Below are 124981 nucleotides of genomic sequence, written 5' to 3'. Positions count from 1 at the left end.
ATACTAACAAGGGAATGACTTACAGGTGCAAACAATAATTAGGGCAAGAAAAACAAAAGGTACAAAAAAGGTGCAAGGGGGACATCTAGTGAACACAACCAAACAGTCCTGGCTAAAACCTGACAATGTAGAAGTGTTAAGAAACATATTATATTCTTATTAACAATAAAAGTGACTCCAAAATGACCAAATACATTATTTACCATTAATTTCTATTGGGCACAAAAGGATCTGAAACACAACCAAAACAAACAGCAAAATCATCCAACAAGTGTTTAGACCACAAGCTTGATGTAATCATTGCGTGCTAGGAATAGGAGACCAAATATTTAACTTTTGATTACTTTAAACTCCTTTAAGCACAATTAGGGCTGTGACGGTCATGAAATTGTGTTAGCCGGTGATTGTCAAGCTAATAACTGCCGGTCTCATGGTAATTGACCGATAATTAACACATTTAACATCTACTGGCATCCATGCATAGCCTACAAGCCACTGATGCAGACCTTAGGAACATCTACACTTTAAAAAGTCTAAGAAATCCATGTACTATAGCCTACACCATCACAATAAATCCATTATTTATTTTATACCAGTCTAAAGAAACATGATATGAAGAAAATGTAGTGTGTTTCAGAAGAACAGAATAGCATACTCTGAGTTGTCCTTATCTGGCTTATCTTATTTTATCTGGCTTATCTGGCTATGCCATATGGCTGTGGGCTACACTAGTTCATTTAGCAGACATGATTTGCTTTGAATTCCGTGGCATTATTTTAGATCATTTTATATAGTATGAAGATAGCTGAATAAAATAGAAAGGATATTTTCTCCAAATTATTTGGGGGAGTGCGCTATTCTGTGTTGAGAGGTTAATAAAGAAACAGGTACTCCTATATGCTTAATTTAGAGTTATTTATGTAACTTTAGTTGTGAAACAAACATTGGGCTATATGTTTAGATTTTTTAAACATTCTAAGGCTGCATAATGCGACTCTAATGATGATTTGAAAGGCATGAGCTCTGTTTTGTTTTTTGCACAGGCTGTACACACTTCATCAGTCTTGCACTGGATAATGCATCAAATTTCATGGCGGCATACTTTTTGTGTGGCTATAATGCCCCTAAACAAATCCATGCCTTTTGCGACCAGTAGCTGTTGTGCCCTTGGGCTGAATATAATAATTATAATTCCCTTCTCCCAGCTGGGCGCTCCGAAGAACCTCTCACTCTCTGTCACCTGATCGGGTCTTTCTCACAGGCTACAAGTGAAGACCGACACATCGGGGACGCAACTGTCCTTCTTATCTAACTCCGAAGCGCAAATTGAAGATATTGGAAGAACTGTCCACATTTACTTTTGTCAATCAACAAGAGAAGTAGGCCTAACGAACAGCAAACGCACAACCTACTATCCCCCATAGAACAAAAGTTGACCTATTCTATTCTGTGCAGGAAATAAATATTCCCAGCATAGTCTGGGACAGTTGTGGGATGCGATAGATCCCAAATTAATTAATATCCCAAACACTAGCATCAAAAAAACTTTTTAAGTAATGACGCAACAGATCAGAACGTTTAACTTAAAATGTTGCTAAACTATTAGGCTATTTCTTCACATTATAAGCTCAGCAATGCGCCATGGCATTAGGCTATACGCGCAAATGTTCCATTAACAGGAAAACACCATCCTCAAACGAGACTGCAAATGCGATTATGCATGTAATGCTTTTATTATAAATGTGTATTTTAAATGGTTAAAATTATATTGAAACTCAAACTTGATACTCACTCGCTGCATATGTATGCCAGTTAGGCTCTACACCTGTTGTAAATCAGATTAATGTGCTTAACTTTAAGAAGTTATATGGCCACTTGAGTTGTGATACTGTCACGACCGTCGTATGAATAATTGGACCAAGGCGCAGCGTGAGTAGAGTTCCACATTTTAATGATAGTGAAACTTCCAAAACAACAAAGATATAATGATCGTGAAATACGTAGCGCACATAGGCACTCATACAAAACAATATCCCCCATAGCAGGTGGGAAAAAGGACACACTAAGTATGATCCCCAATTAGAGGTAACGATTATCAGCTACCTCCAATTGGGAACCATACACACACACCAACATAGAAATATAATACCTAGAAACCCCCCTAATCACGCCCCGACCCACTACACCACAGAGAACCCCGAGGGCTCTCAATGGTCAGGGCGTGACAGATACAAACGTTGGGCTATATGTTTAGATTTTTTATATATTCTAAGGCTGTATGATGCGACCCTAAAGATGATTTGAAAAAATGCCTAGAATTTCCCGGCAGCAAATATATCATTCACAAGGGATAGCCTAATATTGTCAACCATCAGACTATTCTTGATTTAATCTTGTCGTTACATATACTAAATAATATATGTGTGAATTCTTATTTATTTAGAATGGACCATTATCATGCACCTGTCTCGAAGCAGGGGCAGGAGAAAAAAATACATGTCATCTATGCACTTAAATAGCGAATGGAGGATGCTATTCCCATTGTTAATCTTCATGCCATCCTGTTGTAAAGAGAAGCAATGTGCTTAATATTAGAAAAGTTGAGAAATAAATATAGTAGGCATAGCTTATAGAAAGCTGATGGGATCCTCCTCTTTTTAATAGAGGCCATCACTCTGTTTTCTCACGCAATTGCATAGCCTATAAAAATGTAGCACAACATGAGCTCATGGGTTCTCGTGAAGTGTTTGATTAGATATTCGATAACATTTGCTTTGGTGTCAGAGTGATTAGAGGGACAATAGAGTGCTGAGTACCAGGCAATTAGCCAGTTTGGTAGGCTACTAATGACCATCAACAGCATCAGAGCTTGAAGAAGCCTAATTACCATGACTAAACGGTCACGTGGAATTTGACTGCCATCATGACTCATGACCGCCGGTATGGCGGTAATTACGGTCACCATAACAGCCCTAGTCACAATACTTTTTGGTCCCCCTAAAATGGGTGGACTATGTACAAATCGTGCTGCAATTTTTAAACGGTTCCCCCGATATGAATAAAAATACCATCAAATTAAGCTGACAATCTGCACTTTTAACCAAAAATGTTTGTATCATTTCAAATCCAAAGTGCTGGAGTACAGAGCCAAAACAACAAAACATTTGTCACTGTCCCAATACTCTTGGAGCTTACTGTATCTCACCAACTGGCCATTCCATGAACATCCTGCAGTTCCCTGTGTCCTTTTGTTGAAATACCTTCCCTGAACTGAATCTTATCAAAACAGTCTCCAAATTTATGCTTTTCAGTTTGAGGGTAATGTTTGGAAAATAAATACACCCCTTCCTTACATTACTCTCTCTCCCATGGTACTTGGCCAAAAGCACATTTCTCCACCATGAGTAATTCCAGGCAACCCATAGTACTGAGGGAACCAGCTGTTGTTAAATGGGGGCTGGGAGAGTGGTGATGGACTGTGAGACCAGTGTTGTGACTTAGACTTGGGTGGAGTGCAGTAAGAATTACCTCATCTAGCTCAACCAACCTGCCAATGGCTAATGGGAAACAGTTTTCTACGATTCCTATTTCGCAATTCCACTGTTTTATTTTGAGGGCTGCCTTTTGATGAAACAACCCATCCCCATGCTGTGGAAAAAGCTCCCAGAGCTTGCTTCCAAGTGAACAGACTGCCATAATGTTGGATTCTGGGGCTGTTTGTATCAAGTGTCTCGGAGTAGGAGTGCTGATCTAGGATCAAGTCCCCCCTTTCCATGTAATATTATTCATTTTAATCCAAGAGGCAAGACAGCAGGTCTCTGAAGAACGTTTTCCCCTATACTACTCAGGCATTGCACCAGCCTCACTGTGTCGGCTCAACACTAATAACAGCAACGTTCAAATTAGAATATAGGTGCAGACTCTTGGATTAAGTACTTCACAGCATTTCCAGGAATCTCAAATAAGTTACTGTTGGGAAATAACATATTTTCTGCAATAAGAACGATTCAACTCACCGCTTTAGCCCGAATGTCGTAGCCACACTGGGTGTTAATGACATCCTCCTACAATATAAAAGAGAGGATATTTATAAACGGTATATTCACAGCATTTGCCTAATTGACTCAAAACCAAACCTGCGACAAGTTTGCAAACAGTAGATAGAAATGGATGTAGGGGCTGCTAAAACTGGGGTTGTTAATGAGCTTGATATAGGCATATATATTGACCTGTATAGTAAACCAAACCATTAGTTATTTTTCAAATATCATGGATAATGTCAATGTCAAGGACTTGCACGTGCTTGTAGGCAAGGAAATGTAATTTGAAGAAACATGCCATCTGGTCTTGTTGCATGCTAAAAAAAAAAGAGATTTCATCATAAACATCTTCAAATAAGGTTCAGCTAGGGTTATGTAGCCTATTTGTGTGCTGTTTGGCTGTAGTATGAGTGAGTTCTGTGCAGCACAGGCTAGTTGTGTCCCTCCTTGTTTGTATTGTATGAGTATGATTTATGGTGACGTAAAGTTAGCCACTGTGAGACGTTAGCCCCTTAAAAAGGGACATGAGCTAAGATAGGACATTCTGTTCGGCAGCCTCTGAGAAGTCTAAACACTGCGATCTGAATGCTGTAATCTAGCCAGTGCGTTTGACTTAGAGTCTACAACATGGCTTCTGACTAGGCAGAGAGAAACAACTAGGACGGTGTTGAGCTTTAACCTACTGGCTCTGCTAAGTGTGTTCGCAGGCCACTTTACTATTTCAATTGTATTGGTATGAACTAATGCAATACGCTGGTGTCTGGACATTAGAATGGGGTATTTTATAACTGAAGTACTGACTGAACAACTCCAATAAAAGCTGTCTGTACTTCAGAAGATAGTGGGTATAGTTCAGTGAAGCGAGAGAACACGTACTGCGGGGTCTTTGGTGCAGCATGAAAAGGGGACTCCGCACTTCTCGCGACTTGGGTTGGAATCAGTGCAGTTGAAGTAGATGTTCAAGTTCCAGTCGTCTGCCCCAAAGGCTCCACAACACTCCCACTGGAAAGGCCAAAGAGACAGAACAACATCCCTTTTAGACATCAACAACGTCTTATGCTGAGCTTAGACAAGGAACGCAAAAACTGTCATACCAGTCAGACAAGAAAGCAAGAAAGAGAGTGACGGCAAAAGCAAGCTAGCGCAACGGTATGAGTTGCTATGGTGATTTCAGTAAACAAACTTTGCAAATCAACATCAGGTAGGAAACAAAGCTATGGCACACACCAAAAGTTGAAATATTTGAACTCTGGCGGCAAGTTTCGCCTCAACAGCATTTACCGTCATGCTCTCATTGAAAACAATGACATCCGGTTTGCAATCAACCTTGTACCATATAAACGCAGCATTACTGAGAGGTAAACATTGCATTCAGTAACACACATAATTGAATTGCTACTAGCATCACAGTGGCTGTGGCCCTTACATTACTTTCCATTAACCTAGGTAGGTAGTTGTCAATCCACATAGACAGTTTTATGTGCATTTGGTTATTTAGCTAGCTAGGTAATGCTAGCCAGAAGCTTCTGAAAATAACTAGACCAATAACCCATACATGCTGTTAAAAACTGTGAGAGTTGATTCACAACATGTTCATTTGTATTTTTTGTGAATTATATATTCCAAGGCCATTAAAGTAAAGTCACATGTGGAAATATTTCAGGTGCACCCAGTGGTGTAGTGGTGCCTGAAGAAGTGGGTATACATTTCCCAAATGGCCCACCCTGAAGGAAAGGTCTGAAAAAGTTTATGCTTAAAAAATAAAAAGAAATTAATAAAAAAAATTACGCTATAAAGTGCCTTCAGAAAGTATTCATACCCCTTGACTTGTTCCACTTATTTTTCACCCATCTACATACAAAGTGAAAACATGTTTTTTGAAAAATGTGTAAATTGATTTAAAATGAAATGCCTAATTTACGTAAGTATTCACAACCCCTGAGTCAATACATGTTAGAATCACCTTTGGGAGCGATTACAGCTGTGAGTCTCTCAGAGCTTAGCACACCTGCATTGTACAATATATATCATTTTTTATTAAGCACTATCAATTTGGTTGTTGATCATTGCTAGACAGCCATTTTCAACTCTTGCTATAGATTTTCAAGCTGATTTAAGTCAAAACTGTAACTAGGCCCCTCAGGAACATTCAATGTCGTCTTGGTAAGCAACTCCAGTGTATGGCCTTGTGTTTTGGTTCTTTTCCTGCTGAAAGGTGAATTTGTCTGTTTCTTTTTTGTCTGTTGGAAAGCAGACTGAACCAGGTTTTCCTCTAGGATTTTGCCTGTGCTTTGCTCTATTCTGTTTCTTTTTATCCTAAAAAACTCACTAGTCCTTGCCGATGACAAGCATATCCATAACTTGATACAGCCACCACCATGCTTGAAAATATGAAGAGTGGTACTCGTGATGTGTTGGATTTTCCCCAAACATAATGTTTTGTATTCAGGACATTAAGTTAATATCTTAGGCACATTATTTTTGCAGTTTTACTTAAGTACCTTATTGCAAACAGGATGCATGTTTTGTATTATGTGTATTCTGTACAGGCTTCCTTCTTTTCACTTTGTAATTTAGGTTAGTATTGTGGAGTAACTACAATGTTGTTGATGCATCCTCAGTTTTCACCTATCACAGTCATTAAACTATGTAACTGTTTTAAAGTCACCATTCAGCCTCATGGTGAAATCCCTGAGCGTTTTCCTTCCTCTCTGACCACTGAGTTAGGAAGGACGCCTGTATCCTTGTAGTGGCTGGGTATATTGATACATCATCCAAAGTGTAATTAATAACTTCACCATGTTCAAAGGGATATTCAGTGTATTTTTTATTTGTATTTTTACCCATCTACCATTAGGTGGTCTCTTTGCAAGGCATTGGAAATCCTCCCTGGTCTTTGTGGTTGAATCTGTGTTTGAAATTCACTGCTCGACTGAGGGACCTTACAGATAATTGAATGTGACTTGTTCAGCAAATTTTTACTCCTGAACTTATTTAGGTTTGCCATTGAATACTTACTGACTAAAGACATTTCAGCTTTACATTTTTTATTAATTTGTACAAATTTATAAAAACATAATTCCACTTTGACATTTAGGGGTATTGTGTGTAGGCCAGTGACCCAAAATCTCAATTGAATTCATTTTAAATTCAGGCTGTAACACAGCAAAATGTGTACAAGTTTAAGGCGTGTGAATACTTTTTGAAGGCACTGTCGTTTTTTTTCTAGATTTTACTCTTAAAATCACACTTTAAAAAATAATAGTCCACAACAATGCTTAAACCATATCAGGAGACCATTTTTGATGTCAGTGAAAAATATACAAAATAGATTTTTTTCAACTGAACACGGGCAACAGACCATTTGGCTAGTGGTGTTTCTGTACTGTAGGCCTATGACAATGTAAGGAGCTGTTGGTGGACTTCAGGCCTCCATTAACATCGACGGGGCTGAAGTGGAGCAGGTCGAGAGTTTCAAGTTCCTTGGTGTCCACATCATCAACAAACTATCATGGTCCAAACACACCAAGACAGTTGTGAAGAGGGCAGGAGACTGAAAAGATTTGGCATGGGTCCCCAGATCCTCAAAAAGTTCTACAGCTGCACCATCGAGAGCATCCTGACCGGTTGCATCATCACCTGGTATGGCAACTGCTCGGCATCTGACTGTAAGGCGCTACAGAGGGTAGTGTGTACGGCCCAGTATATCACTGGGGGCAAACTTCCTCACATCCAGGACCTATATACTAGGCAGTGTCAGAGGAAGGCCCAAAAAATTGTCAAAAGACTCCAGTCTCCAGTTTCTCTCTGCTACCGCACGGCAAGCGGTACCCGAGCACCAAGTCCAGGATCAAAAGGCTCCTTAACAGCTTCTACCCCCAAACCATCAGACTGCTGAACAATTAATCAAATGGCCACCTGGACTATTTACATTGCCCCCCCACTTTGTTTTTACACTGCTGCTACTCGCTGTTTATTATCTATGCATAGTCACTTTACAAATTACCTCACCTAACCTGTACCCCCGCACATTGACTCAGTACTTGTACTACAGGGGGTATTAAGCCTCATTATTGTTATGTAATTTTCTTGTATTACTTTTTGACTTTATTATATTTAGTAAATGTTTTAACTCTATTTCTTGAGCTGCATTGTTGGTTAAGGGTTTGTAAGTAAGCCTTTCACAGTGTTGTATTCGGTGCGTGACAAATACAATTTGATTTGAATGTAGGCCCACAGTCAGCGGCGGCTCACCCATTAGGGCATTAGTGGCCGTGCCCCACTTGTGATTGGTCCACAAAAAATAAAAAAACTTGTGATAAAAAAGTTACACTATTTTTATTTTAAAATATATATATGTAATTCATGGATTGGTGACTGCCAGCAGTAGCAGCTTTGCCTCTGTGGGCGCATAGGCCGTGCGAACATTGCTTGGATTGTTTTGCCAGCTATTTGCTATGAGGGGGAACTACCCCAAAGCACTGGGTGTATCACAAAGCATGATCAATTTAATTAGCCAGCTACAGTAATTTTGAGAAACATTGAGAAATATTTTTATGTTTTCAAATTAACCAGTTATCTACCTTTAAAAATCAGCTAGCTAGCTAGCTAGCACCCATGCCAATTTCAGGTCTTTATAAATTCATATGAAAGTTAACTGGCTAGCGAATCATGCTTTGTGTTTTCACTTATTGCATCTGCATGCGCTTTGCGTTCTCCCTGGTGCACTTGTTTGTTTGTGAGCTGGCTGCTCGTTCTAAATAGCATAATCTAATCTGTTCAAAACAGCGGCAGTGGTCATTCGGTTTTTGACATGTAAAAGTGAAATAGGTCTATTTATACTGTTGTTCAAATGCACAGATTGCTTCATACAGTATATATTTTCTAAGAAACTAACGGTAGTTAAAAACTTGGCATCATGTTTTTGTCATGCTCCTTTGTTGACAACTCCAACCACCTCGCGTCACTGATATACAGCCAATCAGCAGCCACCGCTGCCCACACTTTGCTTTAACAAATGCCCTCCCGATTGATACAAATCATCATGATATCATTCTGCCTACTTTGCAGTGAACATTTCATTGGGAAGGTTTATTGGGGTCTGAATTGCGCATCGCAAAGATTCAACCAAGACTCCGGACCAAACTTTTGTTGCCTTAGTTAACTTTTACTGATAGATATCATAAGTTGAAAGGACATAAAGCCATTTTTTTCATCAAATAATTGTTAAAATTCAAACAAATTTTGCTATTTGATTTTTAAGACCCCTTGAAGTAACAAAAAACAATATTAAAAAGTATTTAATTAGCATTTGTATTTGGCCTTACTGCTATTAGCCCATACAAACTGTAACGATGTGCAGTGAGAGTCGGGAAGCAAGTTCAGGGAGTGAGTGTTTTAATAAATAAACACAACATAATACAAAATAAGAAACACGGACAACGTACAGACATGACACAGAAACAATAACACCTGTGGAAGGAACCAAAAGGAGTGACATATATAGGGAAGGTAATCAGGGAAGTGATGGAGTCCAGTTGAGTGATCACGTGCAGGTGCGCGTAATGATGGTGACAGGTGTGCACCATTAAGAGCTGTCTGGTGAACAAGAGGGCGGAGAGGGAGCACACGTGACAGTACCCCCTCCCTGTAGCGCGGCTACAGCCGCAGGACGCCGACCAAAATGACAATCGCGGGGATCAGGAGCGGACCAGTCACCTCTGCTGAGGCGAGGGAAACCTGTCTGTCCGGCTGAGACGCGGGAGCATGGCGACCTAGAGCACCGGAGAGAGCAAACGTGACGGTACCCCCTCCCCGGCGCGTTCAGCTCCAGCCTCAGGACGCCAACCCAAGGGACGTTCCCGGGAATCAGGAGCAGACCGGTCATCCCTGCTGATGCGCGGGAACCTGTCGCCGGCTGGGACGCGGGAACCTGACAGACCAGCTGAGGCAGGGGAGCCTGGCAATCCGGCTGAGGCACAAGAGCCTGACGAAGCAGGGGAGCCTGGCGATCCGGCAAAGGCTTAAAAGTCTGACGAGCTGGCTCAGGCAGTGGAGCCTGGCAATCCGGCTGAGGCATGAGAGCCTGACGAGCTGGCGGAGGCAGGGAAGCCTGTAGCGGCCCCCGGACCCGACATCATTCCACCTGACACAAAAAAAAAACACTCCCTGATGCTTACCTTAGGTGAGGGGTTATTCTTGAACGATGTGCGCTGAGAGTTGGGAAGCAAGTTCAGGGAGTGAGTGTTTTAATAAATAAACACAACATAATACAAAATAAGAAACACGGACAACGCACAGACATGACACAGAAACAGAAACAATAACGCTTGGGGAAGGAACCAAAGGGAGTGACATATATAGGGAAGGTAATCAGGGAAGTGATGGAGTCCAGGTGAGTGATGACGCGCAGGTGCGCGTAATGATGGTGACAGGGGTGCACCATCACAAGCTGCCTGGTGACCTAGAGGCCGGAGAAGGAGCACACGTGACACAAACGCATTGAATAACAGATTCCCTAAATGGAACAACAGATAGTCCCAATCAAAAGGAAGTTTGTTCTGAAGTGTCTGTCCTGTATCTGAGATTTTTTTAAATCCTGATCTTTCTTATATTACATTTGTACATGTATTTTACCCCTTATTTTTGTCACTAAACAGTCTCCATATATAAACTCAGCAAAAAAAGAAAATGTCCCTTTTTCAGGACCCTGTCTTTCAAAGATAATTCGTAAAATTCCAAATAACTTCACAGATCTTCATTGTAAAGGGTTTAAACACCGTTTCCAATGCTTGTTCAATGAACCATAAACAATTAATGAACATGCACCTGTGGAACAGTCGTTAAGACACTAACAGCTTACGACGGTAGGCAATTAAGGTCACAGTTATGAAAACTTAGGACACTAAAGAGGCCTTTCTACTAACTCTGGAAAACACCAAAACTAAGATGCCCAGGCTCCCTGCTCATCTGCGTGAACGTGCCTTAGGCATGCTGCAAGGAGGCACGAGGACTGCAGATGTGGCCAGGGCAATAAATTGCAATGTCCGTACTGTGAGACGCCTAAGACAGCGCTACAGAGAGACTCACCAGACATCACCGGCAACAACGTCGCCTATGGGCACAAACCCACCGTTGCTGGACCAGACAGGGCTGTCAAAAAGTGCTCTCCACTGTCGAGTCGCGGTTTTGTCTCACCAGGTGTGATGGTCGGATTTGCGTTTATCGTCGAAGGAATGAGCGTTACACCGAGGCCTGTATTCTGGAGCAGGATCGATTTGGAGGTGGAGGGTCCGTCATGGTCTGGGGCGGTGTGTCACAGTATCATCGGACTGAGCTTGTTGTCATTGCAGGCAATCTCAACGCTGTGCGTTACAGGGAAGACATCCTCCTCCCTCATGTGGTACACTTCCTGCAGGCTCATGCTGACATGACCCTCCAGCATGACAATGCCAACAGCCATACTGCTCGTTCTGTGTGTGATTTCCTGCAAGACAGGCATGTGTTCTGCCATGGCCAGCGAAGAGCCCGGGTCTCAATCCCATTGAGCACGTCTGGGACCTTTTGGATCGAAGGGTGAGGGCTAGGGCCATTCCCCCCAGAAATGTCCGGGAACTTGTTCCAGAGTGCTCAGGACCTCAGACTAGGGTGAAGGTTCACCTTCCAACAGGACAACAACCTTAAGCACACAGCCAAGACAATGCAGGAATGGCTCTGGGACAAGTCTCTGAATGTCCTTGAGTGGCCCAACCAGAGCCCGGACTTGAACCCAATCGAACATCTCCGGAGAGGCCTGAAAATAGCTGTGGAGCGACATTCCCCATCCAACCTGACAGAGCTTGAGAGGATCTGCAGAGAAGAATGGGAGAAACTCCCCAAATACAGGTGTGCCACGCTTGTAGCGTCATACCCAAGAAGACTCAAGGCTGTAATCGCTGCCAAGGATGCTTCAACAAAGTACTGAGTAAAGGGTTTGAAAACTTACAGTTGAAGTCGAAAGTTTACATACACCTTAGCCAAATACATTTAAACTCAGTTTCACAATTCCTGACATTTAATCCTTGTAAAAATTCCCTGTCTTAGGTCAGTTAGGATCACCACTTTATTTTAAGAATGTGAAATGTCAGAATAATAGTAGAGAGAATGATTTATTTCAGCTTTTATTTCTTTCATCACATTCCCAGTGGGTCAGAAGTTTACATACACTCAATTAGTATTTGGTAGCATTGCCTTTAAATTGTTTAACTTGGGTCATAACCTATCAGGTAGCCTTCCACAAGCTTCCCACAATAAGTTGGGTGAACATTTGCTAAATGTGTCATTATGGGTTAGTGTGTAGATGGATGAGGGAATTATAATTATTTTTATCCATTTTAAAATAAGGCTGTAAAGTGACAAAATGTGGAAAAAGTAAAGGGTTCTGAACACTTTCCAAAGGCACTGTACCTGCGTATAGCCCCCAATACACCACTGGGTGCACCAGTACATTATTAATCTTATCACACAGAAAGACAGTTGTGAAAAGATAACTGCACTTACGTATTCTTGGGTGAAATCTATGAGATTCTGTAGGTCAATGTCATCCCGGTACGCCCGGATGTTGTTGTTGATGAAGAAGTTGAGTTGGTCCTTTATCCAGTCCTTGAAGACGAAGGCCAAGACTCCAGCTGTCAGCTCCAGGAAGAAGATGATCCCCAGGAACACAGAGAACTGGAACAGAGTGACATTGGCCAACACTTAATATGGGATACCCAGCAAGAAAAATTGGTTCAAATCACTTAATGATCAGGTTGTATACTGGTTGCGATAGGAGCTTTTGTAAATGTATTTTTATTATTATTTTTAAATTGTGTCCCATCTCCCCTCTTTGGAGGACAAAAATAACTTTTCGTTTTTTTTGTTACATGTACATTCTACACACGGTTTACATAAATGGCACTTTTTTCACAGTAGTTACACAGCAAGAATATAGTTATTTGATATGCATTATATCTGGATAGATAATACTTAAACACATTCCGTATACATTATATATCGTGTTTTCAGTCATAACTATTATAGAATATGAGATTTTAAACCCACCCCTCAGCTACTCTCAGTCCATCCCACCTATCTCTGTAAACCACACTCTTATGATTTCCATGTGCCATATATTTTTCAACTGTGCTGTGACGTTTGACATAAATTCTGAACTTTTCTAATCACTTAGTATCTACAGATTGTAAATTAAAGATTAATATTTATAATAAAATTATTATTATATTGTTGACTGATTGCCTTTGGCTTTCCAGATCTCCCAACAGTGCTAAACGTCATTATAGCAACCAGAAAAAATGTCCTTTAACTGGTTGTTATCTGACCAGATTACAAACAAAATATGATGTCTTTCCCGGACTTGTGTCATGACGTGCCCTGGGTGGAGGATCATAGTATTCTTTGTTTTCTTTATTATTTTGGTTAGGTCAGGGTGTGACATGGGTATTTATGTGGGTTTTGTAGTGTCCAGGGTGATTGTAAGGTTTAGGGGGTTTATTTAGAGTAGTTGGCTTTATGTTTAGTATAGGTGTCTAGCTGTGTCTATGTTGTGTGTAGTTGTCTAGGAAAGTCTATGGTTGCCTGAATGGGTTCCCAATTAGAGACAGCTGGTTTCTGTTGTCTCTGATTGGGAGCCATATTTAAGGTAGCCATAGGCTTTAGTTTGTTGTGGGGAATTGTCTATGTAGAACGTTTGTAGCCTGTGTGTGTGCACTACGTTATTTAGCTTCACGATCGTTTGTTGTTTTGGTAGTTTGTAAGTGTTTTGTTTCGTTTTGCCTTCTTCAATAATAAAGAGAAGATGGCTTATTTTCCTCATGCTGCGTTTTGGTCCGAATCTCTTCCACACGATCGTGACACAGGTAGAAGCCTTTTGAGTTCCATGTAAAACCCTCTGTGGAAAGGGTTCTAGATGGAACCAAAAAGGGTTCTACCTAGAACCAAAAAGGTTCTTCAAAGGGTTATCCTATGGGGACAGCCGAAAGAACCCTTTAAGGTTCTAGATAGCACCTTTTTTTCTAAGAGCGTACCATATTTATATCAAAGGCCCACCAATCCCCAGTGGGAAAAACAATTCTGGTTGTTAAACTGGTTTTCTGGTTGAGAAGTCATCATATAACCAGATTACAACCAAATGGTCTGTTACCCAAGGTCTCTTTCATGACGACATCAAGAAGTCATGGGAAAGATTTTGGTTGATATCTGTTCAACCATATTACGACCTGATAAAGACACCCTTTTCTGGTTGTTAAAAAGATGTTAACAAAACGTCCTTATACAAACTGACCTAACCATGACTTCATAAAAGACATCACAATGTAATAAAATACATAATTAAAGACATAATTGCGAGCAAAAATTCACCAGTCCAAACAAAACAAAAACAGACACTTGCTCCGTAAAGCTGTGTGCTCTGGTTTAGTACACACATTGTAGTGGACCTACAGTTGAAGTCGGAAGTTTACATACACCTTAGCCAAATACATTTAAACTCAGTTTTTCACAATTCCTGACATTTAATCCAAGTAATAATTCCCTGTCTTAGGTCAGTTAGGATCACCACTTTATTTTAAGAATGTGAAATGTCAGAATAATAGTAGAGAGAATGATTTATTTCAGCTTTTATTTAATCACATTCCCAGTGGGTCAGAAGTTTACATACACTCAATTAGTATTTGGTAGCATTGCCTTTAAATTGTTTAACTTGGGTCAAACCTATCGGGTAGCCTTCCACAAGCTTCCCACAATAAGTTGGGTGAATTTTTTGGCCCATTCCTCCTGACAGAGCTGGTGTAACTGAGTCAGGTTTGTAGGCCTCCTTGCTCAAACGACTTTTCAGTTCTGCTCACACATTTTCTATGGGATTGAGGTCAGGGCTTTGTGATGGCTACTCCAATACCTTGAATCGGTTGTCCTTAAGCCATTTTGCAGCAACTTTGGAAGTATGCTTGGGGTCATTGTCCATTTGGAAGACCCCTTTGCGACCAAGCTTTAACTTCCTGACCGATGTCTTGAGATGTTGCCTCAAAATATCCACATCATTTCCCCCCACTCATGATGCCATCTATTTTGTGAAGTGCACCAGTCCCTCCTGCAGCAAAGCACCCCCACAACATGATGCTGCCACCCCCGTGCTTCACTGTTGGAAAGGTGTTCTTCGGCTTGCAAGCATCCCCCTTTTACCTCTAAACATAACGATGGTCATTATGGCCAAACAGTTCTATTTTTGTTTCATCAGACCGGAGGACATTTCTCCAAAAAATACGATCTTTGTCCCCATGTGCAGTTGCAAATCGTAGTCTGGCTTTTTTATGGCGGTTTTGGAGCAGTGATTTCTTCCTTGCTGAGCGGCCTTTAAGGTTATGTCGATATAGGACTCGTTTAACTCTGGATATAGATACTTTTGTACCTGTTTCCTCCAGCATCTTCACAAGGTCCTTTGCTGTTGTTCTGGGATTGATTTGCACTTTTTGCACTAAGGTACGTTCATCTCTAGGAGACAGAACGCATCTTCTTCCTGAGCAGTATGACGGCTGCCCGGTCCCATGGTGTTTATACTTGCGTACTCTTGTTTGTACAGATGAACGTGGTACCTTCAGGCGTATGGAAATTGCTCCCGAGGATGAACCAGACTAGTGGAGGTCTGCAATTTTCTTCTGAGGTCTTTGCTGATTTCTTTTGATTTTCCCATGATGTCAAGCAAAGAGGCACTGAGTTTGAAGGTAGGCCTTGAAATAAATCCACAGGTACACCTCCAATTGACTCAAATGATGTCAATTAGCCTATCAGAAGCTTCTAAAGCCATGACATCATTTTCTGGAATTGTCCAAGCTGTTTAAAGGCACAGTCAACTTAGTGTATGTAAACTTCTGACCCACTGGAATTGTGATACAGTGAATTATAAGTGAAATAATCTGTCTGTAAACAATTGTTGGAAAAATTCCTTGTGTCATGCACGAAGTAGATGTCCTAACCGACTTGCCAAAACTATAGTTTGTTAACAAGAAATTTGTGGAGTGGTTGAAAAACGAGTTTTAATGACTCTAACCTAAGTTTATGTAAACTTCCGACTTCAACTGTATAATTGCTTGGTAGGGTAGGGTTAAGTATTGACAGGGGGAGGAAAAATACTTCCAATGTTATGTCATATCAATGTAAAATATAATGGTCTCGAATAAAAAGGAGAACATACAAACTTGAGAAGGAAAGAGTTCTCCCTCAGTGCTCCGATGCAGCCGGCAAAGCCAAGGATAAACATAACTCCTCCCACCACCAGGAAGAGCCAGACGGGGTCAAAGCCCCCCAGGTCTGTGATGGACGAGATGTTGGAGAGCACACCCTGGAGAGAGAGAGAGAGAGAGAGAGAGACAGAGAAAGAGAGATCACTAGATATAATTGACTCATGAAGAGTCAATTAGTCATGTTATTTATTCATAGTCAATCATGTCAACTGTTTTATAGAGTTTGAAACATGGAGCTTGAGCAATGGAGACCTTATTGGACATACAAAAATGATTCCACTCTAGGACTCTCATAACAAAGACATGAGCATTTTGGGCTCCCGAGTGGCACAGCGGTCTAAGGCACTGCATCTCAGTGCAAGAAATGTCACTACAGTCCCTAGTTCAAATCCAGGCTGAATCACATCCGGCCGTGACTGGGAGTCCCATAAGGCGGCGCACAATTGGCCCTGCGTCATCTGGGTTTGGTCGGGGGAGGCCGTCATTGTAAATAGGAATTTGTTCTTAACTGGCTTGTCTAGTTAAATAAATAAAAAAACATATACATGCATGCACGCACACATCCACACCAGGATATGTACACGCACACACATATATGCATGACAGCTTGGAAATATGAGCCAAAAGAGGAGAAAACACAATGAAAAAATGGGTATCCCTAATAAATACAAATGAACCTGTGAATGTGTCCAATCCATTCAGGAGCCATTGTGAAGTCACGCCTCCCACTGGAAAACTCCAGTGTTTTCACTTTTTTTTTTACAGAAATTATCGCAGTCAGGGCAGATGGATGTGGAACACTCTTTAACATGGGTCAGTCTCGTCATATACTTATAAACCTGTGATCTATTACCATGGCACATGATACTTCTTTATTGGTAGAACAGAAATAATAAATAACACTAGGATCTCTTCTGTAACACTTAAAGCCTGCAAGTATAATGCTTTATAACTTGTTATAAGCATGTATATGAGCCTTTATAATGTGTTATAAACAGGCTTATAATGTTGTAAGTCTATGTATGAACATTTTAACTGACTCAAATTGGCTGGTATTTAGTCTATATTATTATTAAATAATTATAAGACATTATTCTCAAAAAGTCTTACAATGCATTATAACTGCATCATAATGCACTATACCTGCAGACACTTGCAATGTGTTTCGAATTCTTTGAGCAGTCAGCTAGCAGATTATTAGTTATCTAGAGGATACAGGACACCCAGGGATCTCAGCTGGACTCACCTTCTCGCTCCATGCCCAAAGCCCTATGCCAAGGAATGCCACTCCAAGTAACTGTGAACCACGAGAGCGCGAGTGAGAGAGAGAGAGAGAGAGAGAGAGAGAGAGAGAGAGAGAGAGAAAGAGAGAGAGAGAGAGAGAGAAGTATTTTAGATATGACTTATTAATATAAAACTAGAGCCATCCTCTCTGGCTTATCGACTGAGTTGTGGTTTAGCAAAGTTATTACACCATTAATCAACCATCAAGACATGGAAAATGTACACAGATATGCTGTACTGAATATTGTTGGGGTTAACATCAACCAATTATTGCTCATATATGTAGGAGGATTCCTCAAAAAATTTTGCCAGGAATTTAGAACTGCCATAACTCTATGGAGTTGGACTAATACGCAAAATTGTATAACCCTGAAATAATGTGAGCAAAAATACTACAGCACAATAGCCTCCTGCATTTCCATCAATGCATACTACCAATACCCGTAAAAGCTATTGATGAGGGAAAARCTGTACAGGCATTTCATTAACTGGGTTATCATCTTGTGCTAAAGCACATGGACTGAACCACTGTTTATGTTGTCTGACACAATAGTCGTCACAGTATCCAGGACAAACCCTGAAACATACATGGCCCTAGTGTAGGAGGCCCTAGAAAGCCTCCGAGGATCAATCTTTAAGCAATTTGAAAGCATAATAAAGGAAGCACAAGTTTTCTGCAGAGATACAGTTTGCTCTTTCAGTGCTTTAATTTAAGAACAGGTAATCTGTGTGCCATGTATCTTAAATTATAACATTGTAAGTATGACATGGCCCTCAAACCTAAGCCTTACACTTGCCTGTAGCTCTTCCCTGCCCTCAAGATGGTAAAATGGTTGAATAAATGACTCTGCAATAAAATGATATAAGACACTTATTTGATATGACGATGACCACAAGGGTTGGGAAAACAGCACAAACAGATCTTAGACCAGGCTAGATTAGGCCTTGACTAGTTCTGGACTAAAGAGCACTCTAAGGGCCAGTTTCCATGATACAGATTAAGCCTAGTGCTGGACTAAAAACCATATTCAAATTGAGATTGTCCATTGAAAATTATTATTAGTCCAAGAGGCTTATATTCAGGAAACTGGCTCAGAATCTCCAAATAGAAAGCGCTTTTTAGTCCAGGACTAGGATTAATTGTGTCCAGTGAACCTGCCTATAGGTTTTATATCAATGGATCTACATCCTTACAACAGAAGTCATATATACGTGAATTAATATAGTGCACATCCATCCGTAACAATTAGATTTGCCTCACTGTATATTAGTGTGCTGTAGTGTACATTTAACCTGAAGTTCACTTCATCTGTCAAGTTATGCTGTACAAGATGTGAGGATCTACCGTATATGATAATAAATAATTAGCCCAAAATTATTATTATTATTTTTGTTGTTTTATAAGACAAGGATTCCATCAGTAGTCTACTGAATGTATAATCTAACCTATCAATCAGCACAGGAACATCTTACAATGGCAACAAATTGTAGGCTATGGGAAGCACTGTGTCAACAGATATCACAGACTTTACCAGGGTATACTGACTCAAACAATCAATCTGGTGTATAATGGTTCACTTCATAAGACATAGTCGAAACACGTTGCATGCACCATATCTGCATTTGTTTTCTGGTCTTTTTGGAGTGTATTGATGGCAAAAATTATATAATGTGATACAAATTCAATACATTTGTATGTACAAGGATACCCTATCTATTTTGGATATAGATGTAATTCATGCCCCTTATCCTTTAGTGCCACTCAACCTATTGTCACTTCAGTGAAGGCAATTTGCAATCATGAATTTGGGGTCCCACTTTAAATTGTCCCTTAGCATAGATTCGAATAGAATAGATACACTATTGTCAATTTCATAAGAAACAGAAATTTGTATACTGTATATCTCAACCTGCCCCTATATACTGTGCTGTATATACACACGTTGAGAGATGCAGTGTCAGCCATGGAGCAGCTCTTCTGGATGGAGAGCAGTTTAAATGTAAATGCCTTGCTCAGATGCACAAATGCAGTTGATGGTACCTGCCAGTACTTGCCAGTTTACGCATGGCCCGAGACTTGAAACAGCAACCTTCCAGCTACTGGTCCAACTAGGCAACCTGCCTCCATGGTAGGCAGGCACAATGAAATTATTGTAGAGATAAATATTAATATGATAATACAGTATTGTGACAGTAGACTACTTAGGCTACAACTTGAGTAATTACATGTTAACATTACATTTGTAAACTCAACAAAATCCTTGACATTGTGCATGTCGCAAACATGTACGTGGAACAAGTAAACCTACCTAGACTTCAGTACACTGTAGCCTGCCTACACTCATCTGCCAGTTTATTAGATACACCCATCTAGTACCGGGTCGGACCCCCTTTGCCTCCAGATCAGCCTGAATTCTTCGGGGCATGGATTCTACAAGTCGGAAACGTTCCACAGGGCTGTTGGTCCATGCTGGACAGTGGTACACCACCGCCACTAGCCTGTACCGTTGACACTAGGCAGGATGGGTCCATGGACTCAGGCTGCTTAGGCCAAATCCTGACTCTGCCATCAGCATGACGCAACAGGAACCATGATTCATAGGACCAGGCAATGATTTTCCACTCCTCAATTGTCCAGTGTTGGTGATTGCGTGCCCACTGGAGCCGCTTCTTCTTGTTTTTAGCTGATAGGAATGGAACCCGGTGTGGTCATCTGCTGCAATTGCCCATCTGTGACAAGGATCGAAGAGTTGTGCATTCCCGAGATGCAGTTCTGCACACCACTGCACCGTTATTTGTCTGTTTGTGGCCCGGCTATTAGCTTGGACTATCTTTGCAATTCTCCTTCGACCACTCTCATCAACATGCTGTTTTTGCCCACAAGACTGCCGCTGACTGGATGTTTTTTTATTTGTCGCCTAGACACTGTTGTGCGCGAAAAGTCCAGGAGGACGGCTGTTTCTGAGATACTGGGTCCGGCGTGCCTGGCAATGACATACCACGCTCAAAGTTGCTTTTTCTGCCCAGTCTAACGTTCAATCCAACAGTAACTGAATGCCTCGATGCCCGTCTGCCTGCTTTATATAACAAACCACAGCCACTTGACTCACTGTCTGTAGGAGCAATCAATTTTCATGAACGGGGTGGTGTACCTAATAAACTGACAGGTGAGTGTATATCTACTCTAGGCTATAATTACACATAGGCCCCTATGCAGTATGGCTATAGGGTTCAATGGAGAATGCCATTAATTTCCGCAGATTTGGAGGCAAGGCCTCAGTTCATGCATTCTACAGCCTACTGGCAATTGATAGATGTATGGCCAGAAGGAAACACTGTATCCTTAACCTTGTTCGGAACACCTTCAAAACAAAGGTAATGTGGTTTGGTAAGAAGAATGCCCATCCTCCCACAGGTGTTATTACTACCTCTTGAGGGTTTAGAGCTTGAGGTAGTCCCCTCATACAAGTACTTGGAAGTATGGCTAGACGGTACACTGTCCTTCTCTCTGCCCATATCAAAGCTGCAGGCTTAAGTTAAATCTAGACTTGGTTTCCTCTATCGTAATCGCTCCTCTTTCACCCCAGCTGCCAAACTAACCCCGATTCAGATGACCATCCTACCCATGCTAGATTACGGAGACATAATTTATAGAACGGTAGGTAAGGGTGCTCTTGAGCGGCTAGATGTTCTTTACCATTCGGCCATCAGATTTGCCACCAATGCTCCTTATAGGACACATTACTGCACTCTATACTCCTCTGTAAACTGGTCATCTCTGTATACCCGTCGCAAGACCCACTGGTTGATGCTTATTTATAAAACCCTCTTAGGCCTCACTCCCCCCTATCTGAGATATCTACTGCAGCCCTCATCCTCCCCATACAACACCCATTCTGCCAGTCACATTCTGTTAAAGGTCCCCAAAGCACACACATCCCTGGGTCTCTCCTCTTTTCAGTTCGCTGCAGCTAGAGACTGGAACGAGCTGCAACAAACACTCAAACTGGATAGTTTTATCTCAATCTCTTCGTTTAAAGACTCAATCTTGGACACTCTTACTGGCAGTTGTGGCTGCTTTGTGTGATGTATTGTTGTCTGTACCTTTTTGCCCTTTGTGCTGTTGTCTGTGCCCAATAATGTTTGTACCATGTTTTGTGCTGCTACCATGTTGTTGTATGTTGTGTTGCTACCATGCTGTGTTGTCATGTGTTGCTGCCTTGCTATGTTGTTGTCTTAGCTCTATCTTGTTGTGATGTGTGTTTAGTCCTATATTTATATTGTATTATTTTTTTTATTCCAGGCCCCGTCACCGCAGGAGGCCTTTTGGTAGGCGGTCATTGTAAATAAGAATTTGTTCTTTAACTGACTTGCCTAGTTAAATAAAGATTAAATATCAGATAAAGTAGATATTTTTCTCAATAGTCTGCATGTTGACATAATTGTCATGCACAGTGATGCCAAGATGTTATAAAATAGAAACAATAGAGGGAACATGTTATCAGATGTAAGCTGCTATAGCTTGCATTTCATTTAAGGAGTGCCATGAGCAGTAGGCCTACACATTTAATGACAAAAAATGACATTATGACGTAATCACAAATGGATACTTAGAATTACAACGAGCAGCAAGAGGGAAGCTGCTTATCTAGGTCCGGACCCCGCGTTCATCAAAATAAACCATAATTCTACTATTTTAGTTCAACATTGCCGCATTTACCACCGATTCGGCTATTATAGGTGTCCCGTATGTTGGTGTCCTCATAAAGCACCTATTCAATGTTAATAATGGTCGACCAATAACCTAATGTGCACTGCATTCAGATTTCAATTCGTKTAATTATCTTATTTATTGCATCCGTTGATGTAAGACTTAAAAAACATTAATGATACAAATTCCTTGCCCATTTTCCCCCATATGTGAAACGCAGGCCAAGGTTGAAAAGCATTTCAATATGATGTAGGCTAGTCTATAAAGCCATGACAGACACTGAAAACGTCATATAGCAGATCTACTTACCCAAAATATTATATTGAATCCAAATATGAAATATTTGATACAGCAACTGACTTCATGAGCCTTGAAATACTTTCCGGACATCATTTGGCTCGTATTTACAAATGTCGCCCACCAGAATAGGGCTAAATCACATCCAATCTGGTTTGGGTTCGACAGATCGTTTCAGAAACCCGCAGTTAACGGTTCAACCAGTAGAAATTTTCCGACAATTGTTCAGCGTGTAATAACGTTCAACATCTTGCTTCCTCTTTGAAATGCGTAGGGTCACAAACTATCTGCTTTAAAACAAATATCGAATGTCGTATCCAATATATATATTTTTCACCCTACAGTATATGAGCCCAACCAGATTAAAACCTTTCTTCTGTCTGGTCCATGATCTAGACACCGCTGTTATTTGATGGACGTGTCTGCCTACCAATGAGAGCTTTCCTGTCATGACTATACATGGCACGTGCAGAACAACTGGGAACTCGGAACATGGAACTCAGAAATGTACGACTTCCGACAGTTCAAAACAACTGGGAAACATCGTTTTGAACAGTCATCCAACTCTGAATTCCTTTTTCTGGAGCTCTGATTTTCCGACCTGAAGTTCACTGACGTCATGATTTGACCTCATATTTTTCCGAGTTCCCAGTTGTTTTGAACGCAGCAATAGACCTTTAACAAAGATGTTTATAACTAACCCAAGATAGACCACAGCCTGTAGTTTCCAACGGGAACAAATGAGTCATAGTTGGCAGAACAATTAGGAGGCGGGCAGAGCCAAGCACGAGCTAGCGAGATCATATTGGCGCGTTCTAGCATGTATTTGCATATTTCCGTAAGAGAACGCAAAAACTCGATTCGCCCTAGCACTCCTTTCTGAACCTTTTATTTATTTATTTATAAAAAATGTCTGGCAAAGGGTAAAGTCTACAAATCTTAGTCCACTCTGTTCGTAACAGATTCAAGTTTTGGGAACAGAAAACTGTGTTGAGATCAAATGTTTAATCGATGAGAACATTTGCAGAATGTTGGCCAAAATCCATCTCGTTCTATCTTCTCTCTCTGCCGGCCACTGGGCTTCTTCTCGCCATCAAATTTAATAGTGAGTGGAAACGCCAAGCGGATGCTTCACATTTATACATCCGTTGAAATATCTGCCTCATTGTTCTATCTGTGCCTATACCCTGGTTTTAATGTCCATGCCTATACCACAGAGCAGCAGTTTGTTTTGACTTGCAAAGGTTGCCTAATGGTTAGAGCGTTGGGCCGGTAACTGAAAGGTTGCTAGATCGAATCTCAGAGCTTACAAGGTAAAAATCTGTCGTTCTGCCCCTGAACAAGGCAGTTAACCCACTGTTCCCAGGCTGTCTTTGTAAATAAGAATTTGTTCTTAACTGACTTGCCTAGTAAAATAAATAAAAAAGCAGCCTGGCAAAGTTGCACTCCTTGTGATGACACATTGACTAAATTAGTTTAATTCTTTAGGAAATATGTAATCGGGACAATTGTCAAAATGTTCTTAGGGGATGTGTGTGTGAATGGGGGGGAACTGCAAACTTGTGGCGCAGCAGTCTAAGGCACTGCATCTCAGTGCAAGAGCTGGTTCGAATCCAGGCTGTATCATATCCAGCCGTGATTGGATATGGGCGGTGCACAATTGGCCCAGTGTCGTCTGGGTTTGGACTGGGTAGGCCGTCATTGTAAACAAGAATTTGTTCTTAATTGACTTGCCAAGTTAAATAAAGAGTACCTTTATTTTTTTTTAAATGCCCATAGTCCAATAAAGACATGTTATTGATAAGTACAGTCAGCAGCCATATCACCTGGCATTCTTCTGCTGGGTTGCACCGAGTTGGGCTTTGGAAGAGGTTTCTACTGTGATGAGGGCACTGTTATCAAAGGGTGCCATCCTTGCTAAAACTGTAAACTGATGCCCTGATTGAGGACAAGTATTCCAGGGCAGGGCTGTGCACAGACGTTTCAGTGGGCAGGGGCTCAAAATGTAAAATAATCTACTTTAAGCATTAATTTCTAGAAATTCATAACAGCCCCTGTAGTGATTTTTTTTAAAGAATATGCCTATATATTTATTGCAACAACACTTACTCATCACAAATTGTAAGCAAGCTAACTTAGTTGCCTCCTAAAGACATTATTGAGATCGGTAAAAGAGGGTGGGCTATTAACTGATCATTGATGTTGATGATTGGATGGACATTTGCAAGTTAGCTAGCTCGATAAATCACAATGAGTAAAAATGATTTTATCTTAAATTCTCCTAAATAATAACTTCATAGTATAATATTCTAACCCATGATATGTCTGGCTGGCTAGTGGCCTGTGTGGATATTGTAGTATATTGTGGTTAGCTAATTAACTACCTCTGTTGCTGCTGACACACCTGCAACTCCCGACTGAAGAAATTATGGAGTTAGGTCAGAGGATAGTTGATGCAGCCGCTCCTCTCCTCTCTTTTTGCATCTCACTGCTTCGCGTATCAGCCAACCAGACTGAATCTTGATGATGATGTAAATCAAGTGTTAATCAAATGTTATGCTGCTGTGGCAGTACTGTTGATATTTAAAATATGTAGCTTGTCACACACACACACTAGAGGTCGACCGATTATGATTTTTCAACGCCGATACAGATTATTGGAGGACCAAAAAAAGCCAATACCGATTATTCGGCAGATTTTTTAAATGTATTTGTAATAATGACAATTACAACAATACTGAATGAACACTTATTTTAACTTAATATAATACATCAATAAAATCAATTTAGCCTCAAATAAATAATGAAACATGTTCAATTTGGTTTAAATAATGCAAAAACAAAGTGTTGGAGAAGAAAGTAAAAGTGCAATATGTGCCATGTAAGAAAACTAACGTTTAAGTTTCTTGCTCAGAACATGAGAACATATGAAAGCTGGTGGTTCCTTTTAACATGAGTCTTTAATATTCCCAGGTAAGAAGTTTTAGGTTGTAGTTATTAAAGGAATTATAGGACAATTTCTCTCTATACCATTTGTATTTCATTAACCTTTGACTATTGGATGTTCTTATAGGCACTTTAGTATTGCCAGTGTAACAGTATAGCTTCCATCCCTCTCCTCGCTCCTACCAGGGCTCGAACCAGGAACACAACGACAACAGCCACCCTCGAAGCAATGTTACCCATGCAAAGCAAAGGGAATAACTACTCCAAGTCTCAGAGCGAGTGACGTTTGAAACGCTATTAGCGCACACCTAGCTAGCCATTTCACATCGGTTACACCAGCCTAATCTCGGGAGTTGATAGGCTTGAAGCACAGCGAAGAGCTTCTGGCAAAACGCAGGACCAGCTGTTTGAAATACGAGCCTTAGGTCATTAATATGGTCGAATCCGGAAACTATCATCTCAAAAACAAGACGTTTATTTTTTCAGTGAAATACGGAACCATTCCGTATTTTATCTAACGGGTGGCATCCATAAGTCTAAATTTTCCTGTTACATTACACAACCTTCAATGTTATGTCATAATTACGTAAAATTCTGGCAAATTAGGCGGCTCAACTGTTGCATATACACTGACTCTGCGTGCAATGAACGCAAGAGAAGTGACACAATTTCACCTGGTTAATATTGCCTGCTAACCTGGATTTCTTTTAGCTAAATATGCAGGTTTAAAAATATATACTTCTGTGTATTGATTTTAAGAAAGGCATTGATGTTTATGGTTAGGTACACATTGGAGCAACGATACGCACCGCATCGATTATATGCAATGCAGGACACGCTAGATAAACTAGTAATATCATCAACCATGTGTAGTTAACTAGTGATTATGATTGATTAATTGTTTTTTATAAGATACGTTTAATGCTAGCTAGCAACTTACCTTGGCTTCTACTGCATTCGCGTAACAGGCAGGCTCCTCGTGGAGTGCAATGTAATCAGGTGGTTAGAGCGTTGGACTAGTTAACTGTAAGGTTGCAAGATTGAATCCCCCGAGCTGACAAGGTAAAAATCTGTCGTTCTGCCCCTGAACGAGGCAGTTCACCCACCGTTCCTAGGCCGTCCTTGAAAATAATGTGTTCTTAACTAACTTGCCTAGTTAAATAAAGATTAAATAAAGGTGTACCAAAAAAAAATCGGTGTCCAAAAATACCAATTTCCGGTTGTTATGAAAACTTGAAATCGGCCCTAATTAATCGGCCATTCCGATTAATCGGTCGACCTCTAACACACACACACACACACACACCTATAGCTAGGTGAGGTCTTGGGTTAGGTATTCTGGTCCTGCCTAACACACACACACACACACACACACACACACACACACACACACACACACACACACATCGCAAGACATGCATGATCGGATACCGGGCGTGCGCAATCTCAGTGGACAGACCGGGAAACATGCGCAACCAATCGTGAGCGAGATCCAGGGCAGACCAAAAGGCGAAACCAATGGATGGGGTGGCGAACTTGATGACGACCTATACCACCACCCAATGGGGCACTTGGTGATTTGGATGGCAAAGGGTGAGGTGCTCAGGCACAGTTAGGCCTCTATCTGTGCACGTGCCTGTCCCAGGTCTTTATCCCAAATGTCCAAACTAAAGTCCTACTCCGGTCCCTCATACTGTCATGGCCATCTAACCAAATTGGCACCCCAATCTATAGTCACACAGCTCAGTAACACTCACCGTGCTATAATTACTGTGTAATTATTCCTGTTAGTAAAATGTAGAATTGCAATTACAGTTTAGGGTTACTGCTGTAAGTACAGCGTAAAAATGATTTAATAACAATACTTGTTAGACTGTACTCACAAGAATAATTGGCCTACACAGTAATCAGATTAAGTGTCACCAAATCAGATTGGGTAAAGTTCCTGAGCAAATTAAAAGGTAAAATAAACAGCTGTTGGTCTCATTTTGTCACTTAGTTGCTTTATCGCTTTACCTTTCTTGCCCACTGAACCAGCCTGTCGATTATTCAAAAACGAACATCCTATTACTGATTAGACATACAGTATTCTACTAAATTATTTTTTATAATTTCTTATGTTCCATCAGACAAGATCTGAAAGACTAAATGTAACATTTGTTTTTTATGATTGTTGTTATTGTCATTGCATTTATTTTTATTATGAAAATATAGTTGTTTGCAATGGGACTCACATGATTATATATAAAAATGAAAAACCTAAATTGCTTGAGCACATATATAGCTAACAGGTGTAACTTCGAAGTGAAAGTAGCAGTAGCAGGCACAGGAGGCAACAAATGTGCAAATGTCCTAAGGACAGTTTTCACAGCTGTGAGTTGACCCATTATCTTCCCTCTCATATGGTCCAATAGCCAGTTGTGAACAATCTCTCAATGAGGCTTCTTGTATTTTGTTAGTAAAACTTTGCATAACACTACTACTAATAATAATTCTGAATAATAATAATAGGCTTAAGAATACATTTCTTTACTGAAAGGTGAAGAATGTGTAGTTTGTTAGAATTTCAATAGCTTTAAAAAAAAATCCTGTATAATAACCTTATATGCAACATATTGAGTAGATGTATTTGTCAGCAAATAGCCTATGAATCTAAAACCATAAATCAAAATGTTTTTTTAATTCAGGAAAAGTATCGTTATAATACCATTATTGCATGTAAAGCATATGGCATTGGTAATTGCATCCCTAAACGATGTGTAATTGTAATGCCTATTTCGTTAATACACAGACAAACAATACGATTTTACTTCTGAAGTGAGAAGACATCAAAAGACAACATGTCAACAGGAACTTGAGGCAGTTTGCTGACAAATTTAACACGTGCTTTGTAGTAGCCTGTTAAATACTTCAAGGTTCTGTTAAATTCGGTCCAGGGGGGCACTTTAGTTTCGCCAGTCATAAAACAAAACGTTGACATCCATTTCCTCCGCGTTTGGCTTGTGCTTTTTCATCCAGGAGCATTGCTTGCAGGCTGCCAAAGGTTGTGAGCAGTTGCAACTTGTAGAGACGATGCATATATTTTTCTCAACTATCATATCCATTTGCGTTCTGCAAACAGAAGTATGTGGATATACATTTCAGACGCGCTTTGGAAGACCATTTGGAGAACTAGGGAGGAGCGGGTGGTTTAGGCCACTGCGACAGGGTGAAGTCTCCAATAATAAGCGTAGGAGTCTGAAAAAGATAATGGAAGAGATGCAAAATGGCACGCATAATGATGCCACCTCACCGCGGTTGCTTCCATCTTGAAACCGACATCCATTCCAGGACAGATCAATGACTTTCGTCAAAAGAATGCCACATTGTTCTGGGAGAGCTTTTTGCTACGAAGAAGATCTGAGTTGTCTATAATACCAAATACCCTTAAGACACTATGAGATCAACCAGCAGATGTGTCGCGCGTTACCAATGTCACAGGTAAGAATATCGCCAAATACCCCAACACGTATTAGAATGTATTTGTACTTGTTTAAAAGTACTCTTCTTGCGTTGTGTACAATCAATCATCGACACGAACTCCAACTTGTAGCACCAGTCACTGAGCTTTATTCTGATAGGAACAGCACAAAATTGCACGTCATGCAATGCACGGCTCACCATCCAACTCTGCCCTCGCGCACGCTGGTTTGGTGCTTGTTCACTGGGACTGTAGTTACCAAAATAATACAATTACAATATAATATCGTTAACAATGTACCTGATAGGAACAGCAAAAAATTGCACGTCATGCAATGCACGGCACACCATCCAACTCTGCACTCACGCACTGTACAAAATATACGAACCCCCCCTCCCCCACCAGACACAGTAAGTTGCTAGCTAGTATTAGTGGGAATTCTCTACAACAAATATTCACCAAAAAACGCTGCATCTTATGTGTGATGTTCGAATAACATTTACAAATTGATATAAAATTGTACATTTAAATCATCACTTGGGAATATAAAAATCACTTTTGACGTACTGTGCTTTGCAACCAACAATTTACCGCTGATTTGGTGCTTGTTCACTGGGACGATTCTAACTGAAACATCCTCCCTCGTAAGCAAGCTACGCAAACCAACCAGTAGGTGAAGGCAAGACAAAACTAAAACCAAAAACCCATTGGCTTAACAATAAAGTGGCAAGGGGAATCACCAATATAACCCTGTTACACTTGGATGAGTATTTGTTTCTTTTTAGAGGGTCCATCATGACGACTGCAAGACACTGGTGCTGGAAAACAACATTTGCTTTGGGAGGTGTAGTAGTCCTGAGTGTAATACCAACAGCGAACACGGCGACCACGCTTCTTGCGTTCACTGCTCACCAGTCAAATTTACCAAGTCTGTGGAGTTGAAATGCAAGAGCACTCAGGTAACTAAAGTGGTGACGGTGTTGGAGGACTGTAAGTGCGAATTGAAGAAAGGACTGTGCTCCCACAGCCGGCAAGGACCCTCTCTTTTTGATCCTATCTTAATTGGAAACATACCATGAAGGAGATTCAGCATTTCATAATATCCTGTACATAAATCCGAGACACTCCATTTATAGGTTACGTTTTGTATGGTATGTATTAATTTGTGGATGTCCATCATTCATATCGTATGAAATGTTACGAATTGCAATTCATACATGTTACGAATTTGCTAAACATACACTGTTACAAATGTGCTAAAATGTATGATATGTTACCAATTCAAATTTGTTGTTCTTAGGGTTACAGTTAAGGTTAGGAGTTAGGTTAAAGTTAGGGGAATGGTTAGCTAACATGTAAGTAGTTGCAAAGTAGCTAAAAAGTAGTTGCAAAGTTTCTAATTAGTTAAAGTTGTCCATGATGGGATTCGAACACGCAACCTTTGGGTAGCTAGATGTAAACACCCACCCACTTGGATAGCCAAGTGTCATGCGCCAACACTAAGACATAATTTACAAATGAAGCATGTGTTTGAGTCCCCCAGATCAGAGGCAGTAGGGATGACCAGTGATGTTCTCATTATGTGTGTAGGAAACAATTTTCCTATCCTGCAAAGCATTCAAAATGTAACGAGTACTTTTGAGTGTCAGGGAAAATGTATGGTGTAAAAGTACATCATTTTCTTTAGGAATGTAGTGAAGTAAAAGTTGTAAAAAATATAAATAGTAAAGTACTAGTACTCCCAAAAGACTTTAGTACTTTCAGGTATTTTTACAACACTTGTTACATCTAGTCTATGGATCCAGGCTGGGATGTGAGGAGTCTGACACTGAAGTATAGTCTACCAACTCTATTCTGTACCAATTACGGCAGTGGAATGTTGCATGCACTGTACATAAAGTACAAACAATGATCAGAAAATAATTGAACTATTACACAGTAGAGAAGGAATAACTTGAGAAACATGCCCGATAGGAGTACCAATTTGGCACTGTATCTCTGTTCTACAATCAAGATGGTGGGCATGGACAGTCCGCCCTAATTTCTAACACATGGACATTATGAATTCTATGAAATGTTATTCTTTAGTGGTTATTGTTTGTGTTGAAGTTGCCAATTCCAAAAAACAGCACGGCTCATCTGTCATTGTTTAAATAGTCAGTCAAAGTTCAGCATTCTAATCTGGTAAATGTTTGCAAATCAATCTCACATATATTTTGGAATGTAGCTACATGTAAAAATAAAACATTTAAAAATAAATAACTTCACAAATTGATCCCATACAGACAGCTTTCAGACAAATTCACAATCCACTGTGTATGAAGGTTTTCCAATGACATGGAGGTGACAGTGTTGTGGTTGTCACTTCAGTCAAAGCTACAGGTAATGAACCTTATGTGCTTCGATGGTCGGTAAGTTTTTGTTTTAACACACTGCCCCCTGGTGGCATAAACTCTGATCAACAGGTAGTTTTAGTTGATAGGACTACAGATGACAAGACTAGGGCAGACAGCACATTGTCCTTGGCCTAATATACAGCTGCTTAATGCTTTAACATATCAACTTCACTGTACAATGACAATAGGCTTCAATTCCAGCCAACATGTTTTAAAGCGAGCCTTAGTTGTAAGTTGGTGATCAAAGAAACTCATTTTGGCAGGATTTTGACAGACTTGCTATAATGTTCCAATATGTGTTTGATGCCCAATCTAACCAACTGAATCAATTTCTCAAAATGAATAATGCAAAGACAGTGCATTTTTTTGTAGTAGTTTATATTTTGTTGCATAAAATAAAAATAGTGATAAAAAATACTTCAATAACATTCAAAATATTTGTCTACAAAACAGGATAAAATCTGAAAATAAATATTACTGTGCAACTTGAATGTATTGTCATTGCAGGTAGAGAGATGGATCAAGAACACTCTTTTTATAGATTAAACTTCACTTGAACTGAGTTACAATTATGTAGGCTTTAGGTTGGCTAGCTCAATAGAAATAGAAAATGCATAATTATTTCCGCCCTAACCTTGAGGCCATCACTGACGTGATTGGTTAAGTAAAAGTAAAGCTTAAACCCCACTGCTTTTACCAATTCAAACCTCTCACATCTGTGATTACTTTAAGGAAGAGAGAGAAATAAGATTGCATTGTTTAAGTGAAAGCATTCAAACAGGTCCTACATTTGTTTTTTCTCACACTACTGAGCCAAGCCAAACTCAGTTGGCCCAGTTACACATCCACTATTTGCTGGGACTTTGCTGAAAAGGACAATGTGAAGCCAGCACAAATTGCTTTGGGAGTGCACAATAGTGTGAAAGGGGTATTAGTTAGCCTACTACACAGGCTGTCATAGGATTCAAAACACATATTTTTATTTATTTTATCCCCTTTTCTCCCCAATTTTCGTGGTATCCAATCGCTAGTAATTACTATCTTGTCTCATCGCTACAACTCCCGTACGGGCTCGGGAGAGACGAAGGTCGAAAGCCATGCGTCCTCCGAAGCACAACCCACTGCTTCTTAACACAGCGCGCCTCCAACCCGGAAGCCAGCCGCACCAATGTGTCGGAGGAAACACCGTGCACCCGGCCCCTTTGGTTAGCACGCACTGCGCCCGGCCCGCCACAGGAGTCGCTGGAGCGCGATGAGACAAGGATATCCCTACCGGCCAAACCCTCCCTAACCCGGACGACGCTAGGCCAATTGTGCGTCGCCCCACGGACCTCCCGGTCGCGGCCGGCTGCGACAGAGCCTGGGCGCGAACCCAGAGACTCTGGTGCCTTAGACCACTGCGCCACCCGGGAGGCCCAAAACACATATTTTGACAAGTAAAAAAGCTTTGCACTTTGTCAAATCACTCATACTTGGAAAGCAACAGAATGGTGATTCTTGATTTTACGCGGTCATATTCTAAAAACAGTTACCATACTGCATGTCTGCAGGTTTTTAAATAAAGTCCAAGTAGAAGGTATCAAGGTTTGTAGACACTAGCTCTGCTCTTTCTGCCTTTGTCAAAACAGTGCACTGCATGTTACGGTATTCCTTTCCCATACAATACCTTAAAAGACATCTACTCACTACAATAGTTGACAATACAAAATAATACTTCAGGTTTTTTTGTCATGCATCCTTTTAAACATGTATATGAGTGGTTGTGCTCTACATTTAGGAAAATATAAATATACTTTTTGGCTAAACAAAATACTTCAGATACTGTAGTTAAAAAATATACCACTTTGTGGACTCTGGATAGAGTTGTTTCCTTTCACTTGTTTGCCCCTATACTTTGACACCACACAACCCAATAAATTGTATACAAAACAAATTGTATCAGACTGTGTAAAGATATAACAGTATAGCTTAGTTTAAAACAGAACAGTTCTAAATGGAGTCCACAAAAAGGTCATTGATTTGAGATTAAATGACTTGTGGTAAAACTATTATTGGAGTCAAAAGTGTTTGCTATGCCTCCTCCAACCAACAACCTTCCCTTCCAAATGGTAGTGTACACAAGTTGAGCAGTTGTATTCAATTACTAAATTTCAATTCACTCTCATGGAATCAACCGATAGGCCAGATCATGGCATATTGAAAAAGCCAACCAGGTTCACGCAAGGCTTGCCACTACACACAGTGCCTCTTAATTGGATATGCATTGCATGCCTTTTATTTTTCTCTACGGGCTAAAAGTAATGTAAAAAAACTTCAATTTTGGCACAAAAATGACAATTAAGAAAGCAACTTAAATTCACAACATAATTATTAATGAATTGCTCCACTTGTTAAATTGACCTACTTCATTTGCCATCCAGAGTTGTTTACTAAGCACTTGCACCAGTGACATTTTGCACCACTTATTTTCCAGGAGGAAATATAAAAATAATAAGGGCCAGTTTCCCAGACACAGAGCAAATCTACTCCTGCACTAAAGACTAATGTTAAATGGCACATGAATCTCCTATAATAAAGGTGTATTTTAGTCCTAAAGGTAGAATGAATATTAAGATAGTTGTGTGTTTTATTCTTGTTGCTTTTATCTTATTCCCTTCTGAAAATAACAGGTGCAAACACTCCCTTGTCTAGTTGAGACTTTCTCAGTTCTCTTCATGTGGGTAACTATTCAGTAGGGTTGGCCACGTAACAACCAGCATAATATTGCTGTCAAGGCGTCATGAAGACAACAGCAAACAATTACTATGGTAACTGACCTATCCCTTTTATGCCTATGCGAGTATTTATATGGTTGCAATTCACTATCATGAACATTTCAGTTCTGTTACTCTCATTTTCATGACAACTGACAATCTGAGACTTGACTTACATTTCTCTTCTAATACTCCGCATTCAGTAAAGACTAGGGTTGGGGTGGTTGAGTGTTTAAAATAAGAATCAGCTAAACACCTCTTACTTCAAAAAGGTATCCGTGTGTTCCAGAGCCTTCAACAAGGAGAAAAAATTGTTTGCTTTCACCTTACATTTTAAAATATATAATACAAATGCTCTTAAATATAGTTGTAGATAATGCAATAACTGAGATAATACTGTATACAGAAAGTCTGTTTACGCTTCACATTCGTACCCATATACGTGTGGAAAAAGATTGACAATGCTAAGAGCCTAAATTCGAACACAGTGGCTGTACAGTAACATGCTATACATGAGTCAGAGCTCAGGATTTCCGCTTCACAGCTCTGTATGGGTTTTGACTGACAGTTGTTCTGAACCGTGCGCGACAAGAAGTTGCCTTCATCCCTCTCGCTAATTGGGCAACTAGCAAATGTTTTGTTGTCTGAGTGAGGGAAAGGCTGTAAATTATGAGGATTCAATGTATTTTGAAAGAGGAGACATTGAGGATGATAATACCACTCTGATGTCATACAACCAAGCCAAACACCTGTGAGTCCACTTCACATTACCATATCAACTCATGTAATATAGTGTCATGTATATTACATGTTTGATGTACAGATGACATGGCATTATACCCTGGGTTGTACTGAACAGAATGAGCCTGTTTGTTGTATCGTGATGAAAATTTGCAGCGGACCATGCATCTGAATGCACACATGACTCCATTCTATGCGCACCAAAATGATTATCTGCTTCTCTGAATTGCCTTGTGAAGGCTTAACACTAAGATCATATTTTATAATTTAGCTAGTCATGTTGGCAATAGAACAATCTTTCAAGTTATGCCCACCTGACCCAGATTGTGATTTAAAATGGACCGTTTTTGGATTGCGTAAACAACAGTAATTGTGTAAAGACGGGGATGCAGGGCTGTGTTCCAAACAAAAAACTACATGTGTGCGTGCTGTAGTTCCTCAACGGCACAGCTAGAAGAAGAAAAAAGCTCCTTATAATTGAAGACTCTTCTTTGAGTCATAAAAAGTGCATTGAAATTACTTCGGAACTGTGCACACTTTGGAGAAGCCACTTGGGAACACCAATTAGATCTCTCACTTAAGACATCTCACTTAAGACATAAGAATTTTTTTTGTCTTATGTTGTACCTAACCCAAATTTACCAATAATATTTTTTATCATGTAACTGAATGTATCCAGAGTATTTTTAGATTTCGTTATCAACAAATGCAGCGAAAAGTACATTGAAAGTAAAATGCACAAAAAATGTAATGTTTAGATCCAGTCTTGTGTCAGAACTGTTGTGTCCTCAGCTTTAGTCTGATAATTTTCCAATAACTAACCAAACTGTTCCCTTTTAATTCCTACCTTGGTTATGCATTCCATATTTCTTCTGTAAGAAACATTTCAATTTCTCCATATAGGTCAATTCCCATGAGTCTAAGGGGTTAATTAATACACGTCTATAACAGTATTAACAATCAGTCAGCCACGCTGTAAATGTAAATACTGCACAATATACACCATTGGCAAGGTCCTCACCATTTGTGCTCAATTGCCTGAAAATGCAAGGGCAGTGAATATTTTGAATAGTAGATCGAGCTGAAAAATGTAAAAAGATTCTGTGAGAAACACTGCAATACATCTATGTACATTACTGCCTTACTCTAAATTGAATTATTCACGATCACCTCAACAAAGCCTGAGAATTACAGTCGGAGTTGATTAATGAACAACTTGGTAAGTTTCTTAGCATTGATGTTACCTCACTTATGTCACTTTAATAGACGACTGCGGGACACATTTGTGCTTTGACACTAAGTTGCATAAACATTATTGATTGCATATGCACCAAGGGAGTGTGGGGATTTCATTTTGAGGCGATAACGGACAAGTTATGTCGACTTTGTCACCCATGTCAGAGAAGTACTTTAGAGGTACTTCATTTTAAAGCATTCTACATGCATTGTTCCGATTGTCTGACATCAGGGCATATTTTGTGTGCATGTTTGGGGAACACCTCATAGTGAGGAATTTTCCAAGCACAGTGGGCCCTGAGAAGGTTATGTCACCTTGACAGAGTCAGATTTCTTGGTTTCACAGAGTAGAGTGACATAGGGCACTCCGATGAAGGCCCATTTCTCGTTGGGCCAGAACATGATGACCGGGCCTCGTTCAGGGGCCTCTGTGGCGACGTCGAAGTAGGCAAAGCACACACAGCCCAGGTAGGAGGCTAGGCAGATAAGGATGTGCCTGTGGGAACAAGAGTCATGGGGTCAGGACCAAAAACATTTAGGGCCAGTTTCTCAGAAAACTAGCTGAGAAACTGGCCCTAATGGTGTATCTCAACAAACTTGAGTGGGTTCCTTTCCTCATCTCCTTTCTTCCATCTGCACTGACATGAAAGAACTTGCCCAGTGGGCAGAAATGGTTGTAAGGATGTTCATAATGACAATTTCAACCAGCTTCTGGTTATAACATCATTTCAACTAGTTTAGTCTGCTGGGTGTCAGGAAAAATTACATTTTTTAATACAGAAAGTGTGAAAACAATTTCATGTTTTTAATCTCCATGTATTTATTGTGCAATTTCCAACCATTGCTGTCCTCTGGTGACCCAGATCAGTACCTGATTAGGACTTTGAAAACAAAGGTGTTGCAGGTTTCATCCCCCAGGCTTAGAATTGAATAGCCCTACATTAGTGGTTAATAAAATACTTCAAGCCTCTTAAAAAGGGAAAATAATTCTGAAAGCCATTGTCATAAGAATATGTGTCATCATCATGCGTGTGCCAAGTGTGATGGAACATCAAGGTGACCCCATTTAAAAGGATTACATAAAAATGGTAGCTACCCATCTTTCCCACTCATTTGAGGCATATACAGTAGCTGGATCTACATATCAGACAGCGTGGTGCATGGACTCATCTCACCATTACACCACTTTTGAGGTCTGAAAACATTGTCACTTAAATTATTCATTTATTTTATTTATCTTAGTTGAATTCACTGACTAAGTCACTCTGGATAACAGTGTCTGCTAAATGACCAAAATGTAAATGAAAACTCTCTCAATGACTTTTCATGCAGTTTCAAGCTCACCAAGCACAGTGTAGGTAGGGGAAGTTGACAGAGGACCACATCTCACAGAAGATTTTGTCACTGATCCAGCAGAGGAGAGCCAGAGCCCACCAAAACCCAGAGATCAGCCCCAGCTTGAATACTCGTGGGTTCTCACACCTGCAAACACCACACAATAACATATTGGCAATGCATAAGTCCCCACACAAAGACATATACGTGACACACACTATTCAAATGTTAGCAAGAAAACAAACAAACACACACTTCATGGCTTGCTGTTAATGTAAATTCTATATTGACAAGAACTACAGCCAACACGAAACCACAAGCAGATGCCAGTACAACTTCCAGTAAATGCCCATACGTATGACTTTTGATTGCATTTCAAATAAAAGAGCTTCAAACAATAGGAAGCCATGCATGTAAAAAGCAATGGGAAATGATATATTACATTTTCATTTTAGTCAATTACCAAATGCTCTTATCCAGAGCGACTTACAGGAGCAATTAGGGTTAAGTGCCTTGCTCAATGGATTTTTCACCTTGTCTGTTTGGGGATTCAAACCAGCAACTTTCCGGTTACTGGCCTGTTGCTCTTAACCACTAGGCTACCTGCCGCCATAGTCAACTAAAATCCCTATACAGATTTTGAATCTGGTATAAAAATAATAACAAACATGTAGACTCCCCTCGGGTAAATGCTTCCAATTCGGTCAGTCAGACAGTAGTTGTGTATTGCCATTTACAAATACACACACTGCATGAGCAGTATTTAACTGAGCCTCAGTCCCATGTCACATTGACGGGCGACTCGGCCTGACAGGGGAAATGAAGTATGGCGATGGGCCGTGTCGTGACATGTGGTCTGTACTGGGACGATAAACCATTAAATCCTCAACACCAACCACTTATCGCAGGCATTTTGCTGATATCGTTCATTACAAAAAGTAGTCTGTACTAGAGAAATGTGAAGTTTGCTAATATGGGTGACTGTTAATGGGACAATTGATGTCCCATTAACAGTCACTGTTAAAAAAAACTGGTGCATATTAATGCTATACAATTAATGCTATTTATATGGATTTTTGTTCATATCGCCCAGCTCTAGTCTGTACATCTGGCTAACGAGAGAACGAGCAGTAAAAGAGGAAGTGCAAAAATAAAGACAGGGGACAAAGACAGTGTCAGGAAATAGAATGTCAGAAGAACTGTGGTAGAACTATTAACTCATATTAGCACATTTCGATGCACCTTTGAGCTTGAAGGAGACACGCATGTTAAAAAACTACAGGGACTATCGGTAGTGAAATGACAACGGGGTCGTTCCACAAAATGAGAGTAACTTGTTGAAAAAACACACTTGATTTTAACATTGTCATGATGTGCACATGTTCAACTTCATTAATAAATATATATTTTTTTTTCCCGTCTCAAGAAGTTAAAATAGGCCTATAGTAAGTGAGTACTAAGTGCCAAATAAAATAACAGGGTGGATGGAGCGTAACAGGCCATAAATCAGCCATAAATCCCCTTGTGACAGGGGGAATGGAAGCTGGTTGTGTGCAACAGGGAGGGGCAATTGAATGCAAGTCTGTTTGTTAAGATGTATTTATGTTTGTAATAGTAACACCATATTGGGCTCCTGAGTGGCGCAGCGGTCTAAGGCACTGCATCTCAGTGCTAGAGGGGTCACTACAGACCCTAGTTCGATCCCTGGCTGCCGTGATTGGGAGTCCCATAGGGCTGCGCACAATTGGCCCAGTGTCATCCAAGTTAGGGCGCGGCCAGGGTAGGCCATCATTGTAAAATCAAATCAAATCAAATTTTATTAGTCACATACACATGGTTAGCAGATGTTAATGCGAGTGTAGCGAAATGCTTGTGCTTCTAGTTCCGACAATGCAGTAATAACCAACAGTAATCTAACCTAACAATTCCACGCTACTACCTTACACACACACACAAGTGTGAAGGGATAAAGAATATGTACATAAAGATATATGGATGAGTGGTGGTACAGAACGGCATGGCAGATGCAGTAGATGGTATAGAGTACGGTATATACATATGAGATGAGTACTGTAGGGTATGTAAACATAAAGTGGCATAGTTTAAAGTGGCTAGTGGTCATGTATTGCATAAAGATGGCAAGATGCAGTAGATGATATAGAGTACAGTATATACATATGAGATGGGTAATGTAGGGTATGTAAACATTGATTAAGTGGCATTGTTAAAGTGGCTAGTGGTCCATTTTTACATAATTTCCATCAATTCCCATTTTTAAAGTGGCTGGAGTTGAGTCAGTATGTTGGCAGCGGCCGCTAAATGTTAGTGGTGGCTGTTTAACAGTCTGATGGCTTGAGATAGAAGCTGTTTTTCTCAGTCTCTCGGTCCGCTGCTTTGATGCACCTGTACTGACCTCGCCTTCTGGATGATAGCGGGGTGAACAGGCAGTGGCTTGGGTGGTTGTTGTCCTTGATGATCTTTATGGCCTTCCTGTGACATCGGGTGGTGTAGTGTTCCTGGAGGGCAGGTAGTTTGCCCCTGGTGATGCGTTCTGCAGACCTCACTACCCTCTGGAGACCTTACGGTTGTGGGCGAGCAGTTGCCGTAACCAGGCGGTGATACAGCCCGACAGGGATGCTCTCGATTGTGCATCTGTAGAAGTTTGTGAGTCGCTTTTGGTGACAAGCCGAATTTCTTCAGCCTCCTGAGGTTTGAAGAGGCGCTGCTTGCGCCTTCTTCACAACGCTGTCTGTGTGGGTGGACCAATTCAGTTTGTCTGTGATGTGTACACGAGGAACTTAAAACTTTCCACCTTCTCCACTACTGACCCGTCGATGTGGATAGGGGGGTGCTCCCTCTGCTGTTTCCTGAAGTCCACAATCATCTCTTTGTTTTGTTGACGTTGAGTATGAGGTTATTTTCCTGACACCAACACTCCGAGGCCCTCACCTCCTCCCTGTAGCGCGCTCGTCGTTGTTGGTGATCAAGCCTACCCACTGTAGTGTCATCCGCAAACTTGATGTCGATTGGAGGCGTGCATGGCCAGCAGTCGTGGGTGAACAGGGAGTACAGGAGAGGGCTCTCAGAACGCACCCTTGTGGGGCCCCAGTGTTGAGGATCAGCGGGGTGGAGATGTTGTTACCTACCCTCACCACCTGGGGGCGGCCCGTCAGGAAGTCCAGGACCCAGTTGCACAGGGCGGGGTCGAGACCCAGGGTCTCGAGCTTGATGACGAGTTTGGAGGGTACTATGGTGTTAAATGCTGAGCTGTAAATCGATGAACAGCATTCTCACATGGGTATTCCTCTTGTCCAGATGGGTTAGGGCAGTGTGCAGTGTGGTTGCGATTGCGTCGTCTGTGGACCTATTGGGTCGGTAAGCAATTGGAGTGGGTCTAGGGTGTCCGGTAGGGTGGAGGTGATATGGTCCTTGACTAGTCTCTCAAAGCACTTCATGATGACGGAAGTGAGTGCTACGGGGCGATAGTCGTTTAGGCTCAGTTACCTTAGCTTTCTTGGGAACAGGAACAATGGTGGCCCTCTTGAAGCATGTTGGGAACAGCAGACTGGGATAAGGGATTGATTGAATATGTCCGTAAACACACCAGCCAGCTGGTCTGCGCATGCTCTGAGGACGCGCTGGGGAATGCGTCTGGGCCTGCAGCCTTGCGAGGGTTAACACGTTTAAATGTTTTACTCACCTCGGCTGCAGTGAAGGAGAGCCCGCAGGTTTTGGTAGGGGGCCGTGTCAGTGGCACTGTATTGTCCTCAAAGCGGGCAAAAAAGTTGTTTAGCCTGTCTGGGAGCAAGACATCCTGGTCCTCGACGGGGCTGGTTTTCTTTTGTAATCCGTGATTGACTGTAGACCCTGCCACATACCCTTGTGTCTGAGCTTGTTGAATTTCGACTCGATTTTGTCTCTGTACTGAGACTTAGCCCTGTTTGATTGCCTTGCGGAGAGAATAGCTACACTGTTTGTATTCGTCATGCTTCCGTCACCTTGCCCTGGTTAAAAGCAGTGGTTCGCGCTTTCAGTTTCACGCGAATGCTGCCGTCAATCCAACGGTTTCTGGTTTGGGAATGTTTTTTATCGTTGCTGTGGTACGACATCGTCAATGCACTTCCTAATGAACTCGCTCACCGAATCAGCATATTCGTCAATATTGTTTGTTGGACGCGATGCGGAACATATCCAATCCGCGTGATCGAAAGCAGTCTTGAAGCGTGGATTCAGATTGGTCGGACCAGCGTTGAACAGACCTGAGCGCGGGAGCTTGTTGTTTGAGTTTCTGTTTGTAGGCAGGAATCAAACAAATGGAGTCGTGGTCAGCTTTTCCGAAAGGGGGCGGGGGGGCCTTGTAAGCGTCGCGGAAATTAGTGTAGCAATGGTCCAGTGTTTTTCCAGCCCTGGTAGCACAATCGATATGCTGATAGAATTAGGGAGTTTTGTTTTTAGATTTAGCCTTGTTAAAATCCCCAGCTACGATGAATGCAGCCTCAGGGTGTGGTTCCAGTTTTACAAAGAGTCAGATAAAGTTCGTTCAGGGCATCGATGGTCTGCTTGGGGGGGAATGTATACGGCTGTGATTATGATTGACGAGAATTCCTTGGTAGATAATGCGGTCGACATTTGATTGTGAGGAGTCTAGATCAGGTGAACAGACGACTTGAGTTCTTGTGTGTTATTATGATGGTCACACCACTTCTCGTTAAATCATAAGGCATACCCCCCGCCCCTCTTCTTACCGGAAAGATTGTTTGTTTCTGTCGGCGCGATGCATGGAGAAACCAGCTGGCTGCACCGACTCCGTTAGCGTCCCTTGAGTTAGCCATGTTTCCGTGAAGCAGAGCACGTTGCAATCCCTGATGTCTCTCTGGAATGCTACCCGTGCTCGGATTTCATCAACCTTATTGTCAAGAGACTGGACATTGGCGAGTAGTATCTAGGGAGTGGAGGCGAATGTGCCCGTCTCCGAAGCCTGACCACGAGACCGCCACGTTTTCCCCTTTTTCGGCGTCGCCCAGGGTCGCCGGCTGGGATCAGATCCATTGTATTGGGTGGAAGGCAAAACACTGGATCCGTTTCGGGAAAGTCATATTCCTGGTAGGAACGATGGTGAGTTGACGTTAATCGTATATTCAGTAGTTCCTCCCGACTGTATGTAATGAAACCTAAGATTACCCGGGGTACCGATGTAAGAAATAACACGTAAAAAAACAAAATACTGCATATTTTCCAAGGAACGCGAAGCGAGGCTGCCATCTCTATCGGCGCCGGAAGTAGATTCGCCGGAAGTAGAATTTGTTCTTAACTGACTTGCCTAGTTAAATAAAGGTTCAAATAAAACATTTATTCAAATGAGAGTTCAGTTCATAGAACAGGGTTGATCTTAAAATGAGGGACAGGTTTTTTTAACAAAAATTTGTTCCAAAATCACATTAAATAAAATTATAAATCTTCATAAATTACTTTTTCAAAGCAACAAAATAACTAGGGATTTCCAATGATGATGAAAACCGAGAAATTTGGGGAGTAAGTGAGTTAAAATCTTCCTAGAAGTCACAAGGGACATGTCAAAATGCTGATTTTTGTTGTACTTTAGCAAGTCTTTGTCCCTCCATCCGTCCATCCTTACACGCAAACTCAAACAGCACTGGCCCAATTTTGACCAAACTTGGTGAATGATGCGTCTCGCCATAGAGATTCGTCATTTACAAAATTGCACTGATTGGCACAAGACAGGAACTATGGTAATTAACTGAAATTTGTGAGTCGCATCAAAGAGGAAGAGGCGAAGGACAGGGTGTGGATTAGGGAAAGGGTGATACCTAGTCAGTTGTACAACTGAATACCTTCAACTGAAATGTGTCTTCCGCATTTAACCCAACCCCTCAATCAGAGATGTGTTGTGGCCTGCCTTAATCTACATCCACGTCTTCGGCGCCCGGGGAACAGTGCTCTGCCTTGCTCTGGGGCAGAACGACAGATTTTTACCTTGTCGGCTCGAGGATTCGATCCAGCAACCTTTCGGTTACTGGCCCAACACTCTAACCAGCTGAAGAGACTGGTACCCTGTCACGTCCTGACCATAGAGTCCTTATTTTCTATGGTGGAGTAGGTCAAGGCGTGACTTGGAGGTTAGTCTAGTTTATTATTTATAGTTTTGTTTTTCTATGTTGGTGATTTTGTATGATTCCCAATTAGAGGCAGCTGGTAAGCGTTGTCTCTAATTGGGGGATCATATTTAGGTAGCCTTTTTTCCACCTGTGGGTTGTGGGATATTGTTTGTGTAGTTGTATGTCAGCGCTCCATTGTCGTCACGTTTCATTATTCTTTGTTTTTGTTATGTGGTTCACTTACTTTAAATAAATAAAGATGTGGAACCCAGATCACGCTGCACGTTTGTCCGAGTATGCTTCCAACGATCGTGACATACCCAGGCTAACTTCTCTTCCATTTGTTAACCTTTCTAGCCCCGGCGTTCCGCTAGCGGAACTCCTCCCACATTCCACTGAAAAGGCAGAGCGCGAAATTCAAAAAATATTTTTGAGAAATATTTTACTTTCACACATTAACAAGTCCAATACAGCTAATGAAAGATACACATCTTGTGAATCCAGCCAACATGTCCGATTTTTTAAATGTTTTACAGGGAAAACACAATATATATTTGTTAGCTCACCAACAAATAGAAAAAAGCACAGACATTTTTCACAGCACAGGTAGCATGCACAAAATCAACCAAACTAACCTAGAACAAACCAAAGAAACCAAGAAACAACTTCATCAGAGGACCAGTTTTTCCTTATTTAACATTTTTTTATACAATAAAAAATGTTTCTATTTGTTTTGGTTGTTCGAAAAATGTGGCAATATTTCAGGTATAAAATCATAGTTTACATTGCGGCTACAATCAGAAATTGCCACGAAAGCAAGCCAGAATTAATTACAGACACCAACGTGACATACCAATTAACTCATCATAAAACATTTCTGAAAAAAAATTACAGTGTTATAGCAAAATGAAAGACCAAAGATTTGTGAATACAGCCCATATTTCCGATTTTTTTAAGTGTTTTTACAGCAAAAAACACAATTATAGCATTATATTAGACTTACTTACCAATAGCCTACCACCACTACCGCATTCATTCATCAAGGCCCCACGTTAGCGATAGCAAATTAGGCACGGTTTTAGCGTTAGCGAATAAAAACCAGCAAAATATATTACATTTTCCCCTAACCTTTCATAAAACCCTTCCTTTCAGATACAGTCCTTATAACATTCAGTATACAACTTATGTTTTGTTCGAAAAATTGTATTTTAAGAGCTGAAATCCGTGGTATTACAAATGTGCTAAGTAGCATATTTTTCCCAGAATGCGATTTCTATTAGACTCTCACCTATTTTTCTGACCCAAAAATAGCTAATTCTTAAAACATTACAAAAAAATACATGTTGTATAGGAAAACGATAGATCCATTAGTTCTTATGCAATCGCCAGTGTTAGAATTTCAAAAAAATATCTTCATTACGACATTAAGACTTAGTTATGGTAAAGGAAAACCAAAACCTGAGCGCAAAGCTACTTAGTACACAGTTCGACAAGATATATGAAATAGCATCACAAAATGGTTTCTACCTTTGCTGATCTTCCATTTCAGAAATGTTGTACAAGGGGTCCCTTGTCCAGAACCGTCGTTTTGGATTCAGAACGTCCTCTTTCCCTTTCTGAATTAGCAAGCACACTGGCCAGGTGGTGCTAACCTCTCCTTCGTGAACAAACGCCAAACGACACAACACGCCTAACGTCCCGAATAAATTTCAATAGTCTTAATAAAATATATTTGAAAAAACATACTTTACGATGATATTGTGACATGTATCAAATTAAATCAAAGCCGGAGAGAGTATTCGCCCATTAAACGACAGCTTTCCAGTAGGCAATAACAGGGTCCCCAACACGCGCCTTGCAAGAAAAACAGAAAATGGGGACACCGTGTTCCAAGAAGTTTATTCAACCTCAGACCGAGATAATCAACTCATTTTTCCTCTCACTTCCTCTTGACATCCAGGGGAAGGTGTTATGACGTGCACGTATAGTCATACGTATCATGCCCATTTATAGGCAGCCACTTGAACCACAGCATCGATTTCAGACTTTTCCCAACTTCCTGGTCAGAAAGTGTGCTGCCAAATGAGTTGTGTTTTACCCACAGACAAATTCAAAACGGTTTTAGAAACTAGAGAGTGTTTTTATCCAATAGTAAGAATAAAATATGGCATAATTTTTACGAGCAAGAAAATGAGTACGAGGGCCGTTTAAATTGGGCAACGATTTTCCCCCAAGTGAAAAACAGCACCCCCTGTCCTCATTCAGGTAACTTCTTATGCTGCAAATCCCGTAACGGAACTATGACAAAAACAGCCAGTGGAAAAAATGCAGGGCCAAAAATTCAAAAACCAAAACCAGGGGAAAATCGTTCATTTGAATTTTTAAATTCCCGTTTCAGGGGGACAAACAGTTTCTTATCACCCATTTTAAAGGTAATCTTGTTGTTAATCCCACCAAAGTGTCCGATTTCAAATATGCTTTTCACCGAAAGCACTACAAACGATTATGTTAGGTCACACCAAACCACAATAAGCACAGCCATATTTCCAGCCAAAGATAGCAGTCACAAAAAGCAGAAATATAGCTAAAATTAATCACTAACCTTTGATGATCTTCATCAGATGACACTCACAGGACTTCATGTTACACAATACATGCATGTTTTGTTTGATAAAGTTCATATTTATAGTAAAAAAATCTTAGTTTACATTGGCGCGTTACATTCACTAGTTCCAAAAACATCCAGTGATAGTGCATAGCGACATCGTTTCAACATAAATACTCATCATAAATGTAGATGATAATACAAGTTATACCTCTCCTTAATGCAACCGCTGTGTCAGATTTTTTTAAATAAACTTTACGGAAAAAGCAAACCATGCAATAATCTGAGACGGAGCTCAGAACAAGAGTCAAATTAGCCGCCATGTTGGAGTCAACAGAAACCAGAAATTACATGATAAATATTCCCTTACCTTTGATGATCTTCATCAGAATGCACTCCCAGGAATCCCAGGTCCACAATAAATGCTTGATTTGTTTGATAATGTCCGTTATTTATGTCCAAACGCGCTACTTTGGTTAGCGCGTTTGGTAAACAATTCCAAAGTCACAAAGCGCGTTCACCAAAACGTGACGAAATGTTCAAAAGTTCCGTAACAGTCAGTAGAAACATGTCAAGCGATGTATTGAATCAATATTTAGAATGTTGTTAACATACATCTTAAATAACGTTCCAACTGGAGAATTACATTGACTTCAGTTGGACGATGGAACGGAGCTGCCTCTCAATCTACCAGCCTCAGAAAAAATCCAAACAGGAAGTGGAACTTCTCAGGTTTTTGCCTGCCATATGAGTTCTGTTATACTCACAGACATAATTCAAACAGTAAACTGCCTGCTTCTCAGTCCCAGTTTCTAATATATGCATATTATAATTAGTATTGGATAGAAAACACTCTGAAGTTTCTAAAACTGTTTGAATGATGTCTGTGAGTGTAACAGAACTCATATGGCAGGCAAAAACCTGAGAAAAAAATCCAACCAGGAAGTGGGAAATCTGAGGTTTGTAGATTTTCAACTCATCGCCTATCGAATACACAGTGGGATATGGGTCATTTTACACTTCCCAAGGCTTCCACTAGAAGTCAACAGTCTTTAAAACCTTGTCTGATGCTTCTACTGTGAAGGGGGGCCGAATGAGAGGGGATTTAGTAAGGTCTACCATGACCTGAACATGCGCTGACCATGCGTGTTCATGTGAGAGCGAGCTCTGTTCCATCGCACTTCTGAAGACAAAGGAATTCTCCGGTTGGAACATTATTGAAGATTTATGTTAAAAACATCCTAAAGATTAATTCAATACATCGTTTGACATGTTTCTACTGACTGTTACGGAACTTTGACATTGTCTGCTTTTAGTGAACGCGCTTCGTGATTTGATTTGTTTACCAAACACGCAAACAAAAGGAGGTATTTGGACATAAAATGGACATTACCGAACAAATCAAAACATTTATTGTGGAACTGGGATTCCTGGGAGTGCATTCTGATGAAGATCATCAAAAGTAAGTGAATATTTATAATGTTATTTCTGACTTCTGTTGACTGCACAATATGGCAGATATATTTTTGTCTTGATTGGGCTCTGAGTGCCGACCTCAGATTATTGCATGGTTTGCTTTTTCCGTAAAGCTTTTTGAAATCTGACACAGCGGTTGCGTTAAGGAGAAGTGGATCTAAAATTCCATGTATAACACTTGATCTTTGATCAACGTTTATTATAAGCATTTCTGGAAATTGATGTGGCTCTCTGCAAAATCACCGGATGTTTTTGGAACTACTGAACATAACGCGCCAATGTATACTGAGATTTTTTATATAAATATGAACTTTACCGAACAACATATACATGTATTGTGTAACATGAAGTCCTATGAGTGTCATCTGATGAAGATCATCAAAGGTTAGTGATTCATTTTATCTCTATTTCTGCTTTTTGTGACTCCTGTCTTTGGCTGGAAAAATGGCTGTGTTTTTCTGTGATTTGGCGGTGACCTAACATAATCGTTTGTGGTGCTTTCGCTGTAAAGCCTTTTTGAAATCGGACACTATGGTGGGATTAACAACAAGATTACCTTTAAAATGGTGTAAGATAGTTGTATGTTTGAGGAATTTTAATTATGAGATTTCTGTTGTTTGAATTTGGCGCCCTGCACTTTCACTGGCTGTTGTCATATCGATCCCGTTAACGGGATTGCAGCCCTAAAAAGTTAAGAGATACAGTTGTGTGTTTCCTGTCCTTCATGAGATCACCAAATGAAAAGCACTCGTCATAACTGTCCCCTAAGTGTCCACGGACCATTACCATATTCTCAAAAGTAGAAACATTGTTTAATTATTCAAACTTTTGATTTCCAAGGGTCTCTCTGTGTTCCACAGTTTACATTCCAATCTCGAACACTACAGAGCATAGGGGCAGCGTATTTTATGACCGACCATAAAACAGTTGACTTCCCACTCAGAGAGAGCACGCTGTAGAGGGGACCCCCCTGTAACCTGATCCTTCCGATCGTCACAGGAGAGTTCTGACAAGTGCTTCATGCTGAACAATGACTTCAAATTGTTAATTTAAAAAATGCACTTAGCGTTTGACATGAGAGCGCTAACTGTTTTAGTTCAATGAGAGTGGGTAAGATCCTAAGCTATTGGCTCAGTTGATAAACTAGAGGGAAATGTTAACGGAGTTACAAAATCAATTGTGATGTACTAGAAGGCAGCAGGCCATGTTTCAAAGGATCTCCGGCAGGAACTCTCACCCACTTAGGAGAACTACGAAAATAAAACAACAATATCAATGACTGGCTGTGTGAGCTATGTCAAGAATTAGAAACAAGTAGAACAATGGATGAATCAAGGCTAAATGCTTTAAGTGAGTCAGTCTTGTAGGAAAAGGAAAAAACATCATGCACCCACTTCCACACAGGTGCATATACACAAACCGACACGCGCACATGACAGGAATGGCCCTTTGTGCTGCTATTTGGAAGAATGTTATTTCCTTCAACATTGACAGCAACACACTATTGAAAAGGCTCAAAGTAACACCATGCAAAATAGGTGACACATAACCATAGTCAAAAATGTGGACTCTCCAAAATGTGACTAACTTGTTTTCTGTCTAAATGGTTTTCTGTGTGTTAACTGCTACTACACTCTGACCTTAGAGAAAAAAACATTTAGAAATGTACCTTTAACACGTTGACTGAGTGTTGCCCATTACTGGTCGAAAATTACTACACTACAACATAGTGTTGTCACGATACCAGTATCATGAAACAAGAAGCAGACTGAACTCCATGGTCCTTTAACAACCTGTTTTAGGTCACATATTGTGTGCCTAGTTTAGAAATAAAAACGTGCCTCTGGGTGACAACTCTTTTCCCTGGGAAATTGAGTCCACTTAATGTGTTGCTTACTTGCCATGAAACTTGTGACATCCCTATAACATTACACTCGTCACTTTTGTAAAGCACCGGGAATTGTTGATGCTTACATATTATCCAACACTAAATCATATTAATTGAGATAAGGTTTGATGTACAATCCGCAAAGTGAGGCGAGTCGCTATTTTCAATGCGAGTTAGAGGAAGACATTATCCCTGAGGCTCAACTTTGCGGCTTTCGCGTGCACACCCACACACGTACACTATCGCATGTGCACACACACCCAAACACACCTTGTGGCTGCCTCATTAGATACAGCTTTCAAAACATTCAGACGCCTGGAGTATTATCTATTTCACATTCACTCAGCAACAGGCCACAAAGTCTTTTATAAAAAATAATCCTTACATTTGAGGGTGTATTCTTTCATTCAGATCCATTACATTCCAATTCAGGAGATGAATTGACATTCATATCCAGATGACTTTTTTCCAATTAATTAATTAGATTTCAATGCTCTTTCTGAAATGGGACTTGACCCCAACCCTGGTTTCTACTTATACTGTAGGCCTAAGGCCCCTCAGAGAGAACTAACGACTCAATGTCGTCTGTTATTTAATGGATTCATAAATTATTTAATCTATGGTGGCTTCTCAAGCATAATTTAGCTGGACAGCAAACTCAACTAGCTGTAGGCCCCATACAATAGGACAGATTTTTGGACTCAAGTCACATGACTTGGACTAAAGTCACAAATTTTATGACTTGAGACTCGACTTGATAGAAAATTAAATAACTGGAGACTTGACTTGGAGCCTCAAGACTCGGGACTCGACTTTGACTTGAGACTGATGACTTGAAATTATCTGGCCATGTTTTGTAACGTTTTGTCACTCATTTTGTGGCAGAGTCGCTAGTGAAATGCAAATTATTGTTACATGTATAAATGGTATGGATATAGCAATTTGGTCACCCAAGGGGAGGCTTTGCAGTCTTGCCCTCTACCGGTGTCCGTTCAGATAGCCTCTGTATCAGGCTTAACCTGTCCTATTTCTTTTGGGCTATTGTCCATGTATATTTGGTAAATCTACTTGTATATTTTGTATGATATAGCACTTTCACATCAACCTGTCTTGCTTTCTGCTGATTTCATGCCCTTACAACTGCTACAAGGTCCCCATTTTACAATGACATAATCAAAATGTGTTGTAGACAAAATAATGAAAAGGACTGTCTGGTAGCCTCAATAAATAGAGAAAGATTTATAGTTGAACAAGTCATCGCATGTATAGATTTTATTTTTACTTGACTTCAGACATGACTTGAAAATACTTTGCTCGACTTGCTCTTAGAATGCACGACCTGGACTCTTATTTATTTAACTAGGCAAGTCAGTTAAGAACAAATTCTTATATACAATGACGGCCTACCAAGAGGCAAAAGGCCTCCTGTTGGGACGGGGGCTGGGAACGGGAAATTGACTCGACCTGTTCTACTTGGGACTCGACGTGAGATGGATCTCGTGACTTAAGACTTGCTTGTGACTCGAATAATAGTGACTTGGTCCCACTTCTACAACAGGATGTACCAGCTAGTCTATTGCATGTGATATTTGTTGGTGTTTGTTCTTAATAACACACCTGTTGAAGTAAAGAGTGAATCATTCTCACCTTTTGAGCTCGGTAATGAGCAGAACGGTGCAGGGGATACCCAGAGTCATCAGAGACACCGAGTTGACGACGGGCTTAACAAAGGCCAAACCAGTGGTGATCCCGGACAAGATGCCGATGACCACTTTGAACCTTGACCTGGAAGGCAAAGAGACCTATATGACCACAGAGCAAAACATACTGGCAAAGCTGCATCTGCTTTATTTAGAATGTGATGAGCACTGGGAAGAGTGCGACATGGGAGTATAGTAGACAAACAGAAAAACAGTATAAAATAACAAAAACAGCTGTATATTGAGGATTCAAATAGATGCAATTTATCATCTGAGGATTTGAAAAATCCTTTATTTTGATGTCGGACAGTTTAGATGTGATGGCTTTGGTTACAAAGAAGGACAAACAGTTCCTTCAGTAAGTACTCACACTCCTTGACTTTTTCCACATTTTGTTGTGTTACAGCCTGAATTTAAAATTGATCAACTTCAGATTGTCACTGGCCTACACACAACACCCCATAATGTCAAAGTGGAATTATGCTATTAGATATTTTTTTACATTAATTACAACTGAAAAGCTGTCAAGTATTCAACAGTGAATTTCAAAACGCAGATTCAACCACAAAGTCCAGAGAGGTTTTTCAATGCGTCGCAAAGAAGGGCACCTTTTATTTGCATTCATTTAACCCTTATTTTACCAGGTAAGTTGACTGAGAACACATTCTCATTTACAGCAATGACATGGGGAAAGGTTACAGGGGAGAGAGGGGGATGAATGAGCCAATTGGAAGCTGGAAATGATTAGGTGGCCATGGTGGTATTGGGAATTTAGCCAGGCCACCGAGGTTAACAGCCCTAAGTGTTGCTTTTTTTTTTTTTAGACCAGAGGAAAGAGTGCCTCCAACACCACTTCCAGCAACATCTAGTCTCCCATCCAGAGACAGACCAGGACCAACCCTGCTTAGCTTCAGATAAAAGTGGGATGCAGGGTGGTATGCTGCTGGCACCTATTGGTAGATGGGTAAAAATAATACATTTTTGAATATTGACCATCCCTTTGAGCATGGTGAAGTTACTAATTTCACTTTGGATTGTGTAGTCACTACAAAGATACAGGCGTCCTTCCTAACTCAGTTGCTGAAGAGGAAGGAAAGCACTCAGTGATTTCACCATGAGGCCAATGGTGTTGTTAAAACAGTTACAATGTTTAATGGCTGTGATAGTTTTCTCCTGAGGACTGATCCACAACATTATATAGTTTAAATGTTTTATTTATACAGTACCAGTAAAAAGTTGACACACCTACTGATTATAGGGTGTTTATTTTCACTATTTTCTACATCGTAGAATAATAGTGAAGACATCAAATTATGAAATAACACATATGGAATCATGTAGTAACCAAAAAAGTGCTAAACAAGTCTAAATACATTTTAGATTCCTTAAAGTAGCCACCATTTATTTGCCTTGATGACAGCTTTGCACTCTTGTCATTCACTAAACCAGCTTCATGAGGAATGTTTTTCCAACAGTCTTGAAGGGCTGCTTTTCTTTCACTCTGAGGTCCGACTCATCCCAATTGGGTTGAGGTCGGGTGATTGTGGAGGCCAGGTCATCTGATGCAGCACTCAATCACTCTCCTTCTTGGTGAAATAGTTCTTACACAGTCTGAAGGTGTGTTTTGGGTCATTGTCCTGTTGAAAAACAAATTATAGTCCCACTAAGCGCAAACCAGATGGGATGGCGTATTGCTGAAGAATGCTGTGGTAGCAATGCTGGTTAAGTGTGCCTTGAATTCTAAATAAATCACAGACAGTGTCATCAGCAAAGCACCCCCACACCTCCTCCTCCATGCTTCACGGTGGGAACCACACATGCGGAGATCATCCGTTCATCTATTCTGCGTCTCACAAAGATACGGCGGTTGGAACCAAAAATCTCAAATTTGGACTCAGACCAAATGACAGATTTCCACCGGTCTAATGTCCATTGCTCGTGTTTCTTAGCACAAGCAAGTCTCTTATTATTATTGCCGTCCTTTAGCAGTGGTTTCTATGCAGCAATTCGACCACGAAGGCCTGATTCACGCAGTCTCCTCTGAACAGTTGATGTTGAGATGTGTCTGTTACTTGAACTCTGTGAAGCATTTATTTGGCTGCAATCTGAGGTGCAGTTAACTCTAATGAACTTATCCTCTGCAGCAGAGACAACTCTGGGTGGCGGTCCTCATGAGAGCCAGTTCCATCATAGCACTAGATGGTTTTTACGACTGCACTTGAAGAAACTTTCAAAGTTCTTGAAATTTTCCAGATTGACTGACCTTCATGTCTTAAAGTAATGGACTTTTGTTTCTCTTCACTTATTTGAGCTGTTCTTGCCATATGGTATTTTACCAAATAAGGCTATATTCTGTATACCCCCCTACCTTGTCACAACACAACTGATTGACTCAAACTTACAAAGGAAAGAAATTCCACACATTAACTTTTAACAAGGCACACCTGTTAATTGAAATGCTCTCCAGGTGATTACCCCATGAAGCTGGTTGAGAGAATGCCAAGACTTTGCAATGCTGTCATCAAGGCAAATGGTGGCTACTTTGAAGAATCTCAAAAATATTTTGATTTGTTTAAGACTTTTTTGGTTACTACATGATTCCATATGTGTTATTTCATAGTTTTAATGTCTTCATTATTATTCTACAATAGGTGTCCAAACTTTTGACTGGTACTGTATGTGTGAAACTTGTTTTGATTTAGAATGGACCATTATCACGCACCGGTCTCAAAACATGCACTTAAATAGCAAATGGAAGATGCTTTTACCGTTGTTTATTTTCATGCCAGCCAGGTAGGCTATACTTAAGCAATGTGCTTAATATTAGGAAAGTTGAGAAATAAATAAATATATATAGTAGGCCTAGTCTATAGAAATTTGATGGGATCCCACTCTTTTTAGAGGCCATCACTCTGTTTTCCCATGCAATTGCATAGCCTGCGCAACATGAGCTAATGGGATCTCATGAATTGTTTGATTAGATTTTCGATCATATTTGCATTGATGTCAGAGTGATTAGAGGGACAATAGAGTGCTGAGTACCAGGCAGTTTGCAAGTTTGGTAGGCTACTAATGACCATCAGCAGCATCAGAGCTTGGAGAAGCCTAATTACAGTGAATATAAAGGGTCACGTGGAATTTGACTGGCGTCATGACTCATGACCGCCGGTGTTGCGGTAATACAGTCATCTAACAGCCCTTAACACAACAAAATGTGGAATAAGTCAAGGAGTATCAACACTTTCTGAAGGCACTGTAGCTCTAGAGAAGTCCTCACTTTGGGAACTCTGTGCCTTCTTCCTGAAGGGAGCAGCTGCGACATTGTGAATAGAGGATGTCCTCAGGGCCCTTATTGATTGTGGAGATGAGTGACGGTGAGTTGTTTAGCGCCAGTAATGCAACTTGAGATGTAATGCAACATGTCATGTGAGACATCAACTTCAATAAATGTTTTTATTTGCAATGATTCCCTTTAGATCGTATTATTTTGTGCCACTCTAACGATCCAGGTAAGACTAAGGAAAGTCCTTAGAGACAATAGGACTGACAGCCTGTCGACAATACTAATAGATGTGCTGCCATTTAGGCTGACACTAGCTGAAATAACTAGGTAGAGTAAACATGGATGACAGCCACCAGAGGTGTCCATAATGCCTTTAATGACAATGGAAAGGGATATAGGGACATGTGATGCAGCTTTGACTGGTGTCAGCTATCTCAGACAGGACTATTATTAAACATGGTCATACCAATGGCCACATGACAAAGAGTAGCCAACAGCAAACTTAATGAAACACCAAGAGTGGAAAAAGCTCATGGTAAAATAAACATCTATGAAACTGAAATGCTAAGTGTTTCTTTCATCCGGAAAGTTGTTTACTCAAAGAGAACAAATTAAAACTTAGAAATGTAATATTTTACATTATGTTGCATAGATGACCAGCTGGCCAGTGTTTTCACTGACATGTTTATTTAACCTTTATTTAACTAGGCAAGCCAGTTAAGAACAAATTCTTAATTACAATGACGGTCTACCCCGGCCAAACCACGACGACACTGCACCACCCTATGGGACTCCCAATCACGGCCGGATGTGATTTAGCCTGGATTCGAACCAGGGACTGTAGTGATGCCTCTTACACTGTGGTGGGTGCCTTAGGGCTCCCAAGTGGCGCGGCGGTCTATTTTCAACCTATCCCTGACCCAGTCTAATACCAGCTTGTTTCAAGCCGACCACTAGTCCTCGTGACCAAGAACGCCAAGGTAACCTACCTAAATTACTATCGCCCCGTAGCACTAGAATCTATAGCCATGAAATGCTTTAAAAGGCTGGTCATGGCTCACATCAACACCATTTGGAGGTGGAGGGTCCGTCATGATCTGGGGCGGTGTGTCACAGCATCATTGGACTGAGCAGCTCCAAACCATGATGCTCCCTTCACCATACTTCACAGTTGGGATGAGGTTGATGAAGGTGTGCTGTGCCTTTTTCTCCACACAGTGTTGTGTTCCTTCCAAAACACTCAACTTTAGTTTCATCTGTCCACAGAATATTTTGCCAGTAGCGCTTTGGAACATCCAGATGCTCTTTTGCGAACTTCAGACGTGCAGCAACGTTTTTTTTGGACAGCAGTGGCTTCTTCCGTGGTGTCCTCCCACGTACACCATTCTTGTTTAGTGTTTTACGTATCGTAGACTCGTCAACACAAGATGTTAGCATGCTCCAGAGATTTCTTTAAGTCTTTAGCTGACACTAAGATTCTTCTTAACCTCATTGAGCATTCTGCGCTGTGCTCTTGCAGTCATCTTTGCAGGACGGCCACTCATAGGGAGAGTAACAACACTGCTAAACTCTCTCCATTTATTGACAATCAAGGCTTTTAGAGATACTTTTGTAACCCTTTCCAGCTTTATGCAAGTCAACAATTCTTAATCTCGGGTCTTCTGAGAACTCTTTTGTTCGAGGCATGGTTCACATCAGGCAATGCTTCTTGTGAATAGCAAACTCACATTTTATGAGTGTTTTTATAGGACAGGGCAGCTCTAACCAACATCTTCAATCTCACCTCAATGATTTTGGAGAAGTCATTAGCCTTGGGGTTCACATACTTTTTCAAACCTACACTGCGAATGTTTACATTATGTATTCAATATAGACAAGAAAAATACAATAATGTGTGTTATTAGTTTAAGCAGACTGTGTTTGTCTATTGTTGTGACAGATGAAGATCAGATCTAATTTTATGACTAATTTATGCAGAAATCCAGATAATTCCAAAAGGACACACACACACGTGTATGCATGTATGTATGGTACGCAATGTATGTATGTATGTTTAACGTACGTACGTATCACACGCATACTGACACATTCACACACACCACATACACTGCTGCTATTGTGTATTACCTATCCTGTTGCCTAGTCACTTTACCTCTACCTATATGTACATAGCTACCACAATTAAATTGTACCCTTGCACATCGACTCGGTACTAGCACTCCCTGTATACAGCCATGTTATTTTTTACTCGTTATTCACTGTGTATTTATTCCTCATGTCACTATTTCTATTTATTTTGTATCTTTAACTCTGCATTGTCAAAAAAGTACCCATAAGTAAGCATATCACTGTTTATGAAGCATGTGACAAATAAAATTTTATTTGATACCATGTAGTTTAATGGAACTGAAACCAACCAGTCCCCCAAAAGGCTAGAGTCTGCACAGACCCTTCATATCTGCAAACATCGAAGCGCAATGGCCAAGGTGAAGGGAGTGAATTGAGCAGTGAGACCAGGCAAACTGTTGACTCACCGGTCATTCCTGAACATCTTGGGCAGATATCTCTTGGGGAACCACATGCCGATGGCACACATGAGCACCCACAGGATGGACAACTCATCCAGCATCTGACCCAGGAAACTGAGGGTGGCATGGAAGTATGTGGAGCCAATACCTGAGGCAAGGGAGACACACCAAAGTTACATGCTATACAAAACCAACACTGTGCCTTTTAATTAATTAGGCATAATAAGACAACATCTGATCATTTGTGGTGCTATTGACAACAGGTGTTACTGGTAGTCCACAGGTGGTGTGTTATTTGTACTATGAATGAAATTGCTGTAACTCTGGTCAAAAGCAGTGACACCGGAATAGGGTACCATTTCAGATGCACAGGATTTGCAAGCACACTCCCCCAGACTAATTTGATTCACTTTTATATTATTACTTTGTGATAATTTTCCAGAAATGTTCCCTTATCAAATTGTGGTCTTGGTTCTTTCAAAACAAGGAAATATCACCCTCTTGCAGAAATCAAACTTATCTGATTAGCTTCAGGATGTTTTGAAACACAATTGAAAACAGAGGGAGAGTTCCCCTGAAACCCAATTATCTCACTACAGACATCAACCCCTAGCCCTTCAACCACCTAAACTCTAACCTCCCCAGATCCGACGGTACCACACAGGTGTGAACAATGTGGCAAAATCTCTTTTGCCCATGGGAAGGCAAGGTGGGGCTATCTCAGATTTACCCTGTGCACTGCCTGAGGCCGAAACGTGTTCTTAAGCTACAGCGGAATAAATTAATAACTAAAGATTATTTATGGTGTGGTGTCCAATCTCTTTCACCAAGGTGGAGCCATTGCCACACTGCTTGACCTATCCAGTCCCTTCAGAACTGCATGCGGTGAACAGAGGATGTGTTTCTCAATTCTGGTCCTGGAGACTAAAAAGGGGCACATTTTTGTTTTTGCCCTTCAGGTCAACAGGACCAGAACTGGGAAACACATTCTCTCAGTGTTCACTGCATCCAGACACTCTGGGTAGGGCCTAGCTAGACAGAGGAAGGAGCCAGGAGACCAGGCATTCAGCTCTAGATTAGATTCCAGCTCTGTGTTCCAACTCAGGTCAGAGGTGAACTCAGCTGTAGAAACTGTAAGGAGAGGCAGAAGTTATGCGAATTGTGGCCACAGTGCAGCTGCTGTCCCACTAGGCGTGTAATGCAGTATGCTATTAACTCTCTGCAATCTATTTTACGGTCTTTATAGTCATCCATTTTAGACTGCAGACTTACAGATCAGGATACAGTTTAATATGTTGTTTGGGATTGTGGGTGATGCTGTAAATTTAGGTAACCCCACAGCCTGGACAATAATCTGCAGTGTAGGCTTCGCAGAGACATAACAAAATAGAAAATGGCAGCTGTACAAATAACTCATCAAGACCCCTTTGACCTCACAAACACGGCAGAATGGCCAAGATTCGAGAGGTTTTGTCTGGCATCAGGGCTGAATGCAAAACCAGAGGAATATCAGTTGAACTCTCTTATACAGTACCTTGAAAAACTATTCACACCCTTTCACTTTTTCCACATTTTGTTGTGTTACAGCCTGAAAATTGATTAAATTTAGAGTTTGTTTCACTGGCCTACACACAATACCCCATAATGTGAAAGTGGAATGATGTTTTTAGAAATTTTTACAAATAAATAAATTAAAAGCTGAAACGTCTTGAGTCAAATTATTCAACCCCTTTGTTATGGCAAGCCTAAATAAGCTGAGGAGCAAACATTTGCTTAATAAGTTGCATGGACTGTGTGCAATAATAGTGTTTGACATGCTTTTTGAATGACTACCTAATTTCTGTACCCCACACATACAGATAATTGTAAGGTCCCTCAGTTGAGCAGTTAACATCAAACACAGATTCAACAAAAAACAGGGAGATTTCCAATGCCTCGCAAAGGGAACCCATTGGTATATGGGTAAAATAAATATATATATATATATATATATATATATCACACACACATATATATATATAATATATATATACACATACTGTTAACGGAATTTAATAATTCCTCTATGTGTCTATTGTTCAATTCAATTGAAATCACTCTGTCTTGTTTCTAAGAATTTGTAAGAGCCTTATTTTGCATAAAATAGACAGAGACCAGTCTCAGAATCAGCCAATAGCATTTATTCTCGTGAGCGCTCTCCCATTGAACCACGAACAACAGTTTATATACAAAATATGACGTCATTGGTTGCAGAATGAATCTCCTCCTCTCGACCAAGACAAAACAGGTTCAAAAGCTCATTCCAACTCACCAGCGCACACACGACACACAATTTAACTGGATTAACTCCTGAAGTTTCACCATAATTTATTACCACTTTAGCAGACAGCTCCAGATAATGGAAAACCTAGGGAGGCACTCGCTGCCTTATCTAAACATCCCAGAGCTAAGTTGAGTCGGTTCAACCATAGGTTAACGATCCTTTTTGCTTACTTAATAACCCACAACACATACCTCTCCAACTAAGTTGGAATGGTGTTTATTATGTTTTAATTACTCCTTATTCATGCTACATAATCCCTTCCTTATGAATTAACATTATTAAATCAGATATAATAATACAGGGTAGAGTTCAATTAGTTATAGTTCTATTTAAATGTAGATTTTGCTTAGACATTATTCATAAAATTCCTAACACATACACACATACATAAACACAGACAAATACACATATATACACACACACAGTTGAAGTCGGAAGTTTACATAAACTTAGTTTGGAGTAATTAAAACTTGTTTTTCAACCACTCCACACATTTCTTGTTAACAAACTATAGTTTTGGCAAGTTGGTGAGGACATCTACTTTGTGCATGACACTTACTTTTTCCAACAATTCTTCACAGACAGATTATTTCACTGTATCACAATTCCAGTGGGTCAGAAGATTAAAGGCACAGTATGTAAACAGCTTGGAAAATTACAGAAAACGATGTCATGGCTTTAAATGCTTCTGATAGGCTAATTGACATCATTTGAGTCAATTGGAGCTGTACCTGTGGATGTATTTCAAGGCCTACCTTCAAAGTGCCTCTTTGCTTGACATCATGGGAAAATCAAAAGAAATCAGCTAAGACCTCAGAAAAAAATGTAGATCTCCACGAGTTTGGTTCATCGTTGGGAGCAATTTCCAAACGCCTGAAGGTACCACGTTCATCTGTACAAACAAGAGTACGCAAGTATAAACACCATGGGACCACACAGCCGTCATACCGCTCAGGAAGGAGACGCGTTCTGTCTTCTAGAGATGAACGTACTTTGATGCGAAAAGTGCAAATCAATCCCAGAACAACAGCAAAGGACATTGTGAAGATGCTGGAGGAAACAGGTAGAAAAGTATCTATATCCACAGTAAAACAAGTCCTATATCGACACAACCTGAAAGGCCACTCAGCAAGGAAGAAGCCACTGCTCCAAAACCACCATAAACAAGCCAGACTAAGGTTTGCAACTACACATGGGGACAAAGATCATACTTTTAGAAGAAATGTCTGCTGGTCTGATGGAACAAAAATGGAACTGTTTGGCCATAATAACCATCGTTATGTTTAGAGGAAAAAGGGGGATGCTTGCAAGTCAGAGAACACCATCCCAACCGTGAAGCACAGGGGTGGCAGCATAATATTGTGGGGGTGCTTTGCTGCAGGAGGGAATGGTGCACTTCACAAAATACATGGCATCATGTGGGAGGAAAAGTATGTGGATATATTGAAACAACATCTCAAGACATCAGTCACGGCGTTAACTTGGGTCAAATGTTTCGGTAGCCTTCCACAAGCTTCCCACAATAAGTTGGTTGAATTTTGGCCCATTCCTCCTGACAGAGCTGGTGTAACTGAGTCAGGTTTGTAGGCCTCCTTGATCGCACACTGTTTTTCAGTTCTGCCCACAAATTTTCTATAGGATTGAGGTCAGGGCTTTGTGATGGTCACTCCAATACCTTGACTTTGTTGTCCTTAAGCCATTTTGCCACAACTTTGGAAGTATGCTTGGGGTCATTGTCCATTTGGAAGACCCATTTGCGACCAAGCTTTAACTTGTTTGGGATAGGGGGCAGCATTTTCACTTTTGGATGAATAGCGTGCCCAGAGTGAACTGCCTCCTACTCAGTCCCAGATGTTAATATATGCATATTATTATTAGTATTGGGTAGAAAACGCTCTGAAGTTTCTAAAACTGTTTGAATGATGTCTGTGACTATAACATAACTCATATGGCAAGCAAAAATCTGAGGTTTGTAGTTTTTGAACTCACCCCTATTGAATACACAGTGGGATATGGGTTATTTTGCACTTCCTAAGGCTTCCACTAGATGTCAACTGTCTTTAGAATGTTGTTTCAGGCTGCTCATGTGAAGGGGGCCGGATGGGAGCTGTTTGACTAAGGGGTCTGCCTATAGCCTCGTTTTCAGTCACGAGCTTTCACTTGAGAGGTAGCTCTCGTTCCATTACTTTTCTACAGACAATGGAATTCTCCGGTTGGAACATTACTGAACTTTTATGATAAAAACATCCTAAAGATTGATTCTATACTTAGTTTGACAAGTTTCTTCGACCTGTAATATAACTTTTTGAACGTTTCGTCCGAATGGACCAGATCGCACTTTTGGATTTGTTTACCAAACGCCCTAACAAAAGAAGCTATTGGACATAAATGGACATTATTGAACAAAACAAGCATTTTTTGTGGAACTGCGATTCCTGGGAGAGCATTCTGATTAAGATCAAAGGTAAGTGAATATTTATAATGCTATTTATGAATAATGTTGACTACCCAACATGGCGGATATTTCTCTGGCTGGTTTGGGCTCTGAGCGCCGTTCTCAGATTATGCTTTTTCCGTACGTTTTTTTAAAAATCTGACACAGCGGTTGCATCTAAAGTGTATCTAAAGTTCCATGTATAATAGTTGTATTTTCATCAACATTTATTATGAGTATTTCTGTGAATTCATGTGGCTCTCTGCAATATCACTGCATGTTTTGGAACTACTGAACGTAACACGCCAATGTAAAATAATATTTTTGGATATAAATATGAACTTTACCGAACAAGACATACATGTATAGTGTAACATGAAGTCCTATGAGTGTCATCTGATGAAGATCAAAGGTTAGTGATTAATTTTATCTCTATTTGTGCTTTTTGTGACTCCTCTCTTTGGCGGGAAAAATGGCTGGGTTTTTCTGTGACTTGGTGGTGACCTAACATAATCTTTTGTGGAGCTTTCGCTGTAAAGCATTTTTGAAATCAGACACTGTGGCTGGATTAACGAGAATGTTATCTTTAAAATGGTGCCTAATACTGTATGTTTGAGAAATTTGATTTATGAGATTTCTGTTGATTTGTATTTGGCGCCCTGCAATTCCATTGGCTGTTGGCTAGCGGAAGTCCTAGACAGGTTAAACAAGTTAAAGGCAATGTTACCAAATACTAATTGAGTGTATGTAAACTTCTGACCCACTGGGAATGTGATGAAAGAAATTAAAGCTGAAATAAATCATTCTCTCTACTAATATTCTGACATTTCACATTCTTAAAATAAAGTGGTGATTCGAACTGACAGGAAATTTTTACTCAGACTAAATGTCAGGAATTGTGAAAAACTGAGTTTAAATGTATTTGGCTAAGGWGTATGTAAACTTCAACTGTATACATTAGAGGCCGACCGATTATGATTTTTCAACTCCGATACCGATTATTGGAGGATCAAAAAAAGCTTATACAGATTAAAAATCGTCCAAGATTATATATATATATATATATATATACTGCTCAAAAAAATAAAGGGAACACTTAAACAACACAATGTAATTCCAAGTCAATCACACTTCTGTGAAATCAAACTGTCCACTTAGGAAGCAACACTGATTGACAATAAATTTCACATGCTGTTGTGCAAAAGGAATAGACAACAGGTGGAAATTATAGGCAATTAGCAAGACACCCCCAATAAAGGAGTGGTTCTGCAAGGTGGTGACCACAGACCACTTCTCAGTTCCTATATTTCCTGGCTGATGTTTTGGTCACTTTTGAATGCTGGCGGTGCTTCAAACTCTAGTGGTAGCATGAGACGGAGTCTACAACCCACACAAGTGGCTCAGGTAGTGCAGCTCATCCAGGATGGCACATCAAATGCGAGCTGTGGCAAGAAGGTTTGTCTGTGTCTGTCAGCGTAGTGTCCAGAGCATGGAGGCGCTACCAGGAGACAGGCACAGTACATCAGGAGACGTGGAGGAGGCCGTAGGGAGGGCAACAAACAACCAACGCAGCAGCAGACCTACCTCTCCGCCTTTGTGCAAGGAGAAGCAAGGAGGAGCACTGCCAGAGCCTGCAAAATGCACTCCACGCAGGCCACAAATGTGCATGTGTCTGCTCAACAAACGGTCAGAAAACAGACTCCATGAGGGTGGTATGAGGACCCGACGTCCACAGGTGGGGGTTGTGCTTACAGCCCAACCACCGTGCAGGACGTTTGGCATTTGCCACGAGAACACCAAGATTGGCAAATTCGCCACTGGCGCCCTGTGTCCTTCACAGATGAAAGCAGGTCCACACTAGAGCGTGACAGACGTGACAGTCTGGAGACGCCGTGGAGAACGTTCTGTCTGCCTGCAACCATCCCTCAGCATGCCGTGATGGTTGGCGGTGGGTCAGTCATGGTGTGGGGTGGCATTTCTTGGGGGGCCGCACAAGCCCTCCATGTGCTCGCAAGAGGTAGCCTGACTGCCATTAGGTACCGAGATGAGATCCTCAGACCCTTGTGAGACCATATGCTGGTGCGGTTGGGCCCTGGGTTCCTCCTAATGCAAGACAATGCTACACCTCATGTGGCTGGAGTGTGTTAGCAGTTCCTGCAAGAGGAAGGCATTGATGCTATGGACTGGCCCGCCGTTCCCCAGACCTGAATCAATTGAGCAACATCTGGGACATCATGTCTCGCTCCATCCACCAACGCCAGCGTTGCACCACAGACTGTCCAGGAGTTGGCGGATGCTTTAGTCCAGGTCTGGGAGGAGATCCTCAGGAGACCATCCGCACCTCATCAGGAAGCATGCCCACGGCGTTGTAGGGAGGTCATAACAGGCACGTGGAGGCACCACACACTACTGAGCCTCATTTTGACTTGTGGTTTTATATTAAAGGACAATAAACCTGAATCAAAGTTGGATCAGCCTGTAGTGTGGTTTTCCACTTTAATTTTGAGTGTGACTCCAAATCCAGACCTCCATGGGTTGATAAATTTGATTTCCATTTTTGTGTGATTTTGTTGTAAGCACATTCAACTATGTAAAGAAAAAAGTATTTAATAAGAATATTTCATTCATTCAGATCTTGTTATTTTAGTGTTCCCTTTATTTTTTTGAGCAGTATATATATATATATATACACACACACATATACACACACACTTGAAATAATGACAATTACAACAATAATGAATGAACAATGAACACTTATTTTATCTTAATATAATACATAAATAAATTAAACCCATTTAGCCTCAAATAAATAATAAAACATGCTCAAGTTGGTTTAAATAATGCAAAAACAGTGTTGGAGAAGTAAAAGTGCAATATGTGCCATGTAAAAAAGCTAACGTTTAAGTTCCTTGCTCAGGACATATGAAAGCTGGTGGTTCAATATTCCCAGTAATGAAATATTAGGTTGCAGTTATTATAGGAAGTATGACTCGACTTTTTCTCTCTATACCATTTGTCTTTCATATACCTTTGACTATTGGATCTTCTAATAGATACTTTAGCATTGCCAGCCTAATCTCAGGAGTTGATAGGCTTGAAGTCATAAACAGCGCTGTGATCAAGCATTGCCAAGAGCTGCTGAAAAATGCAGTAAAGTTTGAATGAATGCTTACGAGCCTGCTGCTGCCTACCATCGCTCAGTCAGACTGCTATCAAATATCAAATCATAGCCTTAATTACAATATAATAAACACAGAAATACGAGCCTTTGGTCATTAATATGGTCAAATCCGGAAACTATAATATCGAAAACAAAAAGTTTATTCTTTCAGTGAAATTCCGTATTTTATCAAACGAGTGGCAACCCCAAGTCTAAATATTGCTGTTACATTGCACAACCGTCAATGTTGTCATAATTATGTAAAATTCTGGCAAATTAGTTCGCAACGAGCCAGGCGGCCCAAACTGTTGCATATACCCTGACTCTGCGTGCAATGAATGAAAGAGAAGTGACAAATTTTCCCTAGTTAGTATTGTCTGCTAACATTAATTTCTTTAAACTAAATATTCAGGTTTAAAAATATATACTTCTGCGTATTTATTTTAAAGCAAAAGGTGTTCATGGTTAGTTACATTTGTGCAACGATTGTGCTTTTTTTCTCTCGCAAATGCGCCTTTGTTAAATCATCACCCGTTTGGCGAAGTAGGCTGTGATTCAATGATAAATTAACAGGCACCGCATTGATTAAATGCAATGCAGGACAAGCTAGTTAACCTAGTAATATCATCAACAATGTTTGATTAACTAGTGATTATGTGAAGAGTGATTGTATTTTATAAGATAAGTTTAATGCTAGCTAAAAACTTACCTTGGCTCCTTGCTGCACTCGCATAACAGGAGGTCAGCCTGCCACGCAGTTTCCTTATGGAATGCAATGTAATCGGCGTCCAAAAATGCCGATAATCGATTGTTATGAAAACGCCCTAATTAAACTGTCCATGCCGATTAAATCGGTCGATCTCATACACACAAACACAGTTCCAGTCAAAAGTTTAGAACACCTACTCATTCAAGGATTTTTCTTTATTTTGACTATGTTCTACATTGTAGAATAATAGTGATGACATCAAAACTATGAAATAACACATATGGAATCATGTAGTAACCAAAAAAGTGTTAAACAAATCTACATCTATTTTATATTTGAGATTCTTCAAATAGCCACCCTTTGCCTTGATGACAGCTTTGCACACTCTTGGCAATCTCTCAACCAGCTTCACCTAGAATGTTTTTCCGACAGTCTTGAAGGAGTTCCCACATATGCGGAGCACTTGTTGGCTGCTTTTCCTTCACTCTGCGGTCCGACTCATCCCAAACCATCTCAATTTGTTTGAGGTCGGGTGATTGTGGAGGCCAGGTCATCTGAAGCAGCACTCCATCACTCTCCTTCTTGGTAAAATAGCCCTTACACAGCCTGGAGGTGTGTTGGGTCATTGTCAGGAAGCGGCGCAGGTCCTAATCCAGGCACTTGTCATCTCCCGTCTGGATTACTGCAACTCGCTGTTGGCTGGGCTCCCTGCMTGTGCCATTAAACCCCTACAACTCATCCAGAACGCCGCAGCCCGTCTGGTGTTCAACTTCCCAAGTTCTCTCACGTCACCCCGCTCCTCCGCTCTCTCCACTGGCTTCCAGTTGAAGCTCGCATCCGCTACAAGACCATGGTGCTTGCCTACGGAGCTGTGAGGGGAACGGCACCTCCGTACCTCAGGCTCTGATCAGGCCCTACACCCAAACAAGGGCACTGCGTTCATCCACCTCTGGCCTGCTCGCCCCTACCTCTGAGGAAGTACAGTTCCCGCTCAGCCAGTCAAAACTGTTCGCTGCTCTGGCACCCCAATGGTGGAACAAACTCCCTCACGACGCCAGGTCAGCGGGAGTCAATCACCACCTTCCGGAGACACCTGAAACCCCATCTCTTTAAGGAATACCTAGGATAGGATAAAGTAATCCTTCTAACCCCCCCCCTTAAAAGAGTTAGATGCACTATTGTAAAGTGGTTGTTCCACTGGATATCATAAGGTGAATGCACCAATTTGTAAGTCGCTCTGGATAAGAGCGTCTGCTAAATGACTTAAATGTAAATGTAAATGTAATTGTCCTGTTGAAAAAGAAATGATAGTCCCACTAAGCGCAAACCAGATGGGATATCGCTGCAGAATGCTGTGGTAGCCATGCTGGTTAAGTGTACCTTGAATTATAACTATATCACAGACTGTGTCACCAGTAAAGCACCCCCACACCATAACACCACCTCATCCATGCTTTACGGTGGGAAACACACATACGGTGATCAGCCATTCACCTATTCTGTGTCTCACAAAGACACAGCGGTTGGAACCAAAAATCTCAAATTTGGACTCATCAGACCAAAAGGACAATTTCCACTGGTCTAATGTCCATTGCTTGTGTTTCTTGGCCCAAGGAAGTCTCTTCTTATTGGTGTCCTTTAGTAGTGGTTTCTTTGCAGCAATTGGACCATGAAGGCCTGATTCACCGTCTCCTCTGGACAGTTGATTTTAAGATGTGTCTGTTACTTGAACGCTGAATCATTTATTTGGGCTGCAATTTCTGAGGCTGGCAACTCTAATGAACTTATCCTCTCCAGCACAGGTAACTCTGAGTCTTCCATTCCTGTGGTGGTCCTCATGAGAGCCAGTTCCATCATAGTGCTTGATGGTTTTTGCGACTGCACCTGAAGAAACTTTCAAAGTTCTTGAAATTCTCCGTACTGAATGACCATGTCTTAAAGTAACAATGAACTGTCGGTTCTCTTTGCTTCATTGAGCTGTTCTTGCCATAAAATGTACATGGTCTTTTACCAAATAGGGCTCTCTTCTGTATACCCCCCTACCTTGTCACAACACAATTGATTGGCTCAAACGCATTAAGAAAGAAATTCCACAAATTAACTTAAGGCACACCTGTTAAATTTAAATGCATTCCAGGTGACTACCTCATGAAGCTGGTTGAGAGAATGCCAAGAGTGTTCAAAGCTGTCATCAATGCAAAGGGTGGCTATTTGAAGAATCTCAAATATAAAATATATTTTGATTTGTTTAACTTCATTAGGGTAGCGGGCACCATTTTCACCTCCGGATGAAAAGTGTGCCCAAAGTAAACCGCCTGCTACTCAGGCCCAGAAGCTAGGATATGCATATAATAGATAGATTTGGATAGAAAACTCTAAAGTTTCCAAAACTGTTAAAATAATGTCTGTGAGTATAACAGAACTGATATGGCAGGCGAAAACTTGTAGTTTTCTATTGAATGCCATTACAGTATCCATTGACTTAGGACTCAAATTGCACTTCCTATGGCTTCCACTAGATGTCAACACTCTTTAGAAATTGTTTCAGGCTTGTATTCTGAAAATTGAGGGAGTAAGACCACTCTGAACGAGTGGACCATTCGGTGTCCCAGAGGTTTTTCATGCGCACAACTGAGAGCACGCCTTTCTTGTTTTCCTTTTATATTGACGAAGCTTCTGTCCGGTTGAAATGTTATTGATTATTATGACTAAAAACAACCTGATGATTGATTATAAACATCGTTGACCTTGTTTCTACGAACTTTAGTGATACTTTTCGGATTTCTCTTCTGTCTGTTGTGACTGCCTTTGAGCCTGTAGATTACTGAACAAAGCGCGCGAACAATACAGAGGTTTTTGGATATGAGGGACTTCATCAAACAAAACTAACATTTATTGAGTAAATGGGAGTCTTGTGAGTGCAACCATGTGAAGATCAAAAGGTAAGTGATTCATTTTATCACTATTTCTGACTTGTGTAACTCCTCCACTTGGCTGGTAACTGTTTGTAATGATTTGTCTGCTGGGCGCTGTTCTCAGATAATCGCATGTTATGCTTTCGCTGTAAAGCCTTTTGAAATCTGACACCGTGGTTTGATTAACAAGAAGTTAATCTTTAAACCGATGTATAACACTTGTATGTTTTATGAATTTTTGAGTATTTCTGTTTTTGAATTTGGTGCTCTACAATTTCACTGGATGTTGGCCAGATGGGACGGTAGCGTCCCACACCCCCTGGAGATGTTAACACTTTTTTGGTTACTACATGATTCCACGTGTTATTTCATAGTTTTGATGTCATCACTATTATTATACAATGTAGAAAATTGTAAAAATAAAGAAAAACCTTTGAATGAGAAGGTGTTCTAAAACTTTTGACTGGTAGTGTAGACGCACGCACACACACCTACCATAGATACACTACCGTTTAAAAGTTTGAGGTCACTTAGAAATGTCCTCGTTTTTGAAAAACAATTTGTTTTGTACATTAAAATAACATCAAACTCAGCAGAAATACAGTGTCGACATTGTTAATGTTGTAAATGACTATTGTAGCTGGAAACGCAGATTTTTTAATGGAATATCTACATAGCCGTACAGAGGCCCATTATCAGCAACCATCACTCCTGTGTTCCAATGGCACGTTGTGTTAACTAATCCAAGTTTATTATTTTAAAAAGGCTAATTGATCATTAGAAAACCCTTTTGCAATTACAGTGGCTTGCAAAAGTATTCACCCCCCCTTAGCATTTTTCCTATTTTGTTGCCTTACAACCTGGAATTAAAATAGATTTTTTGGGGGTTTGTATCATTTGATTTACACAACATGCCTACCACTTTGAAGATGCAAAATATTTTTTTTTATTGTGAAACAAACAAGAAATAAGACAAAAACAACTGAAAACTTGAGCGTGCATAGCTATTCAACCCCCAAAGTCAAAACTTTGTAGATCCACCTTTCGCAGCAATTACAGCTGCAAGTCTTTTGGGGTATGTCTCTATAAGCTTGGCACATCTAGCCACTGGGATTTTTGCCCATTCTTCAAGGCAAAACTGCTCCAGCTCCTTGAAGTTGGATGGGTTCCACTGGTGTACAGCAATCTTTAAGTCATACCACAGATTCTCAATTGGATTGAGGTCTGGGCTTTGACTAGGCCATTCCAAGACATTTAAATGTTTCCCCTTAAACCACACGAGTGTTGCTTTAGCAGTATGCTTAGGGTCATTGTCCTGCTGGAAGGTGAACCTCTGTCCCAGTCTCAAATCTCTGGAAGACTGAAACAGGTTTCCCTCAAGAATTCCCCTGTATTTAGCGCCATCCATCACTCCTTCCTTCAATTCTGACCAGTTTCCCGGTCCCTGCCGATGAAAAACATCCCCATAGCATGATGCTGCCACCACCATGCTTCACTGTGGGGATGGTGTTCTCGAGGTGATGGGAAGTGTTGGGTTTGCGCCAGACATAGCGTTTTCCTTGAAGGCCAAATAGCTACATTTTAGTCTCATCTGACCAGAGTACCTTCTTCCATATGTTTGGGGAGTCTCCCACATGCCTTTTGGCGAACACCAAACGTGTTTGCTTATTTTTTTCTTTAACCTCTCTGGGGCAGGTGGGACGCAATCGTCCCACCTGGCCAATAGCCAGGGAAAATATAGCGCGAAATATACAAATAAGATTATATAAAAATCTAACTTTCATGAAATCACACATGTAAGATACCAAATTAAAGCTACACTCGTTGTGAATCCAGCCAACATGTCAGATTTCAAAAAGGCTTTTCGGCGAAAGCATAAGATGCTATTATCTGATGATAGCACAACAGTAAACAAAGAGAGTAGCATATTTCAACACTGCAGGCACGGCACAAAACGCAGAAATAAAATATAAATCATTCCTTACCTTTGACGAAAATATTTTGTTGGCACTCCAATATGTCCCATAAACATCACAAATGGTCCTTTTGTTCGATTAATTCTGTCGATATATATCCAAAATGTCAATTTATTTGGACCGTTTCATCCAGAAAAACACAGCTTCCAACTTTCGCAACGTCACTACAAAATATATCAAAAGTTACATGTAAACTTTACCAAAACATTTYAAACTACTTTTGTAATACAACGTTAGGTATTTTTAAACGTTAATAATCGATCAATTTGAAGACGGGATGATCTGTGTTCAATACAAAAAGAAAACAAACTGACGCAGCTTTTTTCGTAACGTGCATATCTCAAACAATTTACTTCATGTGACCCTCATTTACGATAGCCCTACTTCTTCATTACACAAAGGAATAACCTAAACCGATTTCCAATGACTGGTGACATCCAGTGGAAGCGGTAGGAACTGCAAGCAAGTCCCTTAGAAATCTGGTCTCTATCTATGTATGTATGTATGTATATACTGAGATCATGTGACACTTAAATAAAGTCCACCTGAGTGCAATCTAACGAATTATGTGACTTCTGAAGGTAATTGGTTGCACAAGATCTTATTTAGGGGCTTCATAGCAAAGCGGGTGAATACATATGCACGCACCACTTTTCCGTTTTTTTATTTTTATTTTAAACAAGTAGTTTTTTTTCCACTTTCACAATTTTGACCAATTTTTGTGTGTCCATTTTCATGAAATCCAAATAAAAATCAATTTAAATTACAGGTTGTAATGCAACAAAATAGGAATAACTCCAAGGAGTATGAATACTTCTGCAAGGCACTGTATGTTAGCACAGCTGAAAACTGTTGTTCTGATTAAAGAAGCAATAAAACTGGCCTGCTTTAGACTAGTTTGGAGCATCAGCATTTGTGGGTTCGATTAAAGGCTCAAAATGGCCAGAAACAAAGACCTTTCTTCTGAAACTCGTCAGTCTATTCTTGTTCTGAGAAATGAAGGCTATTCCATGTGAAATTGCCAAGAAACTGAAGTTATTACACATTGATTACACTATCACTCGTATTTCATATAAACAACGATTCATTGATACGTATGCTATGACGCTGGTAAGCTTGTCTCGCGCGCACCTACAGTGCTGGTCATTAAAAAAACAGCTAGCTAACTCATGGATGCAAACAATGTTCTTCCCCAAAAACATAGAAAAATGACATCTGTTTCAGTAGCTATAGCTAGGTGTCATCTAAAATAACCTTGATTTATAAGACCGTTCTTATTTGTTTAATGGGTGGACCCATCAATGTGAAGCTAGCCACAATAAGGATTAGCCACAATAGTGGACTTTGAGGTTAACCTTCAAAAGAAAAGTATGTCATTGACAGTGATGCAAATTAATACAAATAGTAGAATTATGCCATAATCGAATAGATCATGCTAAACGACATTGGAATGTTATATAAAATCAACAAAAGACAATAATTTGTTAATTTGACAACTGTTGAAATCACACTGGATGTATTAGACTTTAGAATTGCATTGTGGGCATACTTATTTCACTTACAGACTTACCTATGGATTGTGGATCAATGACATTGGGTATCAGTCTACTCAGTGACACCCAGAGAACATTAGCGTCATAACTCTTATTGTGGGACTCTGAAACAACTGAATTGAACCACATTTATTGTCAACCTATGTATATCGAACACTATTCCAGAGGAAAAACAATACTGCGTGGATGTTTTGGAGTATGATAACTCTGAGGAGGATGTTGGGGAAAAAATATCTTGGGTATTGAGTAGACCGATACCCCATTTCATTGATCCCCAATCCTTAGGTAAAGCTGTACACGGCAGTATGTATGTCAATACACACAATAAGCTGACTGGGGAGGTGATTTCACACAATCACAGTCCTGCGATAAGAGCTACAACGCTAATATTTGCGTTAGCTCTTCACAGTTGTTTTCTGTGACTGTCACCAAGTAGACTGACACCCCATTTCATTGCTTCACATTCCAACCTTGTTTAACATTATCGAGTCTAAATATGGCATGATTCCACCAATTGTAACCCTTTGCATCACTTTCAAATAGGTACTTTTATTTTGAAGGCAAATCGCAATTTCTAAAAAATAAAAAAAAGATTGTGCCTAATCCTTATTGTGGCTAGCTTCACAACACATTACCCGGTCTAGTTGAGCCTTATGAAGCTAGCTGGCTGCTAACCCTGTTAGCTTTGGGCAACAGGGTTTAGTAGCTGGCTAGCCATTTCTTTTCATGAACTGAAGTTTAATTTCAATAGGCGAACAACAAGTGGCTACCTAGCCTATACTTACTCACAAGGATTCCTAAATCATTGCTAAGAATAATGAAAATGACTGCAGTTTCTACAGGTCATTGTTTTCAGGCTGGTTGTATTGGTGCTAGCTAGGTACCAAGCTAACGCTAGCTAGCTACCCCAGAAGTTGCAGTCCAACACAACATTCTGCAATTAAACTGTGTTATTTGACGTGTCAAATTAAAAGCTTAATTAACACATCAAATAGTGTTATTTTACGTGTATATTTTTTGACACGCAAAGACCCAAACGGCGTTCCATACAAACTGGCTCTACTGAGAATATAAAGAGTGAGAGACCCCGGTGCACAACTGAGCAAGAGGACAAGTACATTAGAGTGTCTAGTTTGAGAAACAGACGCCTCAAGTCCTCAACTGGCAGCTTCATTAAATAGTACCCGCAAAACACTAGTCTCAACGGTGAAGAGGCGACTCCGGGATGCTGGCCTTTTGGAAATGGCAGAAGGACAGCATCCCGGAGTCGCCTCTTCACCGGGGCCTCCCACCCTTTTTATTCTGATTCGAGCCAGTTTGTGCTGTTCTGTGAAGGGAGTAATGGTTGCTGATAATGGGCCTCTGTATGCCTATGTAGATATTCCATTAAAAAATATATATATTTAGATCAGCTGTTTCCAGTTACAATAGTCATTTACAACATTAACAATGTCTACACTGTATTTCTGATCAATTCCATGTTATTTTAAATGGACGAAAAAGTGCTTTTCTTTCAAAAACAAGGACATTTCTAAGTGACCCCAAACTTTTGAACGGTAGTATATATATTTTACACACACACAGTGCATTCGGAAAGTATTCAGACCCCTTGACTTTTTCCTCATTTTGTTCCGTTACAGCCTTATTCTAAAATGGATACAATTACAATTTTCCCCTCAATCTACACACAATAAACCCTTAAAACCCTGTTATGGGCTGCAGGTGGCGTATTGGAAAAACTGGAAAATATGTGCCAATTTTCAAACGGCCTCTTAATCAATTTTTGCTCTTACAATATGCATATTAAATATTAATATTGGATAGAAACAATCTCTAGTTTCTAAAACCGTTCTAATTTTTTCTCTGAGTGGTACAGAAGTCATTTGGCAGCACTTTCCCTGACCAAGAAGTAGAATGTCAGAAATCTATGCTCGCTTCAACGTTATGCCTATACATGGTCATTATACGTAAGACCCTACGTATACTCCGTACGCCTTGCTCGGGTGTCCACTCATTTTGTTCCGTTACAGCCTTATTCTAAAATGGATACAATTACAATTTTCCCCTCAATCTACACACAATAAACCCTTAATGACAAAGCAAAAACCGGTTCAGAAACTTTTGAAAATAAAATACAGAAATACCTTATTTACATAAGTATTCAGACGCTTTGCTATGAGACTCGAAATTGAGCTCAGCTGCATCCTGTTTCCATTGATCATCCTTAAGATGTTGCTAGAACTTGATTGAGTCAACCTGTGGTAAATTCAATTGATTGGACAAGATTTGGAAAGGCACACACACCTGTCTACATAATGTCCCACAGATGACAGTGCATGTCAGAGCAAAAACCAAGCCACGAGGTTGAAGGAATTGTCCGTAGAGCTCGGAGACAGGATTGTGTCGAGGCACAGATCTGGAGAAGGGTACCAAATAAATTATCAGCATTGAAGGTCCCCAAGAAAACAATGGCCTCCATCGTTCTTAAATTGAAGAAGTTGCTTCCCGAGTGGTGCAGTGGTTCAAGGCACTGCATCGCAGTACTAGCTGTGCCACTAGAGATCGTGGTTCGAGTCCAGGCTCTGTCATAGCCGGCCGCGACCGGAGGACCTATGGGGCGACGCACAATTACCCCAGCGTCGTCCGGGTAAGGGGAGGGTTTGGCCGGCAGGGACGTTCTTGTCCCATCTCGCTCTAGCGACTCCTGTGGCGGGCCGGGCGCAATGCACTCTGACATGGTCGCCAGGTGTACGGTGTTTCCTCCGACACATTGGTGCGGCTGGCTACCGGGTTAAGTGGGCGTTGTGTCAAGAAGCAGTGCGGCTTGGCTGGGTTGTGTTTCGGAGGACCCACAGCTCTCGACCTTCACCTCTCCCGAGTCCATACGGGAGTTGCAGCGATGAGACAAGACTGTAACTGCCAATTGGATAACATGAAAATTGGGGAGAAAAAAGTAATGTAAAAAAATAAAATAAAAATAAGTTTGGAACCACCAAGACTCTTCCCAGAGCAGGCCGCCTGGCCAAACTGAGCAATAGGGGGAGAAGGGCATTGGTCAGGGAGGTTTTCAAGAACCCGATGGTCACTCTGACCTAGCTTCAGAGTTCATCTGTAGAGATGGGAAAACCTTCCAGAAGAACAACCATCTCTGCAGCACTCCACCAATCAGGCCTTTATGGTAGAGTGGCCAGACCGAAGCCACACCTCAGTAAGGCACGACAGCCCACTTGGAGTTTGCCAAAAGGCACCTAAAGGACTCAGACCATGAGAAACAAGATTTTCTGGTCTGATGAAACCAAGATTGAACTCTTTGGCCTGAATGCCAAGCGCCACACCCTGGAGAAAACCTGGCACCACCCCTACGGTGAAGCATGGTGGTGGCAGCATCATGCTGTGGGGATGTTTTTCAGCGGCAGGGACTAGGAGACTAGTCAGGATCAAGGGAAAGATGAACGGAGCAAAGTACAGAGAGATTCTTGATGAAAACCTGCTCCAGAGCGCTCAGGACCTCAGACTGGGGCAAAGGTTCACCATCTAACAGGACAACGGCCCTAAACACACGGCCAAGACAATGCAGGAGTGGCGTCAGGACAAGTCTCTGAATGTCCTTGAGTGGCCCAGCCAGAGCCCGGACTTGAACCCAATCTAAAATAGCAGTGCAGTGACGCTCCCCGACCAACCTGACAGAGCGTGAGGATCTGCAGAGAAGAATGTGATACACTCCCCAAATACAGGTGAGCCAAGCTGTAGTGTCATACCCAAGAAGACCTGAGGCTGTACTTACATAAATGTGAAATTGAAGTTGATTATTTTTCATACATTTGCTAAATGTTTTGAAAACCTGTTTTTGGTTTGTCATTATGGGGTATTGTGTGTAAAGTGATGAGGTAAATTTTTTTTTTAATTAACTAATTTTAGAACAAGGGTGTAACRTAACAAAATGTGGAAAAAGTCAAGGGGTCTGAATACTTTCCGAATGCACTAACTGTGATAGCAATGTTTGGTTGGTGTCATCATACACCTAGGCATGGCCATTTTAGTGACATGGCCATCCTTAAGTCTTCCATTAAAGGAAAACGTGTGGGATGTGTTCTATATATTCAGATCACCTTTTTTCAGACGTAAACCTATAAGTATGAGTGCCCTTAAAATAAAATGAGGTTCAGGCCACACACACAAGTCAAAGTAAATGAAGGAATCATCATGCTTTGTCAAAACAACTTACCAATCACAACCAGTAGAATCCAAATTAGATATATTCCACTGTTGAAATGTGTTGCGTACTGGCGGAACAAGCACATTAATATAGGCGGTAAAACAAAAAACAAGATGTTGCTGATCTGAAATGAAAAAAAATTAAGGGAATGAAAATGTGAGCAGAATTGTAGCCTAAAAGTTACCAAGCAAGTGATATGCTTGATACAAATACAATACACACATCCATTAATTTCACTCTGTATTGCAACATAATTTCTGAATCTTTAGGAACACGTGGCCACAGTAAGGATACCAATACAAGAGGTAGGCCTATTGAACAATGTTTCATCTAAATACCAAGATGTCTTCTTGATAGGCAAATTTTTTTACAAAAAATGTTTTAAAAAATTACATTCAGCACTGATAGTAGCTGACAGCTGTTGAAACAGATGAGGTGCCATTGCGCCTGTGTGTTCAAAAAATCTAACTGTTGAAAAGTGAGGATGTGTCGACGACCAATCTGGGGTAGTAACATTCAAACGAAATCACAATACAGTAAATAACGGGAAGCAGTGCCATGCAGAAAAGTAAGGATTAGCAAATATTGACACAAAGACACTAAGCAATGGCTGTCACAAAACAGATTACAATATAGGCATAAAGATACATGACTAACCGTGTTATAAAACTCTGCAATGCTTGGGTAAATAAGGTAATTGCCTTCACACCAGTCCACCTCGGAGCTTCCAGCTTGCAGTTGGTCCCAAAACATAGGATTAGTCATGTCTCGACTTGTTCTAGTAATGGATAGGACTCCGCAGTCACTATTGAGATAAAGCAGTCGACTATCAAATCAGCTGTGGACCGCTAGACGATCAATTACCAGAATTTGAAACACGTAGCTGTATACAAAATGCATCCAAATTCAAACGCATTTTAAATCACCAGTATATCCCAATGCAAGCTTGTAGTACAACTCCGCTCTCAACAAAGTGCAAGAGCGCTGTAATTATTGTTCTTGTTCTTCGTCTTCTTCTTCTTTGGGATTTGGTTGTCGGATCGCATCGAACTTCTAGTTGCATACACCGCCACCTACTGCACTGGTGTGTGATGCCATTCACGGTCTACATACCTTATATTATTGGAAATAATAATGCAAAATTGGGGAAAAGGATAATACCTACCACCTATTAGCACTATCAACAAAAAAAACACACCACTCATTACACTATTTAACCCTATCTATTCCTACTCCAGACCAATGGTCTGAGAGGACATATCACTACCACTCAACACTGCCTCTAGCAGTTCTGCAGTAAATCCTCGCAATCCCAAGTACCTCTCTGCCGCTGCCACTACAAACTATATTTTCTGTGACTTTCGATTAATTTCTGCAGTACAACCATGGCTATAAACGCTAAAAAGCCCACCTTACTGAAGCGCACATTCTTCCCATCACTCTCTCAACCTCTGCCTACTCACAGGAATCCTCTCAGGATCCCTCACCCTGTACCCATCCTTCTCTACCACTCTCTTCACTGCTTCAGTATTCAACACTTTCTGTACTACACTCAATCTGCCTTTCTCTCACCGGATACCTCCTATCTCCAGCCCAATGATCACCCCCACAACTAACAAACAGAACTTTCTACACCGATACTACACATTCCTTTATCTCATGCCCCCCTGTACACTTCTCACATCTAGGCATCTGCTGCAATATGCCCATAACCTTGACATCAAAAACACTGTTATATTTTCAGAACATAAACTCTCAATGGATAACTGACACTTCCTACTTTTACCTTATCTGGTAACAACTGCATCAAAACTCAGCATGACAGATAATGTCTTCTCCTTTTCCCCAACGGATCTATGTTTCATCAAGCGGCGGGCGTCACAGACACCGGGAATCTTCCATTTCAACTGCTCCTCCTCAACACTTCATGCCACCCCCGTTATCATTCCTTTCAACGGCGCCCTGTTATGGAGAGCAAAGCACGTCAAAATGATTGCCCCTAATCTCGTAAACCAGCGCGCCCTCTGGGTGGAGGAAACACAATAAATCATCACGAGTCCACTTCAAGTTACCTTCACCATCTCAACAGTCCCCAACCTCTCCTCCACCCAACCTGATACCACATATGGATCAACCACACAGCAAGACTCCATTCTCTCTACAAATCTCACTCCCACTGGACCTAAATCATCCTTAGGACGAGGCCCGAAATCGGCAATCCTCACCGCAGGTAGTTCACCCTCACTCTCAACAAATTCCATCTCTGAACTATTGGAGCTTGTATCCCTGTTTTTGCATTTGACACCCACCTTCCTCACCTCACTACTTTCCTCTTCACTCAACTTCTTCTCAGCAGTCATCAAAGCACCTGCCACTACATTTAATTCATCCTCACTCTCGTCCTGTCCCATTTCCTCCTCAAGCTCTTCCAAAAGTTCTGTGCGATCCTCCATTCCATATTCACTCAATAAATATTCCATGTCTCTCCTTTTTTAAATTTTCCATCATCTTCTCGTTCACCAGATCTTTCAGAAGGCCTGTGCAATCCCCCACTCCATCTTTATTCATAATATGTTCCACTTCCTTCCTTATTTTCTGCCATCCTCCCCACCGTGGCCTTTGCCCAATTACTCTCTTCACCACTGTAATTCTTCTATAATGGCGGCCCGCAAGCCAACGTTGCATGCTGCAACCTACTGTGCTGGAGTTTGTGGTCAATCACGGTTTACAACATTTCTATATCCTCCTACCTAACTCAGTACTTCTGAGAAAATAAATAAGAGCCCTACTAACTTCTAATAGACCCTCCCACATCCCCAAAATCCCTTCCAACCCGTCCAACCTCGTCCAACCTCAATGACCCTACACTTCGGTCTTTTCCTCTCTTCAACATACTTACAACAATATAATAACACATGCTCCACCATTTCATGGACCGTACAGTCCAGACACAAACCATTCACATGCTTGCCAACCAGATGAAATGACAAGTTCAATGGACAATGTCCCAAGAGCAATCGAGCAAACACCAACTCTTCCTTCCTAATCTTACCATTGAATATTGGTCCACCGACCTTTCTTTGGAGGGCATATAAATGCCGGCACTTGGGCTCAGAGTCCCATCTCTTCTGCCACACATCTATCAAAATGACTCTGATCATACACTTGGCCTCACCTCTACCCAGTGGAACATTAATATCAATTATATCAGGTTTCAAAGCTCTTTTGGCTAACTGGTCTACAATTTCATTTGCTGTAATTCTTCTTCTTCTTCTTCTTCTGTGGATTTTATATGGCAGTTGGCAACCAACTTTGAGGTGCATTACCGCCACCAACTAGACTGGAGTGTGGACCAGAGACAGGGGATGTCTAAATTCTACCCATTATTCTCGTCTCCCTAAGGAAATGAAATACATAGTTAAATACTACACCCCCTGAAGATTTCCTTAGCATTTCACTCAATCTTGGCTCTTCCACCCCATTACTCCATAAATCTACCTTTCCCTCCCATGTTTCTGGCACTGAAGTGTGGTGTAATCTCAAGTAGGCCTACCCTTGAATACAGCAACAAATTGTAACACATGCGTGATGATGCACAAGTATACTTTTACAGACAGACAAAAATTATGAAATCACATATGTAGTGAATTACAGCATATTGAAATAGTTGACAATAAAGAAAGACGAATACCTTGTTTATACTGTCATTGGAGGGGAATATGGGGATATTAGAGACCAGGTTCAGTGACAATTTTTTTATAATTACATGTTTCATTTAGGAGTATTAAACGGAATGTTTCCATTACATTTGTGCATGCAGTTTTAAATGCTGATGAAAGATTCTTATGAGAAAAAGGCAACATTGTAACTAACACCACGTGTTATCGCGATAGCGTATGATGCCTATGTGAGACAGCAAGGCGGACATCCGCTCTCTTTTCGGTGGCAGACTGTTATCGAGGCAGTTTTACAAAATGAAGGTAAGAGAATTCAATTCAACTTATCTTTCAAATAACATATCTATCCTTGTTAATGTCCAGTCCGAATTGAAGTAGTTTATTACAATATTATAAAACGGTATCTTGTTTAGTCAGATATTGCATTGTATTTTAGGATGCATGTTGATTTTGTTGCTAGCTAGCTAGTTAGCTATGGCTGGCAACGTTACTAAGTAAACCTGAAAACATGTCTGCCTCCTGAGAGAAATGTGCATGTCTTGCCGGGCGTCATTCAAAGAACCGCAATAACGTATCCTCTGCTGTTCTTGGGGGGTACGAATATTATTATATTTCGCCAATTAGTTGCACGTTTGTTAATCGCAACGTAGTCATCCTCAAGGCCGCTTCCAGCCAGCTTGCTTCCGATATTGGTTAACTACAGTTAACGTTAGCTACTTAACAGCGTGTACCTGGATCGTACCAAATAGTGTAAAGTTAACTGCCGAATTCATTTCCCCTGACTAAAATTCACTTGCAACCTGTGTTCTGTGTAACGAATCTTGTTCCTAGGAAACTAGCTAACAAGAATTAACCAATTGCATTAACTAGCCAACATGCCAGTATCTGCCAATTGCTAGCATCCCGTGTACATCTGCATCATGTTGCACTCAATTCAGCTGTCTCACCATTGTTTTGGTTAGGCTACTGTAGTAGTTAATTATTCAAGACATTTAAAGTTGGTTATGGATGGGTAGCGTAGGTGCAAGGTGATCGTCTAGCAAGCAATCTGCCTGATGTACATTGCTATGTCCTTCTCAACTAGGAGAGCTTGCTACAGCTGGTCAATCTACAACACACTGATCTATATATGTCTCTCTCAGCTGAATATCTCGTTTCCTGCCACTGGCTGTCAAAAGCTGATTGAAGTGGATGATGAGCGCAAGTTGCGAACCTTCTACGAGAAGCGTATGGCCACAGAGGTGGCTGCTGATCCCCTGGGAGATGAGTGGAAGGTAAGCTGCAGTCACTAAGAAAGCTGCTCAGTTTTCAGATCCTGCAGGCAATTTTTTTAAATAGTTAAATTAGTTAGTCTCAAACTCAAGTGAATGTAGTCTTCACTATTTACGCCAAGCTCATTGACTATAGCGTTGGGTAATCTTGGAATAGTCCATTTAATGCCTTGGATGCCAGTGTGCCTTGAAACAGAATGTTGATACTGCTCGTGTTCAACTCAACATGATCTCACACAACTTAGTAGACCCTTCCTGGCTGGTCTGTAGGGGGAACAGTGTTGTGCTACAGAAACTGCATATCTGCTTTACCAGATGCAACCTTACCCTCAGACCATGGCTGGTTGAACTGCATTGCTCTTCCAAACCTTTCACTGAACAATTGTCTTACTTGTGTGATCAACATGTCCTTGTATAGAGCAAGGTTTTCTTACTTAATCTTGGCTCTCATCTCTCCCAGGGCTACATGGTGCGCATCAGCGGAGGCAACGACAAGCAGGGCTTCCCCATGAAGCAGGGTGTGCTGACCCATGGTCGTGTGCGCTTGCTGCTTGCCAAGGGCCATTCCTGTTACCGCCCCCGTAGGACAGGAGAGCGCAAACGCAAGTCTGTCCGTGGCTGCATCGTTGATGCCAACCTCAGCGTGCTGAACTTGGTTATCATCAAGAAAGGTATGGCGTTGTAATGATGGTAACCACTTGATCTGGCACACCTTAGTAGACCCTTTCTGGCTGATCTGTAGCCTCAAAGGGGGGACAGTGTTGTGCTACAGAAACTGTAGAGCTGCTTTACCAGATGCAACCTGACCCTCTGACCATGGCTGGTTGAACTGCAATGCTCTCCCAATCCTTTCCCCGTTTAACATTGGGTTATTTTGAAAGGTCATATTTTTTTTTATGTATTATTTAACCGTCATTTTCACAGGGAAGTCCTACTGAGACTAGGGTCTTATTTTTTTAAGATTAGTCCTGCATAAATTTATTAAACACACAATATACCGTATACAAATTTACAAAACCTATTAAGGAAAACAAGACGTGCATGTTTCAAGACTCTATACCTTTGAAAACAACTTGAACATCCTCAGTGCTGTTCTGCTCCAGCTGCCAGCGCTTGGATGTGGTTAACCATTTGGGTGGTGATTTCTGTATAGACTGTTTTAAATCTAGTGGCCTGACACCTTTTCGCTCCATCTTCCAGGTGAGAAGGACATCCCCGGCCTGACCGACAGCACTGTGCCCCGCCGCTTGGGACCCAAGAGGGCCAGTAAGATCCGCAAGCTCTTCAACCTGGCCAAGGAGGATGATGTCAGGCAGTATGTTGTAAGGAGACCCCTGACTAAAGAAGGTGAGGTCAACACTGCTTCTAAATGGTCCTGTTAATGAATGGATTGGTAACAAGCTTAGCACACCAGCACTTGTAAACTCTTGACAGCATGATTAAAAAAAAATTAAACTTCTAATATTTCTGCTTGACAAATAGTGCAAAAGTTATTGTCTGGCACACCAGTAGACAAGAAAGGTATGGAGTTGTAATGATGGTAACCACTTGCTCTGGCACACCTTAGTAGACCCTTTCTGGCTGATCTGTAGCCTCAAAAGGGGGGACAGTGTTGTGCTACAGAAACTGTAGAGCTGCTTTACCAGATGCAACCTGACCCTCTGACCATGGCTGGTTGAACTGCAATGCTCTCCCAATAAGTAGATTTGCTAAAATCTCATTTGAGGCAACTTATAGTTTTGTGTGGGACATTTTGAATGAATGGGACATTTCTTTCATGTGAACATTGGCAGGCCAAATGAGTTGATACACACAAAACATTTGGTATACTGGCTAGAATGAACAACGGCTACAACTCTCAATCACTAAGATCTACATACATTTCATAAACATTGAAACCTTAACTATTTTCCCATGTGCACACACACTTTGTAGTAAATGCCACTGGTAACACCTCGTCTTTTCCAGGTAAGAAGCCCAGGACCAAGGCTCCCAGGATCCAGAGGCTGGTGACACCCCGTGTGCTGCAGCACAAGCGCCGCCGCATTGCCCTTAAGAAACAGCGCACTCAGAAGAACAAGGAAGAGGCTTCCGAGTACGCCAAGCTGCTGGCCAAGAGGATGAAGGTACTGAAGGGACTTAGGCACTACTTAGGCATTGCCATGAATGTTGTGAATACCATTCATTTCATTCCAACGATTGCAAGCGAGTTGATGTATGATTGCAAGTTGACTCATAAAATAATATTACAATTCATTAAAAATGTCCATAGGTATAACATCCCCAAATGACGTGAACAATTTTGCCATTGAGTTACTTGTAGTCCTTAGGAAGACTAACAAATCTCATCCTTGTTTGCAGGAGGCTAAGGAGAAGCGCCAGGAACAGATCGCCAAAAGGCGCCGTCTCTCCTCCCTTCGGGCCTCCACATCCAAATCTGAGTCCAGCCAGAAGTGAAATGTGGAATTGAATTAAATGGTTTGCTGAAATGCTGTTACTGTTTTTTTTTTATTGTTTCGTACATCTAAAATAATGTCCATGTCTGAAACAAACATCCTGGTTGTATTTATATTGATCATTTTCACATCCATAAGAGGCTCCATGGCTCCCAAAACTGTTAAGAAAAAGTATGAACCTTTTGGAATTACCTGGATTTCTACATAAATTGGTCACAAAATGGGATCTGATCTTCCTCTAGGTCGCAACAATAGACTGTGCTTAAACTAATTACAGTTTTTTTGTCTATATTGAATACATACTTTAAACATTCAGTGTAGGTTGAAAAGGTATGTGAACCCCTGGCCTAATGACTTCTCCAAAACTAATTGGCGTCAGGAGTCTGCTAACCTGGAGTCCAATCAATGAGACGAGATTGGAGATGTTGGTTAGAGCTGCCCTGCCCTATTAAAAACTCACAAAATGTGAGTATGCTATTCACAAGAAGCATTGCCTGATGTGAACCATGCCTTGAACACGAGTTCTCAGAAGACCCAAGATTAAGATTTGTTGACTTGCGTAAAGCTGGAAAGGGTTACTAAAGTATCTCTAAAAGCCTTTATGTTCATCGGTCCACAGTAAGACATTCTCTATAAAGTGAGAAAGTTCAGCACTTGCTACTCCCTAGGGATGGCCGTCCTGCAAAGATTACCTCGAGCACAGCGCAGAATGCTCAATGAGGTTAAGAAGAATCCTAGTGTCAGCTAAAGACAAATCTCTGGAACATGCTAACATTTTTGTCGAGTCTACGATATGTATAACACTAAACAAGAATGTTGTTCATGGGAGGACTCCATGGAAAACAAAAAAACATTGGCATGACAGAAGTTTGCAAAAGAGCACCTGGATGTTTCGCAGTGCTGCTGGCAAAATATTCTGTGGCCAGATGAAATTAAAGTAGTGGTTTGGAAGGAACACAACACGGGGGGGAAAAAGGCACAACACCCCCAAAACCTCATCCCAACTGAAGTTTGGAGGGAGTATCATGGTTTGGGGCTGCCTCAGAGYCTGGACAACTTGCTGTCATCAACAGAAAAATGAATTTCCATGTTTATCAAAACATTTTGCAGGAGAATGTAAGGCTATCTATCCGCCAATTGAAGCTCAACAGAAGTCGGACGACGCAACAGGACAACAACCCAAAACACAGAAGGAAATCGGCAACAGAATGGCTTCAACAGAAGAAAATGCGCCTTCTGGAGTGGTCCAGTCAAGAGTCCTGACCTCAAATGTTTGGTTGAGGATATTGCTGCCAAAGGAGGGTCAAGCAGTTATTAAATCCAAGGGTTCACATACTTTTCCCACCCTGCACTGTGAATGTTTACACGGTATAATTGTTTGTGTGTTATTAGATTAAGCAGACTAATTGTCTATTGTTGTGACTTAGATGAAGATCAGATTTTATGACCAATTTATGCAGAACTCCAGGTAATTCCAAAGGGTTCACATACCTTTTCTTGACACTGTAATTGGTGAACACTAAAATCTGTAAAGGGAGTGTAGAGAACAAGACTTGAGATGGAATCTGTTTTAATGACTGCCACAGCCCAATGGGCAATCGTAAAATAAATGTAGGTACCCACTGCTATTTAAGGCAGTCTTTGATCTGGAGGGGATCTCATTAAACAGTTGGCATCCTTTGGACGCCGGGGTAATGAACAAACACAGCTGTTGACACTGTCACGCTGATGTGCCTAAAGCCGGAGCCAGACAGATTATGAAAAATATGTTTGTCCGTCAACATTGAACTGACTTGGAACTTTTGCATATACATAACTCATTTTCACATTCTCTTTTCTGTTAAAAAATCAGATTGTCCACTTAATGTTCCTCAATATTAGTCCTGCACTTCTACGCAGAGGCTCTGAAAATGGTGATGTTTGTGGAATCTTCACAGGAAAGACTACGGCTCCTTTAAAACAGGCAGCCCCATTCTGATCTTTTTCTCAGTTGGTCTTTTGACCAATCTGAGCTTGGCTGCTCTGTCTGGTAGAATATTCGAGGGGGATGTCCTGAGGCATGGATAACATCCACAAAGAGAACAGGGTGAACCATTTATTCTGTCAGACAACAGTTAGGTAAAGCAACTCTGGATCATTCATGCTATGGGTGTCAGGTTGAATGCATGGTGGTGTTGTATACCAATAGAGTATGATTTTATTTGAATAATGAGGTAATGATCAAGCTGTACAAAGTATTATAAAAAGGATGTTTTCACATTATTAGAAACAGGAATTCATGGTTGTTTTGGGATGTTTCAGGATTTAGCAGCGTCAGCTGTTTTATCTCRTGGACAGACGCAGGTAACAAAACTGGTGTTGTGGCATCTGTCAAGATGGGACGATTAACGTGGAGCTTTGTTCCTGTGCGCATATTTTTCGGCACTGATCGTTTGGCATGGCTTGGTTAACAGGCTAGACATTTGGCTTAACCTGGGTACCAGTCTGTTTCTGCCATCATTCCACTGCTTGTCATGCAAAACTCTGTGTGTGTGCTTTTATTTATTTTTTCCACTGACTTCTGGTGATAAGTTTATACTCAGTGAGAGCTGTGATTTGTTCAGCTGAACTCCAGGCCTTCATTAGCTACAGATTGTTACATCAGATGTGTTTTACAAAAGCTTTTTGGTATCCATTAATGGGAGTTACAGGTTAAGTACTGTTTGGTGTAGCACAGCGAATTTTCGACCAACTTTAATTTGGAAATACGATCTTCATTCTCGATTCGGCCAAACATATTTTCTAAAATGTGTCCAGTTGCAGGTGTTCCATTTGAATTTAGAAAATGCTCCATTTATTTAAAGAAATAAGTAATCCAACAATGTGTACGCTGCCATCTTGTCTATTTAAAATCTTTTCTCGTTGAGACGGATGGGTCCATCCCGAAGAAGAAGGATTTAATACACCAGGATTGAATATTTTCCTGGTATTTTACAAATGTCCCATACCGATAATAAATCACTTTTCTCCCGGGTAACCATGTATGTCATTCAAAATCATTATAACGCATATAAATATGTCGATTTGATTAGAGCTTTGATCAGCATGAAAACGCTAACCTGATGCTACCTGAGCCTGATGAGCCATATATGAAATACATTTTATGATCCATACATTAGACATGTAATGAGCCCAAGCCCAAAAAAATAAAATTATATTGAAGTTATCCAATACATACAGTGCATTCGGGAAGGTATTCAGACCCCTGGACTTTTTCCACATTTTGTCACATTAGACTACATTTAAAAAAGAATTCTCATCTACACACAATACTCCATAATGACTAAGCAAAAACAGGTTTTTAGATATGTTTGCAAATTTATTGAAAAATAAAAACCAGATACCTTAAGTATTCAGACCCTTTGCTATGAGACTCGAAATTGAGCTTAGGTGCATCCTGTTTCCATTGATTATCCTTGAGATGTTTCTACATATTAGAGTCCACCTGTATCATTCTTAAATGGAAGAAGTTTGGAACCACCAAGACTCTTCTTAGAGCTGGCCGCCCGGCCAAACTGAGCAATTGGGGAAGAAGGGCCATGGTCAGGGAAGTGACCAAGAACCCGATTGGAGCCCTGAGAACCTCCAGAAGAACAACCATCTCTGCAACTCTCCACCAATCAGGCCTTTATGGTAAAGTGTCAAGACGGAAGCCACTCCTCCGTAAAAGGCACATGACAGCCCGCTTGGAGTTTGCCAAAAGGCACCTAAAGACTCTCAGACCATGAGAAACAAGATTCTCTGGTCTGTTGAAACCAAGATTGAACTCTGGCCTGAATGCCAAGCGTCACATCTGGAGGAAACCTTGCACCATCCCTACGGTGAAGCATGATGGCAGCAGCATGTTGTGGCGATTTTTTTCAGTTGCAGGGACTGGGAGGTCAGTCAGGATCGAGGGAAAGATGAAAAGAGCCAATTGAGAGATCCTTGATGAAAACCTGCTCAAGAGCGCTCAGGACCTCAGACTGTGGTGAACGTTCACCTTCCAACAGGACAACGATCCTAAGCACACAGCCAAGACAACTCAGGATTTGCTTCAGGACAAGTCTCTGAAGGTCCTTGAGTGGCCCAGACAGAGCCCGGACTTGAACCCGATTGAATATCTCTGCAGAGACTTGAAAACAGCTGTGCAGCGACGCTCCCCATCCAACCTGACAGAGCTTGAGGATCTGCAGAGAAGGATGGGAGAAACTCCCCAAATACAGGTGTGCCAAGCTTGTAGCGTCATACCAAAGAAGACTCGAGGCTGTAATCGCTGCAAAAAAGTGCAAGAACTGAGAAAAGGGTCTGAATACTTATGAAAATGTGATCATTTAAAAAAAAATACATTTGCTAAAATTGAAAAAACTATTTTTTTTGTTGTCATTATGGGGTATTGTGTGTAGATTGACGAGGGGGAACAAAACTATTTAATCCATTTTAGAATAAGGCTGTAAAGTAACAAAATGTAGAAAAGGTTACTGGCTACTGCACATTACACACAACAGCAAAAAAGGAAAAGCCCATAGATGTAGGTAGCTATCTGCTACCTTTGGTAAATACACTGAACAAAAATATAAACACAACAGGTAAAGTGTTGGTCCCATGTTTTATGAGTTGAAATAAAAAATCCCAGAAATTTTCCATATGCACAAAAATCATCCTGATTGGCTGGGCCTGGCTCCCCAGTTGATGGACCTGGCTGCCAAGTGGGTGGGCCTATCCCATCCATGGCTGCACCCCTGCCCAGTCATGTAAATCCATAGATTAGGGCCTAATTCATTTATTTCAATTGACTGATTTCCTTATATGAACTGTAACTCAGTAAAATCTTTGAAATTGTTGCATGTTGCGTTTATCAATTAAACTAGCTCCAGTAGGCTAATATTTTTGAGTGTGAACTGTATTACTGTACTGCCCAACCCTCTTCCTGGATATCTACTGTCCTGTAGGTTCAGTCCAACCCAAATTTAGCATATCTGATTCAGCTAGTTAAGGTCTTGTTGAGCAGCTAATTAGTAGAATCAGGTGTGTTAAATTAGGTTTGGACTGAAAACCCACAGGATGGTAGATCTCCAGGAAGAGGGTGGGGCAGCCTTGCTGTACTGTATTGAATTATACTGTATTATATGGAATTAAGCACATCGTACAAACCATGATAAACCAGGAGAGAATATGCGATTCTGGTGCAGCGCCTGCGGCCTACAAAGTAAAAAATATAGGCTAGCGAATTTGATTTTAATTTTGAAATATAATAGTGCCTATTTGTATAGGCTAATTAGTAGGCTGAAGCATATATACAGTTGAAGTTGGAAGTTTACATACACCCTAGCCAAATACATTTAAACTCAGTTTTTCACAATTCCTGACATTTAATCCTAGTAAAAATTCCCTGTCTTAGGTCAGTTAGGATCACCACTTTATTTTAAGAATGTGAAATGTCAGAATAATAGTAGGGAGTGATTTATTTCAGCTTTTATTTCTTTCATCACATTCCCAGTGGGTCAGAAGTTTACATACACTCAATTAGTATTTGGTAGCATTGCCTTTAAATTGTTTAACTTGGATCAAACGTTTCGTGTAGCCTTCCACAAGCTTCCCACAATAAGTTGGGTGAATTTTGGCCCATTCCTCCTGACAGAGCTGGTGTAACTGAGCCAGGTTTGTAGGCCTCCTTGCTCACACACGCTTTTTCAGTTCTGCCCACAAATTTTCTATGGGATTGAGGTCAGGGCTTTGTGATGGCCACTCCAATACCTTGACTTTGTTGTCCTTAAGCCCTTTTGCCACAACTTTGGAAGTATGCTTGGGGTCGTTGTCCATTTGGAAGACCCATATCTTGAAAATGATGTGATATCTTAGAAAATACAGGTAACTGCCAAAATAAAGGAAACACTTGAGTAAATGAGGGATACAAAATATATTGAAAGCAGGTGCTTCCACACAGGTGTGGTTCCTGAGTTCATTAAGCAATCAAATCAAGTGTTAATTGTCACATGCGCCGAATACAACCTTACAGTGAAATGCTTATAGTCTGGGTAGCCATTTGATTAGCTGTTCAGGAGTCTTACGGCTTGGCGGTAGAAGCTGTTAAGAATCCGTCTGGCCAGCGGCTTTGTGAATGTTGACCTGTTTAAAAGGTCTTACTCACATCGGCTATGGAGAGCATGATCACACAGTCGTCCGGAACAGCTGATGCTCTCATGCATGCTTCAGTGTTGCTTGCCTCGAAGGGAGCAAAGAAGTCATTTAGCTTGTCTTGCTTGCCTCGAAACGAGCATAGAATCATTTAGCTTATCTGGTAGGCTCGTGTCCCTGGGAAACTCGCGGCTGTGTTTCCCTTTGTAGTCTGTAATAGTTTGCAAGCCCTGCCACATCCGACGAGCGTTGGAGCCAGTATAGTATGATTCAATCTTAGTCCTATATTGACGCTTTGCCTGTTTGATGGTTCGTCTGAGTGCATAGCGGGATTTCTTATAAGCTTCTGGATTAGAGTCCCACTCCTTGAAAGGGGTACCCTTTAGCTCAGTGCGGATGTTGCCTGTAATCCATGGCTTCTGGTTGGGGTATGTACGTACAGTCACTGTGGGGACGACATCATCGATGCACTTATTGATGAGGCCAGTGACTGATGTGGTGTACTCCTCAATGCCATCGGAATAATCCCGGAAAATATTTCAGTCTGTGCTAGCAAAACAGTCCTGTAGTTTAGCATCTGCGTCATCTGATCACTTCTTCATTGGCCGAGTCATAGGTGCTTCCAGCTTTAGTTTGCGCTTATAAGCAGGAATCAGGAGGATAGAACTTTGGTCAGATTTTCCAAATGGGAGAGCTTTGTACACATCTCTGTGTGTGGAGCAAAGGCGGTATAGAGTTTTCCCCCCTCTGGTTGCACATTTAACATGCTGGTAGAAATGAGGTAAAACAGATTTAAGTTTCCCTGCATTAAAGTCCCTGGCCATTAGAAGCGCCGCCTCTGGATGAGCGTTTTCCTGTTTGCTTATGGCCTTATACAGCTCATTGAGTGCGGACTTAGTGCCAGCATCGGTTTGTGGTGGTAAATAGACAGCTACAAAAAATATAGATKAAAACTCTTGGTAAATAGTGTGGTCTACAACTTATAATGAGATACTCTACATCAGGCGAGCAAAACCTCAAGACTTATTTAATCTCTATGGGACGGTTGAGCTAACGTGTGCTAATGTGATTAGCATGAGGTTGTAAGTAACAAGAACATTTCCCAGGACATAGACATTTCTGATATGGGCAGAAAGCTTAAATTCTTGTTAATCTAACAGCACTGTCCAATTTACAGTAGCTATTACAGTGAAAGAATACTATGCTATTGTTTGAGGAGAGTGCACAGTTATGAACTTGAAAAGTATCAATAAACTAATTAGGCACATTTGGTACAACATTTTGAACACAAATGCAATGGTTCATTGAATCAGTCTAAAACTTTGCACATACACTGCTGGCAGCTAGTGGCTAAAATCTAAATTCCACCTAAACTGGAATAATACATTGTGGCCTTTCTCTTGCATTTCAAAATTAAAAGTATTATCTTTTACCAGATCTAATGTGTTATATTCTCCTACATTTATTTCATATTTCCAAACTTCAAATTGTTTCCTTTCAAACGGTATCAAGAATATACATATCCTTGCTTCAGGTTCTGAGCTACAGGCAATTTTATCCATGTGGCCGTTCAGCCACGACTCGGGGAAACAAGATATTACAGTTTTTAATGTCCCGTTAGTAGGATATCTCATCTATTTTGTCATCCAATGATTGTACGTTGGCTAATAGGACTGATGGTAGAGGCAGATTACCCACTCACCATCGGATTCTTAAAAGGCACCCCGACCTACGTCCCCGATATCTCGTATAAAAATGTCAAGGGATAGTTCACCTAAATTGCAAAATTACTGTCACGTATACTCCCTCTCCGGCGCTCTAGGTTACCTGGCTGCTCAATATTTCTCACACCTGTCACCATCGTTACGCACATCAATGCCTCAGACTCAGCTGGACTCCATCACCTGCCTGATTACCTTCTCTACATATGTCACTCCCTTTGGTTTCTTCCCTGGGCGTTATTGTTTCTGTTTCATATCTGTGCATTGTTTCGTGTTTTGTATTATGTTCCATTTATTTATTAAATATTCCCTCCCTGAACTTGATTCCCGACTCTCAGCGCACACGTTACATTGACACATTGCTTTCTTTACCCTGTAAGGTATGCCAGCAAGCCATGCTTTGGTTTTATTTACATGGCACTGTTTCCAAATGCTAACATTTTAGCATTTGTGGCACAAATCCCATTCAAGTCATGGTACCAATATTAGCATTTTTCACACAACATGTACAAATCACCTGAAAGTATCTACAATTATTTGTGGAGCTCACAGATAATTTGAGAATGATGCGCAAAAAATGCTAATATCATTACCATGACTTGAATAAAAAAATCCCTGACACACAAAAGTACTCATTACATTTGGAATGCTCAGGCAGGACAACAAAATGGTCCAATTCATGCACTTAGTAAGATAACACGCGGTCATCCCTACTGCCTCTGTTCTGGTGGTGGGGATGGCTGTCCGTAAATAAATTTAAAAAAAATAGAGCCAGAATTTGATAGCATTTACTTTGATACTTTAGTACATTTGAAACCATATACTTTTAGACTTCTACCCAAATAGTATTTTAAATGGTTGATTTTCACTTTTACTTGAGTCATGTCCTATTAAGGTATCTTTACTTTTACTCAAGTATGAAAGGGTATATACTTTTCCCACCTCCCTCGGATTACACTTCCTCCCCTATCTCTCGTGTCCGATTGGCTCTAAGGCCTAGTGTGATGTCACTTGGCGTTCCTTGTCTGATCAGTTCTTCACGAAACTGGAATGAGGACACAGTGGTTGAAATGTCAGTGCAAGACTATTATGCAGAATATTCTGTACATGCCTACAGTGCTGAAAGTATTGCTACACTGTTCAATTGTTTTCAGTTGTGGCAGCCATGTCAAGTACACTATGAATAAAGCTTTAGTGAAATTGAATACACTTACAGATCTCTCGTTCACTATTACGTATCCTCCCTCTTTTCTCCATCTTCAAGCCTCATTATTTATCTACAGTAAGCTCCAAAAGTATTGGTACAGTTACACATCGGGTGAATCGTTTAGAAATTCCCTCCCCCATTTTAGGGGATCAAAAGTATTGGGACAAATTTACTTAAATTAAAGTAGTAAAAAGTTAAGTATTGAGTCCCATATTCATAGTACACAATGACTACATCAAGCTTGTGACTCGTTTGATGTTTGTTTTGTTTCAGATTATTCTGTGCCCAACAGAAATGAATGGTAAATAATGCCATTTTGGAGTCACTTTTATTGGAAATAAGAATAGAAAGTTTCTAAAACACTTCTACATTAATTTGGATTCTACCATGATTACGGATAATCCTGAATGAATTCTGAATAATGAGTGAGAAAGTTAGACGCACAAATATCATACCCCCAAAAATGCTAACCTCCCCTGTTATTGTAATGGTGAGAGGTTATCACGTCTTGGGGGTATGATATCTGCGTCTAACTTTCTCACTCATTATTCACGATGAGCTCACTTCATATAGTTTATTTATTTGGATGACCATTAGCTTTTGCAGAAGCATCAGCTACTCTGCCCAGGGTCCACCAAAAAAAACATGACAAGTAACAAATCACAATATTCAATAGTGTTGTTAGCCGAGTATAAACCTGTCTCAGTGACTCTGACCTGCTGTAAGACCATGTCTCTGATCTAATCATCAGTGGTGTCAGAGGAGAATTTCACCCTCAGTCCCGTCGATATGGATAGAGACAGCTTTCTACGTATCGTGTAGAAACACTGTTAGCCATCATTGTCAGAACAACAAATACACACAAACACACTCACAAACACACACTCAAAATATGACAAGGAATCCTTCACTACATGTTTACATTGTACTCACTAGATCCACTGCTTGTAGGGAGTTCCGTTGTTGAGTTGATTAGTTGCAGGTTCAGTTCAAATCTAATTTTATTGGTCACATACACATATTTAGCAGATGTTATTGCGGCTGTAGCGAAATGCTTGTGTTCCTAGCTCCAACAGTGCAGTAGTATCTAACAATACACACAGATCTAAAAGCAGAAGAATGGAATTAATAAATATTAGGACGAGCAATATTGGAATGGTATTGACTAAAATAGAATAGAATACAGTATATACATATGAAATGAGTAAAGCAGTATGTAAACATTATTAAAGTGACTAGTGTTCCATTATTCAAGTGATCAGTGATTCCATGCTTATGTATATGGGGCAGCAGCATCTAAGTTGCAGGGTTGCGTAATCGGGTGGTAGCCGGCTAGTGATGGCTATTTAACAGTCTGATGGCCTTGAGATAGAAGCTGTTTTTCAGTCTCTCGGTACCAGCTTTGATACACCTGTACTGACCTCGCCTTCTGGATGGTTGCGGGGTGAACAGGCCGTGGCTCAGGTGCTGCCTAAAGATTGGAAAGCTGCCTAAAGATTGGAAAGCTGCCTAAAGATTGGAAAGCTGCCTAAAGATTGGAAAGCTGCCTAAAGATTGGAAAGCTGCCTCTTCAAAGGGGGTGACACTCTAGACCCAAACTGTTATAGACTTATATCCATCCTGCCCTGCCTTTCTAAAGTCTTCAAAAGCGAAGTTAACCTCTTTCAGCTAGGGGGCAGAATTTTTATATTTGGAAAAATAACGTTCCCAAGGTAAACAGACTATTTCTCAGGCTCAGATATTAGAATATGCATTTAATTGACAGATTAGGATAGAAAACTCTAAAGTTTCCAAAACTGTCAAAATATTGTCTGTGAGTATAACAGAACTGAATTTGCAGGCGATAACCTGAGGAACTCCAACCCGGAAGTGCTTAAAAAAAWATATATATCCTTGTTACATTGCTTATCCGTTCTCCATTTAAAGGCGTATCAACCAGATTTCTTTTCCAATGGCTTCCTCAGGCTGTGACCAGGCTTTAGACATAGTTTCAGGCTTTTATTTTGAAAAAATGAGCGAGAATTATCAAAACGTGTCAGTGGATGACCAGGTGTCCTTTGATTGGTTCGTTTGCTCAACATTTTCTCTGTAGAATTTAACAGTTTACCGTCTGGTTGAAATATGATCAATTATGTATGTTAAAAACAACCTGAGGATTGATTATAAAAAACCTTTGACATGTTTCTACGAACATTACGGATACTTTTTGGAATTTTCGTCTGCCCTTCAGTACCAGAACGAGCTTGTGGTTTTCTGAACATAACGCGCAAACCAAATAGCGATTTTTGGTTATAAAGCTAATCTTTTTTCGAACAAAAATAACATTTATTGTGTAACTGGGAGTCTCGTGAGTACAAACATCCGAAGATTATCAAAGGTAAGCGATTAATTGTATTGCTTTTCTGACTTTCGTGACCATGCTAATTTAAGGCTAGCTGTTCTAGGATTGATTGATACAGCGAAAGCAATCCAAGCGTTTGTGAGTGTAAAGCATATTTTCAAAATCTGACACGATAGGTGGATTAACAACAAGCTAAGCTGTGTTTTGGTATATTTCACTTGTGATTCCATGATTATAAATATTTTTTGTAATATTTTTGAATTTGGCACCCTGCAATTCAGCAGTTTAGGAAAATGATCCCGCTAAAGGGATCTGTGCGCAGAGAGGTTAATAAACAGATCACTGATCATTTCGAATCCCACCGTACCTTCTCCGCTGTGCAATCCGGTTTCCAAGCTGGTAATGGGTGCACCTCAGCCACGCTCAAGTTACTAAACGATATCATAACCGCCATCGATAAAAGACAGTACTGTGCAGCCATCTTCATCGACCTGGCCAAGGTTTTCGACTCTGTCAATCACCGTATTCTTATCGGCAGACTCAATAGCCTTGGTTTCTCAAATGACTGCCTCGCCTGGTTCACCAACTACTTCGCAGACAGAGTTCAGTGTGTCAAATCGAAGGGCCTGTTGTCCGGACCTCTGGCAGTCTATGGGGGTACCACAGGGTTCAATTCTCTGGCCGACTCTTATCTCTGTGTATATCAACAATGTCGCTCTTTCTGCGGGTGATTCTCTGATCCACCTCCACGCAGACGACACCATTCGGTATACATCTGGCCCTTCTTTGGACACTGTGCTAACTAACCTCCAAACGAGCTTCAATGCCATAAAACACTCCTGTGGAATCCAACTGCTTTTAAACGCTAGTAAAACTAAATGCATTCTTTTCAACCGTTCGCTGCCCGCACCCGCCCGCCCGACTAGCATCACTACTCTGGATGGTTCTGAAGTAGAATACGTGGACAACTACAAATACCTAGGTGTCTGGCTAAACTGTAAACTCTCCTTCCAGACTCATATTAAACATCTCCAATCCAAAATCAAATCTAGAATCGGCTTTCTATTTCGCAACAAAGCCTCCTTCACTCACGCCGCCAAACAAACCCGAGTAAAACTGACTATCCTACCGATCCTCGACTTCGGCGATGTCATCTACAAAATACCTTCCAATACTCTACTCAGCAAACTAGATTGTCTATTACAGTGCCATCTGTTGTTACCAAAACCCCTTATACCACCCACCAATGTAACCTGTATGCTCTAGTCGGCTGGCCCTCGCTACATATTCGTCGCCAGACCCACTGGCTCCAGGTCATCTATAAGTCTATGCTAGGTAAAGCTCCGCCTTATCTCAGCTCACTGGTCACGATAACAACACTCACCCGTAGCACGCGCTCCAGCAGGTATATCTCACTGGTCATCCCCAAAGCCAACACCTCCTTTGGCTACCTTTCCTTCCAGTTCTCTGCTGCCAGTGACTGGAACGAATTGCAAAAATCGTTGAAGCTGGAGACTTACATTTCCCTCACTAACTTTAAACATCAGCTATCTGAGCAGCTAACCAATCGCTGCAGCTATACATAGTCCATCTGTAAATAGCCCACCCAATCAACCTACCTCATCCCCATAGTTTTTATTTACTTTTCTGCTCTTTTACACACCAGTTTCACTACTTACACATCATCATCTGCTCATCTATCACTCCAGTGTTAATCTGCTAAATTGTAATCACTTTGCTACTATGGCCTATTTATTGCCTTACCTCCTCACGCCATTTGCACACACTGTATATAGACTTTCTTTTTTTCTATTGTGTTATTGACTCTACGCTAGTTTATTCCATGTGTAACTCTGTGTTGCTGTTTGTGTCGCACTGCTTTGCTTTATCTTGGCCAGGTCGCAGTTGTAAATGAGAATTTGTTCTCAACTAGCTTACCTGGTTAAATAAAGGTGAAATACAAAAAAAAAAATGTGTTCAGCTTGTCCGGGAGCAAGACGTCGGTGTCCACGACGTGGCTTTTTTTCCCCTTGTTAATCCGTGATTGTCTGTAGACCCTGCCTCGTACGTCTCAACTCTCTCTACTGCCTTGCGGAGGGAATAACTACACTGTTTGTATTCAACCATATTCCCAGTACCCTTGCCACGGTTAAATAAGGTGGTTTGTGCTTTCAGTTTTGTGCGAATGCTGCCATCTATCCACGGTTTCTAGTTTGGGTAGATTTTAATAGGCACAGTGGGAACACCATCCCCTATACACTTCCTGATGAACTCAGTCACCGTGTCTGTGTTTATGTCAATGTTATTCTCAGAGGCTACCCGGAAGATATCCCAGTCCGCATGATCAAAACAATCTTGAAGCATGCATTCCGATTGGTCAGACCAGCGTTGAATTGACCTTAGCATGGGCACTTCCTGTTTGAGTTTCTTCCTATAGGAAGGGAGGAGCAAAATGGAGATGTGATCAGATTTGCCAAAGGGAGGGCGTGGGAGGGCCTTTTAGGCATCCCGGAAGGGGGAGTAGCAGTGGTCGAGTGTTTTTCCAGCGCGAGTACTACAGTCAATGTGTTGATAGAACTTTGGTAGCGTTTTCCTCAAATTTTCTTAAAATAAAAATAATCCCCAGCTACAATAAATGCGGCATCAGGATATGTAGTTTCCAGTGGAGGTCCTTGAGGGCTGTCATGGTATCGGCTTGAAGGGGAATATGCACGGCTGTTTCTATAACCAAAGAGAATTCTCTTGGGAGGTAATACGGTCATCATTTGATTGTGCGATATTCTATGTCGGGTGAACAAAAGGACTTGAGTTTCTGTACATTATCACAATCACACCATGAGTAGTTAATCATGAAACATACACCACCGCCTTTCTGATTCCCAGAGAGTTCTTTATTCCTGTATGCACAATGTACTGAGAACCCAGCTGGCTGTCTGGACGGGGACATTATATCCAGAGAGAGCCATGATTCTGTTTAACAGAGTATGTTACAGTCCCTGATGCCTCTTTGGAAGGAGATCCTCGCCCTGAGCTCGTCTACTTTATTGTCCAGAGACTGAACATTAGCGAGAAGTCCACTCCGAATACTTCTTCTCCACCGGGGACGTCTTGAAGCAGACTCTGGAATAAGTAAAATTGCCCTGGGGGGTACGAACTAAGAATCCAATTCGGGAAAGTCGTATTCTTGGTCGTAATGCTGGCGAGTTACCGCCGCTCTGATATCCAAAAGTTATTTCCAGCTGTATGTAATATCAAAAAACCTTCTGGGCTATTGTAAGAAATAACACAGACAAAAAACTAAATACAGCAAAGTTGCTTAGGAGCTAGAGGCAGAGCTGCCATGTCTGTCGGCGCCATCTTTACTTGTTTGGACCACAGACTTTGTCTTGTGCTCAACATACTACAGCAAGAACAACTTATTACCCTGCTGGCCACCATCATAGACACAATATCAACTCACCACTGTAGCAGAAAAAAGGGAAACTGTCATTGCAGTTCAGTGTAATACTGATAAGACTGATTATTGTATTGAAGTGTGACAGTGCTGATTCAAGTCAATAATGTAGAAAATACATATTCACCACTTATAGATGAAGGTGCAGTTGTTCCATCTTGAGTGGTTGTAGGTTCAATTGTTGGGAACATGGCTGTTGTTATACGGTGCACTTGGAAAAGTATTCAGACCCATTGACATTGTTACAGCCTCATTCTAAAATGATTTAAATATTTTTTTTCCGTCGTCAATATACATACAATAGCCCATAATGACAAAGCAAAACAGATGTCGAAGCTTCCCACCATTAGCTCTGACAAATTGAAAACCCTAGTCATTGGCGACTCCATTACCCGCAGTATTAGACTTAAAACGAATCATCCAGCGATCATACACTGTTTACCAGGGGGCAGGGCTACCGACRTTAWGKCTAATCTGAAGATGGTGCTGGCTAAAGCTAAAACTGGCGAGTGTAGAGAGTATAGAGATATTGTTATCCACGTCGGCACCAACGATGTTAGGATGAAACAGTCAGAGGTCACCAAGCGCAACATAGCTTCAGCGTGTAAATCAGCTAGAAAGATGTGTCGGCATCGAGTAATTGTCTCTGGCCCCCTCACAGTTAGGGGGAGTGATGAGCTCTACAGCAGTCTCACTCGCTGGCTGAAAACTGTTTTCTGCCCCTCCCAACAGATAGAATTTGTAGATAATTGGCCCTCTTTCTGGGACTCAGCTGATTCATTCTGAGCTTCTAGTCATGAAATCTATGCAGCCTACTCAATCACTTTTTATAGCTACTGTTTACACACCTCCTGGGCCATATACAGCATTCCTCACTGAGTTCCCTGAATTCCCATCGGACCTTGTAGTCATAGCAGATAATATTCAAATTTTTGGTGATTTTAATATTCACATGGAAAAGTCCACAGACCACTCCAAAAGGCTTTCGGAGCCATCATCGACTCAGTGGGTTTTGTCCAACATGTCTCTGGACCTACTCACTGCCACAGTCATACTCTGGACCTAGTTTTGTCCCATGGAATAAATGTTGTAGATCTTAATGTTTTTCCTCATAATCCTGGACTATCAGACCACTATTTTATTACGTTTGCAATCGCAACAAATAATCTACTCAGACCCCAACCAAGCAGCACCAAAAGTCGTGCTATAAATTCTCAGACAACACAAAGATTCCTTGATACCCTTCCAGACTCCTTCTGCCTACCCAAGGACGTCAGAGGACAAAAATCAGTTAACCACCTAAATGAGGAACTCGATTTAACCTTGCGCAATACCCTAGATGCAGTTGCACCCCTAAAAACTAAAAACATTTGTCATAAGAAACTAGCTCCCTGGTATACAGAAAATACCTGAGCGCTGAAGCAAGCTTCCAGAAAATTGGAACGGAAATGGCGCCACATCAAACTGGAAGTCTTCCGACTAGCTTGGAAAGACAGTACTGTGCAATATCGAAGAGCCCTCACTGCTGCGCGATCATCCTATTTTTCCAACTTAATTGAGGAAAATAAGAACAATCCCAAAAAAWWTTTTGATACTGTCGCAAAGCTAACTAAAAAGCAGCATTCCCCAAGTGAGGATGGCTTTCACTTCAGCAGTAATAAATTCATTAACTTATTTGAGGAAAAGATCATGATCATTAGAAAGCAAATTAGACTCCTCTTTAAATCTGTCTATTCCTCCAAAGCTCAGCTGTCCTGAGTCTGCACAACTCTGCCAGGACCTAGGATCAAGAGAGACACTCAAGTGTTTTAGTACTATATCTCTTGACACAATGATGAAAATAATCATGGCCTCTAAACCTTCAAGCTGCATACTGGACCCTATTCCAACTAAACTACTTAAAGAGCTGCTTCATGTGCTTGGCCCTCCTATGTTGAACATAATAAATGGCTCTATCCACCGGATGTGTACCAAACTCACTAAAAGTGGCAGTAATAAAGCCTCTCTTGAAAAAGCCAAACCTTGACCCAGAAAATATAAAAAACTATCGGCCTAAATCGAATCTTCCATTCCTCTCAAACATTTTTGAAAAAGCTGTTGCGCAGCAACTCACTGCCTTCCTGAAGACAAACAATGTATACGAAATGCTTCAGTCTGGTTTTAGACCCCATCATAGCACAGACTGCACTTGTGAAGGTGGTAAATTACCTTTTAATGACATCAGACCGAGGCTCTGCATCTGTCCTCGTGCTACTAGACCTTAGTGCTGCCTTTGATACCATCAATCACCACATTCTTTTGGAGGGATTGTAAACGCAAATATGTCTACACGGGCAAGTTCTGGCCTGGTGTAGATCTTATCTGTCGAAAGATATCAGTTTGTCTCTGTGGATGGTTTGTCTTCTGACAAATCAACTGTAAATTTCGGTGTTCCTCAAGGTTCCGTTTCATGTCCACTATTGTTTTCACTATATATTTTACCTCTTAGAGATGTCATTCAGACCCTTAATGTTAACTTTCACTGCTATGCGGATGACACACAGCTGTACATTTCAATGAAACATGGTGAAGCCACAAAATTACCCTCGCTAGAAGCCCGTGTTTCAGACATAAGGAAGTGGATGGCTGAAAACTTTATACTTTTAAGCTCGGACAAAACAGAGATGCTTGTTCTAGGTCCCAAGAAACAAAGAGATCTTCTGTTGAATCTGACAATTAATCTTGATGGTTGTAAAGTCGTCTCAAATAAAACTATGAAGGACCTCGGCGTTACTCTGGACCATGATCTTTCTTTTGACGAACATATCAAGACTGTTTCAAGGACAGCTTTTTCCCCATCTACGTAAGTGTTTAAGTATGCTCTCTCTAATTCTCTCCTTCTCTCTTTTTTTCTCTCTCTCGGAGGACCTGAGCCCTAGGACCATATGCGTCAGGACTACCTGGCATGACTCCTTGCTGTCCCCAGTCCACCTGGCCGTGCTGCTACTCCAGTTTCAACTGTTCTGCCTGCGGCTATGGAACCCTGACCTGTTCACCGGACGTGCTACCTGTCCCAGACCTGCTGTTTTCAACTCTCTAGAGACCGGAGGAGAGGTACAGATACTCTTAATCAAGTTGTAGTAACATCAAGTCTCCCAGTCCCTGACGCTGAAAAAGATCCCCACAGCATGATGCTGCCACCACCATGCTTCACCATAGGGAGGGTGTCAGGTTTCCTCCAGATGTGACGCTTGGTATCCATGCCAAAGAGTACAATCTTGGTGTCATCAGTCCAGAGAATCTTGTTTCTCATGGTCTAAGAGTCTTTAGGTGCCTTTTGACAAACTCCAAGCAGGCGGTCATGTGCCTTTTACTGAGGAGTGGCTTCCATCTGGCCACTCTACCATAAAGGCCTGATTGGTGGAGTGCTGCAGAAATGGTTGTCCTACAAGGCTCTCCCATGTCCACAGAGGAACTATGGAGCTCTGTCAGAGTGATCATGGGCTTCTCAGTCACCTCCCTGACCAATGCCCTTCTCCCCCCGATTGTTCATTTTGGCCGGGCGGCCAGCTCTAGGAAGAGTCTTGGTGGTTCCAAACTTCTTCCATTTAAGAATGATGGAGGCCACTGTGTTCTTGGGGACCTTCAATGCTGCAGATATTTTTTGGTACCCTTCCCTCGACACAAACCTGTCTCGGAGCTCTACGAACAATTCCGTCAACCTCATGGCTTGGTTTTTGCTCTGACATGCTTATTCAACTGTGGACCTTACATAGCAGGTGTGTGTGCCTTTCCAAATCATGTCCAATTAATAGAATTTACCACAGATGGACTCCAATCAAGTTGTAGAAACATCAAGGATGATCAATGGAAACATGATACACCCGAGTTATATTGCGTCTCATAGCAAATGACAAAATAAAATAGTGGGCTAACGGAGCAAAACGAGCGTAGCTCACAGTTCAGCTACATCCCCGTCACACAATTGCATCAAAACCGAAAGTTACCTTACTATGTTACCCAAAATGCACTTCAGTGTTTTAAAGCTATTCCCCTACTTTACCAACACAAGGTAGGGTTGGTAAACAGAAGATAGCCCTATTTGGTAAAAGACCAAGTCCATAATATGGCAAGAACAGCTCAAATAAGCAAAGAGAAACAGTCCATCATTACTTTAAGACAGGAAGGTCAGTCAATCTGTAAAATGTCAAGAACTTTGAACATTTCTTCAAGTGCAGTCGCAAAAACCATCAAGCACTATGATGAAACTGGCTCTCATGAGGACCGCCACAGGAAAGGAAGACCCATAGTTACCTCAGCTGCAGGGGTTAAGTTCATTAGAGTTACCAGCCTCAGAAATTGCAACCCAAATAAATGCTTCACAGAGTTCAAGTAACAGACAGATCTCAACATCAACTGTTCAGAGGAGACTGCGTGAATCAGGCCTTCATGGTCAAATTTCTGCAAAGAAACCACTACTAAAGGACACCAATAAGAAGAGACTTGCTTGGGCCAAGAAACAAGACGACGTTAGACCGGTGGAAATTTGTCCTTTGGTCTGGAGTCCAAATTGGCGATTTTTGGTTCCACCCGCCGTGTCTTTGTGAGACGGATGATCTCTGCTTGTGTATTTCCCACCGTACCGCATGGAGGTGGTGGTGTTATGGTGTGGGGTTGCTTTGCTGGTGACACAGTGTCTGTGATTTATTTAGAATTCAAGGAACCGTTAACCAGCATGGCTACCACAGCATTATGCAGCGATCGCGCATCCCATCTGGTTTAGGCTTAGTGGGACTATCATTTMATTTTCAACAGGACAATGACCCAACACACCTCTAGGCTGTGTAAGGACTATTTTACCAAGGAGAGTGGAGTGCTGCATCAGATGACCTGGCCTCCACAACCCCCCAACCTCAACCAAATTGAGATGGTTTGGGATGAGTCGAACCACAGAGCAAAGGAAAAGCAGCCAACAAGTGCTCCGCATATGTGGGAACTCCTTCAAGACCGTTGGAAAAGCATTCCAGATTAAGCTGGTTGGAGAGAATGCCAAGAGTGTGGAAAGCTATCAAGGCAAAGGGTGGCTATTTGAAGAATTTCTAATATAAAATAGATGTAGATTTCTTTAACACGTTTTTGGTTACTACATGATTCCGTGTGTTATTTCATAGTTGATTTCTTCACTAATATTCTACAATGTAGAAAAGTCAAAATAAAACCCTTGAATGAGGTGTTCTAAAACTTTTGACCGGTAGTGTGCATTTACTTATATCTCTTGATCATTTTCTGTTTTTCCCCATGTATGAATCTGTTCAATGCATTTCTACATGACCAAGAGTATGTGGACATCTGCTCATCTAACATCCGATTCCAAAATCATGGGCATTAATATGGAGTTGATCCCCCCTTTGCTGCTATAATAACCTTCACTCTTCTGGGAAGGCCTTCCACTAGATGTTAGATTGCTGCGGGGACTTGCTTCCATTCAGCCACAAGACCATTAGTCAGGCACGGATGTTGGGAAATTAGGACTGGCTCGCAGTCAGCATTCCAATTCATCCCAAAGGTGTTCGATAGGGTTGAGGTCTGGGCTCTCCGCAGGTCAGTCAAGTTCTTCCACACCAATCTTGACAAACCATTGCAGTATGGACCTCACTTTGTACACAGGGGCATTGTCATGCTGAAACAGGAAAGTGCCTTCCCCAAACTGTTGCCACAAAGTTGGAAGCACAGAACTGTCTAGAATGTCATTGTATGCTGTAGCGTTAAGATTTCCCTAAACTGGAAGGGGCCTAGCCCAACCATGAACAGCCCCATTCTTCTGGCATCCGCCAAACCCATTCATCCGTCAGACTGCCAGATGAAGAGCGATTCATCACTCCAGAGAACGTGATTCCACTGCTCCAGAGTCCAATGGAGGAAAGCTTTACACCACTCCAGCCAACGCTTGGCATTGCGCATGGTTCTTAGGCTTGTATGCGGCCATGGAAACCCATTTCATGAAGCTCCCGATAAAGTTAGTGCCGACGTTGCTTCCAGAGGCAGTTGGGAACTCGGTGAACTCATTTTTACTCTTCAGCACTCTGTGGTCCCGTTCTGTGAGCTTGTGTGGACTACCACGTCGCAGTTGAGCTGTAATTTCTCCTAGACATTTCCACTTCACAATAAGAGCACTTAAGTTGACCGGAGCAGCTGTAGCAGGGCAGAAATTTGACTTGTTGGAAAGGTGGCACATTGAAAGTCACTGAACTCTTCAGTAAAGGCCATTCTACTGCCAATGTGTGTATTTTACCTGTCAGAAAAGGGTGTGGCCAAAATAGCCAAATTTGTAGGTTTGTCCACCTGCACACAGCCAAATTCAATGTTTAATCAAATAATTGTTTGATCCCTAAAGGGGTCGTAAATTCAAAATCACAAGCTAAATGATCCTTAAATGATCTAAAAAACAATTCCATATGTTAGTTTAGAACCCGCCATCATGACTGAACTGATGTCTCACTGATGGTAAGACTACCGCAACTGGGGTCTCAGCCATCACTCTTCGCATCTGTACCAGTCAGTCTCCATCTCAGACCAGCTCTGGCACTAACTAATCTGGACAAGGAAGCACCTCAAACTTGTCAGAAGTTTCACATTTATCTCCAATGAGCATATGGTTAACTGGTGTGAACTCAAATTCATGTTCACAGTCACAGTACCCCATCAACACCATTCACAGTCTGGGTGCACCGAGTAAGCCTATGAATATTACCCAGGTAGCAGTGTAAGGTCTAATACAGTATACCTTACGGGAAGGGCCACTGTGGCATTAAGGCAGGGGTGTAAAACTGAATTGGAAGGCAGGAGTCTGCTGGTTGGTATTTCCTTTTCAATGAGTATCCAATAAAGACCTCTACAACCAGGTGAGGAAAGTTCCTAACTGATCAATGACCTTGATCAAGACCAATTTTTTTCCTTAAGATGCACAAGAAACCTAGCCTGGTCACAGATTTGTTCCCAGATCTTTCGCCATTGTCAAGCAAAACAGGTTTAGCAATGACAAAAAGGCAAAACTTGTGCTCTATTACACTGGGGCACTCAAATTGGGCCATGTTTTTGCCATCAACCTAGACCAGGGCATTTCTTTGTTAATATTGTTCTATTGCTACATGTCATCTTGATATAACATTTAGGAACAGCACCCAAACATGAATGACAAGGCCAAAGGAAGTAACTTGCATTGTCATTTATTGTGGTTTAACAGATTCTTTCCACAGCATGAAGCATACAAAGTCTAGGGCCATCCACACATTGATTTGCAGTACTGCAGTGACAGAAACCCCAAACAAAGTCTATTGACCCAAGTCCATTAAACGTTATATGCCCACAAGTCAAATGCATTGACATGCTGTGTGTTAGACAAATATTAATAAAAACCGACCACTGCACTTCAGAAGCCTACATATATCTGAGATGACTGACTCCCAACACGAACCACATCAATATTGTTCATAGGGTGTGACAGTACACCCACGGTCAAAAACACCTGTTTTCTTGGCAGGCCTCTTCCTCCTCTGACCATATGTCTGGGCCCTTGGAGTAATGGGCGGCGTCTGAGGGCACCAGGGCCCCACCAGCCAATTGAGCGGCATGTTGTGGACCAGGTAGTCCAGGATGGCATCCAGAGAACCGCTCACTTTGCCCTGAGGTCTGATGACCAGGTGGGGGTCAGTGGAACTAAAGTTGTTTAAGATCTGTGAGGCAGAAAGCAGCAAACACACAGCCTGCTGCTGGAGGTGGCGGGGGAGACTTTGTAGGCTGCAGGCCAGGCTCAGACAGTTTCTCTGCAACTGGTGACTCACACTGGGAGAGACATCCAGGCTGTGGATAACCACCCGCTGGAGAAACAGAGGTTATGTACTGCTTTATATGGGACTCTGCTGAACCATGCAAGCGAACACAACCAATGCTTGGTCTGGGAAACGCAACAGCATGGTTGAGCACAATTATTTTTTATTTAACATGTTAATTCTGGTACTGAAATGTTTTCAGTAAGGATTTCTCAATTAGCCACTTGAATATGAGCCAATTTCTAGGGAAAGAATTTGAGAACACCTAGAGCAAGCTTGTAACAGTAATAATCACAGCTTTTAAGACATTTCCACCAACAGTACATTAGTAAATAGACTTGATAATACCTCAGTCTCCTTGTCTTCCTTCTCTTGAACGTTACTAGTCCATTCCACCAAGACACCAAGATTGTCCTGCACACATTAATTCCATCAGAAGCATAATGGACATTTTAGACTCAAAGTAGCATTTCTATTTCAAGAATTTCAAAGAACATGGATTATACTGAATATAAATGCATCATGCAACAATTTCAAAGATTACTGAGTTAGTTCATATAAAAGTAGTCAGTCAATTGATATAAATTCATTCTTCCCTAATCCATGACTGAATATAGATATGCATCTGTTGGGCACAGATACCTTAAACAGGTAGGGGGTGGATCAGAAAACCAGTCAGTATCTGGTGACCACCAGCCTTATGCAGCACAACATCTCCTGCACAGAGTTGATCAAGTGGTTTGTAGCCTGTGGAATGTTGTCCCACTTACATGGCTGTGTGAAGTTACTGGATATTGGCGGGAACTGGAACATGCTGCCATACACATTGATCCAGAGCATCCCAAACATGCTCAATGGGTGACATGTCTGGTGAGTATGCAGGCCATGGAAGAACTAGGACATTTAGCTTCCAGGAAGTGTACAGACCCTTGCGACATGGGGCTGTGCAGTATCATGAGGTGATGGCGGTGGATGAATGATACGACAATGGGCCGCAGGATCTCGTCATTGTATCTGCATTCAAATTGCCATCAATAAAACGAAATTGCGTTYGTTTTCTGTAGCTTATGCCTACTCATACCATAACCCCACAGCCACCATGGGACGCACTGTTCACAACATTGACATCAGCAAACCAAATCAAACCAGGACCCCAAACTGACCTGAAACTATTAGGCTACCAAATCCTATCAATGGGTCCCTCTCCCAAATGAACTTCTAGAGAAACTGGTTTAAGCATCTACCAGGCTTACCAAGTGCATGGTGTGCTGAAGCAAATTGAGGGATTTCTGACCGCAGACTTTGACAGAGTGCATCTTCTCCTCTGCCTGGTGGTATGCTCGTCTACACAGCTTGACAGTGAGGGAAACCAGTCGGACAGGAGAGCTGGGCCTGGCGGCGGCAACGTCAAAGCCCTTCACAGTCTTGACCTCATCTTCTAAAGACAGAAGAGTCGGTGTGATGAGAGATTACAGCTTTCAGTTGCCCTTCATTTCTGTCAGTATAAGTCTCCAGAGGCCATGGAAAGCCATAGTTAAGGTGAAGAACATTGTTGACTACACTTTGATATGCTGGTGTAAATAGCCCCTCACTTCCATAAAAAAATATTTTGCTACATTTCGCTATGGTGTGCCACTAATGAATACACTCCAGCATTAGCTCCACTCACCCATCTCTTCATCGGTCGGAGGAAGGGCTTGGTCCACCAGGGTTTCTGACAGGCTCAGTGCATATTCCAGTCCCACACTAACCAGCTGGACAGCATGTTCCAGGGACACAATGTTGGCTCTCCCACCACTTGCTCCTTTTGTCGTCGCAACCATTCCAGTCAGGGTGTAATACATGCAGTTATTTGCTCCGTGGACAGCAATGGCTACAGCATCTTTGGCCTCCATCATTATATTCTTCACATCTGACACAATCTGGGTGATAATGATAATTGAAAAGAAATAGTTCTTACAATAATGTAACAATATATTTGTCACAAAGGACAGCCAATAGAGGATTGGGACATATTTGAAGATTGAATTCACCTGCTGTGAAGGCTGTTGAAGCACTGGCAACGTACTCTCAAGCTTATCCAGGCCTTTGCATGCAAGATCATTCACAATGGAAACTGTGGGAGCACAGCATAGGGGTTGGATTTGATGTGAGACAGAATTGTCACAATTCAAGCACTGGTTTGGTCCAAAGTGATTCCATAAGTGGAAAAACTGGAAAGATGACAGAATCAAAGTACTTACTTTGGGGCTCCAGCTTAATGATGATGGGGGTGGCACTGTTAAAGGCTACGGAGGTTAAAGTCATCACACTAATCTCCACCACCGTACACAACGATCTGATGTAGGGGTGGTTGCGCTTGGTGTCACAATACCAGACAGATACGAGTGTACACGCTGAACTAACCATGGGGAGGTTAGCCAAGCGGAAGACCACATTCTGTCAAGGAACAAACCAAATTGTAACCACAGCTCAGAACTAATAAAAAATACCTATGACCAATGCAAAACACTGTCACTGGGTATGGCTACTTTAGATCGTCAGTGCTCTCACTAACATTAAGCAAGCAGTTAATATAGCAAAAACATGGTTGAGTAGTAGGAATACATATAGGGAACATGTGCTGTCTAGGCCAAGTGGCTGGGGACAAGAATGTAAATTTAACCAACCTGACTTGAGTTAGGAGTCCCAGGCATCATATCTGGCCCTATCAGATTAGGTCATTTAAGTTGATATAATTTTACAAATACATTTAATTTCAAATTTGCATGAGAAAAAAGATGGTTCAAAGTATAAATGCATCGCATATGCTACCTGAGAAATTACATATTTTGCTTTATAAATTGTGGCTATCTATTCACCTGCCAAACTTTTACCTGCCTGTTCTTCGTAAAACCACATTCTTTCTTGCAATGTCCCTTGCACCATGGCGTAATGACGATATTCAGGCTAATAGCAAAGAACCGCAAACAGGGTGGATCTCTATAGTATGAAGTGGTGTCCTCTCCTTTGCATTATCAGTCCTATGAATGAAATGCAACAGCTGAAATCCAATTCCTGATATATAATTCATTAGGCTATTGCTTTCACCTGTTGTTTCACCCCCTAATTAGTGACTATGAATCAGTGTAGACGAGGAAAGGAAGACGTTTGAGATGCGCGCATGCACACAAGTGATGTCAATTACACTTTGAAGGATAACTGTGTGTGTTTGTTTTTTGCTTGCCACTTAAATGATCTCATACATAGAACTTTCTAGGTGATATAAATGCCCACCTGACCTATCACCTCCAATGTTGTTGAGGACACTGGGACATATTCAGATGGCATAAACATGATGACCCAGTGCTTATGCCATATCTGCGCTTGCAGATAAGATTTTTTTCAAGTAGCCTTGTGCCGAAAAAGTGAAGGCTTCATGGTAGGCTATTAACGGTAGGCTAACTATCAAATAAGTTAACTTTGGCAAATTACAATTCTGTATCGTGTAACGAGTAATTTGTTTACTGTTGTAATGCCGGTAAATTAACATTTACATCCATAAAGATACATTTCCTAATTGCATCTTTGCATCATTTCCTAGGAGTGACATCACTTCCTAACACAGCCTAATCACGGCTACATCAAATAATGGTTTATGCAATCGTAGTCCAATTAGAATTTTGTAGTTCATGTTATTGTTCATATTATTTGGTTATTAGGTTTACTCATTAAATTGTTGGGAGCATGTGTGTGTCTTTATTTTCATACTTATTCATGTTCTTGTCAAGTTGCAAAGATTTCATTTTTTCTTGCAGTCGGCATTTATGTCCCCACCTGTTGTTATCCCCACCTCCCGCCCCGACTCAGCGTGTGCACACAGATTACAGTGACAAGTCCACTCTAAAGGAACTGTGGCTCCTCAGGCGTCCAAAAAAGTTAACAATGAGTTCAAGCCGTTGGATGGTCACATGTCCAATACCACCACCTTCAGGTTCGTTTCAGTCAATTTATTTGGTCTACACAGTAAAAGCTATAAAGTGTTCATTTTGTAGTCCCTTGTCATATGGAATCATGCCAAAACCACTTCCATGGAAGGCACTACACTCAATTGGCACAAGGAGTATGTACGCCTTATACGTTCAGGGTCTCTGGAATGAGCCACTGCCCAATCCCTTGAAGTGTTACATTAGTGTTAGAAGTGGTTTGTGTGCTGTCTTGCAGAAGGGGTATGGTGCGGCATCCATGCTGTATGTAGGCCTAAGTTCATCAAACCACCTTCCGCTCCCAGTACACTGCCAAGAATGCCCCCCAGGCCACCAGTTTCAAGCCAGCCCAGAGGGTAATGAGATTTCAGACTATAGATGACAGCACCATGTATTGCACCAGCTACACCATCAGAGAGCTCTGGCCCTGCCCAGCCAGCTTCAGTGATCCGCCCGGCTTCGAGTACAAGTCGGTGGGTAAAAAAGGCCACATCCTCTACAGCACCATGTCGGCAGGAGAGAAGGGCGTGACTTATCCATCCACTGCCAACGCCACCGGTGCCAAGCCCAGCCACATCGCCAGGACCATACCGGTTAGATCGGCCATCCTACGTAGAGGAAAAATAACCTATTAGGTACCAGCACTAAAGGACACAGATTTGAAATCAGGGCTATTTCTAGCACCAGAAATATAATACCTCATTGTTTGTATTCAGAGGTAACATGAAGATCTGCAAATTGAAGAGAATACATTAACAACTTGACGGAGACATTTTATATGAGGAACTCTGTCATGACGTTGCTATCATTAATATGTTTGACTGTTATTTCATCAAATCAATTAACTACGTTTAATTATTACGATGATTAAATTAGTCATGTAACAATTAACTAATTAGTAATCTTGGGGCACCACGGGAAAAGTTAATTAACGAGTTACTATCTCCCGACTAAACTCTAAAGATATATCTCTTACATCAGTCACAGTCAATTCATTAATTGTTATTTACCTTATCAGACTCATTCTGAACATCGCATAATCCCTTAAATCTGCACAAACCCTAATCTACTTGATGACTTAGCGATACACAAATTGGCGCAATTATTTATGATGGCATAAAGTTTGTATGATGGCAATTTGCATATACTCCAGAATGTTATGAAGAGTGATCAGATGAATTGCAATTAATTGCAAAGTCCCTCTTTGCCATGCAAATGAACTGAATCCCCCAAAAACATTTCCACTGCATTTCAGCCCTGGCACAAAAGGACCAGCTGACATCATGTCAGTGATTCTCTCGTTAACACAGGTGTGAGTGTTGATGAGGACAAGGCTGGAGATCACTCTGTCATGCTGATTGAGTTCGAATAACAGACTGGAAGCTTCAAAAGGGGGGTGGTGCTTGGAATCATTGTTCTTCCTCTGTCAATCATGGTTACCTGCAAGGAAATACGTGCTGTCATCATTGCTTTGCACAAAAAGGGCTTCACAGGCAAGGATATTGCTGCCAGTAAGATTGCATCTAAATCAACCATTTATCGGATCATCAAGAACTTCAAGGAGAGCGGTTCAATTGTTGTGAAGAAGGCTTCAGGGCACCCAAGAAAGTCCAGCAAGCGCCAGGACCATCTCCTAAAGTTGATTCAGCTGCGGGATCGGGGCAGCACCAGTACAGCGCTTGCTCAGGAATGGCAGCAGGCAGGTGTGAGTGCATCTGCACGCACAGTGAGGCAAAGACTTTTGGAGGATGGCCTGGTGTCAAGAAGGGCAGCAAAGACGCCACTTCTCTCCAGGAAAAACATCAGGGACAGCAAAAGATACAGGGATTGGACTGCTGAGGACTGGGGTAAATCATATCATTGCTATGCAGACGACACACAATTAATCTTCTCCTTTCCCCCTTCTGATRACCAGGTGGCGAATCGCATCTCTGCATGTCTGGCAGACATATCAGTGTGGATGACGGATCACCACCTCAAGCTGAACCTCGGCAAGACGGAGCTGCTCTTCCTCCCGGGGAAGGACTGCCCGTTCATGATCTCGCCATCACGGTTGACAACTCCATTGTGTCCTCCTCCCAGAGCTAAGAACCTTGGCGTGATCTGGACAACACCCTGTCGTTCTCAACTAACATCAAGGCGGTGGCCCGTTCCTGTAGGTTTCATGCTCTACAACATCCGCAGAGTACGACCCTGCCTCACACAGGAAGCGGCGCAGGTCCTAATCCAGGCACTTGTCATCTCCAGTCTGGATTACTGCAACTCGCTGTTGGCTGGGCTCCCTGCCTGTGCCATTAAACCCCTACAACTCATCCAGAACGCCGCAGCCCGTCTGGTGTTCAACCTTCCCAAGTTCTCTCACGTCACCACTCCTCCGCTCTCTCCACTGGCTTCCAGTTGAAGCTCGCATCCGCTACAAGACCATGGTGCTTGCCTACGGAGCTGTGGGGGAACGGCACCTCAGTACCTCCAGGCTCTGATCAGGCCCTACACCCAAACAAGGGCACTGCGTTCATCCACCTCTGGCCTGCTCGCCTCCCTACCACGAGGAAGTACAGTTCCCGCTCAGCCCAGTCAAAACTGTTCGCTGCTCTGGCCCCAATGGTGGAACAAACTCCCTCACGACGCCAGGCAGCGGAGTCAATCACCACCTTCCGGAGACACTGAAACCCCACCTTTTAAGGAATACCTAGGATAGGATAAAGTAATCCTTCTCACCCCCCCCCCCCCCTTAAAAGTTTAGATGCACTATTGTAAAGTGGCTGTTCCACTGGATGTCATAAGGTGAATGCACCAATTTGTAAGTCGCTCTGGATAAGAGCGTCTGCTAAATGACTTAAATGTAATATGTCCAATTTTCTCTGATGAATCCCCTTTCCGATTGTTTGGGGCATCCGGAAGAAAGCTTGTCCGGAGAATATGAGCGCTACCATCAGTCCTGTGTCATGCCAACAGTAAAGCATCCTGAGACCATTCATGTGTGGGGTTGCTTCCAGCCAAGGCAGTGGGCTCACTCACAATTTTGCCTAAGAACACAGCCATGAATAAAGAATGGTACCAACACATCCTCCGAGAGCAACTTCTCCCAACCATCCAGGAACAGTTTGGTGACAAACAATGCCTTTTCCAGCATGATGGAGCACCTTGCCATAAGGCAAAAGTGAAAACTAAGTGGCTCGGGGAACAAAACATCGATATTTTGGTTCCATGGCCAGGAAACTCCCCAGACCTTAATCCCATTGAGAACTTGTGGTCAATCCTCAAGAGGCGGGTGGACAAACAAAAACCCACACATTATGACAAACTCCAAGCATTGATTATGCAATAATAGGCTGCCATCAGTCAGGATGTGGCCCAGAAGTTAATTGACAGCATGCCAGGGCGGATTGCAGAGATCTTGAAAAAGAAGGGTCAACACTGCAAATATTGACTCTTTGCATCAACTTCATGTAATTGTCAATAAAAGCCTTAGACACTTATGAAATGCTTGTAAATATACTTCAGTATTCCATAGTAACATCTGACAAAAATATCTAAAGACACTGAAGCAGCAAACTGAACATTTATATTTGTGTCATTCTCAAAATATTTGGCCACAACTGTACATGAAAAGTCCCTAGTGGACTAACCCAATATGACGGCTTGTTACACAATGAAAGGGGGGGAGAAAGAGCAGGAGATGGAGAGACAAAGGAATTCCACTATCGTACATACAGTTGAATAATTCACTAATCTTAAATATGGATATTTAGCACCCTATAAACCGCTCATTTGGATTTAGAAATGCAATGTACATATTTACACTTGTATGTCTTTGTTGTCTCGCTCTGTTGAAATCATTCGATGAGTCTGTGGAGAGTAGTTCGACAGAAGTCTCTGGTTGTGTAAGTCTCTGGTTGTCCACCAGAGGTCACAATGTACTTATTAGTTATGGTAGTAGGCTTTCTTTGTTCTGGAAGTGTTCATTAGACTGGATCCATCAGAGTACCACACGGTGGTGGGAGGGAAATGTTCTTCCCCTCTCGTCTTTATTAGATTGGTTCCTTCAAAGCTACACTCGCGGTGGTCCTCGGTCGAGCTTACTAGACTAAAGTACTTAAACAGATGCAGACAATGTTCCAATGTAGTCTTTATCTTCTTAACTCGAGAGTTTGAGTCTTACCATTTTCTGGTCTAGTAGAGTCTAACCATTGACGTCCGGCTCAACACCGTCCATATACTAGTCTCAATGGTTGATTATTTAGGGTACAGCTAAAACCATTTTACATGCCAGTAGCAGCCTGGCAATGTACTGGTCTATAGAGATTTATTTTTCTCTGTTGAAAGTTTCAGAGTTTCTAACAATTTCGTACTTTTCAGCTCACGCTGTCGGTCAAACTGGTCTTTAGTTTTAAACCATTTACCAGCCGCGTAGCCACCGCTCCACGCTGTCTGATCTAATATGTTAATTCTTCAGCGCGTCCTTTTAAGCACTTGCCTTCGAGGGCGGTTCCATCACGTTGCCACAATGTCTGTGCTCACGTGGGCATGGTTACTGTCTTGGCAAAAGTCTATATGAAAAACCATTACTCATTTAGAAGGCTAAAATCACATTTCATCTTCTCACAAATAGTTTCATATATTACAACATTTAGGTGTAAACCTGACCCCTTGAATGCATACACTTTCAGAGATAGTTATTTAATTATATCGTCCTTAACGATATCACAAAACAACAACTGATAGGATATGATTATAGTTTAAGTCCCACCAACCATTTCCCACATTATTTCCATTAGAAATATTATTTTAATGTCCAACCTTTTGATGTTACAGTACTGCAAAATCTCTCTCTGTTGTAACGAAGGGATTTTTTACTTCCATTTCTGCAGAGTGGGAGAGTTCCTGCGAGGTATTTACGACATAAAACTGGCCAACTCCCGCACGAGAGGGGGGCTCTTGAAACTTTGGGTTAGCTGGCACCTTTGACCTCCATCCAGGAGGGCAAGTCATGACAAGTCTAAAGCCTTGACTAAAGCCATATTACCAACACTAGTTCCTGATAAAAAACAATACTTATTTCAAAGTGGAAGAATAAAATAAATGTTTTCTAAAAAAAATGCATTGTGGTTGAAATGCTACATCATTACCAAACAAATAAGATAATGTATAAAATCTGTTGAAATATGAAATTCCTACACAGCTGTATAAAAGAATAATAACCGTTCTCAAGCCATACAGTAAATAATGAAAAGGTACAAAAGGTTGACCTACAGTAGTCTACAATATGTGTTTTCAACTGTAATCCAATCATACATTTCTGTATTAATGATCTTCCTAGACTAATATCCATTATAGCTTCACAAGTTTCATTATTTTTATGTATGGGCAAAATGGAACCACACATGCATGGGTTGGATGCACACACTTCAACAGGCCAATGTCTGTGATACGAATAGGGGTGTTTGGGGGCAACCTTACAACAATATCTATGTTTCCATTAACTTGTTCACTGATTTTATTGTCGACATTTAAAAAGTTGGCATTGAAAATAGTTGCGACAACTGCATTCTAGTTGCGACAACTGCCTTCTTCTTTAAACTATCTTGTGTCAATAATAACAGCTGGACCAAATGACGTTACACCTAAAGTGTCAAATAAAAATGTGGTGGTTGAAGTGTTTTCATTACCCATTTTGGCAAATTGGCATTAATAAATTGACTGTTTTAATGTCTCAGGTAGCCCGCAAAAGCCAGCATGGATAAAATACAATAATTGACAAATATTTGCCATGTTCTAATAATTCATGTCAATGGAAACCTGCCTAGTGTATCTCCAACATTTCATTGGGAGAATCTCAATTACATAAACTCAGCAAAAAAAGAAAAGTCACATTTTCAGGACCCTGTCTTTCAAATATAATTCGTAAAAATCCAAATAACTTCACAGATCTTCCTTGTAAAGGGTTTAAACACTGTTTCCCATGCTTGTTCAATAAACCATAAACAATTATTGAACATGCACTTGTGGAACGGTCGTTAAGACACTAACAGCTTACAGACGGTAGGCAATTAAGGTCACAGTTATGAAAACTTAGGACACTAAAGAGGACTTTCTACTGACTCTGAAAAACACCAAAAGAAAGACGCCCTGTCATCTGCGTGAACGTGCCTTAGGCATGCTGCAAGGAGGCATGAGGACTGCAGATGTGGCCAGGGCAATAAATTGCAATGTCCGTACTGTGAGACGCCTAAGACAGCGCTACAGGGAGACAGGATAGACAGCTGATCGTTCTCGCAGTGGCAAACTCTGTTTAACGACACCTGCACAGGATCAGTACATCGGAACATCACACCTGCGGGACAGGCACAGGATGGCAACAACAACACCCCAAGTTACACCAGGAATGCACAATCCCTCCGTCAGTGCTCAGACTGTCCGCAATAGGCTGAGAGAGGCTGGACTGAGGCCTGTTGCCTGTAGGCCTGTTGTACGGCAGGTCCTCACCAGACATCACCGGCAACAATGTCGCCTATGGGCACAAACCCACCGTTGCTGGACCAGACAGGACTGACAAAAAAGTGCTCTTCACTGACGAGTCGCGGTTTTGTCTCACCAGGGGTGATGGTCGGATTCATATGTATCGTCAAAGGAATGAGCGTTACACCGAGGCCTGTACTCTGGAGCGGGATCGATTTGGAGGTGGATGGTCCGTCATGGTCTGGGGCGGTGTGTCACAGCATCATCGGACTGAGCTTGTTGTCATTGCAGGCAATCTCAAAGCTGTGCATTACAGGGAAGACATTCTCCTCCCTCATGTGGTATCCTTCCTGCAGACTCATCCTGACATGACCCTCCAGCATGCATGCGTGATTTCCTGCAAGACAGGAACATCAGTGTTCTGCCATGGCCAACGAAGAGCCTGGATCTCAATCTCATTGAGCATGTCTGGGACCTGTTGGATCGGAGGGTGAGGGCTAGGGCCATTTCCCCCAGAAATGTCAGGAAACTTGCAGGTGCCTTGGTGGAAGAGTGGGGTAACATCTCACAGCAAGAACTGTCAAATCTGGTGCAGTCCATGAGGAGGAGATGCACTGCAGTAGTCAATGCAGCTGGTGGTCACATCAGATAATGACTGTTACTTTTGATTTTGACCCCCCCCCTTTGTTCAAGGACACATTATTCCATTGTTAGTCACATGTCTGTGGAACTTGTTCAGTTTATGTCTCAGTTGTTGAATCTTGTTATGTTTATACAAATATTTACGTTAAGTTTGCTGAAAATAAACGTAGTTGACAGTTAGAGGACGTTTCTTTTGTTGCTGAGTTTACTTCTCACATCCTTTCTCTGCTCTCCTCGCCTCCTTCTCAAACCCATTGAAGGAGAAGGTCAGAGGGGTTGGACCTCTGGCTTTCTCATCCAATGGGTTTTGAGAAGGAGGTGATGAGCGAGGATGCGAGGAGAATGTAATTGAAATTCTGCAATTGTATTGGGGGGAGGGGTCCATTTGCTGGTTTACTGCAACATGTGAAATACAAACGCACATGGCATGGGCAGAATACAACAGTCAGCATTCACTTGACTTGCTATTTCAAGAGGACGAAGAGGAAGAGTGGCAGAAAATTTGTAAACTTGGCAGAAAATCTGTCTCCCTTCAGTAGGTAGCGTTTTTATGCTGTTAGAGCTTTTGTGCTGAATCCACTGCACTGTTTCAAGAGAAACTTTATGGTCATGTCGCAGTAGTTTATAGGATGTGGGAAGTGTGCAGGAGGGCATGGGATAGAGGATTGTGTAGCTTCGGTGGATAAAGTTGTGTGAGTCAACTGTAGGGGTGCCCATGTTGCTGGGGTTCGGAAGTGTCCGGTGCGAGAGAGGCAGGTGGAGGTGGCTAGAGTCAGAGTAGTGCAGAAGGTGTGTAGTCAGTGAAGAAAGTAGAAGATGATGGGTCAAGGGATCCCTGTGAGTAGTATATCTGTGCCATCCCACAGGGATAGGCCAACGAGTGATATATGCTTCAGTAAGGTTGGCTTCTTAGCGTTCAAAGCAATGGTTGTACCACAGAAATGGAATGTAAATCACAGAAAATAGATGTTGTGGTGGCAGCTGCAGAGAAGTGTTTGGGTGTGTTGAGTGGTGGTGTCCCATCCTCCCAGGCCGTTGGCATGGTACAGGAGCAGATAGAGTCAAAGTAGCGGGATGGGGTAGTGGGTTTTTAATGAGTGTAGGTTTAGTTGGGTGTTTTTTTGTATACTTTTTTTGTTACATTTTTTAATTATATATATATTTTTAAATGTATCACAAAGTATAATGAATTTATATGATAGTCCAGTTGGGGGCAGCAATGCAACATATTGGATGTCAACCGCTGTTAAACTCAGAAGAAGAAGGGGACTAAGATGAAGATGCAGAAGATGGCATTTTTTGTTGTTTTGCCCAAGCAAGGAGTTTTTGTATGGAAGTCAATGAGTGTTTAATTTGGTCAACAAAAAATGTATGGCTTATTTGTGAGGTTTATTTGATCGAATAGATGTTAAGTTGTTAAGAGTGTATTGATATAAGTAGGACACCTGACATCTCGGCAAAAAATAAATAAACGTTATGTAAATAAAGGTAAAATAAATGTCTCGAGATGGCAATGCATAATCATGGGATGATGCTAGTAGCATAGCTTCTAGGGCTGTTGCGGTGACAGTATTACCGCCACACCGGCAGTCATGAGTCATGACCAGAGTAAAATTCTATGTGACCGTTGAGTCATGGTAATCTCCTCTTATGCAAGGTGGACTTATGTCAATCAGTAAAGCCATTTGAAAACCCTGTCTCCTAGTTTGCGAGTTGTCAAAACACCCACAGAAGAAGAAAAGAGGAATGGGGAGCCAGGGTTTTTGACTGGCTTCGATATGGTTTCACACAATTACGCATGCATAGCCATTTGGCTAACTTCCAGCTAGCTCAATGTGTCTGGAGGAGGTAATACTCTTCAAACAGGACCCTTTTACAGAAAATATATGCACTTTTCAGGACATCGTTAGGCAATTACCTGGCAGTAGAGTTGTGAATTTCTGAATTGGTGTCAGAATAACAGTTATGACAGCAGATCTCATGTGTCCACTCGTCCACACACTTTTCAATACCAGGCCTTAGAGACATTAGTGTGACGAGTCGATCAGGTAATTGCTACCGAGGTACCCATTTCTACTCCCGGCAGCCCCCTTTCTACAGGAGATGCCGGGTGTATGGCCAACAACACGGTTAGTTTTTCTTGGAAGGACAAGGAGTCCAATGATCATGCCCAGAGACATATTTGCCAGGTCGGTGCTAATAGAAGCTTTAGCCTGCAAGGCAACTCACTTGAGTCCGATGATGTAACGTTTTACATGGAGGCAAAGTGTCACACTGCAATGGACTGTATGCCAGGGAAATGCAAGGCCGCTGTCACTTCTTACTGTGACATGGCATTAGAAAAAGAACTTCCGCACTATAACTGTGCACATGTACAATCCCCATGTTCTAGATGAGGCTGTAGCAGCATTTGTGAGACGGTATTGTAACTCGTCTACAACAAGGACTCGTAGGGTTCTTGAGCGGCCGTTGAAATATTTAATTTGTTTCAGAAATCACATGCAGGATGAGCAGTGCACCGTCCCCTCACTTTGTGCTCTCACAGTTTAGAGGCAATGCTCTGTCTCTCCTTCTCGCATTTCCAAAATCATAATTACAACTATTGATAAATTATCCAACCGAAAATTAGAATGACAGTCCCTAGTGCTTCACGTTGAGTCTATCACTCGAATTTAAAACTCTCAACTTAGCACACACTGACAATGTACAGTAGCAGACAGGGGAACATATATATACAGTATGTGCTACTAACGTTGACATACAGTATATTTATCTTGTATTTCCAGCAGTAACATTTCTCAGCACCTGTTTTTTCCTGTCTTACATTGTCGCAAGTGGCATGTTAATGACAGATCGGTATCTCAATGCATTTGTTGTCTAAATTACTATTCATTTCCCAGTGTGCTGACCCCAACAATCAACCTGATACACCAAATAAACTATTTTGGGCAACCCTTTCAATTACAGGCATGGTTGACCACCCCCCTCCCTCTCGGCACTCATTCTTCTGGCGTCAGATAGCTTTACAGTTCATCCTCCCAATGACACACGTGTAACTCATGCCTGTCAAAGTGGATGGCCCTTGATAATATTTCGATTTCAATATCTGGGGAATAATCAGATTTTCCCACGCAGACAAACGTCTCACCTGATCTGCCACTACCATCCTTTACGGTCCATTCTGTCTAGTCCATTTTCCGAACAGTGCACCAGCAGCATTAGAGAAGTTTGGACGTGATGGTCACTCCAAGTGTACTGTCTCAGGACTCATGCTGCACTCCTGAGAGAAAGGGCAGTTGATAGCTTCAACTGGATGCTGTACACAGGTTGCTGGCTTGGACTCAGGTCTCAGGTAGAAGTGGTGAAAAACAACAATAAATGCCATTGTTGCCATTACTTTAGCCGGTTAGAGGGGGTGAGGCTCACACTGTTCTCAGTCAAATTTTCCCTTCCATGCATCTAGATACCATCTGGAGTCAATATTGCCATAACCTCGAGAGAGGACAGACCAGAAAAACAGTTTAGGGCATTTCTGTTTAGATGTCTGGGTGCAGTGCACCATCATTTGCTACAAATCCTATTATAACAAATGGATGACTTCGGTAGTTTCAGTAAGCAACAATTTGTTGCCTTCATTAGCCTACTTTATTCAAATGTTTCTGTTATTCAGTGATATTTATTCCCATAGTAATTCGTTATGGATCCATCCAGATATGGTTAGAAAACAGTGCATTTGGTGGACTCGGTAAGAGTCTATTGTCCTGCTGATAGCCCATCAAGGTTGGAAGGCTTCTTTTGTAAAATACTGAAATACTGTTAGTCTTGGGGATTATGGTCACGGACAGCGCTATTCGCAAACACTATCATCAGATGTCTGTGTTATGTCGAACGCGAAAGCCCAGGAAAATTATCAGGTACAGTAGGCTACAATACTGAACTGTAGGCCTAATAATGCAAAAAAAATGCTTAAATAAAAATAAATAAGACCTCCAACCCTTCTCTGCGCTACGGATCCCTTTAGCGGGATCATTTTCCTAAACAACCGCTGAATTGCAAGGCGCAAAATATTACAAAAAATATTTATAATCATGCAATCACAAGTGAAATATACCAAAACACAGCTTAGCTTGTTGTTAATCCACCTATCGTGTCAGATTTTGAAAATATGCTTTGCAGCGAAAACAATCCAAGCTTTTGTGAGTGTATCAATCAATGCTACAACAGCTAGCCCCAAATTAGCATGGTCACGAAAGTCAGAAAAGCAATAAAATTAACCGCTTACCTTTGATAATCTTCGGATGTTTGCACTCACGAGACTCCCAGTTACACAACAAATGTTATTTTTGTTCAATAAATATTACTTTTATAACAAAAAAACGCCATTTGGGTTGCGCGTTATGTTCAGGAAACCAAAGACTCATTCCGTTCGACGAAAATCCCAAAAAGTATCCGTAATGTTCGTAGAAACATGTCAAATGTTTTTTATAATCAATCCTCCGGTTGTTTTTAACAAACATAATCGATAATATTTCAACCGGACCGTAACCTATTCAATAAAAGAGAGAAAGAAAATGGAGAGCTACCCCTCTCGCGCGCAGGAACTAATCAGAGGACAACTGACTAGTTTAGAAAAATCGCACTCATTTTTCAAAATAAAAGCCTGAAACTATGTCTAAAGCCTGGTCACAGCCTGAGGAAGCCATTGGAAAAGGAATCTCGTTGATACCCCTTTAAATGGAAGAAAGACTGGCCAGGAAACACAGATAAAAAAATAAAAATAAATCACTTCCGGGTTAGATTTCCTCATGTTTTCGCCTGCAGAATCAGTTTTGTTATACTCACAAACAATATTTTGACAGTTTTGGAAACTTTGGAGTGTTTTCTATCCTAATCTGTAAATTATATGCATATTCTACGATCTGGACCTGAGAAATAGTCCGTTTACCTTGGGAACGTTGTTAAAAAAATTTAAAAAATCTAACCCCTAGCGTCAAGAGGTTTTAATTAACAGCATATTACTCAACACTCATGTCGCCTACGGTAAGCCTACAGTATATCTAAAAATATATTTTTCATTCAATCCCTAACCAAACCACGTGGAACATGGAAATGGTTCAACTCTGAGACTATCGATACCGACAGAACAAGAGCAAATCTTCTATACTAATTACTAGTCTGCAGCTAGAATTTATATTGACGAAGACCGACAACTGCCGAAGACTGACAACCGCCGAAACATCTATTCTATAAGAACATTTCTGAATGTTACTCTGAAGTTACCATTCTAACCAAAGACTCCAGGGACGCAGAGAGAATCTCGAATGAACTTTCCAACAGAAAGACGGACGATTCCAACAGAGATCATGACGACACACTGAGCGTAAATATATATATTGATTGCAATTATTCCCGAATGAGTGAGCGTTCATGTGCAAAGGATTAGCATTTCAATTATTATAATTATCAACTGTGTAGTGTCTTGTCTTTCCCGGCCTTCTCAGCCATACCGACTTCCCCCTTTGTCCACCAAGCCGCCATATCGGTTTAGCCACTAGGGAATATTCCCTATCATTTCCTCGTAACCATACCTACTGTTTGTTTGTTTGTTATGCATTTCTGTGATTATTTAGTTAGTTAGTAAATACATGATTAAGACAATTGATGTATGGATGATTCATAGCAAAGACTGGGTTCGTGCAGATAACCAACAATTTACGACGTTTGGAATGAGACTAACGTGAGGTAAAGAATAATTCATTAATTAGAAGACTAATTGATCAGATATTAAAATATCTGAAAAGTTATATTATGAAAATTATAACTGTAATCTGAAGATTTTCCTTGGTGCCCCGACTTCCTAGTTAGTCACATTTACATGATTAGTTTAATCATGTAATAATAATTACAGATAATTCATTTCATAAAATAACAGTCTTCACTTTAATGATGCCAAAGAGATAAGGGCGCATGAGAAAAAAATATCTCCTTTACTTTCCAAACTCTCCAAAATGAACTGGAGGTTTCCTAACTCTTTGAGAGAGTCGCAATTCCCCTCTAGGTGAACCTTTGTTGGTTTCCTTAACAAGTGCATTGTCCGTTGGTGGCCGTGGAGTACCTGTGTCCTGTGGTAACTCCTCGCCTGTTGGACTGAGCTCTGTGTTGCATGTCACTGGCTCTGCATAGTCCTGTTCCTGTCTGCTGTCCTCGTCTCTGTTGTCTGTCACTGGCTCTGCATAATCTGTTTCCTGTCTGCTGAACAGCTGATCAACGTACCTACGTACTCCTATACCATCCCCACTAGCACAGTGTATGACACGGGCCCTGTGATTTCTTGAACCAGCCCTTGTATCCATTTAGGTCTATACCCAAAGTTCTTGGTATACACTGAGTCTCCGACTACAAAACTGCGAGCTTTTGCATGTTTGTCATGGTAAGTTTTCTGTCCTGCTTGCTTAGCCTGAACCTTACTCTTTAGGTCTGGGTGTAAAAAGTCTAACGTGCACCTCAACTTCCTCCCCATCATCATCTCAGCCGGTGAAAGTCCGGTGGTTGACTGTGGTGTGTAGCCTTCTCCAGGGCTTACTTCTCCAGGGCTTACTGGGCCACTCCCATGGATGTAGTGGTGCACTAGCAGGTGCTTTCCTTTACTCTTGACATGTGGTGCATGACTTTACCTTCCTTTCAATGTCAGAGTCCATATTAGTCCACCACATGTAGCTCCTGGCCAAGCCTTTCATTCTGGTCATGGTGGGATGACTCTGATGTAGCTGCTCCATCATTGCTGTATGTCCTCTCTCTGGAACGATGACACAGGCTCCCCACAGCACACAGCCATCCTGGACACTGAGCTCGTTCTGTCTCTGTTTGTATGGAGCAAACTCTGGTCCCACATTGTGATCTGGCCACCTCCTCAGTGTGTACTCATGGACCCTTGACAGGACTGAATCTTTCGCTGTCCAGCTCTGGATTTGCTGGGAGGTCATCAGTGGGCTGTTCTCCTGGTCCAACATCAGCACTCGTTCCTCTGGAGGTGGACTGCTTGGACACTCTGGGCGAGGGAGGTGGCTGAGAGCATCTGCATTACCATTGTCCTTGCCTGCTCTGTAAGTAATAACATACTCATATGCTCGTAGTGTTACTGCCTCATTATTCTAGGAGATACCATCTGTGGCACTGCTTTCATTTAATTCAACAGACTGATAAGAGGCTTATGGTCTGTACATATTTCAAACATTCTCCCATATAGATACTTATGAAACATCTGCACCCGAATATGATAGGTAACCCCTCCTTATCAAGTTGTGAATAGTTCTTCTCTGCCGGTGAGAGAGTGCATGATACAAACCCTATTGGCTTCCCCCCCCCATCTGGCATGCGATGAGACAATACCGCCCCTACCCCGTAGGGCGAGGCATCCCAGGAAAGTATCAGTTATTTTCCTTCATCATAATGCACTAACACTCTG

At 41.4% G+C, this 124981-nt stretch overlaps 4 protein-coding genes across 7 annotated transcripts in view; 1 reads left to right on the top strand and 3 right to left on the bottom strand.

The window, feature by feature from the left end:
* Positions 1–23020, bottom strand: part of LOC111971517 (tetraspanin-5-like) — a 33350-nt gene extending 10330 nt beyond the window's left edge. For both annotated transcript variants that reach the window (XM_023998333.3, XM_024147418.2), the window contains exons 1-6: positions 22620–23020; positions 17562–17612; positions 16267–16413; positions 12579–12749; positions 4917–5042; positions 4017–4064 (exon numbers count right to left, since the gene is read on the bottom strand). In XM_023998333.3, the coding sequence (XP_023854101.1) occupies positions 4017–4064; positions 4917–5042; positions 12579–12749; positions 16267–16413; positions 17562–17612; positions 22620–22703 (627 nt within the window). In that variant the 5' untranslated portion in view covers positions 22704–23020. The remainder of the gene's footprint in view (positions 1–4016; positions 4065–4916; positions 5043–12578; positions 12750–16266; positions 16414–17561; positions 17613–22619) is intronic.
* Positions 23021–33147: 10127 nt separating this feature from the next.
* On the bottom strand, positions 33148–77381 carry LOC111971516 (alkaline ceramidase 2). Its single transcript, XM_023998332.2, has 6 exons — positions 77017–77381; positions 76369–76483; positions 57077–57218; positions 51207–51344; positions 37484–37621; positions 33148–36635 (listed from the first exon to the last, which is right to left on the bottom strand). Exons 1-6 carry the CDS (start codon positions 77122–77124, stop codon positions 36446–36448), a joined length of 831 nt encoding a protein of 276 aa, XP_023854100.1. The 5' UTR covers positions 77125–77381; the 3' UTR covers positions 33148–36445.
* Positions 77382–80249: 2868 nt separating this feature from the next.
* Positions 80250–83801, top strand: LOC111971515 (small ribosomal subunit protein eS6). Its single transcript, XM_023998331.3, has 6 exons — positions 80250–80339; positions 81179–81310; positions 81768–81978; positions 82508–82654; positions 83276–83433; positions 83669–83801. The coding sequence occupies exons 1-6, from the start codon at positions 80334–80336 to the stop codon at positions 83762–83764; spliced, it is 750 nt and encodes a 249-aa protein (XP_023854099.1). The 5' UTR covers positions 80250–80333; the 3' UTR covers positions 83765–83801.
* A 22204-nt stretch (positions 83802–106005) lies between these two features.
* On the bottom strand, positions 106006–109472 carry LOC111972135 (perilipin-2-like). 3 transcript variants are annotated; one of them, XM_023999002.2, is made up of 8 exons: positions 109312–109472; positions 109120–109157; positions 108694–108889; positions 108484–108566; positions 108120–108372; positions 107704–107888; positions 106799–106864; positions 106006–106498 (listed from the first exon to the last, which is right to left on the bottom strand). In XM_023999002.2, exons 1-8 carry the CDS (start codon positions 109376–109378, stop codon positions 106100–106102), a joined length of 1287 nt encoding a protein of 428 aa, XP_023854770.1. In that variant the 5' UTR covers positions 109379–109472; the 3' UTR covers positions 106006–106099. The 3 variants fall into 3 exon arrangements, with proteins under 3 accessions (XP_023854770.1, XP_023854771.1, XP_023854772.1); XM_023999003.2 differs by having other exon boundaries at positions 107704–107885; XM_023999004.2 differs by having other exon boundaries at positions 109327–109472.
* Positions 109473–124981: the final 15509 nt, after the last annotated feature.

Source organism: Salvelinus sp. IW2-2015, linkage group LG13, assembly GCF_002910315.2.
Source record: "Salvelinus sp. IW2-2015 linkage group LG13, ASM291031v2, whole genome shotgun sequence".
Taxonomy (NCBI): domain Eukaryota; kingdom Metazoa; phylum Chordata; class Actinopteri; order Salmoniformes; family Salmonidae; genus Salvelinus; species Salvelinus sp. IW2-2015.
Note: the sequence above shows the minus strand (reverse complement) of the source record. Positions and strands in the feature narration are given on the sequence as shown.

Bases quoted from the DNA above. Each gene is read 5' to 3' on its own strand.
- LOC111971515 (XM_023998331.3), top strand. The intron at 82,655-83,275 runs GTGAGGTCAACA...CGTCTTTTCCAG, and splicing joins GAGACCCCTGACTAAAGAAG to GTAAGAAGCCCAGGACCAAG. The intron at 83,434-83,668 runs GTACTGAAGGGA...CCTTGTTTGCAG, and splicing joins TGCTGGCCAAGAGGATGAAG to GAGGCTAAGGAGAAGCGCCA.
- LOC111971516 (XM_023998332.2), bottom strand. From the start codon at position 77,124: ATGACTAATCCTATGTTTTGGGACCAACTGCAAGCTGGAAGCTCCGAG. The intron at 76,484-77,016 runs GTTAGTCATGTA...TTTTCATTTCAG, and splicing joins TTGCAGAGTTTTATAACACG to ATCAGCAACATCTTGTTTTT. The intron at 37,622-51,206 runs GTGAGAATGATT...TGGTGTTTGCAG, and splicing joins CTCATTACCGAGCTCAAAAG to GTGTGAGAACCCACGAGTAT.
- LOC111972135 (XM_023999002.2), bottom strand. From the start codon at position 109,378: ATGGTGCAAGGGACATTGCAAGAAAGAATGTGGTTTTACGAAGAACAG. The intron at 108,567-108,693 runs GTAAGTACTTTG...GTGCTCCCACAG, and splicing joins CATTAAGCTGGAGCCCCAAA to TTTCCATTGTGAATGATCTT. The intron at 107,889-108,119 runs GTGAGTGGAGCT...TTCTGTCTTTAG, and splicing joins TCCGACCGATGAAGAGATGG to AAGATGAGGTCAAGACTGTG.